We start from the raw sequence: 102,224 nt of genomic DNA, 5'->3' as shown, positions 1-102,224 counted from the left end.
AAGATTGTCCGTCTAATATTTTTAGCACTGTTCACAATTTAATTTAATGTATATTCTCCAATTAACTACTTGCAGAATTAGCACATACTACCATTTAGATAATTTTACGGGTTCCGTAGTTAATTCTTATAAATAGTTTTAAAGTCTTATTACTCTTATTAGCCATGTCCGTCTGTCCGTCCCTCCCCGGCTTTGCTCCGTGATCGTTAATTCGTTAGTGCTAGAAAGTTACAATTTGGCATGGATACATACATAAATCATGAATGATGACAGAACGGTAAAATTAAAATAGGAAAATACTTTTTTTAGGGTAGAATTCATACAAATTCTTTTTCGTTTTAACCGAATGGTGTGGCCTATTGTTGGATAGGTCTTTTAAAACAAATACGGATTTACAACAACCATTTTTTGATGATAAAGTGAATATTTTCGGAAATAATAGCTCCGAAAGAAAAAAAATACGTGCATATAGGTACATAATTTTTGGACTTATGGTTCAAAAGTTACATGGGGAGACTTTAACTTTTGAACCATGGGTCAAAAATTATGGAAAAACCTTAAAACAAAAGCTTAACAAGTACTTTTAACGAAAAGTATAGCGAACATGATCGGTCCAGCCGCTATTAAATTATTGCAAAAAGTTTCTTTTCTTAGTAAAAAGACGTACAAAGCACTTCGAAGGTGCTCCCTTGTTCTTATATGTAATAGAATAGAATTTACATGATACTTACTAAACTAAGAAATTAAATATTGTAACTCCAAAAGTGAAACTTCTGCTGTAGCTGAATAAAAAGGCGTAAAAAACATAAATTAAAACACGACCGAGTTTATTTATTTAAACTTTAGTTAATTATTTATTTAAAGCTTCTTGCACAAATTTACAACTTTTAATCATTCCAATTTCGTGGCTTTACACCCCCTCATACTTAAATAATTATTTTACAGGATTTGTTGTTTCTTTTCGCGACGTCCGCGTCTATTGGGTATGAGATTCGGTACAAAATTACAATTTATGCTTATAGTAATTTCAGCGTTTTGCCTTTGCATCTTTGTAAATAAATACTAGGGACAAAGTAGAAAAAGCAGTATTAGGTAACAGACAGAAGTAGATTCTGACATTCTTTTACCATCAAATGGAGTATTTTGTTCTTTAAGAACTGGCATTTAAGTAAGGCCCATTGAAGAATTTAAGGCTCATTGAAGAACAATGAGTGAAAATCAGGTACGTAAATCCATCGGAACTGTTTGTGGTACGATAAGATCACCCTATCCACAATAGAACTAATTACCACCTATAGCTCGCAGGCGGAACCAAAACAATGCTTTACGGATGACCCGCATACTATTAGTAGGTATCTGCTACTTATACATTATCATGGATTACCTAGCTATTCATATGTAGTGGGTAAAGCACCTACAGAAATATATTCAGAACTAATGTCCGGCGAACTTTTCAGCTTGGGCTAGTGGAGTGAAAAAAGTTCACCTGATATTAGCTGATTTACTGAGGCGCATGTCAAGTGGCTGTGTTATGAATCTTGTTCAAAGTTGACTTCTGATAGAAAATTTTAATTTCGCACCTTTTTCTTCAGGCAAGTTGGGTGTATTTCAGTATATATACAATATTAACGTTTTAGTGTTATATGTGAAAGATAGGGGACTATAGCCCAAGCCCTCTCGCGCTCGAGAGGAGGCCTGTGCCCAGTAGTGGGACGTATTAGGCTGAGATGATGATGATATGTGAAAGATACATCTCAGCCGGCCCAGAATATATATTCTATACCGATGAAAGATATATATATCTTTCACACCTTTTGCAAGATACATATTTAATTTAAGGAATTATGACATATGCTCTGCCTCGCAACTGGCGCGTAGACTATGTGGCCGATTCTGTGTTGATAGTTTCATATGGTTTTGATATGACCATGAGTCGTATCATTACTCTTGAGGCATTAAACGGGCTCCAATAAGTGCGATCGAAATGCTTTATGAGTCCCTAAATCAGAATCTTTATGTGTAGGTGTAGGTATATCTGCAGAGTCTTTAACTCTTTAAGGCCGAGCCACACCGGCTTGCGTGTGCGTGACGTGCGCGTGTGCGCACACGCACACGTCACGCAAGCGGTGTGCCATCTCTCATAAGGATCTGTATACTACAACGCCGCACGCGCACGTGCACGTCACGCACACGCAGCCGGTGTGCACAGGCCTTTATCCTTAAATACGTTCATAGCTCACCCGCGCGAGTAATTACTCGACTTACCCTTTTAAATATTTCGTACATTTCAATTTTTCTAGGTAGATCTCTGGGAACTTAGAAAGAGCTACGGTGGCCGAGCTTAGCTCAAAAAAGACCTTACATTAAAAATCATTTCAGCTTTTACCAAGTCTTTGAAAACCATACGACCCCGAGACCCAACGATCGCCCGAAATTCTCGTAATTAAGTACGTATATCAATTATTACGAGGGTTTATACTCTTGGCCTTTTTTCTGAAGGTTGGCCAAATTTTAAAACGGTTAAATCTAATATATTCAAGTTTTTCGCAAAAACCAATCACTCTGTTTCATAAGATTATTTATTATAGAGGAGTAAACCTATCCAACCATCAACCAAACGAAACGTTTCTACGGACAGGGAATACGGAAACACTACACTGTTTTCATGCCTGCAATCTGTACATAGATAGATACTTTCTATTGTAGTGGTCTGATTATACCAAGCAGAAAAAGTTAGTTCGCAGTAATATCTTTTTCCCCTTATCTCTGCTGATTGGTGTCTCGTCAAGGGGATTTATTAGGACGTCGCTAACAATGGACGTCTTGTTAAGGAAAGGTTCTTACTGAAAAAGCTTAGCTTTAACTAATACTCGTAACTATACCTTCATATGTTAGCAAAGGTAAAATGCGTAATACAATGTAATATTAGAGTATCTCAACTTTGTGTACTTAACCTTTTGTAAGGACAATCTGCTACACTCCATGCACAGTATCTTTCAAGATCCATGTGATACTATGCTTATTATCCGTAATTTGTATCCCAAAGGTCGCATTTTTACCGTTTATACCGATTGTTAGTCTTAATAATTGTAGAATCATTATAAATATCGTTCCAAAAACAAGTTGATGTCTATTGCTTGCTTTAATATTCCTTTCTACACATAATCCTAAAAAAGGCGAACTAGCTACCGATAAATTTAATTACTTACTCCAAACATTGCGTAGATAAAAAAACGACGGCGTGACAGAAAGTGTCGTCTTAGTCCTACACTACAACAGGGTTTTTGCCAACGTGGTTAGCGAAATGAAAACAATATGCAAATATTTTAAAAACATTTTATTAGAAAACTAACGTAGGAAAGTAAAAAATTATGAAATCCAATACGAATCTGTAAATCTTGTAAAAATATGGTAAGTAGGTACAATGATATATTATGACCTGTGTTGTATAATAGTCATAACGGAAGCCGGCGGACGTTAGCCGACAGCTTAGAGCTTGGAAGACTTCAGTGACCCGAGTCAGACTCTACAGCTCTGACATATATTCACTGATTCTAAACATTATACAAAATAAGCAAAAATCACAGCTCGGGGTTAATCAAAATACAAATACGATTTTGTGTTTCATGTGTCATATGTCTTAACAATAATTGTAAATAAATAATCAAGGTAGGGTAGTTTCCAGGACGGTTTCTGTTTAAGGGTGAAGTGGACAAGGATGTACCTTCGCCGGGGCGAACGGCGTGTCGCGGATGGCCAGACAGCAGGTTTCCAAATAAATTATCGTTTCGTAACATTATATTTACAGTACGCCGGTCTGTACCATGCATTATTCGTATGCTACTATATCTATTACTATTTTCATCCACAACGCCCCTAAAACTACGCTCATATCTGCTACATAAACATTAAAATACTCATGCACGATTTACTTATACATAAACATCTTATAAATAATAATGACTTAATTAATTATTAATAAAATCTAAAATTCAACTCAGGAACAAATGCAATAAAATAAATCATATCATCAAAATCTCCTTTTCGAAATAAGTCTCAAAACGAACATAGTTTAATATATTACAGGAATATATTAACAACCATTTATGCACTCGCATAATTTAATAAGGTAGCAATAGCTTCTTAAAATATATTGGTAAATCTCTCAATGTGTCTAACCACTTACCTAATCATCTATAAATTCGCTAACTTTCAAAATACCATCTAATGAGATACAAAGTGGTAGGTAGAGTAATTTTTATGACGCAATTATGGTTTTTGCTTTTATTATTTTCTTTTAAATATATACACAAAATGAGTATTCTCAAAGGCATCCCATCAGGCTTCATAAAACTACAAACAAATAATATTATTAAGTAGAAAACCGTCTAAAAGAAGCATAAATTAACTATAGTTTTTTATTGTAGACAGACTCATTCGTTTACGAGTATACAGGAGCATTTACAGGCAGTGTTTGATCGTTTAATAATACTCAAAACGTTACGTCATACATAATATGTAGGTATTTACATATTACTCTTTATTGGCAAGATGAAATTGAGTAAAACATCCTTGCAAGCAGATTGGTTCCTATTGTCTTGCTATTTCAGTATGTTGGTTTAAATGAGAGCGTAGTTTCAATTGTATGGCGATGGCGGCTAAGTACTTGTGAGTCTTGTGACTCTTAAAAGAATAAGTATCTGATTGTCAATGGCTTATATTAACAGTCACTGAATATTTCCCTGGCCCTAGACAATATTCGATCTGTAGCTATAGAGAAACTTAATTTAAAATCCGTGTGTGTTAGCCCTAAACAGCTGATTTGACGGCCCAGTAAATGCTGCGTCATCCTTCATTTTATTTAAAAAAAGACCCATTTCCTGTTGTGGTTACTGAACAAAAAACTATTTGCGCTTTCCTAAAAACGCTGACTAATCTATTAACGAACACAAAATCCATCTGTGATTTTAGATAAGTATATAATTTAAAACGGATTCGTTAAAAGTAGCTTTAGAAAGCTCTTTTAGATCTAAATTTGTAAAACAGTGAAAGTGTAATAATTATTAATTGGAATTGCTCTACAACATTCAATATTAAATAATACACGGAACTGTGTTTTATTTGTTTTTACTTACCCTGGCAATAATAGTACTTTACTCTTGCATGCGAAGTTACTTGTAATTAAATATCAACACCCTTAAAAATCAATAAATATTGACAGGTTGCTGTAACCTTAATATTTACTACCTATTTTTCAACAGCCTGTTGCTTGAACCTCTTTCAGTCAGTAGAGTAGTAGGTAGGTATTGATCTCATTTTGACATTACTCGCCTGTATCTCTCTTGTACTTATTGGTGCGAGTAAGGAGCGTGAGCGTTTTTTTTTTTAGTATGACCACCGCTCCTGATGAGATCTTTGTACAGCACTAAAAGAGTTATAATAGGTACAGTCAACGGTAAAAATATGGGTGTAGACAACTTACTCAAGAATATGTCCCATAGTTCTTAATTCACTGACATAAGAGTTATGGGATATATTTTTGAAATGATTAGTACACCCATATTTTTACCGTTGACTGTACAAGAGGTCTGTGGAATAGACTGAAACAAAATAAATATATCTCTTAACAAAGAAAGGAAGGCCAATTTATTACACGAGAAAGGGAGCACAATTTTAAAGACCGACATTGAAATACCGCTTGTTGTTGAAATTTATAGCAATCTGGGAGTAATCAGGCCTCTCCCAGTAAGAGGTGAAAGATGTAATTGGGAATGAGAGCCCGCTCGAGCGAGTGGCGTCCGACGGCGACGCTCAAATAACCGGCCGGCGCAGTGTCCGCCATTAGGGCGCTCTGACATATGTAATAAATAATAATGTGCTTATTTTGTTTTTTTAACGATCTGAAATAGATAATGATAACGGATACATTACATGCCTATAAATCTAATAGTGCTTTTAACTTTACATGCAAGATCATGACACAAGTTTCCCCGCGTAATCATATTAATACCTAATGGACATTCCATTATTTTAGAGGTGAGTGGGTTAAAATGTTAAAATTTAGTTTTGATTTTCTAACAATAAAACTTGATCTAATCAATCTAATCATGTATAAACCATACTTATAGTTTAAACTTCAAGCTAGTGACATTGCCATATGATATTCATTAGATAGAAAATCTAACCTTGACAGTATTTATTTAGCCTTAGGTTGTGGAATTAACACATTTTTATGTCATTAAACTATTTCCGCCCTTAAAAGATGCTTAATATAATTCATAAAATAGCGAATGAACTACTTTCTTTTAGTATAGTCAAGTGTAAAAATATGGGTGCACTCATTATACTCCAAAATATGTCTCTAAACTCTTGTCAGTGAATTAAGAACTATGGAACATATTTTTGATAAGTTGTATACACACCTATTTTTACACTGTACTGTACATACATGTGCACCTCTTCGAAAAATAACACCACCCACCAAACTGAAAGGATAGCGATAAGATTGAGATACGATAGTCGAGCAGTGAAAGATGGTACTCGGGCCCCGGCTATTTTGCTCAATCTTTTGCTCTGTTTTTTTTTTAGAAAGTTTAGTTGGTCTCACGATGAGAGAGAAATTACCGCGCGGCTCGGCGCCGGGCAGTCATACCAGTATGCTCGGCAGACAGTTTTGCGTCTTACCTATTATGCTAAAGGGATGATTCGTTAAAAATTATCCCTGAGTCGTCAGGAAACAGGAACCAAACTGTGTGCAAACATTACAAACATACTTACGTATGACTTTAACGTTAAATTAAAATAAATGTAGCTATATGACTAATAAATACGGAATGTACTTAGATTTTATGATAATCTCATAATTAAACTTAATAGTACCTGTCCTTAGCTAAAGCTAGACGTATGTTCGGTAACGGACGGAAATACACACAAATTAACAAAAATGAAGGCTGTGGACTTCCTTCATATATCTTCAATATTTTATAACTGCCATTCTTTGAGATAATTACTACTTTACTTTAGCACCTTACCAAATTCATCTGTGATGTTTCAGCCTTTAGGTATTTGCTTAAAAATACTATTGTTATCACTGTGACAAAGTTCTATTGACTATTAACGTAAAAGATCGATGTACGATTAGTGTAGCAATAATATGAGGGCGGTTACCGCTGCTTGGCGGGCTTTGGCTGGCCGTTGGCCGCGGCACTCTTCTGCGCGATGTGTGTCTGGTAATGCTTTGCGAGATGCGCCTTCTGACGGAAGCTCTTACCACACAGCGAGCACGAGAAGGGCTTCTCGCCCGTGTGCGTGCGTACATGCACATTTACAGAGTATTTGTCCTTGAAGCCCTTTGAGCAGATGGAGCAGTAGTGCAACGACCGCTCTTTGCGCACGCCGTTTGAAGTGGATGTGGCGGGCTGGATGGCCGTACCTGTTTGCGGCTGTGCCGCGGGCGGCGAGCTCTTGTTTGCTATACGTTTATACTTCTTGCTGACCGTCTTGGTGCTGGTGACGGTGGGCGAAGCCGTTACCAGCTGCATGTGCGGCAGCTGCACCTCGCCCGCGGGGATCATGGTCACAATTTCTCCGTTAACGTGGTGGATGTTGTAAACCCCACGTGCCGGTTCTAACGGCTCTACCGTGCAGAACGGCTGCACAGACTCACCTAGCTCCGTCGCTATCCTTTTTAACTTTTCATAGTCTTCTGGGTAATTGGCATCCAGTTGTGACAATATAATGTCATCCACACTTTGCGTCGACGTCGGGTTGTCACCGTTCGTGATCACTGCTGTATTAGGATCTTCTAGTAAGATGGAAATGTTGACGTTCCCTGTTGGTGTGTGGATCAACAGCTCGGTGTCGCCTTCTTTGCTGTCGTGGTACATGGAAGGAACGTCGGATTTATTATTGTTGTTAATAATAACTCTTTTCAATTCTGTTGTTGCGTCCAGTTTCTTTTGTACCGTACTATATCTAATGAAAGCTTTTCCCTGTAATGCACTTCTTAATAGAGATTCATTTGTGTCGGTATTTTGATCGGTTAGCTTCCAATCATTGTTATTATTGTTAAATTCAACAGAACTTTCTAATAGAGGTGTGCCAATTACAGAACTACGAGAGTCGTCCCTTTTATCGTTAGACTGAAAATCGTTGTCTTCATAACTAAAGGGTTCCACTTTAACTAGATCACTTGAGCCTAAATCTGGGTTCTGACTTTCCGTTTCACTTTCTTCGTAGCTATAGCTTTCAACTTTCGGAAGCACATTAGAACTCAAAGAATCTTGATTGAAATCATTTGGAAATCCGTTCATATTTAGTATGGATTCAAGATCTAAGGAGGAGTTATTATCTATATCGGTAGGGCTGGACATAGAAACGTCTTCTTCCTTGGTCCAATACCTGTTGGTACTTGATTCATGTATATCTTGGTTGAGTACTGTTAGTGTGTATATTTGTCCATCCGTATTGTTACTGATAAGTTTATTAGAAATAGCGGTGTCAGTACATGGGTGCGCGCTGTTTATCTCGCTGTCCTGGTTCCAGTAGTATTTGTTGAGATCCTCTAGCATCGCGGTCTCGAGGCGGTCCCGGTCGCGATCTACATTCCAGATGGAGTCGAAGCTCTGCAGCGTGGTAGAGGCTGCAGGCATGGCGGCTGCGGGCGCCGGCGAAGGCGCACTCGTTACCGCCAGCAGGCTGTTGTTGTTCTGCTCCTTGGGTTCCTCCGACAGCAACGGGTTAGAGCGGGAGTCAGGTGATTCCATAAACACGTTCACCGAACGCATCTGTTGTTTATACTGGGCGTCTGTAACTTCGTTCGATGTCACGAAGTCAAAAAAATCTGATTTTGACAATTCTGGGGCAGTGGCCGTCATGACTACCGATTCGATTACTGTAACCGAGGGAGACGACTCGGCAGTCGTCTGTTCACAGGTTTGTTGCATGTATAACACCTTGATTGTTCAGGTTTGTCTTTGTACTACAATAAATAAATCTACTTTTAAATATGTATGTGAATTCTAACCAGGTATGACTTGTACTTTATTGGCAGTCGCTAGTGCGTCGGTAACTGAAAGTGCAGTGTGCGGTTCGGGAGCGGCGCGCGGCTACTCGAGCTTGTCCAACTTGCTCAACGTAATGGGTGGACCAATGGAGTGTGCGAACTTGATCCGTACATTCCTTTTTCCCATTATTTACTCGAGCCTAAGCCTTGCCTAGCAACGACTCAGTACACACGGCTCTCAGTGGCGGCGGTGAAGAACTCGGTAGTGTTTGCCATGATTCCAGTATTTCGTGCGAAGGTGTGGTGCAATCTGAAAAGAAAGAATTTTTATTTGAACAATCGCTTGCAAGACAATCTTATGTACATTTATATTATATTATTTAAGTTATACCGATCGTATATTAGAAATGCTTATAAAGTACATATATGTTATAAATGTATGTAAGTAATGCTACCGTATAACAAAGCCGTTAACGGTGGCATCGTGGCATATGATAGTGTAGCACTATTTATGATGTTGAATGATTTTAAGCTTTTGGTTCAGGGTTCTAGATCCTGTAGCAAACCAGGGCGAACCAGTCACGCCGCTATCGTGGCGGTGCTTGTGCACTATTACTAAGTCGGGGTGCGTTGATATGGCGAGTGATAGCGAGACAATAACGTTTCGTTTCGTTTTCTGCAAACGAGTGTCATCTTGGCTATTATATTCAGCTAAATTATTCAATGAGTGAAACAAACTCTTATAAACGTTTGGCTGCATTCTACGCCGTGTTCTGTAAACGCTACAGCGTTTACAAATATTATGACGTATTGCATTTGTTTATATCATCAATTCATCATTCATTAATCACATGGTTTAGTAATCATGTTAATACGGAAGAGACCAGCTCAAACCGTTTTTGTGCTTTGGTCAAAACATAATTTAGAGAGATGTTTCAAAGATATTATTACCTATTATATATGGCTTTAAAATGAATAAATTACGAAATTAAAATATTTAAATGAATGTCTGCTTGTTGAACATGAAAACCTATAAATGCCATAATAAGTATTGTTTTTTCACTGATGCCTAAAAGTTAATACTATTTAAAAACGTATGAATGTGATCTAGTTTAGGCTGTGGTTTAGGTATCTATCTAGTTACGATATTCACAATGTGACGAACTGCAATAGTTTTACTGTTAAAGTGATCAGTAGGAGATGTAAAGTGAGAAAGGCTGTCAAACGACACGGCACGAACCGGAGCCGGGCCGCGGACCGAAACAGCGCGGTGTCAGCTTGCGACAGCTGATATGTGACGTGCTGCTATTTAACCAAATATTATTAACGCCACCAATATAATATATGTAGTCCGACACTTGAGACATTTATGATCATATTATGTTCAACTTTATTTCAAAACCAATGTTGGCTGTAAATATTATTATCAAAACGCGTTCGTTGCCTTTTAGTTTGAGGAGCAGAGCGAAGCAAAAGCAAATCTCATTGCATGCCAAAACGAGGCAAATAAAAGCTTCTCTCAAATAAAATATATTTATAATATGCATTAAATTAACTACGCTCATTTAAATACTAGAATTGTTTGCGTGGTGTGTTTCTTATGCGTTATTTTCCAGAGAAACTTGTGAGCTATAGTCTAGTATTACTTACCTATCGCATAGCTCCAGTGCAGGAGAGGGTATTTCAAAGGTTTAGCAAAACGACACGCCGCATGTTAATTTAGGAATACATTTAATTGCAGGTAAAATTATACTCGCCAATGCAGCCGCGGCGAATGATAGTAATGAAGGCTGTAAAACGAATCTTTAATTGGCGGCGGTAACGTTAAATTACTTACCTACGCGGCCCTCATACATCCGGTCAAAGCAAACAAGTCCCTAAACTCGTCACTAAATACGTCTGCAGTAGCATTCTTCCAAGGCCTTCATACCGGGTGTGGCCTGTAACATGAGCAAATAATTAAAACATAGATTGTACTCCTCAAACGGTGACACTTTTGTTCAACAACTTTTAAAAATTATGAAGTATTTAGACGCCCTATTTTTCATAGAAAATAAATATTATCTTCAATGGACGCCATCGCCACGCCATATCATTGTGATTGACGTTGCTTGTCACGCCTTAAACATAACAGAATTCGCAATACATTGCGTCTTAGAATAAACTTTAAAGTGTATTAAAAATCAAACCACAAGTTATTTTTAAAAGTCGCTGAACAAATGTTGGTCATTATGAGGAGTACAGCCTACAGTTTAATTTTTTGCTCATATTACAGGCCACATCCGGTATAATTGTAATTTTTGCTTCGTTTTATTTATTTTAATTTATTTATATATTTAAAAGTTTTAAAGTTTATTTTAACAGACGTATTCTAATTTTAAGTAAGTATAAAATTCGATCTGGAATTAATAATATGTGGGTCGGATCTGATAACGCTAAAAGTGACATTTCCTCAACCAAAAACGTCACTTTTGACACTGACACATACGATCTATATCCAAATCGGATTCATATCCTGTAATTAAAATTAGAATACGCCTGTATGTTTCTAACAAGAAAACCAGGATTAATTAATTAATATTCTCCTTTCAGCTTTCCCGCCAAGTTCCCGCCTCATCGGGTTTCTTACTAATACCGGATATGTTAATAATACGAATACCGGAAAAAGGGATGACTGTAACTTAGGATATTAGATTACAGACAGATAACAGAAAGGTGTAATTATATGTTTGTAAAAAGCACAGCGCGTTGATGTCTATTCCTACTTAATAAATAAAAGCGACGTGGCTAGTTAGGTAGGTAGGTACCTACTTGTACGAGTAATACGAGTAGCTTGTATGCTTCTATTCTGATTAGATATATGTACTTAAACTGTTTTTTAATAAGTACCGCCAACCGGGGTGAATAGGGATCGCTGGCATAAATATGGACAAAACTTAAAATGTGATTTCCCTGACAATTTCTTAATAAAAATTTCCATATGAATTGTTTTATTCGATTGATAATAATCGTTGGTTTTGTATGTTACAATTTGTATGGGTATATTTTAAAGAAATTTATCAGGTCATTCACCTTTCTAGTTTTGTCCCTATTCACCCCAGCCACCTCTATTCACCCCGGTTAACGATATTTAAAATAAAACAACAAACTTGTAGGTATGGAAAGCGGAGCTAGCGACAGCCGCCAGGTACAGTAGGTATCCGACATCGGTACCTACTTTGCCCAGAACAAGGTCGTCCAAGTGGTTTTTCTAGGAATTCCGAATAGTAATAGCACCTACTAAATAAACTTATAAATGCCGATTGAAATTTGTACCTAGTCTGTAATAGATAATAGCAATAAATTATTAACGCTCACGATTTAGTTCTCGGTGCAGCCGATGTTAATACTCGTATTAATCAGATTAAACCACTCTCGTTCATCGCGGGAATCCTACTAGCCAGAAAAACAATCCTATAACAGCACCAATATTTAAACATAGATATTTCTATTGTCAAAATATATAAGACTAATAAAATAATGTAATGCAAGTTTTAATGGTAGGTACCTACACTACCTACATAATATACCTACATTTTAGAAATTACAAAGTTGACGAATGCATGCAAACTGCAAAATATCACAAATGATATCGTCATATAATCGTCATTCCTACAGTAATATCAAAATTACCTATCCTATAGATCAAGTTGTAATGTTCAAACATGTTCCTAAGTAAGCCATCATAATCAGGCCTGCGACTCGACGTTTACGCCACATGTGATGCGTCTTATTATACTTTTACAGGTAATTTCATGGCAACAATTGTTTTTATTCATAATGCAAAATTAAATGTTATTTTTCTCTGTGTTACGTTTTAATTCTTACTTACGCTACGTCTTACGTAGGCGAACAACGCGCGAACGCGGCGCGGCGCGGCGCGGCGAAAGCGGCCGCCGCCGCGCCGCGCCGCGCCGCGCCGCCTGACATTCGCGTGCAAATCGCGCCGCACCGCGTTCGCAACGAGATCGCTTACGTAGGACACTTCTATGGGCATCAAAGGATTGATTTCGCCGCGCCGCGCCGCGCCGCGTTCGCGCGTTGTTCGCCTACGTAAGACGTAGCGTTAGATTGAAACGCTGGGGCCGTGGGGGCCAAGCGCGCGCCGTATATACAGGGCCTTAGTGGAGCGCCTTATAGATGCCGCAGGAGATCAGAGGGGTGGCCAGTATTTTGCTCAACGCATAAGTATTGCTATACAACGTGGCAATGCGGCCAGCCTTCTGGGCACACTGCCCATCAGCAGTGACTTGGGGGACGTTTTTTATTTATAGGCTTTTTATTTTAAGTTTATTTAGTTTAGAGATAGTTTGTATTATTATTTGTAAGCTAATTTAATGTTTTATATTTACTTAATAGTGATAAATAAATATTATCTAACATTTATACATTGTTTACTAACCTTATATTGATAGTTAAATAGACATAATATTTGCACTAAACCGTTGTCTTTCCTACACCTACGTTGTAACAGTAATAGAGCTGTACATAATATATACATATACACTGGTTATAGATAAATGCTGTACTTTAATAATAAACCTTGAATTTATTTAAATTATCAGCGTGTTATTAACCAATAACGCAATGAAATGCGTAATCTGAGCGTTTATGGCTCAAAATTTCCCCACTCGTGCATAAAATTTAAGTTGTAAAAATGTTTTTCAGTTGAATGAACGGATCAACGAAACTTTCGGTTGGTTTCGAATGGTTTCAAGCTGTAGAACTTGTTTTGCTGATCTAGGTCAAATGATTCAACGCGTGGATTCGCTTGTTTTATTTAGTCCTTAGGGATAATTTTAACGACTGAGACTGTAGTCTAAAGGTTGTGTGTTTATTTTGCTGCTCTTTACTTATTTATGCTTAGGTCTATGATGTGGTATATAAATATTTATTCTAATCGACAAATGAGTATTTGTGTAGGTACCTACTGGTATATTTTTCTGAAGATTTTTTTAAGATTTGTGTTCATAACCATGCTCTTCTCGGTGGAGTAATCGCCGCTCTTCTCTTTGCTCGGCCGGCCTTTATGTACACGTACTCCCTCCTATGTACGACACGACAGAACCCTATCTTTTATTTGGCTTTTTTTGGGTTTTGTTTTAGTTTTACAATATTTTAAACTCAATTATTATTTTGCCTGATTACGTCTGAAATTATAAATTGACGATGCAGGAATGAACAATACTAAAAAAATATTTTTCTAGCTTTTTATGCCTTACTGGCCTGGACGGGCGCTAAAATAAATGTTACTTTAGTTCAATGGATGGTGTGCCTAGGTGGGTAGGTAGCGATGCATGTGGGTTAACGAGGCGTTGCGAAAGAGTGGTGCGCTAGTGCCTGCAAACAGCCGCCAACTGGATCACGACGCGGCCCCGGCCCGACAGCGAGCACCACACCACCACTAAGCTGGAAACACTATTAACGCGACTCCACATATCTATCCCTATCCGAAGTACTCTACATGTTATAATTATGCGATTACACAAAATGCTTGCAATTTTATCACGTTTCAATCATGTTTTCTGCGTCTGAGTGTATGTTCAAACCCAATGGTTTGGACTAGAATACAGTGTGTGCGCGGCGTCAGGTGGCACCACTGCCAGCTAACACTGTACAGTCACACAGAGATCGGGTGGCGTGAGCACATATTAAGCTTTTCCCCGATACTGCCATGAGCAAATCCACTCAGCTAACTAAACAGGTTGGGCAGAACGGAACGTTCGAACTTTAGAAGTAAGATAGGAGACGCGGGAATGTAGTTTAAGGGCTAGTTGCACCAACCACATTTGATAGACTGATCAACGTCAGCCGGCGCGCCCCAGCGCTTTACTACCTATGAAACTTTCCATACATAAAAATTTTGCGAACTCTTTAACGATACGAACAGTTTGGTGCAACCGACCCTAACACTGTCGTTGAATCCAAGTGATCGATACCCATTGGGTAGATAGTCAAAATTTTTAAGATTATTATTAAAGTGTCTGGACAAATATCAGTAAATAAGACAGATCAGATATTGTTCGTTATCTTTAATTAACATGAAATAAACGGCCTCGATATCGCCACAACAATGACCGGCTTTATCTTGTAGAGCCATCGAACGAAGCCTACAAATTGCCTTGTAGGTATGTATTTGCGGCAAAAATATAAGCGAACAATTAACGCTTAAAGTCTCGATGGCTACGATAGTGTCGCGGGCCGACCCTGCGCCCGCGGTGCGGGGGGAGGGGCGGCGCACGTAGCCGCGCTGGCTGGATTTCGATCCGCGTCGCGATAACCGGCCAACGACAATGCGACGGATTTAATTGGCGGTCTTACATAGACTTGATTATTGAATCGAGAAGCTGTTCTTACGTTGATTCAAAATGATACTTCGAAGGTACACGCAAAGGTACACGGAGTTGCGCAGGTGTACCTCGGCCGAGACTTTTACTATAGGCAGCATATAGTTAGAAGCCTGCGCTGGGGTTGGTGACTAGGACGATGAAATAATAAACTTACATGGTCCTATAAAATAGTGATTTTCTACAGTACCTACTTTATTGTTATAGCTGATATAAACTTAATGCTATATCTGATAAAATGAAAAGAAGCTAAGGTTCTGTGAGGTCAGGTCGGTAAAGAAAATTATCCCAATCCTATACCTACAAATGTTAATTCATTAAACGGTGTTCCTATTATCTTATAATCAAAATATGTAAGTGTATTAGCAAATCCAGTTTATTCCTCAAGTACCTGTTTTATTAGTAACTATTAAACTTCAGTACCTAACGTTTACGTACGCACCGTCATTGCAACATCACACCTAGGCCTTACTTACATCAAAAGATGTAATAAATAATAATAAAATTCTTTATTTCAGGCCAATTTGCCCATAAATTGTTAGTTATGTACAGACTTACATTATTAGTGTTAGTAGATCTTAACCTAGGTCTCACATATATTAAAATAGACTCATTTGGGGTCCTGGTACTCAGGATGATGAGCAGACGCCCAGTGACTAAGAAATGGACAATCCCATCTCTCCGCTATATCTACCAGCAATACCTATAAAGAACTTGTAAAATAACAAAACTCGCGATCCGTGACAAATAAAGTTGTACTAAACGTACTCTGTGACGGGTGAGCTGGCATATACCGGGTTATCGTCACTTGCGCTCATAAGTTCGCATCACGGCGACCCTTGACATTTCGCGGCGAGAAGACGAAATGACCACTTGATCGGCCAGCCTTTGATCTCTCTGTTGCAATTTTATGCCAGATTGCTATGCCCGCAAAACGTATATATTTAAGTTAGATAGCAGATGGTACGTGCAAAATTATAGTTGCAAGTGAATTTGCTTAGCACATTATGACGTAGAGTCGCAACTCGCATCTGAGCATAGGGAACATACGTCTTTTAAAAAGTGTACCATTTTAAAATTCAGTGTTTTTAAACGTTACTTAGTCTCTGGACAGTAAGCTCTACATAAGCTCTATACCTATAAGGCTTGTGTCGTGGGTAGGTGCTAGACGACGTAATATTGTATATGCATATATTTATAAGAAAACATTCATTACTCAGGACAAACTATTCAAGTTTTAACCTGGTAATAGCAATATTTAGCATCCATATAGTCATTCAGCATGTTCGAGGTACAACAAATATTACGTATTAAATTACTTACACTATATCTGACTAGGGTCTCAAAATCATTTACACCTTTATATACCAATAAATGTAACTACGGGTCGATTGCAGTGTCTGCAGTTTACAGGTAGTGGAGTAGAGCTGCTAGCAAGGATTCACAATCTAGTCGTGACATTAATGGCGCAGATTACTTACGCGCACGTTGCAACTAGAGTGCGTCGAATTCTGATGTAAAATATGGCTTAGTGCCTGTATGGAGTGGCGCGCCGGTCGAGTTCCCACGCAGGAGCGCGGGCGGCGGGACGCTCGGCTCGACGCGCCGGTCGCGAATCGCCAAACTCAACTCATTACTAACTATATTAACTACTATGTATTGTAAGTATTACATACTAAAATGCAAAACTATCCTCGTAATTTCCCCGCTCAGCACAAAAAAGGATGAAAGCGTCCGGCTTAATCAAATTACGACTTTCCTTTTCATACTTATTCAATTCATATCTAGTTTATTAGATAATTATACAAAAGATAAAACTTGGCCGTCTCGTGGCCAGACGCTACTAATGATAAACATTTTTGTTCGAAATAATATATTTAATTACTGAATATTTTTCGAGAGTTTACGATTGTGCGATACATTTTTATATAACGCTTTGAAGCAATTTATTACCTACTAGTATTTTCCTTGGTAGGTATTGTCCCCATTGAACACGCAAATCCAACATAGGTACCTATAGGTTCAAAGAATACCATGCATTTACGATGTCTGTTGTTTAAAGTTTTCAAATGCTATTTAATAACAATGTAAAATTAATACACATTTATTACTTATTTAGTCCCTTATCAAGTTATCATAATGAAATCCGATAAGCGTCAATCACGATATAGTTTCGAAATTACCAAGATTGCCCTACATTGCAGGTGCACTCACAAAAAAGAGAAACTGCGGTGCTGCGGCGTTCGAAAGAAAATCTTATTCGACTTAAGGGGCGATATACGAGACGGTGTGGTCCAGTTACATCAAAGTCTCCCTTCGATTTGGATCCGGTTTGCTCTGGTTTTACTTGTACCTACAACCTTCTCGTACCTGAACTTTCTTATGGTGTTTTAAACACTGTTATTTACAGCGGTTTCCTTTCAAAAGTTACCAAGAAATTTTAAGGTTTCCCTTTTGTGGTTACTATTTTATGGATAAACCCGAATAAGTTTAGGTAACGATATGTTACACTGCCTAATTCAAGTCTAATTAGTTACTTATAATATAAAATAATGACGAAAAATTTTACAGAATGGTCTTAAGGTGCCATATACCACATTCACTGCCCCCGACGCACATGTGCGTCCACCGTCATACAAGTTTGTTCCTAGACCACGTCCCCTGGCAGTGAATGCGATACCCTGGCAGTCCTTTATGCCAATCTCCACCATTCCAAAAAAACGAAACGAGAGAAAAAAATCTATCTGTACTACCGAATCATCACAAAATTTCACGAGAATCGGTGGAGAAATGCGTCCTGCACAGGGGAACATCCGGGCCTTCGAGCAACACCGGCTTCCGACACGTCGGAAGGGAGGAGCATTAGGAAACTATGCATCTTAGCGTCATGGCCCCTTTTTGTATGTTCATGCCAAGTTTCATGTAATTTCACAGTCGTTTTGAAATGATAGCGTAACTGCGATTGTATGGGAGCGACTTTGTGACTCTTAAGATCATTACCAGTACAATGAAATATTTTAAGAAAGATTTCAAAGAACACATGAAATTAATATTTATTTGTTATCTATCTAAGCTAATACCTTTAAACGAGCAATTCTTCTTTCAAGAGTTTTACTATACCTAATGGGGTTTTTCGGGAGTGATAAATCGATCTAAGTAGCTAGGTCTTGTCTCTGGGAAAACGAGCATTTTAGAGTTTTTATATGTTTTCCGAGCTAAGCTCGGTCTCTTAGATATTCAATACAATGTTTGAGCAATGTTTTGAGCAGTTTGTTATTTCTCATTATACAAGTCAATGCAATTCGTTATGATCCGAATACTAATTAACTTTTATAAGTGCACGTTGTTATCGCGTTGTATTACCTACATACCTACATTCCGCACGGTACCATTCTGGAAGTATGGTAAAACCATCGCAACGGACGTGCATGAGAAATTAGTTTTATGCATTCATCAATTTGAGAGATGTTAATAAAACATTTATCAAAACCTGTTGGTTTATCGATAGCTGTTTGTTTTCCATGCCTGTCTAAATGTTGAAAGACACGTCTACGAAATTGTGTACAAATGTAGGTGAAGTAGGTAGTGCATAATTATTTTCCATCGTTTTTTCACGGAAACTTACGAACGTGTCTTGCTATTTCAGCCATCTTGGTACAAAAAGTACTGAGGTTGACTGCAGTAGCACGACAAATACGAACGTTCCCGAGAAAATACGATGACAGGGGCAAGTTTATGAGATATAGAAGATAAGAAAATAGTGTTGGAAGGTGTGTGGCTTTCAATCGAATTATAACGCTTAGTTTTATAGATAGGTAACTTAATTAATCCACACTTATCCTAGATCCGCACTCATCCCAACATACCTTATCATTTATACAAAACACATAAAAATGTCTATACACAGTCAACAGCAGAAATAGCTAAACGGGCAAGGGGTTCAAATCTTTTTTTTTTATTATGGCATCAACAGTCATTACATCAAAAGATACAAAGGATGGATTACAGAGAAAACAAACAGTGCCAAAACAAGTGTTATTGTAGAAACATTATAGGAGTTGATACTGAGTGATAGAGAGAGATCCATCGTACAACCCAACAGACAACATTTCAACTGACAATTTATTACGTTGTATACATATATGTGTATAATATATTTTGGAAACCTGTCAGTTAAGACGACAAATAGGAAATATTAAATGGGAAAGAACAAAGTTTCTTAAAATCTATATCCTTATGATCCATGATATATCATTTAAGTTTTACATTATTCAAAGTTCCAATTATCAATAGTTACGAAAGCCTTATTTTGGATAACAAAGTAGGAGAATAGATTAGATTATTTATAATTTTAAATAAAATAGTGGCATCAGTTAAATTGCGTCTGTTTTCTAAAGAGAGAAGTTAATTACATTGACGCGCTCTATTCTCAGTATATAAAGTCACGTAAAGATTATTTTGAACACCTCGCCCGCTTAGCAAGTATTGCTGCTGCTGAATATATTTTACAATAATTAAATATTAATAATTTAGACGTGTTAAGTAAGCACTTAGTGTTTTAGTGTTATACATTACACCTGTGTTACAAGTAATTTTACGTATAGCCTATTCTATCCTTACTCACATGAATTTACTCCATAAGTAATAGTTTGTCGTTATTTAGGTACGTCTCGTGGTCGTGTGGGGGCCGCCGCGCCGGACGACTGCGTTTCGTAACTACAGTTTAGAATCATTTGCATATTTCGTGGTGTCGAAGCGAGCACGCCGCAGATCGCGGCGATGCCGGTGTTCGCCGGACCCTGCGACGACGTGCGGGATGATCCAGATTCATCGGATCCTTTCACCGAGCAGCCTTGAACAATCGCGTCCCGGACGGCCGCTGACCATTACCGAGGCAGCGTTGTTAATGTCCTATCAATAAACCTAGATCGCTACTTAAAGATACGTCGGTCTTTACTTGTATCTATTAACATTTTACAATCTACAGCTTTGGAACGCGAGATCACGTCTTTTGTGTTCCACTTGCATCGCGGCTGTCAACATCCGCAACGCGATAAATTATTACCATTGGAAAACGAGGTTCATTCTTGACGGGACCGGGCGGAAGGTCTGCAACTTGACGAACGGCAAATAACACGTCTGCCAATTAAACCTTTACCGATAACGATGCGCGTCGTCCGAAGCCGGTAGATGATGTGCTCCTTTGCAATTTAAATCAATAACTTGATCGTTATTGTCATCGATATTGTATTTAATTGGAAGCTTAAATTTCACCGCTCTCTATCGACATGACGCCCGTGCGAACGTGTGGAAGAAGGCGCCAAACGACGCGACGTGTACGGATGCGCGGCGGGATGAGTACATACATACGCCGGCTGGCAATTCACTCTCCCATTTCTCTGTATTGCCAAGTCAAAGTCATAAGCATAAAAAAGGAATGTGAATCTTTATTAACATGCAACACTGCACTAAACTACTCTCGTAATGGGTATAGCCAAATAACAATTTGCAATAAAACCCGTGTTCGAATAAAATTTGCGAAACCGGAATCGCACCACTTAATTGAAGGGGTTCGTCGAGGCTTCTTTGTCGTAATATATATTCGAACGAGCGAGCGAAGCGAAGCGAAGTTCTTACATTCGACTTGGATCACGCGGCTGGCTAGCGGCACGTCCCGGCATTTCGATGTTTTTAAGCTGAACTATCAGAAGATAGTTTGATACTCAAGAACTTAAGTAAATTTGTTTTAATTTAAATGAAATTGGGTTAACGTGTAGTTGACGGCATTATATTTTAGTCATTAATTTTTGAGCAGGCTCGAACAAGAGGTTATTGAGCTAGAAGACCTTAAAATGCTAAAAAGCCATTTGTGAGGGGTCTTTCTATTCTGGTCATTTTAATTGCAAGAAAGTATGGTCGAGTTTGGTATCAAATGAAATTGCTCGGTTTGTTACACATTAATAATAATGTTTTTTTTTTAATATACGATTTTTTTCAAAAATTATGATAATTTTGGATTCCAAAATGGCGGCCATGCACTATGTCATAAAAGTCGTCATGGGTGTCGTTTTATAGGTTTTAGGGGACGCAGATTTTGAAAATGATGACCATTTTGGATTCCAAAATGGCGGCCATGCACTTTGTCATAAAAGTCGTCATGGGTGTCGTTTTATAGGTTTTAGGGGACGCAGATTTTGAAAATGATGACCATTTTGGATTCCAAAATGGCGGCCATGCACTTTGTCATAACAGTCGTCATGGTTGTCGTTTTATAGGTTTCAGGGAGCGCAGATTTCGAAAATGATGATCATTTTGGATTCCAAAATGGCGGCCATGCAGTATGTCATAAAAATCGTCATGGGTGTCGTTTTATAGGTTTTAGGGGGCGCAGATTTCGAAAATGATGGCCATTTTGGATTCCAAAATGGCGGCCATGCACTATGTCATAAAAATCGTCATGGGTGTCGTTTTATAGGTTTTGGGGGGCGCAAATTTCGAAAATGATGTCCATTTTGGATTCCAAAATGGCGGCCATGCAGTATGTCTTAAAAGTCGTCATGGATGTCGTTTTATTGGTCATAGTCATCATTTTCGAAATCTGCACACCTCTTACAAATAAGGTATCCTACCCAACTAGCAAAATCACGCTAACAACAGTCTCTAGACTACAATTTTGTCGCTCTTATATTGATTTTATATCATCGTCTAAGCCCGGGTTTGGGCACAAAGCATAAGCGTATTTATTTTAATATCGTTCTAATATCAGTCTAATTGAATGTTGTTTGCATTCACAGTAATCTTTTTCAAAACTATATTAAGCTGCTTTAGGCTAATATCGCTTTTACGTAAGTATCTTGTAAGCCTACATAGGCTTATATTGGTCGAACGTAAGTATCTTGTAAGCCTACATAGGCTTATATTGGTCGAACGTAAGTATCTTGTAAGCCTACATAGGCTTATATTGGTCGAACGTAAGTATCTTGTAAGCCTACATAGGCTTATATTGGTCGAACGTAAGTATCTTGTAAGCCTACATAGGCTTATATTGGTCGAACGTTAGAATCTTGTAAGCCTAAATAAGCTTATTTTGGTTTGAAACATTCTATTTGTGAAGTATAAATATACGGGTGAAATTAACTGCAACGTGACAAAAACATATTAGTGTAAGTGCTTATCAAACTTTTTATGAATTATGTTTAAATATAATAACGTGCTGTTTATCATCGTCTGTTTATGTTTCAGGGTAAGTATTCACATGGGAAAATATTATTTATTGTAAAGTAGACCCTGTTTTACACTTCAAACTTTATGCGCCTACTCAAATATGGTGTTTGAATATTTTTATAATTATTTTATTTCTTTATTTTGTATTGATAGTCAGCCATTGATGTAGGTGCATTTTTCAAGCGCACTATTAGAGTATTTTAAGCATTCTGAATACAAATGATGTGGCCATGTTGAATTACTTATACTAACAATAGTGTTCCCAAAAACGATTTAAGATCAAACCATCTGATATTGATCTTCTCTATTGTGATATAAGTGTCTTGATCTTATATCACTCTAATATCTTACTAAAGTGCTGCTGTTGATCTTATTACAGCTTTAGTAAGATCAGAAAAGTACGTACTTACAGTGTTCTTATGCGATGTTAATATTAGTCTTACATTCTTACAATAGCATTTAGAAATCTAATATAAAATCAAATGAACTAAGAGAATGAGGATATAAGACCAGGTACTCTCAAGTTCAATGAGACTTCGTAAATGTTGTTGTAAGAGCAAGAGGCTTATAATAGTATTATGCTATGTTGATATTAGTCTTACATTCTTATAATAGCATTTAGAAAGTCTAATATAAGATCAAATGAACTAAGAGAATGTGGATATAAGACCAGGTACTCTCAAGTTCAATGAGACTTCGTAAATGTTGTTGTAAGAGCAAGAGGCTTATAATAGTATTATGCTATGTTGATATTAGTCTTACATTCTTATAATAGCATTTATAAAGTCTAATATAAGATCAAATGAACTTAGAGAATGTGGATATAAGACCACGTACTCTCAAGTTCAATGAGACTTCGTAAATGTTGTTGTAAGAGCAAGAGGCTTATAATAGTATTATGCTATGTTGATATTAGCCTTACATTCTTATAATAGCATTTAGAAAGTCTAATATAAGATCAAATGAACTTAGAGAATGTGGATATAAGACCAAGTACTCTCAAGTTCAATGAGACTTAGTAAATGTTATTGTAAGAGCGAGAGGCTCATAATAGTATTATGCCATGTTGATATTAGTCTTACATTCTTATAATAGCATTTAGAAAGTCTATTATAAGATCAAATGAACTTAGAGAATGTGGATATAAGACCAGGTACTCTCAAGTTCAATGAGACTTAGTAAATGTTATTGTAAGAGCGAGAGGCTTATAATGGTATTATAAAATGCTCTTATATACATATATAAGACTAGGTAATAAGACTAAACTTACTAAAGTGCGTATTAGCTTGTCTAAGACTAATATAAGAGCGATGACAAGTTCAAAACAAAAATAAGAGCGCTATAAGCTCACTACTCTTATAAAGTGCGCAATCTGAGACTTTTTTGCTAGTTGGGTAGTAAGTCACCAACATCTATACTTTTGATAGTAGTAGTACGAAATGTAATCTGAAAGGAATCAAGTAATATATTTCTGTAATGAGGAATCGACATTGATTCCAATTACTTACTAGTATTTGTAATATTCGAAAAATTGATTCCTGATTCCTCAAATGGAATTGTAGGTAGGTACTTAGTAATTTGGTATTGTTAGATTACAAAGTAATCTGGGAATCGATAATCAGGTTACAAAGTAATTTCAAGTAATCGTGGAATCAGGAATTAATTACGAAATGCCCATCTCTAACTAAGTAGCACTGCATTCAATTGATCTTTTTGGCGAACCGCGAGTTCACAGTTCGGGGCGAACTACTAGTTATGTTAAATTTGTTTAATTTTTAGATTGCATATTTTCATCATTTGACTCGTAATAGGCATGTATTTGTGTTAAATGTTATACATAAGTATAAGTTGGGTATTAGATATAGAGTATAACGTTTCAATCGACCCTAAGTATACTTTTCTATTTATGATCTTTCTGACAACAACAACGACAAAAATAATTAAGTAAATAAAAAAACTACAACCATATTTATAAAAAAAAATCTTTCAAGTAACGAGTAAAAAATATTTCGTCATTTATTATCAATCAATTTCGTCAATGGATATTAGACACAAGGAAGGTAAAAGGTAGTATTTAGGAAAAAGATGTACTGTATTAAAACCTATTGCAAAAGCGCAAATCTCTCTCCCATTAATATATCGTCGGGTGACAAGCAAAAGTGACTAACTAACACCATTGAAATTATTGGACAATAAACCGTGTTACAAGCGTAATATAGTGCATTGTTACTTTAATATTTTGATAGTACTTAGTGACTTTTGATTGTCACCCGACGATATGCACCTACTACATTTGTACTGACGTAATAAAATAAAATAACTGACGAGTTAATTAGCTTCATTCATCTCTGTAAAGTCTATAAGGGTACCTGGCCGCGTAGCCAAGATGCCGATCGCTTACGCTCAGTAGCGATCGAAACGCAACCGTCACTGTCGCACTAATATGGAAGTGTGATAGAGAGACATGATGGTTTTCGTTGTCGAAGCGATAGCGATTGTAACCTTGGCTAGGCCGGCTGGATCGGGCACACCACTGGTACAATACGGAGACATTATTCCTTTCATTCGCACGGATATTATCACGAGAGTTGTAAATTGCTGGTGTTAGTATTAAATAGTTAATATTCGCCTGGATCGTTGTAAATCTTTAAGCAAGGGCTGGCTTGTTATCCGATGTGAATGATGACGAGGACCGGAGATGCGCGAGAACACGAGAGTGGATGCGTGCCGGGTCAGCTGCGCATACATACATATATACATATACGTATGTATTACATACTTACGTGTCTCTTCCGTCTCGCGTGCAATAACCATCCGTTTATATATAGTTTAATTCGTCAAATATACTTATATTTATTTAATTCAGACAACAAGCCCCTATTATATATACAATAGATACTAACATACCTACGTATAAATTTCATAAACTTAAAAACTAAACACTATTTTATTAACATATTATATTGATTAGTTACATACGAGTATATATAACAAACATCTGGGAGACCGAGCTTTGCTCGGCAAACATATAAAAACTCAAAAATGCGCGTTTTCCCAGAGATAAGACCTAGGTTGATCGATTTTTCGCCCGCGAAAACCCCCATATAGCAAATTTCATCGAAATCGTAAGAGCCGTTTCCGAGATCCAAAATATATAAATAAATATACAAGAATTGCGCCTTTAAAGGTATAACATTTATTTCATCCTCATATACGAGTACAAGGATAGGGTACAGGGTACATTTTTTTTATTTGCGTACCTAATACCTATTCGAACGGTTGAACATCTCTGATTAGTATAGATTTAATTTGAAACCGGACTGCGCGACTGCTCCACACCTGGACGATACGTCTCGCTATTAGCATAAAACGTCTTTAATCTGCAGACATTATATTATATTAGATCCTAAAACCGATGTAGCCAAGATAAATTAGATGTGTATGGCTGTACGAGAAGGGAAACGCTTGCAAAATCTCGTAATTCCGAGCGTTAACTATGTACTAAGACGAACATGTTTGTTCGAGTACTGAATGTGTCTCGTTATATCGCTAAGTGAAACTGCTGTGCTATGTAAAACTGGTATGTAAAATGATAAATTTGTTACTATCAAGTATGTATCTTGTAATTACGAATGTCGAAACTTCGCATCGTTCGATTGATGCAGTTTCACATATTTTATGAATAAGTATAATAATGTTTTCCTTTATTGGGTAGGTACTTATTTATAAAGGTACGAGTACATACACCAATAAAATAAACATAAATTGCTAATATTAACAAAGTTACTTCTAACTAAGAGTACATTTACGTTTGCAAAGATAAATATATTAGGTATTTGTCAATCGTAATACCTATAGATACAGACTTTAATGTCTGAAATGCTTGCTTGATAAGCTAGCGACAACCACAATAAGAAGTAAAGGTCGCAGCAGCAACAGAAATTGCGACAATTAACAGATAGTGAGTAATACATAAGCGCAATAAAAACCTAAACAGGATTTATCGCAAATCCGCCTAGTGATTGCAGTGGAAAAATTCCAATGACAATAGGAGACATGGTTTCAATGTCAAGTGCGTAAAAACAACGGCGAGCAACGGCTCGGGGTCGGCGCAGGAGGGTTCCTTCAGTCAGATACTTTACAACTGCTACGTTTACTAAGTAACGGGTATATCGGCTTTTTTCGTGATAGTAAATTTATTTAAACATTTGGTGGGAAACTTATTGATTGCCGTTACCATATTTATCACAGTTATAACTATTTTATTGCAACTATGATATACGACAACAACGATGACAACGGTTATTATAGGTACATCGAAGTGTGTGTCACATGCTCACCTACCCCCGATACCACGAGTCTCAAAGGAAACGCCGAAAACTGCCTGTTAAGGAGCTTTCATCTTATAGAGGGTTACAACTTAAAGAGCCTCTTACAGATTTTTGTGCATCTTAAAGAGGTTTCCAGTTACAGAGGTAAAACAAACGTGAATTCGTATTAAAGGGGTATGTACATACAAATGCGTCAAGTACAGTCACTCTGTGCTTTGAGTTACAGAGGGTTTATAGGTACAGAGAGTCAATAAGTAAAGAGACATATGTCTATTAGAGATATGACATATCTTTAATAGAGATATGTCATGAATAAAGTAACAGGTCATATATTTAGAGTTATTACAGGTAAAAATTGTACTGGATAACTTTAAAGGGAATTGTTGGCTAATACTTCGTCATAATGAGGGTAAATATTTCGAGTTATGGAGGTTCTTGACTGAAGAAAACAGGATTTTATGTAGTGTTAAGGATTTATGTTATGGAGTTTCTAGATATTGAGGTTCCACTTAGGTTCCACTGTATTTATTAAACGAGCAATTAAAATGGAAATCAGCATACCCGTTTTAGTTGATCCTTAACGTGAATTTGTAAATCAGTTAGTTCTTAATAACGGCTGTAATTATTACGATTAAATTTACGATGAATATGAGCTCATGTACTGAAAGTGGTCTTGATTGCGGCTTCGTGAATTTTTATATTGTTTTATTTTGTCATCTTTATATGTTTATAATATGTGGTTTTTGTTCTAAGTGGATAAGTGAATTATAACATATGTATGTACTTTAAGGGTTCGGAATTACCTAATCAAAAAAGCACGTGGGAACCGATTTACCAATAAGTGGAATCCATATTAGTTAAGCCCATGCCCAAATGCAACATGCAACAAGCGTGGACTGAGCGTTGAAGTCTTTTGTACGCTAGTGTTAGCGTTAGCGTATAAATAAGTATCGTGTGGGATTTTGTGTTCTGTATTGACAGAAATAGCTATCCATGTTAAATAATAACTAATAAAAACCTACTAACAGTGCCCTGTTTATAAAAAGCTTGTAACTTGTAATACAAGTGGAAGTCCCTTTTTGACAGTTTTTGTTAGAAAGGGACTTCCGCTTGCATTACAAGTTACAAGCTTTTGATAAACAGGGCACAGATGTCTGTTGCTGAAATTGTATTGACAAGAAACGAGAAGGCAAAACATAAACATACTCGTATCATAATAAAAATAATTAACCGCAACAGTGCTCTACTTTTCTCGGACCTACATTCAAGCGTAGTTATAATAAAATAATACCTGGAACCATGCATGAGCCGAAGGTAGTTCCGTGTAGCCGACGTCCGGCAAACCTTCGACATTTCCGAACGAAACACCGTTGAACTACCGCCGCCCCTCCTCCCCCAAAGCAGGGGGAAGGGGGCAGAGAAGGCGGCACGGCAGCGTGCGAAAACACGCTACGAGGTCGGTCGCTTGCTCTTTTTTTACTTACATTTTTAAATTGCCTTCTGATATTTGAACTCATTGAAATGAAGCAGAACGAACGCGATTAAAAATATAGGTTATCGTAACTTAAGAACAGACTTCATAATGTAGTCATCTTTGAGTACCGCTCGGCAGTTCAATAAGAATTCGAAGCATTTAAGCCTGGATCATTTCTAAAAACGTACGTCTCGCTCGGGCCGCTAGCGACAGAGCGCATAAGAAAAAGAGAAGTATAGGAACACAGTTCTACCTATCGACGAATAGTCATTGTTCATGGCTGCGATGGAACAAAATAAAGACACAGCAGCGGTATTCGTGACGATGAGACATAGTGGGCTAGCCCAGGTGAGAGACAGAGACATCGAATTTAAGGCCTTAGGGTCGATGTCCGGACGGCGGAAGGTACAATTGGATTTTTAGTAGAATTATCTTTAATTTAGGACACGCCAATCACGACCACACCACGTGGATTGAGCTGTTCCGAAGAATCGATATATTTATATTATAAGTTACTGAGATTATACATCGGCTAAAGTTTCAAAAGGCAGACTAAGTTTATTTACTTGTTTGAATAATCTAAACTAAGATACATATTAATATTTTTGATTTATCTAAAATAAAAATGGAAATACATATATCATTGATAAGTAATACATATAGGTACCCATAAAGGTATTTAAAGGAAGTGGATACTGTAAAAACTTAGACAGAAAACTTTTCAGCGTCATACAATACTTAATAAGATTTTTTCTTTATAACTGTTGTAGTTATTACAGGTTTAATGTCATGTAAAAAGTAATCTAATTTCTAAAATGTATTAGATATACAACGCGGTAGTTTGAATAAAGCCATGCCAGTCAGTTTAGTCGTGTGTAATTCAGAATGGCACTTTACGCGGGATAGCGGGATGGCGAGTGGCCACGCGGAGAGCCGGGAGGGCCGCAGTGGGAGGGCGCGGGAGACGGCTGGGGCCTGGAGGCAGAGGGGGGCCGCTGCGCCCGCGCGGACCGTTACGCCGGCGTCCTTGGCTGAGTTCTTTCTTGCGCAGCAGGTCGCTCTGAACTCGTTCCGCGCTGCTGGTATCAAACGCGCACGTGTGTTAGACATTTTTCTACATCTACACAACTTTGTAAGTGTGTGAAGTTACACACGTATGCTCACATTGAATTATTCTAAGCGGATATTACGGAATTCGAATACATATGATTAAAAAGCGGTTGCAAAAACACGTGTTTCTTTAGTTATTTATGGCAATTAATCCATTATAATAATGTGACTTCGCTTTGTCTCATTTAAATAACGTTACTGCGGTTATGTAACAAATTTGATTTTTGGTCAGTTGTCTGCTGTCAGGTGTCAAGAGTGACTTTTCTGGACCAGAAATGTCAGCTTAACCCTTGATTGCATAGTATTAGGATACAGCCTACACCACATAAACATAAAATTGTATGCAATTATATTTGTTACTATGTTATTTTAGTAATAAAACAATTTTCCGAATTTATACTTAAATTTACAAAGTAATTTTTAAAAATTATATTTGCTTTAAGACGAAACTGGGACAAACTCCGAAGTTAATGATTCTTAGTAGGTATGTGATTTTGGGCAGATTTTTCGGGGTTTGTAATTATTGTATATTTTTTTATATGAATATTACAAATAGGTAAGTTTAACTTTCTGATGGCCGTAAAATTTTTCCTATATCTCTTACTTATGAAATATACTCTATTCTCACCTCTATTAATGGAACCCTCTGTAAATGAGACAGAAATTTATTTGTACCTGGCTAACTGGGAGCCTGGGTAAGTGGAAAACCTCTTTAAGTGAGACAAATTTGCTCGTCCCTTGAGATCCCACTTATCCAGGTTTCACTGTATATAATTCAAAGGAACGAATACCATGGTGTAGATACTTTATCCTAGAGGTTTTACCGGCAAATCGTGATAAGAATTGATTTAATAAAGTAAATGTTAAATAGAGGAACTTTGGAAAACTGAAACTCAAAACTAAATTTCAATAATGAGGATAAATTAATGCATACAATTTGTAATTTGTATTGTCTATCCCTAAAATTCTCTAGTGCTAACTTATTTAATCAAATGTTATTTAGACACGCATTAGCCGATTGAAAAGAAGAGGACTAGCGATGTAGCGGCCGTATGTTATATCTATTATACGGACCATTTGGAGCAACTTTTGACGCCATAACTCAAAATCATAAACATACTCGTATAAAATATGTAAAATTGACATTTAATACAATCGCGTTTCGAACACATATCACATAGGATACGACCCTATCGCGAATTTATATAAATCCGTCTATAAATGTGAGTTAATATATGAAATTTGGTTCATTTATTAAGCCCCTTAAGGCTAACTAGAACACCTAATTATATCGATTTGGAGATAATAACAGCAAAAACAAATTTAAGGTTTGAAACCAACTATGTTGAATACTAATAATTTCTGCACAAGAAGTAATGATCAAAAGCATGAATGTGAAATGAGAGCCAAGAATATGGTTGATGACATCGCCGGAAAAATAATTGAAATATATGAGAGTGCCAAGTTTTACATACTTAGTTCGCTTGGGATGTAGGTAATTAAAGTCCAGAATTTGTCTTGGCTAGTTTTTATACCAACAAACTAAATAGAAAAGTAACTTAGACAAATATAATATATGTTAAAACCAGCTAAGTCAAATCCTGAACCTTTATTACATCCCAAGCGAACTGGAACTTGGCACACAGAGAGCACCTAGAGGCCTAGGGCACCTAGAGATTTTAATTCTTTTTCGGGCGAAGTTAACAACGACGCATACTGAACTTGACTCGCATTTCACATTTATGTTTTTAAAGTACTTACAACAGGTTTCATTTGAGTGAAACGATAAAAAAATATGAAGTTTGTTTATAGCAATACAGAATTTAATAAAAACTTTGATACTTTGAACTAAAATAATATCACTTTTAATTAACATTGTGTATAATAAAATCTAGCAACTCTTTTTTAAACTAGTCCTAACAGCCGTATTGTTTTAGCCTATTGTACTTTTATAATTTAGTTTAAGTATATTTATACATTTTTAAATTTAGATACATTTTGCTTTATTTATTTTTATGTTGTTTGACTGTTTATTTATGCATGAAATAATTGTTTGTATGTTTCATTTTATATTTTATCGTTTTCTGTTTTACAGTGATAACATAATATAGGTAATTCAATCATTGCTTAAAATGATCCAGACGACAACACCATAAGTTAGACCATAAAACGCTATACGAAGTGAGCATATTAAATGTTCCATATTTAGATTCAATTAACCTTAAGTCATCATGGACCTTGATTAACCAATTCACTAACTGATTGAAGTGATGTTTTCGGAGTAAATATTTAATAAATGAGTAATTTAAAAAAACGAAATTACTATCTAGGTACTACATTTGATGCGTCTTGACGACTCCGTCGTAAGTTTTTCGACAGACGATAAATTCCTACACAATAGAGATAATGTATGTATGTTATGTATTAAGGGGCCTACTGATTAACAGCCCGCCGGACGGTACCAGCCTGTCAGTTCGAAACTGTCAATGTTCTAAACTTCTAACTTTAGGTATATGTCCTACCCTGCAGTATACCTACTTATTAAGGCAAACGGAATTTTGCGAGTTAGGTGTCGTTAGATTGACCTTATGACATATATAATAAAATAATAGGTTGTACTTGTACAATAATACACAATGAATGCCGCACAAATATCTGACACTTATTCGTAGAGCCATAAGAGCGTGTCAGATATTTTTGTGGCCTTCGTAGATTAACATATTATTACAGATGACTGTACCTACGTATTAGGCAGTAGGTACCTACGTATCTCGGTATTCTTTTGTAACATTTTCTATAGATACTTGGCTTTCCTCTAGCTTAAACGTGTGCTCTTGAGACAAGCGGTTACAAAGATGATCAATAGGGTATTTGGCTGCATTTAAAATAAATTACTTTAAACCATGCATGGAATAAAGCATTCAAAGATTAATAGAAAAACGTAGACAGCAGTTATTTTTAGACACAATTAACCCTTTACCAGGCCCCGAAGAACCAGCGTGTCTTAATACGTACTTTATATGCTGTTGCAACCGTATTGAACGCCTTGTAAAAAATGTATTTATGAAAGTCGGAGATCTTCCTCTAAACCAGAAATAAAAATGTGGGTTACGGTTATCCCATCGCCTGTCTAAGTAATGAACTGTCATACTAGATTTTGTCTTATTATATTCTTGATCAGGCCAAGGGATATATTCCACCCACATCTTATATCGGTTATAATAGTCAAGGTTTAACTCCAAATCGCCTACGAACCATTATATCAATCACTGAAAACATTATTTTATGATCTTCATTCATGGCACGCTTCAAAATCCAATAATATATCTTTAGCAGCCATTTAAATCCACTTGACCAGTGATGTTAGTGGTTTGTTTACAAATTCGAACACTTTACTGAATTTAAGAAAAACACAAGCAGATATATAGAACCATTTTATGTTATTTTCATGATTTTAATGATTGTAAGGTAATATAATCATATATTTTGCTAAATACTCCTGCGTCCTTGTGATATGACCAGAATTAGGATGTGGGATGACTCTATCCCATTGCCTGGCTAGAATTTGCCTGTGTGGGAACTATTCTTCCCATGACCCGATTAGATTTTGGGGCTCTTTGGTTTTTGTTATTTATTTTTAAGTATACAGGCTGTATCAAAAATACGAGTAGGTACCTAATTCGTTTAAGGGCATTCTCGGTACGTATTTATTTTTTGTAAGTATAATAAAATAACTACCGATAATATATCCTGAGGGACGGTACGGTCGACATTTGTCGGGTATGTCGTTTTTTTTTTTGTAATAACCTCAGCAACAAGCAATAAAATAATGTTCATGAAAAGAATGGTGTTTTTGTATTTGTCTAACTGCAAACATCGTTTATATTACAAGGCGATCAATCCAAATGGGTCAGTATGGAGATGTCAGAAACTTTGTGAGATAGCGAAATCTGTTCTTAGGAACCATAGCTTCGATTTAATAATAAGGGCATTCAAACGTTTTTTCAATCTTGACCCATTTGGATTGATCAGCCTGTATATATGTAACACAGTCTCACACCTAGACAGGCAATGGGATAAATACTTACCTCATTACTTTTTGGTTAAAAGCAACACAATTATTCAATTTTATGATACTATCTACAAGAAGAAATTCTTCAGGGAAAGCCTTTAAAAGGAGATTTTATAGCTAGGTACATGAATTCGCTCTAGGTTGAACACAAAAACTGTTTTATTACTTACGTGAGTTTTTATGACATGACAAGACAATTTACCGGGCCATGGGAAAAATAGCTCCCACACAGTTAAACTCTAATAAGGCCATGGGATAATGTCAACCCACATCCTAATTCTGGTCATACACAATAATGCATGAATATTTAGCAATGTTTACGATTACATTTGCTTCCAACACTCAAAATCTACAAAATATCAAAAAATTGTTCGATCTATGTACTTCTGTTTCATAGAAATTATGGAAAGTGTTCGAATTTCTCCGTAGTTTGCTGAAATTAGCGTTCAAGTGAATTGAAATGGCTGCCAAAGATATATTACGCAATTTAGAAGCGTGTTGTGAATGAAGATCATAAAATAATATTTTCAGGGATTGACAAAATATTTTGTAGGTGGTTTGGAGTTAAAACCTGACTACGGTAACCGATATCCCACCAAAAACATTCTGTAAAAAACTAGCCAAGTCTCGATGGAGCTGCTTGTTTATCTCTAAAAAGTAATGAAATCTAGACAAAGTCGTGCCAAGTCTAAGGTTCCTTACTGCGATTTCTTTATTATTATAGTTAATGTTGTGTGACTTGGCCGTTGAAGGGTACAAAACCAGGTGCTCCATGCCACCATTGCACCAATCTGCCATTGCACCAAAAAGAAGTGTTTGTTTCAGGCTCGCCCATACATAAGTATTATTGAAATACGCAGCTTTATCAAGCCTACAATTGACTGGTTATTGAATCAACGTTTTCCAAGTGGCAATTTTCCATCGTCAATGGGTAGCGGTTCTGGCGACAGATTGGTGCAATGGTGTCATGGAGCAGGAGCACCTGGTTTTGTACCCTTGTGTACCCTTCAACGGCCAAGTCACACAACATTAACTATAATAATAAAGAAATCGCAGTAAGGAACCTTAGACTTGGCACGACTTTGTCTAGATTTCATTACTTTTTAGAGATAAACAAGCAGCTCCATCGAGACTTGGCTAGTTTTTTACAGAATGTTTTTGGTGGGATTTCACTTCTTTTTGTAGAAACCCCCTGGCACTGCATCGTACATCGTAGTGTACCTTTACCTACTATTTGTAGGAACTGCAACAGTAACTTTGTAATATCATATATTTATATGGGATTACAAACTTACTTATGCAGTTCTTAGATCTTTAAAACGTGACTGATATTGCAATATTTTTAGGTTTTCCCTTTATGTGGCCATTAAACCCTAACTCTGTACCAAATTTCAGCTCTCTGAGTTTATGGGAAGTACTAGTTCTATTCTGATGATCATGAGTGAGTTTCATAAATGCGAAACTTTGCTTTCGCTTAACTTCGGAACTAAATGACCTACAGACTTGAAATTTTGGATTTTAAGTATGTGATTATAGCTTACTGGATGACCAAAATTTCTTCGTTCTGGTCTTATCCAGAGGTTCTCAAATAGGGGCCTGAAAATGCGGCGAAATGGTTCCAGTAAATATGGTACGGCAGTGTTTGCTTCGCGCTCGACTTGGCGGGGGCACTGCCGTGCCCCCCGATAAGATGTGGGTGGAATATTTCCCTTGGCCTGGTAAAGGGTTAACATTTAAAAACCGATATAAAACTATAAAGAGTAGGTAATTTGATCGTGTCGTGAGGTTACATGCCAGTGTTTCATATAAATTCCACAGTAGCAGAGTTTTGACAGTTCGAAAAAAGAGACTCATTTGACTAATAGTCAAATAACCTATTGATCATGAAACCTTTGTCTTTTATTTGCATTTGCGTTGCACATAATCATTTCCTACCCAAAAACAATCAATAGTGCTCATACGAGTAGACTGGACCCGCCCGGTTAGGGTAACATTCCATTTCCGACGACAGCTGCACTACTGTTAATTTTACTATGGAAATTGACAATGACAGCGACGCGTTCAGTACCGGTAGTGCACTTGCAGCTGCGGTTAGAAATGGAATGTTACCATTATTGAGATAACTCAAAGGCTACGTCCGCAGCTACGACAAGACGACTGAATATGTAGTTCAATGTACATACAAAAATAAATAGTTGTCAATATTGTATAGCATATAAAAAAAGCTAAATGTACGCGCGACCTTACGCAATCCAGTTAACAATAACGTTGCCTTCTGCTCACGTGTTCGATACAACTATTGCGAAACGCGATAAAGGTCGATCAGCAATCGACATCTAAAGCTCGAAACAATTTCAATTCTCTTTAATTATACTTATTGCCTTTTTATAATTTTGCTCCTAAAAGCTCTTAATGCGATGAGAGAAGTTATCGAACGGCAAGGACGCAGCTCGCAATCGCTTGCTCCTGTGCTACTCGTACAGTAACTGGGTCAGACAGACTTTTAAACTATAATAACAATATGGCAAATTCAGTTTTAGTAAATTATCGTAGGTAAAGCTATAGGTACGCCCGCGCGCCGTGAATCAGATAAATGTACCCGCGGCTTTATTAGACACATACCACTACAGATTCTATATCTCTTTCGCGCAGTCTACGTCTGAGAGGGACGGCGTTGACATTTGTGTCTGTGTGCGTGAAACCTGCTCCGACGCCGCACAGGGTTCGAGACTACTGCTCCCTTGACTTACAATATTCTGAGAGCACACAAATAAAAAAGTGAAGTTGTGTGCGTGGGGTGTTCGCGTATCAACACAAATGTTCCTTGTGTTAGTGCGCACACAGACGCAAGAGGTTCAACGTACCAGGCGCCAACTACGCGAGTTCCTTGTTCCACTTTACCACTTACTATATTATTATCGTTCCAATGGAGGTTCCGACTTAGCAACATTTTTTTTGAAAGAAACATCTAGTCCTTTTATGTAGAACCCGTTTGCATTATAGTTTTCTAAGGTTTTAAAATAGACCTTCCATTTTGTCGGCATTTGCGGCGCATATAAAATATCTTGAGCCGAGAAAATGTTGTGTAGAATACATCATTCTCTTGGTTAGAGATTTGTTATTCAATTGTACCAGTAATAAAGATTGGATGAGCATAGTAATACTCCTGATCCAGTTTTAATGTTTACTAGTAAAAATAAACACAAAAGAAAACAAAACGGAAGTATGAAGATAGCATTGCTCTTGTACGTGTACACTACATATTATAAAATTGTACATAGTACATAATTATAGGTAAGGTTAATTTATTAAGTTAATGTATAACAAAATGGTAAAATAAATAACATATATTATTGACATCTTATTCACCAAGAATTAATACGAGATACTTTTATAAAGTTTATCGTAAGTAGTTCGATACGCACTACAGTATGCCTCTTAGAACAAAAGACTTCAACGGGCGCCGATACTTCGTATTGAGGGCTCATACTTTTATTCAGCGCTTACAGCTTAGTTTCCCTGACCTGTCATTACTGTCATTAGTTCAAATATGACAAATATGTAAAATCAGACTACACAAGTATTACCTGGAAGAACCAAATGTAATCGTGTAACTTTTATTTTAATGTAGTTTATAAGTATCAGGATCGGAATTTAAATAGCATATTCAAATAATAAATATCATAATATAATGATACCAAAGCTTAACAAATAGATTTAAACATTAGGCTTTTTACTAAAATCCTTTTAACCGTACTGTAATAGAGTAGGTAAATAAACATATATCGAGTCTCAAGATTTATGTTAGGTGTTAGTTAAATAAACGAAACCGGAAGTAACATTTGATTTATCTATGTAGTTTAAGTACATAAAATGTATATGTAGTTGATATAAAGAGAGGGCATTATTTATTTTATATTTGAAACGGTTTATTTATTATTAATTACTCTAGAAAGTTAAAATTAGTTATATGTATATTTATACACTCTATATATTTATTCTATATGTAATCCCAATGTTTATAATGAAATAAAATCGAACATAAGCCCACCCATACCCACGTGGTACCCACCATTACCCATAGGTAAAAAAACCTTATTAAAACTTTTCTTGAGTGTAGGCAGGTACTTACAGTTTGCAAAAAAAGCAGATATTTAATACAAGTCATACATATATGTATATTGATAACAATGATAACTCATTCTCCATCATGAAAATCTTATTCTCCTTATCACCTCTAGATTGAGTCTACCTCGAATTACACAAAACAGTGGTCGTCTCCAACCGATATCAGTAAATTGTTGCCTAGCTGAATTTTAATTTTTAAATATAAAAAATAGAATTTAAATTTATATTTACTATTATATATTGCGTTACTATTATCTGGTAAACTATATTGCATTATTTATTCATGAACGACTCATTAAATACGAAGATAATTACTAGTAAGTATTTATATCTTATCACGACAATATTATCATAATTGGACAGTAATGATTAAACATTAATGAGCTTGCAAATGTGGTTTAAAATTAATATTATCAAAAATGGAATGTCTATTCGTACACTTCACTCACTATGCAAGAGGGGTTTCAGTAAAGTTCTTTTTTTTACTTTACTTATACAAGTATTTATAAAATTTAAATTACCCGACTCAATCACTAAATAATTATTTTTAAAGTACATAACATATTGCTCACGTAACTGAAACGAAATGAACGACTTTTTATGTGTAACATTAACATTGCTAGTAGTTTGGGCTGCAGAGCATTGCATACTTTACTTTAGAAAATCATTTAGTTAACCAAAAACTTACATTATTAACCCCAAAATATTAAAAATACACCCCAAGTATTAAAACATCCTAACGTATAGTTACATAATTGTAAAAAGATAAAAAACCGAAATTTGGAAAAGTTACATAACCATCATCGCCTTACTTATTTGCCTTACAAATGTTGAACTGGCAATTATCATACCCAGAATTTGCCTTATTTACTTTTAAAATGATCTATATAATTTTTACTATTTCGTTTACTGCATACATTTTATACCTATTTGTCAATGAGTAATATACATACAAATCCATCGAATGTACATCACAGATGTCATATAAGCTAGTTTCCATACATTTGGCCTGGGGGGTATACTACAGAAACTACGAACGCGTGAATAAGTCTCTACGAAGTAGCCGAGTAAGTTGTCAAGTGGAAAAAACCTATGTCCGGATAGTTTCGAAACGAAAGCGAAATACACAAACTATTCGCAGGATTGCGAGCGACTTCTAATGTGTTTCTTTGTAACCGATGTTTTTAGGTTTTCGTTTAGGAAACTGTTTAAGTTTTTGACGAGCTATATAAGTGATGTGATGAATCTATGTGTCTGGGCCACCGACTCTCATAACTCATAAACTAACAATCATACATTAGAGCGAGGAGATACGCGAGGTATTTATTGTGATCGATACATTTGTACTATGCCTACATACACATATACATATGTACTTAAGACTCATGGAGAGTAATATTGTATGTTACTTTATATTTTTTTACTTCTTTCCAATTTTTATTAGTGTATCTTTCCCCATTCCTTTTTGTGTAACATCTGTTTAATCCTATAACTTTTGTATGTATTTATATACTTTGTCTTTCTGGTAACTCGTAGTACACGTCACTCTCTCCTCTAATCTACTCAAAGGTTAACTGGAAGAGATCCCTCAAAGAGGAACCCCCTTGTACTTCTTACTAATTTTATGTTATTTTTAATGTCTCTTTACAATAAAGAGTTTACTACCAAAACCAAATCTTAACATATTTTTAGTTAGATAGAGCTTCAAGTACATACAATCTGAGATATGTTAACACTTATGCATCTTGTAAATTAAAAATTAAATGAAAGAAACTGGCCAAACACAAGTCAGATTGGCGACCCAAGGGTTTCGTACTATCATTCATTTATTTATATATATTTTTTTCATATCCTCATTTGTATTGCGAGTCATGATATAGAGCCCATTGAACGACAATAGGTACTTAAAAATAGAATTTGCAGTATGTAAAGTATGTACATACTTACAAAATAGATCAAACTGAACTGAAATATGGATACATACATATACGTAAATTTATAAAATCGAATACTTTGGTCATTATCATTAGCACGGCATAAATATATATATAGGTATGTATAATCTAAATAAATATGAATGATTCCGGGTTGAATTCTCTTAACATGACTTTTTAGGTGACAAATAATAAAAATTCTAAAACATTGTTTGAACATACATGGGGGTCAAACCGGTAGTTCTTGAGGTCCTCTGTCATTGGCCTTGGTTTGATTCGTACTGAACGCAACACCCTGTATAATTACTATATTTAGTACATATTTATATTGGGTCGTTCAAGTGTAGCTGGATCGCAACGAGCAATGACAAGGCTGACGGGCTGCCGTGCCGCGGAAGCGCCCGAGCCGGCGGCGGCGGCGGCGGCGGCGGAGGACGTTCGTTGCTCCCCGCTGCGCTGCGCTCGATTTAACAAAACAAATGCCATTCCAAATCTCAACCTATTCTACTCCACTAACTGTTTATTAATTTTTATTATTAACGAAATTTATTATTTTATTTTTCGTTTGTACTTACATGTTTGTATCGCGTAGTATTTTAATGCAATGTACATACCTAGCTAGTCTCTAAACGTAACGTCACCTAATATTGCTTACACAATTTTACTGGACTTAAGTGTTTTCCTTTCTATGTCAGTCTTTCGACTCTATTAAGTTAATATTGAGTAAACTTCGTTCATGAATCTGCATGTAAAATGTCTAAGGTATAGGTAGGTATATTCAGACATTTTTGAACACTTACCTGTATTACTACGCTATGTTACTTTCTAAAATAAACAGACACTAATCATTCTGATAAGAGGAGACATGAATAAAGCTATAAAAATGTTATGTGCTTTTAGCGCCCCTAATAAATGGTACAGTCATGTACAGACACTATTTTGACTCGAATTACAGTACGATGCAGTTGATTTGCCCGGGCACTTTTACTGATATAAGTACGGAAGCTGGCGGAGGTCGCCCGAGGCTTGACGTGACGCAAATGGTGCTGTTATTTCCATCACTTGGCGAGTTCTTCGCCTCACCCGTGTAAGTTGAATATCGAGATAGGTATCAACATTAATAATAGCACTAATAACAGAGGAGTGCCTCCAAAATAGCTCATTTCTCGAAAAGACACTCCTTATCTACGAGTAAACATCGGTATCAACGTTCTATGTTCATGGCACCCGGTAAGGGTAGCAAAAAATACATTCAAATATATTAAAAAATATGGGCCATTTTATTTAAAGTTGTCCCCTACACTTTTTTTTCAAAAGTGGGATTTTTTATGTTATTTCTACTCAGAATCATGAGCTCTTTTGATCCTAATAGGAGAAAAAAATATAGCTAAAGGGAAGAACATTTTTTGCAACCTTAATTTAAAAGTCTATTCGTTGATACACACTTTAGTATAATTGATAAGACTACGATTGTTTTAATGTAATAAATTTTTGTTGGATTATTGATAAGACTATAAAGTTATTGGAACATCCAAAATAAAGCCTTGCAGCATCAACAAAAATTATTCAGTTTGCAATAAATGTCATCATTCAAATTACACCAAAACATAAGACAATATATACAATAATGTAATCCTGGTTACAACATTATACAAATTATTAATTGTCTATCATCTAATTCTCTAATGTAATCTAATTATCTAATCAATATTTTCAGTAGGTACTTGCTCAGGCAATCAGAAGGTAAGCCTTTTGTTACTTAAAATTGATACATAGAATATAAGTGTTAGAACACACGAACGTGGATACCGATGTTTAACTATGACTAATCGAAGATCGCGATTATTTTATTTGAGTTTAGTCCACGGATTCTGAAAGCTATTACGGGTGAGCGGACGCGAATGCGATATTAGTAAATGCGATTCTTATTAACGACAGTAAAACTAACGTTTGAAAAAATATAAAGAAAAATATTTAAGTACCTGCTTTTCAATTCAAGTCAATGGCCACTCGGCCGTAGGCACTTGACGCCCTTGGAATCAAAAGCCACTTTGGTATGGCAAGGCACCAATCATCAAAATATCAAATATATCAAAAACATAAAAAAGTGACTGACCGAACGTGTGCTGCCCTTGACTTTTACTGTTAACTTTATTTCGTTCACGAACCGCGTAAAATATGTTTTCGTCTGTTTTTCGCTACCTTTAACAACGCATAGGTATTTTGAGAGGAAAGCGGACGACGTAGTCCACTTATTCTCTATCTAATTCTCTATCTCTATGTGAATATCCATTTACATTACAGAAAGAAATTATACTGTTGACGTATATTAACCACGGCAATGCCCCTATTTTTTTATTTATATGAGTTAGGAGCTTTTAATATTTGTATCATATTTGTACAGAGAAAGCGTTCCTCCAATATCCCCTTAATCAGTACTAAAAACTTTCTAGAGAAAATTGATTCTGTAAGTAAAGGTACTTAAACATAAGAGTAAGGAAGTTGAATAATAATATGTGATGGATACCTATACATATATAACCTATCAAGTACGAGTAATTATATTCATTAACATTGATGTACGTAGAGTATTAGTTAGAAAGTATTTTATGTTTAACATAAGAGCGAAGAATAAATACTTGTATAAATGGTAATTATCGATAATGACAAATAAAATATAGGGCCAACATAAGTATATAATAATAAATAAAAACATATATCGATAAATAAGCAGAAAAAAATTAGTTACAACAGAACCAAAGAAATACTTATAGGAGCAGGTCAACCGCATAATAATCCACGTTTTTTGACTGATGTTTGCCTATGCCACACACCCCTACTTTATCTTCGAAAAACCTCACAACACTTGCATTATGATATAGACAAAAAACATAAAATTCCGCACGTGAACCCCTCACCTTTTCGGTACACATAAAAAAATACTCATAAATTAAAACAAAAATATTATCTATCCCGTTTCCGTCTTACAAGTAAAATTATAATCACTGGCCTTGGGGTAAAGTAAACTGTAACTTGAAGTTGCCTTATCAACCTTTTCGATGAGTTTCTATTACTCGGACGTTCGGTGTTTAGATCCATCCGATCCCACCCTGATATAAACAAGCGTTTCTAAATAAAGTTTGATTTATAACATTTAGGAACTCTTAATAAGTCGCATGATTTTTTAATTTAATAAAATAAAACCGGCTAAAAGTATGTCGGGTGTCGCGTCGGGCCACGCTCAGTGTAGGGTTCCGTAGATACTCGCCCGTCACAATGGGCTGCCTTGAATGGGGGCTATTAGGTACGCACCTAAAAGCCCCCGTTCAGGCGTTCAAAGCATCCTCCCTTTGTAGGTATAACAAGCAAAATGGAATAGGTATCTTTGCAGCACTTTTACTAAGAAGGAAGACTTTTTGGCAAAAACTCACTCACTCAACGGCTCAACCGATTATGTGTTAGCTATAGTTTTCATTAAAACTACTTATCTTTTAAAGCCGTACTTTATAATTTTTCCATAAAACTTGGACTCGTGCTTAAACCTTTTTTTCTTTCGGACCGAATATTTCTGAAAATATTCTCTTTATAAAAAATGTTTAGTCTGTTTATGAAGACCATTTTCATTTTGAAAGATTTATCCAACGACATTATAGTAAGGTTAACGCGAAAAATATATTTAAAATAATATTGTAGGAGAGATACCGTAATATTATTTCACCATTTTGTTACCATGATTGATTTATGTAGGTATGCAACATTGCAACTTTCTAGCAGTAACGATCACGGAGCAAAGCCGCGGACGAAGAGACAGACGAACAGGGAGCCGATTTTTGAATTTAGATCGCTCGATTTCGGTGATCTACTAAATTTTGAAATACGAGCGATAGAAATTTTGAATCGAGTGGTATTGACCACTCGTTTTCAATTCGTTTAGTAGAATTTAAAGACCTATTAATGGAGATATTATTGAACGAAATACACGAAATCGAACGGTGGAAATTCAAAAACCGGCCCCCAGGACATGGCGAAACTATTATAAGGGTTCCTTGTTGACTACAGAATCCTATAAACAGTAGATTATAATGTCACAATTCACAATTTTACAGTTATATCGCCGTTACTGATTACTTTTTGATTAGCTTTCAAAAAATATTAGGTACACTTTCCTAATGTACGAGTATATATTTTTTTTACTTTCCTATATTGTTGCCAATTATAGTACACGTACTGATACTTATGGTTCTGTTTTTATTTTTAAAATACATACATAAATACATACATAATATATAAAATTATATTTCTTCGTTATCAGAGGGAGGGGTAAACATAAATTGACATCAATAGACTTTGGTGACCTATTATTACAACATTTTTATACAAGTATTTAATAAATGTGATTATATGATTTTAACGATTAAAGGTAGGTACAAAAAATTACATATTGAATCCACTTCATTAAAAAATATATTTCGCTTGGCAGGCAGGGACTATTCCACAAAAATAGGTATCTAACATGTGAAAACAGAGTTTACATACAGTCAAAAGCAACTACTTATAATATGTGTATTATGTTTGGTTTGCTTTTGACTATATATAATAAATAATATATGTATTTTGTAAAATGGCATGGCCAGCTGTGGAACTATAAGATTGCACATCATTGAAAATATATATAAAGACAAACATAAAATTCGCTTGGCAGCCTTTAGGTACATAACCAATACAAGGACAGTAAAATATTGTATCATGGAAATTATACAAAATCCGTCTTCAGATAATAATAAGACTGAAAACTAAATTGGTTACACTTCAATGTGAGAAATATAAGCAATCAAGTTGTCACCGTTTCAGTATTTAAGTTCTGGAGCAATGGACCACGTCCACCTTAAGTTAAAAATAAAACAAAGTTGTTTTTTGCTTCTGTGACAACTGCGAGTAACATTTGTTACCAATTGTATGGAAGTTTTAATACGCATAATAATTAATAATATACGTAAGTAAATACATGTAGTATTAACTATTGACATAAAACACCACAATTGGCATACAGGGCCCTGTAATTTACGTATGCGGAACCATAATTAAAGTGATAATAATTGGAACGTAAAATGCGTTTTTGCATACAAATGTAGGTGTTGAGCAAATATCTCAGTTAAGAGGTTGGTCACGTTACTTGGTTTGAAACTGGTGCAAACCGCAGAACCAGTCCCTCGACAGGAAGCGGCCTCAGCCGAGCCCTCCCTTGCCGCTCACCCCGCAGCCCGCCGCAGTGCGCCCGGCGAACAGCGCGCACTGCCACCTGCCGCCGTCCTCCAGACACAAAGCCTAGCTTTTCAATACCACCGCCGACAAGTGCTACCACATACTCTGCATGTATGTATCCATTACGTCAACTAACGGCTTTCGTTTGATTTATATATGTAACGGCTTTACTCAAGGTATCTTAGTTGTACCCGCGATTCACTTGTTTCATATGAACCATACAAAGAAGAGTAAAAGAAATGAAGTACCGTAGTTTTCAGTATTGGCCGGAATCGGTCATGGCGACTGGATTTTATCATTTTGAACTGGTTAGTGAGAGCGACGTTCGTGAGTATTTAGTATTCATTTAATTAATTCAAATGCACAATGTAGTATTGGTTTGGTATATGGTCCACTAATTGTACTAGGTATGTATGCCTAAAAAAGGCTTAGTTGCCAACCTAACATTGAACTTAATGGCCACTAAAGTAAGAACCTACTTAGAGCCAATGAAGCTCCTTGCTTATTTCTCATTATGTACTTCTAGAAAAAGAACACCAAAGCGCAAAGGTATATTTTAAAGAGCATTAACTGTATGATGAAGTTCAGGAATTGACTGCCAAATATTTTATTAGTTATTATATAATAGGTATGTACGTAAGTACTTAATAAGAGAAATCTCTAGTTTAAGACAAAAAGGTGCTATAATTTGAATGTATCTAGATGACCTGCAATACTTAATAGATACGGCTATTGTGTAAAATAGACAGTAGGAATTAGGTGGTGAACGCGGCCGCGAAGGCGCACGACTCTATCCAGCGCGCGGGCGCACAAAGAGAGCCGGCGCAACGCATCACACTGTCCAAAAGAAACGATCTCAATGAAAGTAGAGCAACTCTTTTATTTATTCGGTGCAGCGGCGGGTGTGAGCGAGATGGACCAGTGAAACTGGCTCATTAAAATAAAAATCAGATTTTCGAGTGCAACGCGCGCGAAGTATAAGTAATACAAGTTTCCGACGAAATTTGCTCGGGTTATTCCAAAAAAGGTGCGCGAAACGCCTTGGCAATGTGATGCGGTGAAACCGACCGCAATTGGACCCGACGTACGAATACTCGTGTGGTTCAGCAGAAGGCACGCTTTGTTGCAGCGCGGCGGCGACTACCCATTTCCAAGTTTCCAACTACCTACTATAAAAAAACATCACATGCAATCATGTACATAAAAAATACATTTCACGGTTTGAATTATTTTCTATTAGGTAGTAGACGACGAAACATAGTGAGAAACCGTGTTTTACGCCATCGTAGGGCGACCATCGTGCATCAGCCTCGTGTCGTGAGCTCGAGCAATGCGCATGCGCTATTTCGCACAAGCCCGGTCATTACTGCTCTCCATGTTATTTTCATTTTTATAACTCGAATTGTAATTTTTTTAATGGCGTTCCAATTGGGACTTTCATGACTTAAGATTCGATTGCAAAACTTTACAATTATTCTTGAACCAGTGATCTCATTTTTCAATTAAACATGGTTATATTGTTTATGCGTAGTAAGAATAAATATCAATCAATTCCTACATACAATACGCCAAAACATAGCCCTGGTACTGGAAGTCTCAGCTTGAATTTCTTAATCCCACTTACTTCTAAGTATATAAGTAATAAACATTTAGTAATATGTTGTTATTTACTATTTAAATAGGTCGGACAGGTAGATGAAGTGTAACATTAATATTCAAGGCATACCCGAATTGGATATACCTGTCCGGAGAAGCCAGCAGGTCTGATGGTGGCCGGAGTACACGGACTGGTGGTTTCTCTTTGTTTCGCGAGCCGTCATGAAAGAATGTTCATGTGAGTGCGATAGTCACGAGCGGCGCGTGGTTAGATCGAGTTGTCACGTCAATCTCGCGGAGAAACCGACAAGCACTCGACTTACTTTTATTTTATTTATTCACTTTTTGCTTCAGTACAGGTCAGCTTAATACTTTCCTACCATCAATTTCTTTAGCTTGCGGAGTGCTCAGATGAGTACCGGGCGTGTCAGCACCAACTGAAGTATTTTGTTTCTTAACTAACTAAAGTTGTTCCCATTTTGTACAACCTATGCAGGTTTGAAACGTAAATATTTATAGTGAATACTAGTGATTCAACTACTTAAACCTCAATAATCCAAACCGTTAAAAAGTTACTAAATTAAATAACTTGATGCCGATAGTCTACAGTGTTTACACAATTCATTCAATTCAATAAGTACATATTTATAAACCAACATTTCAAAGTCAACCTGTATATATTAGAATCCCATTAAAAAAGAATCAGATGTCGATAAAAAGCTCTATTACGATGTGAGTTTATTGTTAGTAGTTTCGAGCAAAATTCATAAACTTTATTGTTAACCCCGAGAGGGCTGAAGGTGTGATAACATTCACAATTTGTCAGTTTAATGAATGAATCTGATTAATTTAGTTATTAAACTTATTAATATGTACACCGAACTATAGATACGAGTACCTAATTAACACACGCGTGGAGCGGAGTTGGTAATGTTGAGTCCGAACCAAACAGATCCGCGATCAAGTGCCGACGCTGTATCGGGATCGGACCAGTCACGGATCGCGGCGAACCGATTGTTATGCGTCCGGCTACTTGTATAATTACTGCCTACTGTCTCGTCATTACCTCTGGATACGGCGTGTCTATCATAGTTTATTGGCACTATCATAAGTGGCAGCTACATAATAATCAGAATATAATAATAGTATGGTAAGATGTTAAAGGAATGCGTCTAATTGATTCGTAACAAACTTTGAATCGATTAACTGTAATTATCGACGACCGTTTTTTATAAATATTACACACCTCATAGCTACCATCACCTAGCTTTGCACTCTAAAACGTAAAATCCAGTTAGCAGCATAGTATGTATATGGTAGCGCCTACATTTAATCCATACAAATATAGACGTTTATGGTTACCCTGCTAATTTTTATCATTATTTTGAATTGTTTACATTTAAATAGGCGTCAATAATGTTTACGAGACTTTCATACGGACTACCTACCAATGGGTAGAGCTTCAAGCCAGTTGGCAATTTAATCAGAAATTAGCGTCAATCTCATGTAGCGTCCACACAAAAATTAATTACCAATTTTAGATTTATGGTGACAGTCAAGCGCTAGAATTTACCAAATGTGCAATGTGCATCCCTTTTATCACATAACTTGGGTATGGTGATAGCTGTCATATCCATACAATTTCTCATAATTGAATTGGAATGACAGCTGTCACCGTACCGCGTCTAAAATTGACATTTTTGCGTCCGTACTTCCTAATTTGATCGGTCATAATCTTACATAATCAAATCAATTAAGTTTGACAAATAAAGTTTATTTGCATTCAATTCATCACACAACTAAATTAAATTTTGCGAAATGTTCGGACTGGGCTTCTATCTTACACCAATCTTATGATAAGACATAGGCAACCTTACATACGTATGACGGTCGACTTCAAAGATATGTTTACATTTTTCATCTTATTACAAAGGAGGAAGGTGCAAAAGTGTAAACATATTTTTGACTTCGACTGTACCTAAAGTATCAATTGTTCATGTCGACGAACACGAACCACCTAAATTTCTTTCGCGCGTATCCTGTTCGATTCTTCAGTATTGGCGCCTAAATTTACGCTGCGTGTACAAGTATATAATTAGCTAATAAATAATAATTAATACCATATATGTTTATTTTTGAACAGTATAGTTTTCAGATTAGCTAAGTAAAACAGTAGACAGGGCAAGCAACCAACGACACCCACGGCCGACTGAACGGAGCGGCCCGTGGCCGGCAACCGAGGCGTGGGCGAAGGCATTGCTGCGTGACTTCTATGCATGCGGAGAGCAAAGATGCTGCCACTACGACAACGCTTTAAGGAATTTCTTTGCCGAGTCTTTATTCACATATCATGTTAGTAATGAAAATACGTACCTACGTTTTATATTAGCAATGGACGCGATGGCAGAGCTCTGCGACCGCAAAACCGGATGTCCCTCGGCAAATGCACAATCGCACTAACACCAACTCTCACGAATTTTGCTCCCAACACTTTCACGTCTTCCACTAATTATTATCCACTTTATCGGGCATCTTCAATTTGATTTACGGTCTAGCTCTCACACAGCTCAATTGGTACACTTTTTCTTTTCGGCAAGGTGATTTAAGTGTAGAAGATACCTTACGTACATACAAGTGATGCCACTATAAACCGCTTCGACCTCATTTGGCAATGCTCGTTATCGTAAAGCGTTATTCTACAAATGTTAGTTATTAATTATCACTCAGCGGACAGGCGATCCTCACTATTATTGCCTGGTGAGGTGCGACTGCGACCAGCGACCTCCCAGACAAAATATTACTATAATGTGCCTAAGCTAATGACCATTTTGAATTTAATTACTCAGTGTAACGCCTCTTCCATAATTGGTCGTTAAATATTATGTTAAATGAGAAAGTTATGTTTGCAATATAAACTTTATGGTGAATCATTTCAAAATATTTCACTTGCATTTTATCGATTTAGCGGCTAAGAACCCATCTGCTTTCGATCGTAAATGCTTACAATTATACAAATACCTATCATTGAAGGTTCGAGTACTTCTTTATAGAGCTGTATAACTGTAAATTTTACATGCAGTACCTACAGCTTTTATATCAGTATGATAGCGAGGTACAAGAGTTAAGTACCTGGATGAAGTACGGCAGCCGACTTGCATCACGAAATCCACGACCATACCTATACTTACCTACTTACTAATATAAAAGCAGCACTACAAATATGCTTTAAGTAGTAAGAATCGATTTAATTTATGAAATAAGTCATAACGAAATTAATTTAATACCTATTACTTCTATTTACGATAAAATTTGTAAATAAACTACATGCTCGTTATATGTACACAAGGTTTAGGTAAGTATCTACAAATACATAGTATGCGCTTATAGTAAAACGTGATTAATAACAAATCTCTTGAGTTAAACTGTTACTCAATTATACCGAATAAGAGGATTGACCATGATATCTACACTACTTCTTGTGTAAGAAGTTATTGCAAGTAAGTACATAGTTATACTTACAAGTTTATCACACTGATTCAGATTCGCACGCCATGCCGGAGTTTGAGCGAGACAGGGCTGTCCATTTATATAGCGATGTCCCGCTCACACACCGGCTCTGCCCTAGGATCCACGTCTAATATGAAGACCGCCTTAGTGTATGAATTACGTACATCTATTGGGTAATGATAAAATGGAATGTATTAGTAAATAGATACGAAATGATATGCATAATTATGCTCACCAAGGAGAGATACATCAACCGAAAGCCCTACACTACACTTTAAAATAGAAGAGGGATACAAGACTGACTAGCGCATCTAATAAGGTTCCTAAGGCAGAATTAAGGTTATTGCAGTTATGGCTAAACGTAAAACATAAAAGTATTACCATGTGATGAAGACTTTGCATAATTTGAATTAATACCGAATTTCTGAAAAAAGATAACCTGTATATCCAGGGAGGGAAATTTTCTGCGGTTAGCCGGTTTCGCCCGGTCGTTCACTTATATAGGTCTTAAACCGGCCGTCTAACAAGAAACAAAGCCATTGATTAATTCAACAGTATATTTCGAATGCAATAGTATGATACGTCATGACTTTCCTCAGTTGTGCATATCGGCGTCATCGGCGCAGTGCACATGTGATGCAAGCCACATTAACCGTAACACGGAGTCGACGGCTGGCTCGGCCCGGCACGCTATCCGTCGCTCCGCGCCGACTTGGCCCCGCTAACTGACTCATTATGAGATTCCTCTGGCGTGAGAGCCAGGCCACGTCAATCAAGCCCTGTGCCGTATCTATATATCTAATCATACTAGTGCTATTTTGTACGTCACGTTTAGGTGCCAGCGCTAAATTACTTCATCCTTGGCTCACTTTCTCCTTAGTATATTTTAGATATCCAAAACTAAGGTGTACGGTGATTCCAGTAATCATAACGCTGTATGTACTTCATTACTCCTAGTTTTCGATATGAAGGCATACACACATTCACACAAGAATCTGGCCTAATAGCTTTATACTGTATTTCATTATCTGTGTATTCTTAAACCTATGGTCCACAATAATAGTACATTACTACAGAGGCCGGGACGAAAGGGGTTGCCGGCCGAAGACATATAGACGGCCGAGCGAAGCGAGGCCGGATAGGTCTGAGCGCGCGGGTATACACCCACTTGCCAGAATTTCATTTGCCATAATTTCACTTGCCATAATAGTCAACAGCCATTATATTGTTTCCCATAATTACATATGCAATACTTATTGTTTACTATATTAGTCACGTGCCAGAAACTTTGTTTCCCATAAAATCAATTTCAATAATATCGTTTGTCATCATCATTGTAAGCCATAATTATCACTAGCCATAACATAATTTTTTTACAAAAACCAAATGCTACTAGAAATATGGGTTAGGTTAGGTTTGATCTGCGACCCTTACAGAAAAGTAATGCTACTGGAAAAGTGGGTTAGGTTAGGTTTGAACTGCGACCCTTACAGAAAAGAAATGCAACTGGAAAAGTGGGTTAGGTTAGGTTTGAACTGCGACCCATACAGAAAATAAATGCGACTAGAAAAGTAGGTTAGGTTAGGTTTGAACTGCGACCCTTACAGAAAAGAAATGCTATCAGAAAAGTGGGTTAGGTTAGGTTTGAATTACGACCCTTACAGAAACCAAATGCTACTAGAAAAATGGGTTAGGTTAGATTTGAACTGCGACCCTTACAGAAACCAAATGCTACTGGAAAAGTGGGTTATGTGATGTTAAATATTCGATTAAATAGTATTATTACAATTAATAATATGGACAACAACACGTATGGCACTCGTACGTTCTGGAATCTAATAATCGGGTAAACAAAGAGTATGTCAAATCATTTTTATGGTAAACAAACAATTCGGGCAAATGAAATTCGGGCAAATAAAATTCGGGCATATGAGTATTATTTTATATAATTTTCGGACAAACAATAGACAACCGAGCGCGGGCAACCCCATTTCCCGCCGAGGTATGTATAGTGCTTTTCTCAAACATGCAATGAAATAAATAAAATAAAAAATCCACGAAACCCAAGTTTTATTTATAGAAAAAACTAAAAGTAAACTACACCCAAAATATAACCAACACGTACCTATATCATTATCACGCGTATGTTTTACACGAGTCGTGTATTTTTACTACCCGTATATTTTCATGTATCTTCGATTTTTTCGCCTTGTATCCGTCTGACTGTCGTTTTCGTCACATAAGTTTACATAGTCTTTCATATTGATATCATGTTTCACATACATCGTTGCTTTATGCATGGAGTAAATAAGTATAATTTCCACAGTGTTGACGAATTTGTCGTTACATTCATTTAAAATATACCACAAAACCGTTTCTAATAAACTGTAAGCCATTTTTCTTAGTTTCTCAAATAATAAAATTGCCATAAGCAACCATATACATACTTCGTCTTTGACTTGGCGGCAGAGGCAGCAAGTTATTTAAAATCAATTCTGCTTACGCTGCCAATTCCAACACCTACGATTACAATTAATATTAATTTCATTATTTCGTCGGAACTCATATTAAAGTCAAAAAATCAACAACGCACCATAAATCCAATAAAACAGAATGAATATTTTTCAACTTTACCTCCATAACAATTTAAAAAATATAACTACGCGTGTTTGAGTAGACCTTTTTACCGCTAACGTTTAGATGAAATATTTTAAATGTTTTTATTTGTGTAGTTAAATTTATAATTTAAAATTATAGAGTGTATTATTTATTAAATTCATGTTGATTTTATACAAATAAAACTGCAAATTATAGCAAACATAGCTTTTTGTTTTTTTTTATAGGCGTAGTGGCAGAGTGTCATTACGAACCATAAAGCAAATACTGCCTCTAGCTTTTTTTAATGGATGAATGCCACGATGCTGTGTCACAAATATCTGTAAAATGAAAATTAAAAAAGAGGACTTTGCCGGCCTAGGCCTGCAAGATGTGTATGAAATTCCATTAACGACCTTTTGTCCTAGCCGCACCTGAAACGTCATACTTCGCAGCCTATTATAAGGAACATAACATCAATATTTCATTGCATGTTTGAGAAAAGAATATTTACTTACATGAAAAAGAAACAGATCTAGCCATAATAATATTCACATGATAATTCTTGTAAGTACTGGAGTCAGTTATGTATCGCTGCCATACATGACCCAAAAATTTTTTATTAAGCTATGAGCTTCATCACATCTGATATTTGAGTAATTCTAAGCATTTCTAGCCTGGGAGGCAAAAAGAAGCGTGCGTCTAGTCGGGGAGGGTGGGGTCATCTTTAAAAAAAATCTATTCTGATCCTGGTGGCTGCTAGGGCAAGTTTGGTATCATTTTCGTATAAACCAAAGACGTAGAATTCATTGCTGATATTTGTTTTTTTCAGTTTCATAGTAATTTTACAAGCAAAACGTAAAAAGGTGAAAATTTTGGTTGAAGATTTTTGCTACGCGGTGCCGAAACTAGAAAAGATAGAAAGTTGAAATTTGCACACTAGATTACATTTATAAAGTGTATAAGAGATAAGAAGCGATTTTGAGAAATTCAACCCCTAAGGGGGTTAAAAAGGGGATGAAAGTTTGTATGGGGTTCAAGTTTTATTTTAAGCTAGGAATTTGAAACTTCGTAAAACGATATATTATTAAAATACAAGAAAACTAATTTCAGCGTTTTTGAAAATTCATCCCCTAAGGTGGTGAAAAGGGGGTTGAAAGTTTGTATGGATATCAAAAAAATTTTCGAACGCGGGACTTGAATCTTTGTATTTGAGGATATTATTAAAAGACAGGAAAAGTAATTTCAGCGTTTTGTAAAATTCATCTCCTAACAGGGATAAAAAGGGGTTGAAAATTTGAATCCATTACAAATCCGAGTAGACGCACATTTCTTATTGCTTCCCAGGCTTGAAATGCTTAGAATTACTCAAGGAATATATGTGATGAAGCTCATAGCTTAATAAAAAAATTTTGGGTCAACTTTATAACTGCTTCCGCTATAAGTGAACAAATATTTATGTAGGTATCCTAGGTGGAATATCAGTGTCAAACTTAAATCATGACAGCGCTCTCTGGACATCAGGGTTTTCATTTAACTTAATAAACTGACGATTGCATTTTCTTGCTAAACAGTACTTATTGATGGTTGATGTATGTACTATCATTATGAAAGTTAACGATATACTACAGTAATCATAATAACTATAAAAAATACCTTTGCCTAAAGTCTTTGCGGTCACAATGTACGGCTGTACGCGACACTGATTGTTACCACGACGCTCGTAACTGTAATGGAAAACAGCCAAATTTATCTATGTTAAGCCAAATAAAGCAGCGCAAAAATCGAATCTAGTGCGGTTCGTGATCGATCTGATTTGATAATAGAGCAAAATATAGTGTGGGCGCATTGCGGGCGGTGCGCGCGCCGGGCGGAGCAACCGGATCTAGGACCGCGATAAATCACACGAGCCTCGCGCCCGCGCCGCCGCCGGCCCGCTGCGGACTCTTGTCACAACTTCTACTAGGTAGATACCTATTAGGCACTATAATCACATCATTTTCTATAAATACAAACTATGAATAAAACGGACAATATAGTTCTAAAACGGCCTTCACAATTCGCAAATAAGTGGCGACAATAAAATGCGAATACGGAAACTAGATTTCGTCGTCTTCATTTACAATCTCGTTTGTTTTGGGGTCTGTCAATTCAATCAAAGTTTTGGCATTATGACTATTATGAGAGATCAAGCCAAATGGGAGATTTCCCGGCGTATCAGAATATTAATAAACACATAAGTAAAAAGTAATAAGTAGTAATAAGTTTTAGTTGTAGTACATTTACAACTAAAACTTTAAATAGATTATTTTTGGGTAGGTGAAATATTAACTTAAAATAACGATGAGTTTCCAAGTTCATTAACTTAATGAACTACAAAGTGTAAATACCTTGTAAATAATTACTAACGACTACAATCCGTCTGTCAAGAGTGAAACTGACAAAGAAGAAATAGTAATCTATTATTAGATTGGTATATTTGTTTTCACCACACCAGCTGGTAAAGGCTATCCTGATTATTCTAAAACTGATAAGAAAGTTGCTTTTAATCTACATGTGGGGCTTGTGGTTAAATTTTGGCTTGCTTTCGGTTAAACAACAACTTTGCACCCTTATAAATATACCACCTTACAAATAACTAATGTTTGTTAGGCGAAATATAACTGTAGTGTGTAAAATGTATGTATGTATGAATATGCAAGGATAGATACGTTTGTCAAACTTGTTTGTTTCTTTGCCGCGTCGTTGGTTTGGGTTAGAGACGTGTCGCTGCGCGCGGCACTGCGGCCACTGCACTCGCTTCGATTTCACTTTTATTAGCAATCCACTTAATTGGATACCACAGTTGTGGTTTTATTCGTTTTGCAGATTCATCTGCGATGCTTTTGTACTCGCAGTCTGCAAAAGGTAAATTTTAGGAGAATGGAGATCGATGTTTTAACTTGTAAGGAATTAGTAAGTATGCTTACTTCATTAAAATAAAGGTCGTTTTTATGATTTTTTTATCTTTGGATCTTTCCCATCTCCCAATGTACCTAATGCCTAAATTAAAGCTATCTAATAGAGTGTCTGCTCTCCTTATGGCTTGGCAGGTTTTAAATTATGCTAATACTAACACGCCCGTGGATTTGAGCGCGAGGGATTCGGTCTGGTATGGGTAAGTAATTATATAAACACTACTTTTTCCAGAAGGTAAATACCAAAAAGTAGCATATTTATAAGGCGAGGCTTTCTGGGTGCCATATTTTATGGAAATGGTTTATTTCTTTAGCAGCCGTGAAAAGGCAACAAAAAGACAAACTTGCTCATTTATATTTATAGAATTTAGTAAGTAAGTATTAAATATAAGATAATTTACAAACAAAATGCATTATAATAGCAAAATAGGTATTTAATACAGAGAGGTAGCGCAGCCAGCGTTATGGGCTCAATGCCGCAGGCGGAGATTTTAGAAGGTGTATTCTCTTTATAACTTCTTTTTATTTTCATATATTTTATTAGTATATTTTAGTTTTTATATAATATCATAAGTATTAGTTTAATTTTTAAGTAGGTTTATTTTAATTTTAGTTTAGTTTTTAAATATAAGATTGTATTTATTTACCTACCTATTATAAAATTACTATTTTTTGTAAGTAATTAATAAATATTGGGAGGTACAGAACGACGGACTTTTATGCAAACTGGGAATTGTTTAGGCTACGACCTACGTACTTTATTTTTCACTTATTAATCACGTTAATATTTCTAACCGGTTTTGGGATACATGTATGTTTCAACCCTGGTAAACAGATCCTATGAATGACATGACGTGTGCCAATTTAAAATGTAAATAACTTTGTAGGGTTGTCACTGATATGAAAATATAGAATTTTGTTTTACATTTTAATCCAGCTTAGATAACACTATCCTTTCAGCTCAGTCTCTAGAAACGTTGCAGCCTGTATATTTCCGCGTAGTGTAGTATTTAGCTAGGTTTATCAATTACTGAGTAATTGTAGTCACCGTATCCATGCACGACTATACATGAAGTGATTAACGCACAACGCGTATACGCACGTATGTAGAAAGATACAGTTAGGCAAGCGTAAACCGAGTAAGTAGGTAGGTACATTTTCGCAAACTTCAATTTAAGCAATGACCACAACTTAATGTCTTGCAGATAAGTTAATGAGGAAAAAAAGTAAATATGATTTTGTCGAAACATTACAATAACTTAACGACCCCTACTTACACAACAGACCGTAGCTGGCAAACCTTCGATTTGTTAAAATGTATCATTACGAATTAAATGATTATAAGGCTGCAATGCGTGTGTTCCGTATATGATTCATGTTACTAAACGAATGAATTTAATTTTAAAATTGTTTTTCTTTTATTATTTCCGTGTTTTTGAAGTCCGTGTTCTGAAGAAAATATTAAGCGTTTACGTTTATATAAAATAAACCTTTAAAGTTCATCTTCATCATAAGTTTACCTTTGTGCCCTCCAGTGTATCCCTGCATCTCTATTATGGACGTGTACTCTACTGTGAACTAAAGTATGTATTTATTTTTGCAGATTTTTTTGATACAATCGTTCGATTTCAGACGAAGGTCATACGCCCGTACTTGGCAGATAAAGTACGGCTTACATTTATTTATACCTAAAAACTACACTTTTAATCCCACGGTCGAGAGCTCGATCCAATAACATTAATGAATTTTTCGTATCTTCCGTGTACAGTAAGAGAATAGTCAGATACTCGTATTGTGGGTACAAGGATTGCACATTTCATTTCCAGTGCTTAACATTGAATGCATAAATGTTATTGCGATTCGTTAACGAGTGAAACAAACGAAAAAAAACTGAAAATGGATATTTGTGTGTGTGTGTGTGTGTGTGCGAGTGTGTACTTCCAAGTACATACATATTAACCCCTCTATTCATAACATAACATTTTACAAGCCTCAGTTAATTTATTTATATTTTATTTATTTATTGAAAATTTTATTGCACAAACACAGAAAAATTACAAAAAAGGCATTCTCTACCAGTCAACCATTGGGACAAATAGAGACATAAATGTTGGTGCAGGAGTGATTCATAACTTATAAAGAGAAAACCGAAAATACCAGTATTATATATACCTACTAACCAAATATGATTATGATATATGTACTTACAAAAGATACACTAATATATATTATTACATACAAGATGGAGAATATTAATTCTAATAATAAGACGGTCTAGCTTATCTATTGAGAAATTCCTGAGAGATATTAGTCGTACACGCATCCGCATAGTCAATAACTGGCAAAATTTGAGCCTACAATAATAATTTTTTGGTACCAATTGGGACAAAATTCTTGGATCAATATTTCCGACTTATTTCAAAGACTTGGTCATTCTCTCTCTCTCTTTTATCACTTTCTTATATATATTATTACATACAAGATGGAGAATATTAATTCTAATAATAAGACGGTCTAGCTTATCTATTGAGAAATTCCTGAGAGATATTAGTCGTACACGCATCCGCATAGTCAATAACTGGCAAAATTAGAGCCTACAATAATAATTTTTTGGTACCAATTGGGACAAAATTCTTGGATCAGTATTTCCGACTTATTTCAAAGACTTGGTCATTCTCTCTCTCTTTTATCACTTTCTTACAAATACATCAGTCAAAATAATTATTGTTGTAGTATTGCTTCATGTAGCGCATTTATAAATAACGCCATAAGTCTATAAATTTAATTAATAAGAACTAGCTACTGGATTTTGTGTTCTTACATATAGCTCACGCACTTAAACTATCTAGGAAGTAATTATTTGTTTAATTTCCGCGTCCAAGTGTCACTAGAAGGTCGGTCGTTTGAAATGCTTTTAATGCAGTTTAAGCTTGTAGGTAAGAAAATCTTATATTTACATACCTATACATATAAATATGCTCGTACGAGTATCTGTATTATAATTATATAAGTAGGTAGGTAGATTCAGATTCTCTTATGTTATCGTTATTTTTCGTAAAACTAAAGTGTTATGCTATATTAATGTAATTTACTTTTAATATTTTATTATATGATGAATCGGAAAGTGGAAATCCAATACTATAATATAAACCAGATATATAATTTATCCGTGTAATCATTAATCAAGAAGTTTATGTTGTAACATTTAATTAAGACCCAGTAATTAATTTTTAAAATTTACCGAACTCAATGTACTGCAAACATTACGAGATATAAGTAACATAACATAACATAACATGACATTACGAAATACGAGCTTTTTTATAGTAACTGCCAAGAAGCGTTAACAGTTAAGTACTTTAAAAAGCTCGTATCTTATCACGTAAATTGTGTGTTGCTTTACATTGAAGGCTGAATTATTTTGTATGGTTAATATTTTCATTGTATTTCCAAGCAAAGTTTATCTCAATATACTTCTTATTTACGTCCTATACTAACTACCGTTTAAATATTCTCCTATTGGATTTACACACTGTAGAGATGCGTGATAACTAGTGAGTGCTGAGTAGGTATTGAGATACTTAATAGCTATTGGTTTTTATCAATGTGTCTATTAGTGTCGGTACCTAGAGGTAAACCTTAAAACTTTGTGGTAAAATAGTGACTTTTATTAGCAAGTTACACATTACTCACATTAGTGTAATTAAATGATAAATCCGGTGATGGACCGGAACCGTGTATCCAGTAAGTCGATCATGACTTTCACTGGCACTCTATCATTGAATATTCCAACAAACAAGAAACCAGTTTTAAAATTTTAACATGTTTTTTTACCGCGTCTCAGTTCTATGCTACATTAGACGGCAACTTAATGGTCTTACATTAATTTTCTTATCGTCTTTGGGTGAATAGGCATTTTATTTAGATCTAAGTATAACTTGTTTAATAATTAATCAAGGTTAAATAATTACAAAAGTGGACGTTTTGCATAATGATTTACGCAATAATGACAGCGCTATTTTATAGTACGTTAATAAATTTTAAATAACCGCTGAAGTACTGGATACTTATGTAGGTAGTGGGAAAGGTATGGGATGAAATCCATAAGTAATGAAATACTGGACTACATAACCTTTGCGTTCCAGAGGCTGATAACACGAAGGGAATAAAACCTACTAATCATAGAACAACACTTTTCAGTCATACATTGAGGTTTAGTATTTAACCTACTCAGTAGATTAATTTACCGGCTTAACGGTGTTCCACGTTTGGACAAAAGCTTCTATTAACAGCCAAACATAAATCTTTTAATACCAAATAGGTACCAAAATATAATAAAATGGGAAATAGGTACATACAGATGTAGTGCATAATTATTTTCTATCGTTTTTTTTTTCACGGAAACGTACGAACGTGTCTTGCTATTTCAGTCAGTCTCGGTAAAAAAGCACTGAGGTTGACTTAAGTAGCATGACAAATACGAACGTTTCCGAGAAAATACGATGGAAAACAATTATGTACTACATCTGTACCTACATATACATATTAGGTACTAGTGTAAACATTACTCACAACATAGAACACAAACAAAAGTAAGTAGTGTCTAATTCTAAGCGGGCCGACCTCGTTGTCGAGACTGACGGCAACCTAATTTAAAATTTGACATAAACCTGTCAAACCATTTACAAAAACACTGACTGTGATTCAGATATTTCGCGGGCGTACACTGTTTATTACGTTATTTATGCTAGTACAATGCATATGAGTACGATATGAATAATGATAGACTACAGTGCTGGCGATTTAGAAATAGGACCGTGATTATAGATTGAGCTATTTTAAATGTAAAACGAAACAAGGCACATTAAGTGTCATTTTTATCTCTCAATTGCTCTAAGATTGGCTAGAAGGGATCCCTTATAGGGATAAATTCGCCTTTTATTTTATATTTTACCCTAGTTCTGATGTTTAACTTACTTGAATACTATAGGGTCCGCTTTTAGGATTGAGCATCTCAAAAGAAGAAAAGCCTTGATGTATGAAGGAAAATTTCTATGTCCGTCAGTTAGTCGGCAGTGCCTTAGAAGCGTGAAAGTGTACCTAAGTACCTAGTTGAGTTTAATATCAATTGTCCAAGTCAAAAATACGTCTATTAATGCAGCATATACTTATATTACTTATCATAGAAAATCCTACATATCCAAAAACTATGGTACTTTCTGATGTCCAAGGAATATGCAATTTGACATGATGCATTGTGTCCTATACCACAAGTAAATTTTTAATAAATACATTTTTGGCACTGTGTTATAAAATTCGAGAGGGTTTTAAATTAAATTTAAATGCGTACTAAAATTTAATGTGTAGGTACTTTTTATAGAACTTAGAATAGAGTAAGTATTAATTATAGTAATTACAAATAGTTATATTAAACATTACTTTTAATATTCAATTAAACATCCCTGCCATCGCTATTAAACAGGGTCCTGGTAGGATAAATCTTTGTTGCACCTTCATTTCTTTAAGTTTAGTCATAATTATAATATAAAGCTTAGTTTAATTAAGCACCTATATCTACTTATGTACCAACATTTTTTTACTAAAGCAGTTTTCTCGGGTATTTTCCAAATATCTATCATTAATTTAGTTGATATGAAATTACTTTGTTTGAAATGAAGTCGTGCCGAATACATGTTAATTTGTTGCGGAATCCGAGAGCAATAACCGACTCCGGTGCTAGCGGTATTCGGTGGTTTCTTCGGCTCTAATATTCGACAAAAACAACCGTCCACTAATATGGCATGAGTGTGTGTGTATGTGTTTTTGTACACGCCCACCGAAACGTTCATCTTTCCCAGTAGTTGCGTATATTTCAACATATGAGCATAGTGGTAATGTAGTCACGCCTCAACATCAAACAGCAACAAGTCCTTAATTTTTAAATACGCACATGGCAATTAAGTATTATTTTTATTAATTAACGTTTGTTTTTACCATACTAAAATGAAAACGAAAATGTTTCATGATTAACCTTAACATATTTTGTAATCATAATACCACTGCTGGTAAAAATGTATCCTTTTTGCATTGTGGCCATACCGACACATTGTCATTAGCAGTCATGAAATCAAGTCGAATGGAGCCGTAGACTATCGGTCACTAGGTAACAGCGGTGACCGTTATGACTATAAGATTCATTCAGACTGTCCTTGGTTCTAGATAGGAAAGGTATGGAGCATATGAAGACCAAGCGGGCAACAAGGTCCATTATTAAAAAAAAAAACTTCTACACTAGATTACAATCTCTAAATTCGGTAAACGGTTTAACGACTCCGTGTATGTACCTATGTATTTAGTTATGCCTATATTTTAAAGATACAATAACATGGTTATGTCCTATCTATCAACTTCAAATGTGACCGCTTATTGATATTAATAGTTCTTAAAATAAATGTGACTTGAATTGTATTTTCTATTAATTTCAAAGTGCTCAAGTTGCTTATTCAATTATTGGGAACAGTATAGGTACTGCTGTTACCTACAGTGCCAACAGACCATGCATAAAATGACTCATTTTACAATTCCGTAGGGTATGACACTTTGGGGCACCTTCCCTATTCCTAAGTACCTCTACAGATGTAGTGTTTAATTATTTTCCATCGTATTTTCACGGAAACGTACGAACGTGTCTTGCTATTTCAGTCACAAGTCGGTACAAAAAGTAGTAAGGTTGGCCGAAGTAGCATGACAAATACGAACGTTTCCGAGAAAATACGATGGAGAACAATTATGCACTACATCTGTATATTAAGACCCATTATTGTCCTTTCTAACAAACTGTGCATAAGTATTGTAAAATAGTTATCAATATTTTTTAGGCTTATGAAGTTACAATAAGGCTTTGTTTGTGTTGTTTTTTGTTTGGTTAACCTACCAATTAATTTTACTGTAATGATCACTAATTAATTATAAAAAAATATATAATATACTTATTTCTTTTAAGTATATGAGCATTACATTTGTGCAAGTAGGAAGGTATTTTCCAACGTGAAAGTAAATTTTCATAAACGGGGAGCGAGCTGTTCATGTGTGTTTTAAAATTTTGATTCGACTATCGGTCGGTATATTCCATAGCCATAGTATGTAGTCCATCGCTTTCATCCAATAGCCTACATATTACTAATAGCCGATTTCATTAAGTCTCAATAATCCTTTACACCCTAGCGGGTGCTGCCTCTGCGTGCGTCCCATCACCCGGACGAGGGCAGCATCCGTACCCCTTACTTTTAATTAGACTAATAATTATAATTATTGTTTTTTAATGTAATGAAATCAATGTTAAGTAGAACGACAAAATCCTTGTCCTATTTATGCTACAAATTGTATGCTAATTCGAAATCTTTCATGCAAGTTTTTCCTATCGAAAATAGTACACACCTTTGTTTGACGAGTATCGTGTGAATCGAGGTTTGCTTTCAGGGTCTCTGGCTTCAGACCACGTGCAGGCATGTCTGTCATACGGTAACTTTTGACCTAAGGATTGAGATAGAAAGGTGACTTTATATACTGAATTCAATAATTTTTTACTCGCAGCAACGTGTCTTGTATATTAAATTTAACGAAAGCAATGGCCGGTGGAAATGGCTAAGATTGTACTACATCTAACGGAAGTTAAAATTTAGGTAACAAAATTACCATCTAAAAACCTAATAAACCTATTCAAAACGAAAGTTTAACAATTCTAATAGGTACATACTTAAAGGTAATGAGATTCTAACGAGCATTTTTTGCAACGAATAAACTATTTCTATTTAATATTTTCATGAAAGAAGGTCCTATTAAAATATGTATTATGATTAAAGATTGATAAACAGAATAATTAATGCACAATAGTGATAATTATCTTTTGTATCGAGACATGATCATTAATCGTGTCCAATATTATACAGTGTGTAAATTCAATACAGGCGAATATATAAACGGTGGTTAGCATAGGACCTAAGAAGTATGTATATTGAGATAGATTTTGCTTAGAAATATTGTGAAAATATCTCGGCCCGCGCACTGTAATTTGTAATACAACAAAAGTTACGGGATACGAGTTTTTTGAAGTAACTGTCAACGCTTGTTGGGAGTTACTTCAGGAGTAATGTCACGTCATCTTATGTCTCAATGTTTGCAGTACAGTCAACTGTAAAAATATGGTTGCACAAATCATCTCAAAAATATGTCCTATAGCTCTTATGTCAGCGAATTAAGAACTATGGGACGTATTTTTGAGTACGTTGGCTACACCCATTGTTTTACAGTTGACTGTACATTGCTGCTTGGTAAATTATCAAAAAATGATTACGAGGTCATAATAAACTGTAGGTATATTAAGATAGATTTTGAAAAGAGAAAGAGAGTATTTAAAAAATCTTCTGAATTAATAATTAGACGGATAAATTCTATATCTGGTTTAATTTAATGCCAGTATTGGATGTACAGGTACACACTGTATAGCTGGACAGAATAAGTAGTTAGTCACTACTTCGGTTACGATAACAGTAACAAAAGAATAGTTGACAGCCACGCGTCACACCTGGTATTACGGTGTTGGTTGGACAGAATCAAGGCCAAAGGTTAATTGTGACGCTACGTGGCAAGGACAAGTACTTTCTATCTATCCAGGAGAGCGCGCCATCCACGGTCGGGTGAACACGAGGCTTCCGCATAGTGCTACCTTTAGCGCGAGGGGTCAAGGTTTGCTCAACTCTTAACTAAATGTAGCAGAATCTAGATGTATGTAATAGTCAGCAGTGGCAGCGCGTCCATAAAAACCGATTTCGACCGGCTTCCCTGTTTTTGGACGTTTGAGCAGACTTATTGTAAAGGAAATATGTAAGCCAAATTAGCCCCGACTTGCCGATGGATATGTTTGACGCGCCGCCACTGGTAGTCACTCTCGTGTTTCCCACTTCGAAACTGAAACTTGAATCTTGTTTTTAATAGTAATATTTTTAGAACTATCGTTCACTGTATTCTTGATGTTACTCCCATGAAAAAAGGCTATGTATGTATCTTATGAAGTTAATATCCCTCACAATTCAGAATCCGTACGTCCGTCTAAAGCAAACCTGTTGCAAGTACCTACCACAACAAACGTCATATTATCATAGAAACTTTACGTTTATGCTGACATTTCCACGCTTTGTGTATTATTACAAAGACTACCTATGTTAATAACTAAAGTCCAACTCCATTGTTAACAAACAAATTCTATCAATATCGCACAAATTCGTGAAACAAAACTGTTTTTTATTTACATTTAATATACGGAAGCATTCAAATATAGCGAGTAGCGTCAAGCAGTCCGCTACTTTATGACCAGGGGGTATCAACATATGTAAACATATGTATTTTTAAGGTTCCTTACCTCAAGAGGAAAAAGCGGAACCCTTATAAGATCACTCGTGCGTCAGTCTGTCTCTCCGACCTTTATCCCCCCTTTATCTCTGAAACTACTGAGTCTAAAATTTTGAAAAAATACACTAAATAGTACTTTACGTACAGATGACAGGAAAACCTATTAGAAATGTGCAGTCAAGCGCGACTCGGACTTATGTACGGAACCCTTGGAACGCGAGTCTGACTCGCACTTGACCGGTTTTCGTTTAATTTAGTACATAAGTACTACCTATTTATTATCCCTTTTAACTAAACCCCCATACCTCCCGCCTAAAAGAATAGCATAGTACGACTATGTAATAAGAATGTGATAATGATAGAAGATGGCCAAACTACGAGTATCAACATTTCATGGCTCCTCTACACGATGGGCCAACACCGGCCACTCTAAGGGACACATTTATGCGTTAGAGGGAGCAACTGATATTGCTATCTCATTCTACCGCATGGCTGCGTCCCTTGGAGTGGCCGGCGTAGGCCCATCGTGTAGAGGAGCCATCAGAGACAGCCCGCTCGTCACTGTGAATGCGTCTTTACCTATTACTTATAGCAGGCGTGGCTCACTCCGCGATTTCGTCGCTTTGCTACAGGTAGCTAAAAGTACATCCGTTCCGACCCCAATTTTGGGGTTTGCCATAAGCCGCGCGTGGCGCTGTTGCCACCTAGCGGCCATATCTGTGTTGATCGTAACAAACGCGTTTTGTTAGAGAGTGACTCTTCGGTACCTAGTACTATTATTTATTCTGTGCTTATAGTTACATATGCCTTAGGAAGGCACGTAGCGACATCTACCGAAGGAGTACTATGCCATCATCATATCATCAAAGCGATTAAAGAGGCTTAGATATTACTTTTCATACACAATTTTTACACTTACTGGATTTTTTGTTGATTTATAAATTATAATAGCCAAATTACCCGAAAACCAGAAGACCAGCCAACTGGTATTTGGAAAGTGTGTTCTGTTTTATGTTTTTAAGGGGTCCGTGCCCAAAGGGTAAAAACGGCGCCCTATTACTAAGACTCCACTGTCCGTCCGTCTGTCTGTTTGTCTGTCACCAGGCTGTATCTCATGAACCGTGACAGACAGTTGAAATTTTCACAGATGGTGTATTTCTGTTGCCACTATAACTATAATACTAAAAACATAATGCAATAAACATTTTAGTGGAGATCCCATTCAACAAACGTGATTTTTATGCAGTTTTTTGCGTAATTGTACGGAACCGTTGGTGCGCGAGTCCGACTCGCACTTGGCCGGTTTTTTAATGCTTACTGCAGAATGAAAAAGCGGTGTGTGTTTTTCGACACTTTATTAGAAAAAAGTGGCTTGAAATCATCATGTTGGGTAGGTACATTTACACTCTTAACTTACCAACCCGTTTTAGACTCACCTCCTTAACACAAAACAGATAGGTACAGAAATCAATCTACATACAAAGTGCGCTCGATCAACGCACACATAGACACTGCTCACGGACACGATATCTCGGACCGGTTGGGACCACTGCGAGCGCGAGTGCCATCCGCTTGAGACACGCGTCTGTGAACTTTTTTGTGCAAAATTGGAGAAACAAAAAAAAGTTATTATAACTGTTCAGTAGATGGTTGTTTAAATTCAACATTAAACGGTGAATTATCGTTTTTTAAACTACCAGTTTAACAACGACATTAAAATAAAAATATTTTAGTTATTATTAATTTATATTTCCATTCTTTCCGTTCCATCCTCAACAATAAATCAAACAACTAGATACGAGAGCCACTACCACGATAGTTTTTTGTGCATAAGCTATAGTTAACAACCCTAGAGCGACCGCCGAGCGTAGGTATGAAAAGTGAAGTACATACACGTGATTGACTTCTGTATCTATCTGTTTTGTGTCCTTAATCCCTTACTTAGGGATTCCGTAACATAAATCTTGTCATACCATAAAACATTTGACTTTCATGACTTTTACATTAATATAGGCAACGTGTAGTTGCCTATATTTACTTTACTAAGTGCGAAAAGCGTTTATTAACTAGATAGGTTTAAAGTTTATAAGCGCTTTTGCAGTACGAGTATGTCTGGCTTAGAAATGACAAGTCGTGATAGCTTCTACAGCACCTCTGTTGAATGTAAAGGTATTACCTACACCGGGATTGGTCGGGTTTGGGTAGCTTAAGCTCCGAGCGTGTGGAACGGAGCACGCAAGTTACGTAACGCGGCAGATCACGGCTCAGCCTCCAAAGCACCATGCATGTATATATTGTATACACATATACCGTTTCTATAGAATATTGATTGCGAACTTGAGCAGCAAACAATAAGCGTGATGCCCTCCGCCGCGGCCCCCGCCGCCGTCTAATAATACCTCCTATTCCGCAGACTGTTAGCTCTGGCAAATAGCATTGTGTCTATTCTTTACCCAATATAATTGTACGACAAGCAGGAAAGGATTAACTTATTGGATAAAAAAAATGTTTAGTAAATGGACCCGAGCAAATGAGAACGGTATTATGGTGTAATTTGAAGATTGAACACGGACATCAGTCTTTTCAGTAATCAGTCATTTATTGCTTTCATAGGTATGCAATTGATTGCTGGATGTACATTTGAGTATTGTACAGCTAAGAGCCCTGTAAGAGCACAGCAAACAAGAGAAAAACTAGGTACGTACCTACCTAAATATGAGTCCGATGGTAGGATCAATGGGGATATTGAGGATAATTTGGTAGCCAGACTATCTGTAGGAATGATTAATTCAGTAGCTCAAAACGTGGTTGTATAGCTGTTAAGCGTCCGCGTAGTTCGTTTTTGCCAACTAGTGCTTTATACTTTTCCAATTTCCATAATCGATAAGTCCACCGAGCTGACTCAGGAGGCTGAGTCCTGAGTCTGAGTCGTAGGAATATTAGGATGATGTTAATGAACTTTATGTATTTTTTGCAATTTATTACGTAGGTACAAAAACTTTATTACACAATATACCTACTAGTATAGTAAAGCTGGCAAGCCAACTTTCAGCAGTAAAAAACGGCGCGAAATTCATTGGTATGGGAGATGGATTCTTCGCTCCTATATTATTTAATATTGACGCATTTTTCTTTTAACAAACCTGGCTTTTGCCAAATTGCCAGAGTTTACTTGTGTTATTATAAACAAAATGTTAAAATAACACAATGTTTTACACGTAGGTAGGTTTCCGATTATTTTGTTGAATAGGACCGACATTGCCACGTAGAGTCGTAGACCGTCCGAAAAAATAACCCTTAAATATTAAACCGACGCCCGCTATTTTCACTAAATTTTCATTTCCACTTAAATTGCATATATGTGAGTGGTTTTGTATAAAATTGAGTGTTTTTAGGGTTAATTAGCCAACTCCCTCCGTCTGTCTGCCCGTCTTGGCTTAGATCACTGACCGTTAGAGCTAGAGAGCTGCAATTCGCTTCAACTCAATGATTTCTGTTATGCTAGCCCCCATTCAAAGCCTATTATGACAGACAGATATTAGCTACAAAATTGTACACTGAGCGTGGCCCGACATGCTCTTGGCCGGTTTTTTTTATATTTATCATCGCTAAACGTAATTAATTATATATTGCTGAATTAACAATATCATTTAAGCTCAAGGGAAAAAGTGTGCAAGTTAAATGTTAAATATGTTTTCCCTTTTATTGTAGGACGTACCACATTACAATATATAAATTGTATGTAGGTACGTACATAAGCGTGCAAGTGTTATTTTATGTTATTCTGTTCTATCAAAATCGCGCCAGAGTTAGGTTGGACTGACTCTATTTTTGTTGATATATAAGTACTTACCTATTTACTCCTAGCAGGATAGAACGGAAACCAAAACGTAAGAAAAAGTTTCTATTTCTAACAATATCAGGCTAATTTAATCAAATTTCACCAATCCAAGCGCGCGCCAGTGCGATGCTAAAATGATGGTATCCACGTATTAAATAACTTTTTAGCTATTTCATTTACGTTCTCCAATATATCAACGAACATTTTCAACACAATGCAACTACGTGTGCCGCCAGATTATGAATGACGTCATATGTATTTTACTAGTAGGTGCATTGTAAATACGTATTCAATTAAAAGTTTTTTTATTTCTCGTTATCTTGGTTGAATGATAAAAGTCACCCGCATTCCCTAATGGCTGGCACCTTCATCGCAAAGCTTTTATATGTAGGTATTTATTTATAAGCAGTACCTACATATAAGCACTTAAATGAAAAATTATATCTAATAAGCCATTCAGACATTGTTCACCTACCTACTAGACGCTAGGTCCGGCTTAGCTTATGTCAAAGCCAAAGCTAAGAAACCTTTAAATTGAGTCTAAGAGGTACTTCCGGTTGCACCAAACCATACATAACGTTCGCTAAAATTTGATTGTAGAGTATAATATCTTAGTTCACTGACGAGTTAGGTACCTACAAAAAATACATACCTAAATTACGGTGGATGGAACCGAAGCTTAGGGTAATTAGGAAGCGATCAGGTATTTCGGAAAATAACTATTATACATACACATCACTTAAAAACATCGAAAGTAATCAACCTAATATAATTCAACCTTTAATGATAGCTGATGCCTATGAGGGCACTATAAATTGTTTATTAAATAAACTTAATATATTATATTTCTTGCTATAGGTATGGGCTTAGTTGCTAAGACAAATCTAATATAATGAAACAACTAAGTTAAGAACTGTAAAAAAGTTATGTAAACTTACCTTTACTTGACGGTCAAAACGATCCAAGCCACAATCTAAATTCGGGTTAACACTCCAGTGACATCAGCACGAGTTCATAACACTTGGTCTCTACTGTAGACAACCGGGCCCCAAAATATATAAGTCTATTGACACAAAGAGTGCAGTTGGGGGTTGGTTACAAGTGGTCGAGGTCCAGGGTGGTTCTGCGGGGCAGTATGAGTGGCCGGGTCTCCGGGTCGGGGTGCCGGCGGCGCGCGACTGTGGCGGTCCTGCGTCCGGCCGCACGACGCGCCTCACAACGGTAAACTGGCGGCCCCGGCCCGCGCCAACACAGCCTCTCCCTCGCTTGTATGAGTGCCTTCAACCTCCCTCCAAACAAATAGTACCGTACGCTGCGTTTGTGTCTTGGTAACTTTTATTATACTTTTAATAGTGTAGCCCCTCGTCTTTGCGTGTGTGCATTATTGCACCAACACAGGCAAACCGCAAGACGTGATGATGCCTTCTTGGTCGTGTGGGTATCTGTATCTGAGTAGGTAAAGTATGCGTGCTTTGATCTTATGATTCGGTATGCACGGCCGCGCGGCCGCACATAGCGCAACTACCACGCTATGTTTTACCTCTATATATCTGGCCAATAATGTGATTTGGTGTTTATGCAATAGGTAGTACACACTGGGTCGGTCGTGCCTTAACTATACCATAAGCCTTTATAAAGGGACTATTTTTGTACAACATACTCAGAATTACCTATTATACACTCCAGTACCAAGTCCATGAATTCCTAAATATTATTAAAATGATTTTCACAGAGCCATTTAGATCACTTTTGCTATTATTATTCCATTTGCCTCGTGTCTTCAGGAAGGTTTTTATATAAAACTACTGAACTGTTAGGGTTCTGTATCAAAAGGAAAAAACGGAACCCTTATAGGATCACTCGTGCGTCTGTCTGTCTGTCCGACCATTCCCTCCATTTATCTCTGAAACTACGGGTCCTAAAATTTTGAAAAAAAATACACAAAATAGTACTTTACCTATAGATGATAGGTAAACCTATTAGAGATGTGCAGTCAAGCGTGCGTTGGACTTATGTAGGGAACCCTTGTAACGCGAGTCCGACTCGCACTTTACCGGTTTTATATATTACACCTACTCGTTTTTGCGATAGCTACGACAAGGAGGTTGGTACAGAAGGCCCATGTATTGAGCTCTTTGGTTACCTGCAAAAACATCAGACCTGCATCTAAAATTCTAAACAGTTCAGGTGGCTGCTCAAAAAGATGATGTTTCTTATACTTTAAGTGTAATAAAGTAATCAACGGCACATTTATTAGACTACCGTAACGTGAGGCTATTTCGGACCCATCAACCATTTTGTTTTGTAGGTATTTTTTGTCAAGGTTCCGTGCCTCAAAAGTAAAAAACGGAACCCTTATAGGATCACTTTGGTGTCTTCACTATACTTTGTCACTTCCACTGATATAGAGCAAACGACCTACACGATTAATTTTTATCAAGGCGTTCAGTAATTCAGAAAGTATGTAACAAAGCAGTAAAAAAAAGCAGTCAAAACGCGTGAAATTGTGTCATAATGTCCTCTTATAAAGTTTTAACTTGTTTCAATCGAAAAAAGTAAAAATATTAGTTTTAGATACAAATTAACTGTCAATCTTTTCTCTCAACTAGGGTTTCTGGTTTTTCGACCTTTTTTATTTCTCGAGTTTCGAGAATTCTCGACCACGATTTCTCGAGTTTCTCAAGTATCTCGAGAAATTTGGAAAGTTTAAAAAAAACACTGTTTTTTTGTTTTTTTTTTGCTATATTGTAAGTTAGACTTATAGGAGTCATAGGTTAGATCAAAAATCAAACAAATGGTAATTTTATTGTTACTACAAATGATCAAAATTTAACAACAAACAAGAAAAACTATAGGTGCAGGCGTGCGCACCGGCGCAGCGATGTGATATGCTTTAGTGTATTTCATTAGTTATTTTTATTTAACAAAATGTATACAAACCACAATATCGTATTTTATTAGGCAATTAATTTTACTCGATGTGAGAAACTTACAGAAGTTTTACTACGTAATATTAATACTTACTCAACGTAACAATGAAGCTGGCAGAATTGTGCTATTTTGCTAATAGGATAATACCTATATCGAGATGATTAGATTTATCAAAAGCTTTGTAATATTTGTTATTAAATGGCCCCGTAATTATTTTTTTTAACATTATAAAGAAGATAAGCGATAAACGATCTCGACGTCTCTTTTTATTGAAAAGCTTATGAATAATAAGTCACGGCAAATATGTAACAATTATAACTCATATACGATCATTTACATTAACAATATTTTTAATAGCGTTAATAGCGTTTTTCAATAAAAAGACACTTTAAGATTGTTTACCTTTTATCTAATGTTAAAAAAACGAAGTATAGTTATGAACCTAAAACGAGACGAATTATTTACACATAATAGTAAGTAGTTCAAAAGTTTCAAAACATGAAAATCAGCTGAAGCCAGAACGATAGGCGATGGATCAAGGCAGTTTTTTATTTAGTTGGTTAGCTAACAAATGTTTGATACCGGATATATGTAAAAAATTAAACGTTATTTACATTTATTTAACTACCCAAAGAAATACACTATAGACACATCAAGTGTTATACGCGTGTTTTCTTTTTACTTATGACAAGAGATTTATTTCTCGAGTTCTCGAGGCATTGAGTATTTTTTTCCCGCCTCGCCGAAAGACAAATTTCTCGAGATTTCTTGCCTCGAGAATTCTCGAGCAGAAAACCTACTCTCAACCCACAGGAAGAATTTTCAAAAAGTTAGTCAAAACTCAAAACATTTTCGTTCCTGATACAAAGTTTCAACATCTTTTAACCCCCCCTCAGAAAATTAGTTTTTAAAAAACATTGAAAACGCATATCTTGTATTCTATGTGACTTTTTCCGAATTTTTAATTCGTTCATTAAAAAAAATTGTACCCAATATAAAATGTCAATCCCTTTTTAACTAAAATTGATGAATTTTCAAAAGCTCTGTAATTTATTTTCATGCTTTTTAATAAGTATTGTTCCTCCTATGAATTTCAAGTCCCTTACTCGTATCGTTCCCGGTACAAACTTTCAAACCCCTTTTCACCTCCTTAGGGGATGAATTTTTTAACATGACTCTTCTTGTGTTTTATTAAAATATATTTTAGCAAAGTTTCATCTTCCTAGCCTAAAATAAAACTTAAACCCCATAAAATTAATATGCAACCCCCCGTCGTAATTTCCCGTTGCGTTTCTCAAAATCACTTCTTATTTCTTGTAAGCCATATAAATGGAACCAAAGGTGCACATTTCAACTAACTACTTCGTTTCGGCTCTGCGTTGATGAGTCAGTGAGTCAGTCTGGACATGGAAAGCATTACCCTTCCTTTTTTGTCGGTTGGTTTATGTGAGACGAAGGCAAGCGCAACAAACACGACGTAGACGTGACAGTGACCCGTCTAACTTGGACACACGAGGCCTGCGCCAAACGTGACCTTTAAACGCATTTAACGCAGTGCCCTACTCTGCCTCCCAAATGTTACGCCGACCCCGCATCTATTTCAAGCACGAAAAAGAGGTACGAGAATTTTGTTTTATGCCTAAGATAAAATGCAAAACAACACATGATGGGTTGGGGTTAAATAAAAACCGGCCAAGTGCGAGTCGGACTCCAGGGTTCCGTACCATTACGGAAAAAATGGTAAAAAATCACAGTTAACAGAATAAAATAAATATTTAAGTGGGTCCCATAGGACCCACTTAAATATTTATTTTATTCTGTTTTTAGTATTTATTGTCATGGTTCATGAGATACAGCCTGGTAACTGACAGACGGACAGCGGAGTCTTGTAATAGGGTCCCGTTTTTACCGTTTAGGTACGGAACTCTACAAACCTCTTGTATTCCTGTTGTTGTTGTCCTAGTAAAGTAGGATTTTTCAAGGTGTCCAAATGTAACTCAAGAGCATCTTTAAAAATTCTAACTTATACCTACGAACGTCTCATAGGTAAATAGAATTGTCGTCGCCGTGTAAACCAAATAATCATCTTTGCCTCTCGTGTCTTAAAACTCTCGCAAACTTGTTCTCACATTTCGAACGTTGCAACACAAGGTTCAATTTGGGTGAAATTCTAATTAATACATATTTACATACATATAGAATTTTCGTCGCGGTGTTTGAGTCGAAGAATGGTCTTGCCTCTTTTGCCCTGAAAAACTCACAAGACGAAAGCGGTCGACCGCCCCGCAACCGCCTTTCCATACACACGTATATAGTCCCCATTTTCCTCTCTGGAGATTTTGAAAATATTTTGCAACAATTTAATGTATATGCTATGCTTTTCACATATAAAAGACGTCGTTGAATTTCGGAATATTTCGCTCGCTCTACTCTCAGCATAAGCACGAGAAACAAGAACTTTGCTTCGTTGTTAAAAAAATTATTACTTTCCGAAACCCGGAATTTTAAACTTATACGTACAGACTCACCTGACAGCATGGGTCAAACTCGATTGCAGCATCATCTGGGTTGAGTTGATGTTGAGCTTTGGCGTTTAACCTCAACGGTCAATATCGACTGCGATCGATATCGCATGTGAGTTTTGGTACTGTATAAAGTAAAGATTTTCTTTCTGTCTCGCTCGCACAGTGGATTTAACCGCCGGCCGCCGGCATCATGGGCGGGGTAGCAATATAATTACGCGCGTAGGATAGAGACAGGAACAGAGGGATCAATGTACGAAATTCTCCGTGCTTAGTGTCCTTACTTAGTATATCGTACTAAAATGATCGCTCATACCTACCTACATTTCTGCAGCAGGTTCCTGTCTATTTGATTTCTCGAGGTTCCATGATTAGGGACATGTGTCTACACATACCTATTCTTCACCTTATCAGGCTTCCAAGCTCCGTAAATCTATTGATAAATATTGCAGCCAAATTCTCTCTTGCCTCACATTTACGCTTATAACTAAAACTTATTTTTTTTTCTGTGAGACCCGACCTGATGTAATACAGACTCCGCTCCGCACCCAACTGACAGACCAAAAGTTCAGGATATTTTTCTTCATGCTATTGCATTTTCAGTCAAGCATAGGTATCTGGAGAGTTTCTGTATTACCTGAAAGAAAACCAACGTCTTCGATTAGAGGCTGGGAAGTACCTGCCTACGGTGGACTAGGTAGGTATATAAAAAAAACCGGGCAAGTGCGCGTCGGACTCGCGCACGAAGGGTTCCGTACCATAATGCAAAAAAAAAAACAAAAAAAAGCAAAAAGAAAACGGTCACCCATACAAGTACTGACCCCTCCCGACGTTGCTTAACTTTGGTCAAAAATCACGTTTGTTGTATGGGAGCCCCATTTAAATCTTTATTTTATTCTGTTTTTAGTATTTGTTGTTATAGCGGCAACAGAAGTACATCATCTGTGAAAATTTCAACTGTCTAGCTATCACGGTTCGTGAGATACAGCCTGGTGACAGACGGACGGACGGACGGACGGACGGACGGACAGCGAAGTCTTAGTAATAGGGTCCCGTTTTACCCTTTGGGTACGGAACCCTAAAAAACGAAGTCGCTCGGCGCACTATAAACTACGCCACGCTTCAGTACCCGTGCCACGAGTCACTGACAGAGTCAACACTCAACACGTAATTGACTTTCTATACATCTCGCTCGCATTAATATGCCAGTTGGAGTGAGATGCTTAGAAATTACCTAAAGGTTCCGTCACATAGGCGCGTTGTCCGGGCGGGGCGTGAACGGCGCGTGTGCGTTTTATATGTAAAAAACCGGGCAAGTGCGAGTCGGACTCGCGCACGAAGGGTTCCGTACCATAATTAAAAAAACAAAACAATAAAAAGCAAAAAAAAAACGGTCACCCATCCAAGTACTGACCACTCCCGACGTTGCTTAACTTTGGTCAAAAATCACGTTTGTTGTATGGGAGCCCCATTTAAATTTTTATTTTATTCTGTTTTTAGTATTTGTTGTTATTGCGGCAACAGAAATACATCATCTGTGAAAATTTCAACTGTCTAGCTATCATGGTTCGTGAGATACCTGGCCTGGTGACAGACGGACGGACGGACAGCGAAGTCTTAGTAATAGGGTCCCGTTTTACCCTTTGGGTACGGAACCCTATTACTAAGACTTCGCTGTCCGTCCGTCTGTCTGTCACCAGGCCAGGTATCTCACGAACCATGATAGCTAGACAGTTGAAATTTTATCTATTTTATTTATTTTTTTTGTCTAGCTATCATGGTTTCTTCACGTTAGCGTTTATGTCAGTGCCAAACTGATGGTAGGCGTCCTGTACCTTTGCGTGATTCTCACTCGGAAGAGTGAGGGAGAGCTTCTTATATTCGGATTAATGTTTCATACCGTAACATGTGCCTACTTTGCTCCCCCTGGGTAATTGTGGTTCAACTGTTTTATATAAAAACTAAGTACACCTATCACAACCTCATTTAAATGTCTCATCCGATGCTATTGAAAAGCATTACAATTAATTCAACCTAGGTAATAATAAGGCAGGTAATAGACATCATCACTGACATGAACTTAGGCCTCCCCCATAGGAGGGGTGCATGCCATAATCGCCACGCTTGGCAGGCGGGTTGGCGATCGCAGTCGAGTACACCGAATTTGAGGGACGCTGCTGCCCGTCCACGGGTGGTCTTGGACATGGTTTAAGGACATACCCGGGTCCTGGACGTAGTTTAAGGACCTACCCTGGTCCCGGGTAATAGACATATTAAGCGCGAACTTCAGAGATAAATCTACTTTGAAAAGTATTTCAGGGTGGCAGATACTTTTGGTGCGTTGTTTTATACGTTATGGTGACTGTACCTAAAAGTAAAAAAAAACAAAAACAGTATGGGTAAGACCGTTTATCAGACAGCTTAAGGGACTGAGGGCTTACCGCGAACCACGTTCGACGTGTTGCCTCCCTGTCACACTTACGTACGAATTTACAAGTGCGACAGAGAGGCAACACGTCGAACGTGGTTCGCGGTAAGCCCAGTGATGAGATTTATGGGTGACGTGGACATAAGTTACAGATATAGTTAGTTTTCTACCTATATTAGACTAAATCAAGTGCATCGACAATTACCTCCTCGGAATACATCCACTAGCTCTAGCTAAAGATAGTAGGTACCATTATTCAGCTTGAACTCTTGAATACTCGTGGCTTTCCATTCATGAGCATGAACATTAACAACGTGTAGCGACATCTGTTGGAATGCTAGTGAACAATTTTACTTTGTTGTTTTCTAAGTAGAAGTAGTTTACATGTTTTAATTTAAAAGCACTTATAATTTTATTGATGAAACTACAGCTTGGCTACCTATCTAGGTATATAATGAAATATTTACAAAAAATGCACTAATAACTAAAAAAACGCAAAATATAAGATAAGTAAGTACGCGAAATATGTAAGCGATATAAGTTGAAATGAGACCATTTCATGGCACTTTCTTCATTGAACGTGTTTCTTAATTATTTGTTTCGTTTGTCTTTACGAATAAAAATAATTCGATTTCTATTAAGTAGGTATGTAGGTACGTCATTATGAAGGTATCTAACTAGGTTTTTTAAGAATTAAGTAAACCGGTAAGTACAAGGTTGTACCTAGCATAGATTGTACTGTGTAGGCTACCTAAATGCATTAATTAATTAATTGTTAATAGCATATTCATAAAAGTATAATAGGTACCTAAGTCTGGTAGAACTATTTTAAAATACTAACAATAATATGAGTAAGTAAGTACCTACCTTTGCAAATATCAGATTGAAAAAAGATAGATAAACTAGCTCTTCAAAATAAAATGCCGATCTCCCCCTATAATATATAATAATAACTTTTATACATGATAAATTATCATTCATTTCTATTTTCATTAATCATTTTAGCCTGTAAATAAAAAAAATGATAATAGGCGAGGCACGTCACGTATCTTTGGTCCGAATTGCAATTTATGAAAGGATTTCAAAGTTGTATTCATTAATTGAGTATTTTATTCATAATTTTGTACAGCATATTCCTTTACATACCCTTTTTTATGTTCGTTTATAATCATTTGTATTTTTAATATGAAAGTGACAATAATATAGTACATGTTTTGCACGAACATCGTTTACAATAGTACAGTTTGGACTGCAACCAGGCGCTTTACTCTTTTCTTCTCTCTGTCATCCCACTCATAAAATAAATCTGGCATCCCCACCGGGTGTGTGTGCGACGTTCGACTTGTGTATTTGTAATTTACTAAATTTTAGTTGTAAACAATGTGTTTAATATATTAAACAAATGTACAATGTTTAAATATAATTATTTTGTCGTCAATGTCGTTTAACAGTAGTTTCTTACACTTATTGCATTGATGTGAGTTCTCGTGCTTTGTCTTCGCGTGTGACAATATACTCCAAAATGGCGCATCAACTCGCACCGTCTGTAAATTGTTCATTGGACGACATTGACCTAAGCGCTCTAAAGGTAATATTTTTATTAGACTAAGATTATTTTCAATCTAATCTAATTAATTGGGAGACCCCAATTCGTAAGGTCCAAAATAAATTCTCAATCAATTATTGAAAGGGCAATGATCTCACTGGGCGTGATTCATAGTGAAGGTTTAATAATGAGGCTTTATCGTGCAATTAAGAGTATAATGCGTCATTTCAGGATCCAGCTGGTATATTCGAACTCATAGAAGTGGTTGGCAATGGCACTTATGGACAGGTGTACAAGGTATGTGTTATTTTACTTGGTTCAACACAGGTAGGTATTTTACATCTACCCTTAAATCCGGTCATGAGTAGTACATAACGGTGCCTTATATTAGATAAATATATATACCTACGTAACATTTTTGTTTGCTAGGCGAAATGAATATTCAATCAGTTTTAGTGAATAATGTAAACTATATTATTTTGACCAATTAGATTCAATCTAAACAGTGCTAATAATGTTTGCTAGTTGAGATTAATAAGGTTTCAGTGTATGATATTATAACATGACATGAATTGATCACTACTCTAATCTATCTAAAGTTGCTTACTTACAATAACTTTATAAATACATATAAGTATATCATTATATATTGATGCATGATAACAGATAGTTTACAATTGGAATAGCCTAATTAAAATAAATAATGTGTCACGGTGATAACAAAGTGTTAAATTCTATTATGAGAAATAACTGGGCATAATTTTATTCAACAGTGATAAAATGAGAATATTCACCAACACCACGAAAATGACTTTATCTTAGGGACAGTACCTTGGAATTTTCTAAAATTACTTATAAAGTGGCTTCAATATTATTCAATAGCATATGTGCTGACTTCCTGGATCGCTACAACATGAATAGTAAATTATGATAAAATTAATATAGACCTACACTGATGTTATTGGTGTCCCTTCAACTATCTAACTAACTACCACAAAATCATAAATAATTATGATAAGTAAGAATCTACCATGATCTCTAATTAGAACTTGAATAATTAAATCGGTTAAGTTTTTTTCTGAACCAGCCTCAAACAAAATAACTAACAAGGTAACATTATTGACTGGTCTATTTTAAAACCTCAATATCTTATTATAATAGTGATCTATTTTGGCCACTTTTGTAAGGTAGTACAGTAAAGGGCCAAAAAGAATGCACATCGGCAATCATCGCATTTCCGAATACAAACGAATGCTCATTTCCATGTACATCAATTATTAGGTTAGTCGTTTATCAGAATTTGAATTTAGAACTAAATACTTTATTGTTGTTTTGTTTTGATTTCACGTGAAATATATAGAGCTGTAAAACACGATGTAACTATTTTTAATTATTGCTATATTCTTGTTAGGGAAAAATAATCTTCATAAATATATATTTTATATAAGATCGACAAAAAGTGTAATATTGTAATGACAAATCTCTGTTGAACCTTCTTAAAATAATTACTTACATTAACATCCTCATGTTTTTTAAATTGGTTGGCTTCAGATAAAAAATATTTATAAACATTGTGGATAATTTCGCGTGACTGGTAGAGTAACGGCTTACCTTTTTTCCCTATAGATAGTACAAATTTAATTTTATAGGGGTTTTAGCAGCTCTATATATATATTGACTTAGATAGGCGACTGCACTCTCTCGCATTTGAACCATGACTGACAAAACAAACGTCATGGTGTGTGCGACACAGATATCGCTATACGAAGTCGAAATTAGCCGATTGCCTCTTTCTAAAGCTCGATGTGCATTCTTTTTGGCCCTTTACTGTATATATATTTGAGATTAACATAGTTTTAAAAGTGTTGTTCCATTTCATTTAGGCTTCAAGTTGATATTAAAATTGAAAGAAATTGACCAGTAAATCTTAACAAAATTAATTATGCTCAAACATTCAATTGTAAATAAATATGGGCCTTGGTTGCCTGATAAAATGTTGCAAAAGATCACATTTCCAGCGAACTGAGTTGATATACCTGTAATAAATTTTCATATAGTAATGGAGGCCTGCAAAGTAACTTATTAATTTATTTACTTGTAATCTGGTAGTCAGCCAAAAAAACAGGCAGAAGCTTATCCTCAAGTTGATGTTTATTTGCTACCTCCGTTGGATGTTATATCTTTATTGCTTCAAATGTGATCATTACACTTTTACATATTAGGGATTATTTGTGACGTCCCATGGGTAAAGGTACCTTATGGCGGTTGACGCTTTATTGTATCATATTATAAATTCCCTCCAGCTACCCACAAATCTAAACTTTCCAAAACAAAATGCTAGTCTGCGGCAGAGTATCATGAACACATTTTTATCACTTGTCATGTCATGTTTCCCTTTTGCACTTACATACTTATAAGAATGTGACCAGCATGATGACAAATGAAAAGCGGACCATCTTAGCACTACTGATAAGTAAAAATAAAGACTCAATGGAATGGAAGGCCTATGTTGTGAATGTGAATGTTTAGATCTCTGGGTGGCTAAAGGAAATAATTATTTATATTGTTTGATATTTTATAAAAGGCAAAAGGTTCCACACAACACTTTATCAATGAACTCATTTTTAGTTTCATCCTTTTGCAAGTATTGCTTAATTGGCATCCAACAAAGTTGTACTTTTTGTCTAATATTAACTAACTTTCTGGTCATCATAGCACTGCACATAATTATTGTTAGTTGATCTGAGCTTGCATGCTGCACTCTTTTTTTTTTGTATGTATATTTATTAGTTAAGATTGGCACGCGAATTTTTAAAATTGCTTAACTATATTTTTCGGATACCTCCTATGAAATTTAAAAATATATAGATATGTTTTACAATCACGATTATGATGAAAGAGAAAAGTTACCGAGTTACAAAACTGCTACATATTGAGTAGCGGGTACTTTAAAAATGGCTATTTATTAATTACCGGAATAGGTTCCTGATTGATTAATTTGATAGGTTCAATTATTTGTATAATTTCCCTGGGCAGCAAAGAACACTGAAGTAGAATCAGGCTAGGTAGGCCTAGAATTACTACCTAATACATTTTCCTTCCATTAAAGCCTTGTCTCGCAACTTTGTTTGTGTAAAAGTCATTAAACTGGTGACTATATATCTAGTTGTAATTAAATAACTCTTTTCTTCAATGTTCTTTGCCCATTTTACCTGGCGAATTGTTTCGCGTGTTTTTTCTTAAGCTAGCAGCACTGCAAGTATACACTTGACTTTATATCTACAGTATTGGCAAAATATCTCAAGACAGGTTTTGAGACTAATATTTTTTTTATGTAAGTTAGCTTGCAAGCGATTTCTGCTTTTGCTATTTTTATCCAGTGGACAAAGGAGGAGGTCCATCTAGCCTAATAAAATCTGCACGCTAAGTACTATGGCAAGTATGGTGCCGTCGCCACATGTTGTCAATGCCAAGTGGCAACTTGGCACAAACAGACTTATTTGTGACATCCCACGGGTAAAGGTACCTTATGGCGGTTGGCGCTTACGCTATTATTAACGCTGCTCCAATATTATTGCAGCGCTATGCGACGTAAGCGCTAGCCGCCATAAGGTACCTTTTACGTGGAACGTCACATTTTACCTCCATCTACTTAATTCTACTTCATCAGCACTTCCTGCATCACAGGTTAATTGGTATGAATGGGAGGAAAAAGCAATTTCAACTTGGGAAATCTTAAGTAGTCACGAAACATTAGGTTCCCTAATCTAGTTAAATTTGCCTCTTCCATTATTTGATAATGAAAGGCTGCACTGTATTCCAACTTACTTACTAAAAGTGGATTATAATCTTAGAGGATATAACCAACGGAGACGCTATGTCTATAATTTTCGGTACAAAATAGTCTGCCGTTTTTGCGGGAGAGGGGCACATCAAATGTATGCGTAACGTCAACATAGCCATGTCAGATAAACGTCAGTCCATACATGTGTTTGACATGTGGTTGACCATTGGCCGCCTTTTTTCGACAGAGGGGAACGCCTGTTAATGGCCACTCCGAAGATTATAATGGATCAGCATAAGACGTCACATGTAATGAATATAATTCGAGTTGTAATTTCTGTTTTATTCTTGTACAGCAACCTTGTTAAAAGCAGATCGAGTGCTTATTATTATCTGCACTGTTTGCTCCTTTAACTTTCATGCAGATTTTTCAATTCAACAAATCGCGTGCTTAACGACTTTTGCTGCTGACTGTACCATGCTCCTGTGAGCATAGCATCTCATTCCCGCTGTGTAACACACAAGTAATAATTAGGACTAATAGGGCGTTTGTAAGCATCACAATTAAAGAGTCCAGTGAATTTGTGTCAATGAACTTGGTTAATTCAATCAAATACTCCTTATAGAGAGAGACAAAGAGTGAAAACTAAGGAAGTACAATATTTTGTACAGAAAGCAGCAGAAGATACTAAGCAGGCTAGGTGCTCAAAATGATATTGACGCGACTTTATTGTTTCCCTTAACAAGCGTGTCAAGGTAATTTTGAACACCTCGCCCGCTTAACAACTTTTTCTGCTGACTGTATGTACTTTTGTTTTTGCCAGATACTGATCATACCGTTTTAGCTGAATTAAGACGTACTGTTTTGTATATTAAAGTGAGGGCTAATTTAGACGGCGCGCGAACTCTCATCCGATTTTAGTTACATTGCGGAATGTTGGTTACGTCCAATTTAACTAACCGATCAAAACCGGCAATGTAATGAAACTTGCATGCGAGTTCTCGCAATAAATGAGCCCTTAAACAAACTGTTTGTGTCTTTCTTGGCAACCAGTAGATAAAAATTGGTCTAAAACATTTTGATTTTAGATTTCCCATTATCAGGCCTGAGTCCTGAAATTGTGGCGAATATGATTCAATTATTAAACAATTCTGATTGTTTACTGTTTATCTACATTAGTTTTTTTTTACATAGGGGCGTCATACCAAAACCGGCCAGCTCGCGGCCATCAAGGTCATGGATGTCACAGAGGACGAAGAGGAGGAGATCAAACTTGAAATCAACGTGCTAAAGAAGTATTCCAACCACCGCAACATTGCGACATACTACGGCGCGTTCATCAAGAAGAGCCCTCCAGGAAAGGATGACCAGCTCTGGCTGGTGATGGAATATTGTGGTGCTGGTAAGTCTTATCTTCATTGTACAATAACAATGCTTTAACATGGAGAATTGGAGTGCAAACACATGAAGAGTGCACGGGAAAACAACAAGATGGATGATGTAAAGTTTTCGGCAACCTTTTAGCAGCCAAGGGCCACATAGTACTTAACGGAGGTAACGCGGGCCGTACTTTGTTGATATTTTTGACTTTATGAGTCATTGTCGTTTGTCACTATTACATACAAAATAGCCAAGGCGGCACTCGGGCCGCAAGTTACAGGTTCACGAGCCGCATGCGGCCCGCGGGCCGCAGGTTGCCGACCGCTGATGTAAAGGAATAAAATAATTCATTTTTTTGTCAAAGCTCAATAGGTATATTTTATAGTACATGAGATACCATTACTTTTATATTTGATATGCTAATGCTAACTATAATTTTCAATTTTTATGTTATAGACTATGTTACGTTAAGCTTGGCACGAATGTCAATTTGTTTGAATAAACCTTTAGCAGGAGCAATACAATGAAGAGCAAGAGTGAAGTTATACATACATATATGTCAAACGACAAATATGATTTAGTTTATTAGTTCATCATTAAAGTCCATTTGCAATTAAATCCATTATCGAAACATTATGTATGAATTAATATAATATTGCACATTAATTTACAATTTGATTTGTACCTACCCTGGTGCAACTAATGATAGGTATATGAAATGTATGCAGTCAGACTGCCAGGCATAGCCAGCAAAGACCTTTGTTAGGTAGGAGATAAGATTTTTTTATTAAACTGAATTAGAAATACGTAGCATCAATCATTTTCCTTTTTCTTTCTTGCAGGCTCGGTAACAGACTTAGTAAAATCCACGAAGGGTCAGTCCCTCAAGGAAGAGTGGATATCTTACATATGCCGGGAGATATTGAGAGGCCTCAGTTATTTACACTCCAACAAAGTCATCCATCGCGACATCAAAGGGCAAAACGTACTACTTACGGATAACGCTGAAGTCAAGCTGGGTAAGTAGATCTATTGAATGTTTTATTTATTTTGATTGGGCTCAGTTACAGCTTATTTTCTACCGTAGCTGTAAATACCATCCATCGCACATCATGACACGACGAGGCTGACAGGCGCTGGGTGTAAGTGTACATTTAGATTCTGATTTGAATTCGATTTTTAAACATTATTAAATTGCACTACGGGACTTAGGGCCAGTTGCACGAACCACATTTGACAGACAGATTAACGTCAGCTGGCGCGCCCCGGCGCCTTACTATGAAACTATCCATACATAAAAATTTAGCGAACTCTTTAACGATACGAACAGTTTGGTGCAACCGACCCTTAATCGCGTATTTAAGTTTTAAGATTTACCCCCAATAAATATTTCGAGGACGGCGTTGTCCCCGTAGTCTCACGTGGTGGTGGCGTGGTGGTCGTGGTCGTGGTTTAAAACTTAAATACGTGATTAAGTCCCGTTGTGCAATTTAATAATTTAACATTTAGGTTGTATAGGTTTATGATATAATTTGTAAATTGTTAGAGTAAAATTTTTATTAATGTTATTATGTATTTATCTACATCAAATCATGGGATTAGTTATCAAGCGGACCCCAGGCTCCTATGTGAGCCGTGGCAAAATGCCGGGATAACGCGAGGAAGAAGAAGTTATTATGTATGTATTTACTGATTGTGTTGTCAACAGTTGATTTTGGAGTATCCGCGCAATTGGACAGGACAATCGGCAGGAGAAATACATTCATCGGCACTCCATACTGGATGGCGCCGGAGGTGATAGCCTGCGACGAGAATCCAGACGCGACTTACGACAATCGCTCTGACCTTTGGTCTCTCGGTATCACTGCACTCGAGATGGCCGAGAGTCAACCACCTCTGTGCGATCTGCACCCTATGAGAGCTCTCTTTCTTATCCCAAGGTAACTTACTCACCAAGCTATAAATACTACTACTATCCTATTAACAATATTATAAATGTGAAAGTTTGTATGTTTAGATAAATTTTAAGTGATAATTTTACACAGACACTGTTAATAATTTATTTAATATGAGCATAAGAAACAGATTTTATAGTCACCACTCATCAGAAAGTGAAAAATATCTGTACATGATTGAACCAATTGTTAAGGTTAGGTATGTAGGTCAAGGCTAATTTGTCAAATTTCAGTTTCTCAATCGGTATAGATCGTATTCGGTACTCTGTTTACTATACAACTGTTACTGCAGTGAGTCTATATGTATTAAAACACTAATTGTTGTCCTATTTCACAGACTACGCGACATTATCTCTAAAATATCGATATCTCATTCTAAGAAAAAAATGGCTCTATGTTCAAATGCCATTTAATGTTTCACATTTTTACTCATTACAGGAACCCTCCCCCTCGTTTAAAGTTAAAGAAGTGGGCGAAGAAATTTCACAGTTTTATTGAAACCGTTCTCGTCAAAGATTATCATCAGAGGCCGTACACAGAGCAGCTACTGAAGCATCCTTTTATTAGGTATGTACATGTACATGAAATAATTTTACGTATGTTAACTCTTACTGATATATTTAGGCGCATAACAATGATGTTCAAAACTGAACATATCGAACATGAGCACTTCCTAGAGGTATATCAAGTATTGATGAATGACTTTCAGGGATCAGCCAACAGAGAGACAGGTGCGAATACAGCTGAAAGATCATATAGACAGGTGTAAGAAAAGAAAGCAAGATAATTCTGTGCGCGAAGAGTACAAATATTCAGGGTCGGAAGGCGAAGAAGAAGAGAACGCGGTGGCTGGCGAGCCGTCGTCCATCGTGCACAACGCGGCCGCGCACCCCGGCGGCGACACGCTGCGCCGCAACTTCCAGCAGATACAAGAGGGCAGGTGCGTACCGTTTACAAGAGACTCTACAGACATGCCAACAGATTCGTACAACCGCGCTGACATAGTCACTAGCCATCGTCACAGATAACTCCAAACCTTATTGAAATGTCATAAAGTCCTCAATGGTCAGTTAAGTGTGTTGCCGTTAGTGCGTGAGTGTAGGCGAACTCGCGTAACTGACAAACCGCAAGTGGGAACGTTACGTAGACGTCGCGCTCATCTATTTGACTTCAGCACAGTTGTATGAAGTTTTATTCAATCAATCCTCTAAATCTAGAGGACCTCTATGCCATAGTGATTTATATTGTGTAAGATAATAACATACATATATCTAATATGCCTCGCAAGTTCCATGATTTGTATGAAAATGCAAGCGTTTTTGATGACACTGGAATATATAAGACGATTTGAAACTTTGGAAAATATTAAAGTTGGTTTTAATCTTAACCTTGTGGTGCTTTGGAGTTGGGTGTCAAACTTGTTGGCACATGAAGAGCGTGCGTTCGGCCCTGCTTAGATATATGTCTGCGCGTGTGATCCTGCTGTAACATATTAATATTGTCAATAACTCAGAGCCGCCGAAGGAGCGCAGCCCCAACCGCCGCCGAAACGGAACAGCAAGCGCGAGGAGCGTGAAGAGATTCCAGGTACTTGCACTAACTTTTGATGTAAATAGGGAAAATGCAATCATTTCATTCAATATTCATATGATCCAATTCATAGTTTTTATATTTAATAGTACATTATTGTCGAGGCTCGGAAGTAGCTACTTGCAGGCTGAGGATTCGTTTTAAACGGACGACCTTGGGAGTCCGTTTAATTGAATCCGAAGCCAGCAAGTAGACTTCCAGCCGAGTCATATATAGTGCTTTTCTCAAAAATGGTGCAAGAAATATAAATATCATAGAAATATTTTACAAAAGCAACATTCTTACGTATATATTTTCACAGAACAAAGCCCTTGCCGCCTTTTTATTTTTTTTAATAAAAAATAGAAGTGTATTTTTCTGCCGAAAATACGCCAACCTATTTGAGACAGCTAAACAGTCGCGGTACTAATCATCTGTTTGGCTGTTTAATGGGCCTGTGCCTTCATTTGATATGGCCATTTCAACTTTTAAAAAGTTTGGAACTCGACAAATAATGGAATTTGTATGCAACATTGCAGTCCTAAAATCGAGACTGCAATGTTTTTAACTTTTTAATTTTTGACTGACCATAAACTCCGCGCTTCGCGACCTATTTTTTACACGGCAAAGTCGACTTTGACGTCCATTTTTGAGAAAAATTAGATTATATTTGCAAGGACAGACTCGAGCCAAAATCTAATAAGGTTAAAGTTGGCTCATAGAAAAAACGCGAAAACATATTTTCATTTTTTTTTTCAGTAAAGTCTTTCGTTACCCTGCATACCATCGCAGATTATTCTTGGTAAAAAATAGCTGGTGATATAGCTGAGGGTTCTGACAATAAGTTATAACGGAAGTATATTTTAAGAGTCATTGAGGCGAAAGGTAAACATCCATACGAAGGCCATATCTTCCGTCGCAAAATTCGCGTGGAGCGACACATATTTCTTCTCCTTCTAATTTCACGGCGCATGGGGCTCTTAGGTCCAGAACGTCCGTTGAGAGCTAGTAACAAACTGTTCAAATTCTAACAGTAATAGATTCACACATTTGAGACGCATTGCGTGAAAAAGCCAATTAGTACATGACTCATTCATCTAATTATAGGTCAGGAAATGAATGCTCAAAAAACGTTGTAGAGGGAAATGCTAGGAACACAATTTTTGACTCCGTAACTTTGTTTAGACTAGTTAGGAGGTGAACATATCAAAAGTCCCCGGCTGTAGCCCCGGTGCTGCGGGGTAGAGGGGGGTAAGAAGGTCGAATTTTTCGGTTTTTCATTGATATCTTGGAAACTTTGCATCTTAGCGACATGACTACTAAGACAAACCGAAAGCTCATAAAATTAGTTACAAGTTTTATCCAGTCAAGTTTTTCGATATCTTGAATAGTTTTTGAGATAGACGCTCTTGAAAGTTTATTTAGGGATTTTAATGTTATCTTGATATCTACATCAGTGATGCTGTTAGGCCATGTTTGGCATCATTTTCGTATAAATCGGGGGTGCTGAATTCATTTATGGTATCACATTGACACTATTCCGAAGTAAAAACAAAATTAAAAAAATATATATTTTTTAAAATCCCTCTTCACGCTTAAACCGCTGAACCAATTTCGCTGAAATTTGGTACAGAAATAGTTTCAGTTTCGACACAGGACATAGGATAGTTTTTATAACCAAAAGCATATTTTGAGGATGTGAAAAGTGGGGTGGAAGTTTGTATGGGGAGTCAGTAACCGCTGAACCGGTTTAGGTGAAATTTAGGATGGTATACATCTGTGATTTAGATGAAAATGATACCTAACATGACTTCAAACCTTACCTTAAGCAGTATGAACCTCAGGAATTCAGTTTCGTCGATGAAGTTGGATTCCCCCCATACTCCATTACACAACTTTAAAGGATGATTATTGAGATAAAAAGTATCTTATGTCCTGTCTTGGGACTCGAAATATCTGTATACCAAATTACAATTAAATCGGTTGAGCGGTTTAAGCGTGAAGAGGAATTAGAAAAAAAAGTTATTTGTATAAAGTTTATATGTTTTTTCTTAGGAATGGTGTCAATGTGATACCAAAAATGAATTCAGCATCCCCGATTTATACGAAAATGATACCAAACACGGCCTAGCAGCTTCACTAATGTAGATATCAAGATAAAATTTAAAGCCCTAAATAAACTTTCAAGAGCGGATATCTCAAAAACTATTCAAGATATCGAAAAACTTGACTGAATAAAACTTGTAACAATTTTTATCAGCTTTTGGTTTGTCTCAGTAGTCATGTCGCTAAGACGCATAGTTTCCAAGATATTAGTGAAAAACCGAAAAATGAGACCTTCTTTCCCCCCTCTCCCCCCCCCCCCCCCCCCCCCCCCAGCACCGAGGCTACGGCCGGGGACTTTTGATATGTTCACCTCCTAACTAGTCCAAACAAAGTTACTGAGTCAAAAATTGTGTTCCTAGCATTTCCCTCTATAACTTCTTATTTCTTGGCCTATTAGTTATTTTTCTTTTAATTATAATTTGAAAGGATTTGTTTTTTATTATTATGAATGGGCTTACTCATGGCCACAGACTAGCCGAGGCGTAGACGTGGCCTACGATGGAGCGAGCTCGCCCAGAAGGTGCCTGTTCACTCTTGATTTGAAGGTTGCCGGGTTATAAGAACACGGAAATATAGACGCCGACGACGAAATATAGGATTTTATTGAACCGAATTTGAAAAAGGATACAAATATCGTTTCTGCATTTTCCCTATCCTTATGTGCGTTATTTGTAAGGAGTGTATAATAATTTGTGACGTTTGTGCCGCAGAGCCCGGCCCGCCGGCGAGGCCCTCCATTCCTCAAAGACTGATCGTAGTGCCAGATCCGCAGGCACAACAGCCTAACAGATACAGGTATTTTGGTGGCTTGCCTTTTCTAGCAAACACATATTTTAATAAGTTTAACATACTTTCGATTAACATCCGTGACTATTGGCAACCTTTCAATCTCTGAAATAGAAGAAACAATTTTATTGTTACCAACATAACATAAAACAAAAATATATCTTTGTGTATGGATATTATAAGTCGGTAATAAACCTTATTAATAATAAAACTTCCGCGAGACAGACATATTAAATATATTAAGAACGGGCCACTCACGTATTTTAAGTCAAAAACGCTCGAAATGTTTCACTCCGTACTGAGGAGTGTCATCACGTTATCAGGAGCTTGCGTTTACGGTGACGGACCGGCGCAGACTGCGGGCCGCAGCCCTCCTAATACCCTGGTTTATGGTTCGAGCGTTTTTCCAATTAAAATATGTAAGTTATTTGGTAATAAACCTATTGAAATATTGCCAATTATTTGTAAATAATAAAAATAAAATAGTACAGTTGTCACCAACGGTCGTCTTCATCGTTCATGTTTGTGTTTTACCTCACAGGCCCCTCCCGCCTACCCCGAAGTCATCCGGCTCATCCAACAGCTCCGGGTCCAACAACGGCACCCCGCCGGCCAGCGGCCCGCAGCCGCCGCAACGCGGCTCTCATCACATGTTCAAACCCATGGTAATTACAAACATTCAGTACAGTCTCTCTCAATGCAATGCAATCTCATTAGCTCTTGCAATGACATTCGGATTCTATAGTCTGAAAAGCCACCTTAGTCAGTAGAAATTGGCGCGAAATTCAAACTTGTATGGGAATTCGACCCATGGCGCCTACGGTTTTCAAAGTTACTGCCTTTTTCTACTGACATACCTGGCTTGCCAGACTATGGAAAGATACCTACAGGTAGATTCACGAGAGGTGGCACAAATGGCTTCCATTCAGAAGAGAGGGTGACAACCAATTTGTATGATTTGCTTCCAATATACCTAGCTACAAATTAAACATCATGTAGATCAATTTTCTAATTCTCAAACGGTCGTAGTTGCTACTAGCTAGCCGAATATTATGTAATTCTCTTGTGATTTTAATCATTAGATCATTACTCAACTACTCGTCATAAATTTTAGAAAATCATTGTAGTAAACCCATTTATATTTATTCTACCATAACTGTCTGTACACTACAAATGTCCTAAGGTTTTGCTACTCAGTACTAGACGATTCTCTTCCTAAGTAACCAATTTTTGAGTAACCCTGTAGCCAGAAGCAGGATAATTTCGTGTAGAACAATGTTTACACAGAAAGTTCTTGTATAAAATGCAAGGACTTCAAAGAGCAACTTTTTATTTGCTTTTTGTTTTTATTTCATGTCACGCTGTATACTTTGTTTGCACCCGATTTATACTTCAACTGCAGCTTCCACCACGAAAGCCGGAGGTGGGTCCCACATTTTATTTGCATTTTTTTTTTTACTTTAATACGGCTTTAGCACGATAGCACCGTGACAGTATATGGTTTCTTACTAATTTGTATAGCTTTGTAAATATTGATAGTCCTTGCGCGCGTGATACTGTCTCGGCGCACTCGTGCTAAGGCTACAGACCAGTAGCGATTGGTGGCCCTTGATAAGGATGTTTGAATTGAACTTATCTTTTTGAACTTTGAAAATTAGTACTATCGCAATATATTCAATTGCATGTTTTTTTCGTATTGATGGAAATTAAAGAGTTAAAAAATGACTCGCATTACTCTATTAAATTGATATCGAGGGTAACATTATTATTCTGTTAATGTATAAAGCAAACAAAAGAATAACATTGTAAATGTATACTTGAAGGACTTGGATAAACTTGCCGCTCAGCTGAACGAGTTGGGCGTGGTGTCGGGCAACGAGCCGCCGAACCGGCCGCCGCGGGCACCCACTAACGGACAGGGTTTGTATTTTTATTATTGTGGTTTAAGCGTAGTTTTGTGCGTGTGACAGCAGTCAGGTAAGGCGGTCTCCTTATGACCTCATTTTAGATTAGAATCTGCACGCTGACCCGGTGTGCAAGCGGGACATTGCTATATACGTGCTTAAAACTGTCTCGGCCACACACCGGTTATAGGGACCGTGCGCGTCTGCCAACATCTGGCCTGAATCGGAAACATATGAGCACATGTACATTTCCAAAAGCAAGAGCTACCATTAGGGAATGCAAATCGGTTATTTTTTGTATGGAAATAACCGCGGTTTCGGTTAATAACCGATTATTTCCATACAAAAAATAACCGAAAATAACCGATTTGCATTCCCTAGCTACCATCTACTGTTCTCGTCGGTACGTTTCCTTGTGCATAGTAGGTTCTGCTATCTTGTGGGTGTGGGCTATATCGGAAGCATAAACGACACATTTACGCCTCGTGCCAAAAATCTGACGGCTCCTATGCTGCCCCCTATAGTTCATGCACGGGGCCAGTACCTACCATAAATGTTAAAGTTAAATCTAGCAGTGAAATAACAACTAAAATAAGCACAATGCAAACACAAGTCAATGTCAATTAGGTTTTTTATTTAAATATTTTAAAATATTTAATCGTCAGGTCCACCGGTCGAAAGGAATGTTCCTGAACCAACGTTTGATGACTCAGACAGTGACTCTGACCCTGAAGAAAGTGGTGGTCGAGTACGCAATGACGGCACCCTTCTCGCCAGTGATCCTCCGAAACCGCTGTAAGTATGCGTTTCATGTGTTATTAGGAAAACTCCCCGGACCCTGACATTCACACGTATACAGCGGCCTTAGCACGAGTCCACTGCGACAGTATCTCTTACTTGAAATGAACTACCAGTCGTTTTTTTACTGTATTATTCAGAAATGTACGGTTAATCTATGTCGCGCGCGGGATACTGTCTCGGTGCACTCTCGCTATGTAAATGCTGAGGAGTGTCTCTTCACTGTATTGATACCACCCGGCTATTTGTCTGTTCGTTTGCGACCCTATCATTTTGAAAAGACATTCCTCATCTAGAAGTTGCCCTCTAATACATTTGGCGTCTAATATATTTTTTGTTATATTTTTGACATAAATGAATGCATAAGATTGTTTCGATGACGTATATATTATTTGCGTTTTCTGTTACGTTTCGCCCTTTGATTTGTCCACCCCTCCCGCCCCGTTCTGTTTGGTTCCGCTTGGCAGTCCCGAGTTTTGCTACAGAGGGGGTCTGAGCGCGGTGTCGGAGGAGAGCGGCGGCGCGGCGGGCGGCGCGCCCACGCGCCCGCTGCCTCCCACGCCCGACGACGACGCGCACAGCGACCGCACGCTCGTCATGAAACGGGTCAGTATCCAACACATCACACCACACCACACAACACACACCGCGTGCTTATACAACGATCACACTTGAAGTTTTGCCTAATAATCTATTCGATATTATTAAGACTAAATAATAGCTCTAAAAAGTGTCTATCCACACGCTTTATTCCCTTGTATTATACCGAACACAAAGTATATAAATTTGACAGTGTGTATAGGTAATATAAAGCTATAACAAAACTTGTTAAATCTTAAAATGTACTACGAAAGAACATTTTAAATCGTACAAAATCATTGCTTCAAAGTATTTTCGCGAAAATCCACTTAAAAGTCCATAAACTAGAAAACATTATGTGCAAAACTTTCAGTATGACCTATGTCCTTCCTTTACAAAGTTAGCTGAACTAATATCCTATTTGAGTACCTACTACGCAAAAAAATCTTTGTAAAAATAAAATTGAAAAAAAAATAAGTTATAGAAAATTGCGCGCTGTTGAGGCCAGTTGAGCTAGCCCTGTAAAGTTTATGCAAATTCCATTAAATTATAAACGTTTTTTTCTGGGTACCATTCTATTAAGCATTAATTAATACCATATATTTTCACGCCAAAGTAAGATAAGTGAGCAGAATTCTTGTTTCCTAGGGTTATTTGCCTGGTTTTGATACCTTTATTTATTTGTATTTTTTGTGTGGCGGTTTGACAAACTACAGAAAGAGAATACCGAAAACAATTCCGTCCCTACCGAAGTGGATGAAGCCGTATTGCTGAAAGATTGGGACTTTGCTAGATTTTTTCCGTCCAAAAACGCTGATGTATCAAACGAGAAACAGAGCCAGATAAAAGAAGGAGACCAAAAGCGCTTGCAACTTCAGCGTCAGTCCAGGATCGAAATGGAAGACGCATGGGCCAAGTATAAAGCTATCGCAACGCCGCCGTCGCGACACAAGCAGCTGTTCCAAAAACCGGCGGAGAAAACTACTCACGATAAGCTGTCTGACATCCTCAAGTACAAAAAGGAACAGGATACAGAGCTGAGTTCTCCAAATAGATTTTTTAGAGGATTCAGAAGAGAGAACTCTGATCTTTTTCCATTACCTAGTACTCGGCATTCTGCCATATACTTTCCGAAACATGAAAACCAAGTGGGACCCAGCAAACAACTTAGATCGAGTGGTATCTTCAACAACTCGAGAAAGCAACAAATAATGAAACCGCAGAGTTCGGGAGAACCCATTCTGACGGATTTCATAAAAATGAACGATAGCTTAAAAATGTCAGCACAGGGCGAGGTGAAGAAAAACGACAAAGGAAAATCGTCTTCCAGCAATCCGATAGACGCCCTGAAAAGTGTAGCGGCACTGATTAGGCAAGATAGCGACAACAATGGACCGAGCCGCCAAAGCAGCGTCAACAGTGACTCTCCATCTACGAGTATTTGTTTTACATCGAGTGCTTCGTTTGAGAAAGCGGGCACTCCGGACTTGACCGCCGGTACTCTGGAGAACTCGCAACAGCAGGCAGACTCCACTAACGCAGTTAGGCCTCGCAGAGAAAAGACTGAATCAGATATAGTGTTTCGAAGGAATTCTCACTATAGCCGTCACACTGACCTTATCCCCGGTTGTGGGCAGGAAGCGGTACTCGCTCAGGATAAGGTAATTGCTCCCAGCTCAGGATAGTTTGTTTCATTTATACTTACATCATGGTATGAGGGTTTGATTTTCTAACATTTAACTACAACTAACATGAATTGACGGTTGTATACTATGCTTTTATTCAAATCACTTACACTTGTAGCTAATATTATCTCGGAAATAAAGAACATGGGAATGGTGTCATATTTCAAAGAGTAGTATTTTAATCATATTTAATTATTATAAAGACATTGGCTTTGTGGATATTTCTCTGCATCTGTTTGGTGATGTTGATGTGCATTAGACTTTTTTTTTGTTTTGGTTGGGTACCTACTCTTCTTTTCGTGTCGGGAAAAACATTCTATACTCGTAAATATAGTCATCTGAATCCTTGCTCATACGTCTTACGTTTTGGCGTGATACTGTTTTATAAAATAAAGATTGGACTTCATAAATGTAAATTTATCTGTTTTTTATACAATAACTTAAAAAATAGTAATAGTCTTAGTAGAAACAATTTTAATGGGATCTTGGATTAACAGCTTGTATTAATTTACGGTTGGATTGACTGCAAGTCTGGATTCTCACTTACTAACTAACCGCTACGAAAATTTTACACTGCGCGAATACCGTCTTCCTGCCAATATATGCCAAAATTGAAAAACCCATGTCATGAACACATTTGGAACCTAACAGTTTGAGAATGAACTTCTAACGAATATGTAAGAGAAGCGGAAAAGAATACGATTCGTGAATTACTGTGAATGTCTTCTACTATTGCATGTTTTGGCTGCCGTGTTTGTGTTTGTCACGTTCAGTTGCCGCCGGACTTACCATAACGCTGGAAATGAAATGTAACCGATGAGGTTTGCAATGTAGTGAAGTTAGTGTGGCTTCGCGTTGTCGCCGCAGCCCGGAGGCTCGGTGGCGCGGCGCGTCACGCCACGCGGCCGCGACCGTGGAGTGTAGCGTGTGTTGTGCCGCAGGGCCGCGGAGGCGCACCGGGCGCGGAGGGCAGCGGGTCGCGCACCAGCTCCGTGCTGCCCGACCTGCTCAGCCAGGCCGGCCAGCCCACCACGCCGCCGCGCCACGACAAAACCACCAGCGAGGAGGTGAGCTATTCTACGACTCACTTCCATTCCCGCAGATTTGCCACCGATAGCTTATTTATAAACCAAACTCTCCCTTGCGTCATATGTATTATTCATTCAGTTTTGGGCTACATAAAATTTCGCTCGGTACAAAGTAAAGTTTGTGCCACAAGAGCAAGTGGGCCTTAGTGTGTTAGTCCATATTTATTAATATTGTGCTTTGTGTATCACACCAGCGGTTAATGTAGTTCAAATATTGAATCATGTCATATTTGCGTTAACGGCGAAACACCTATCACGGTGGGGCTTTATTTATACTCCATTTTTGACACGCTTTTACAACATTTTTAAATGTTTATTTATTCGTAGTTATTTATTCCTACTTATCAACAGTGTCAATGACTAAAGTTCATTTAGAATTGTGTTTAAATGTCACTCTACTATAACAAAAAATGATGAAACCTAAGTACCTGTTACTTGTATAACTGAGTTAATCCTTAACAAGGTGCGCCGGGACAGTATCTCGCCCGCGAGATAAACCGCCGCTACGTATAGCTAGAAAAAGACGGGTAGTCTATCTCGCGGGGGAAATATTGTCGCGGCACTCCTGTACTAAGCCTACTGATGTGCCCTATTAGTAATATTTTATATCAGTTTTGTTCAGAGTAATAAAAGTGTTCTTAGGTTTCACCATTATTTCGTTTAACATTACAAAGCTACTTGATAATATTAAATACTCAGTCACATATAAAGTTTATTTGTGATCGAGACAAACTTGTGGGTGAAAGCTTTTGGTATATCATATTAATGTTATAATGGTTGTCGATCATGCAAACACCCCGGAGACATCACCTACGACCGCTCTGAAGGCAGCGCTAACACTGCGTAAGTATGAATCACATTGATGCAACAGGAACTGCTTCTATATTTCTCATAGGCCGTTTTTGTTGAACGTTAGTGCTGCATCTTACTCCTTCCTGTACCTATACTTTATGCATTATCTGAACTGCTTCCATTATATCGAACTGTCACGTTAAATGCAAACGATATATTTACTCGAGCTTTTAGGTAGCAAATATGCCGTTGTAGGCTGCTTAATAACAGTAACAAATAAAAGAAAAATGAGTGGCTATTTAAATTAATAGGTATGGTTGCAATTCCTTGCCGCGTTCCTGGCTGTGGGCAGACATGACCTGTATATACCTTTTATGTTACCTTTAGGCGTTTGCGCCTATACATTTTAACTTTGGGGCAAGTGGAAATTTAACAAACTTATAACTGAAAATCAGCTACTAGTATCTTTATTAGTACATCGTACGAGCGACGTCAAAATATATGTATTCATGTTACGCCTTATAACAAATAAGGTGTAAATATAGAATCATACTTCACGTTGACCAGTCGTAAACCAATTAATAAAATAAAAAAAAAACAATGTTTATAAATACTACATACTTGTATTTCAATTCAATTATATGTTAATCGGAATGTTATTCATTCATTGCTTGCTGTCATCAAATTCAGTTTACACAGTCATGATCACAGTTTTCTTTTTCATGATTTGTATCAGTCATCAAGCTAATACATAACATTCTATATTTAGTGTTGAAACTTTAACTAATAATTGGAAGATGGGATTAAATGACTAACCAATCACGTATTAATAATTAGCAATTAAGTAGGTAAACACCAAAAAACATAAACTTTGAAGCCTGTCCATAATAAATAGTAAAAGTATAATTTGAGGTTAGTCCGATGTTGTTTTCGCTCTTTTATTTATACAATCCAATCAAAAAACCTGATAATGATTTACTACATAAGTATTACTGATGAGAGTAAGGTTTTAGAAGCATTCAGTGTAAATTGGGAGAGGGGTGCGAGCGGAAAGTAAATAGTCAAACCATTATGCACAACTGATGAAATTTCCTCCATAGTAACAGTATCGTTTTCTCTTTGCAGTATAGGCAAGCGATCGCAGGTGGCACTCCCTCGGCACACCACCATCACCCGCTCCCGTCCTCGGTCCAGTCCACCCCGTCCAAGTCGTTCGTGTCCGGCGCGCCGTCGCCCGCCCCCGCCCCCGCGCACCCGCATGCCCTACAACACTCCCCCTCCAACTCGTCCGTGGGCTCGCAGCAACAGTTCCACCCCTTGCAACAGAAGCAGCGGTCGTTCCTCACGTTCGGCTTCGGCGCCGGCTCCACGGGCAGCGGCACCGGCGGCTCCGGCGGGAACGCGTCGCGCCGCGAGAGCCATGTCAATGTCAACGTTACGCCCACCGGGCACGATCTTTCTTCCGACACTCCCGAAATACGAAAGTACAAGAAAAGGTTCAACTCCGAGATTCTATGTGCTGCATTATGGGGTGAGTAACCTTTATATTGCTAAGATTTTATTCCTCTCATTGGATGTAGATTTTTGGAATATCTATAATAACCCCTAACCACCTATTTAGTTCCCTTCATGTACTCATTATATAAAAAATATATATATTTCTTGACGGGATTGTTCGTTGTGACATGTTGTAATGTTCAAAACTGTTTTTGTTTCAGGTGTCAACTTACTCATCGGCACTGAAAATGGACTGATGTTGTTAGACCGTTCTGGTCAAGGAAAAGTTTATCAATTGATCTCTCGACGCCGCTTCCAGCAAATGGAAGTGTTAGAAGGGCAAAATATCCTTGTGACAGTATCTGGGAAAAAGAACCGTGTTCGCGTGTATTATTTGAGCTGGTTGAAATCTAAAATTTTGCGTACAGATGGTCTCAGCGATGTAAGTTATAGTTTCTGAGATATTAATGTAGATCTAAGTACTTCATATCGCTTTTAAACAGCATTTTAAATTTATTTTTAACGATATTGCAGCAAGTAGAACGAAGAAATGGCTGGATAAATGTTGGCGAGCTACAGGGCGCGGTACACTTCCGCATCGTTAAATACGAACGTATAAAGTTTCTCGTCATTGCTTTGAAGGATTCTATTGAAATTTACGCCTGGGCTCCAAAACCGTATCACAAATTCATGGCTTTCAAGAATTTTGGAGACCTTCAACACAGGTAATTCTTAAGCTAATTCTGACTTATGTCCACTGTACAGCTACATTCGTTGATAAGATAATAGCAATGGCTAGTACTCATGAGCTCATGACATTCCATTACTATTATAGATTATTTCAGGAGAGCTGGATCTAAAGTGATCAAGCGAGACCTCACATTTAGTAAGAAGCGTTTGTTTCTTGAGACTGATTGAATCATTTTAAAAATGAGATAAAAAAGCTTTACCGTATAAATTATTGACGGTTAGTTAAGTGTCATTCTGATGAGAATTTTGTCAGTTAGTATGTTTTTAGTTTGTAATTCAGCCTGATTGCCTACTCAATAAAGTACCAATGTGTAATTGTTTATATGTCGACCAAAATATTACCAACCGTAAATCTCGTATGGGCTAACTGTATTATAGTGTATTAATCATATATTTCCTTTTATCCAGGCCTCTACTGGTCGATCTCACTATTGAAGAAGGCACAAGACTGAAAGTAATTTATGGATCAGCTGACGGCTTCCACGCCGTTGATTTAGACACTGCCACTGTCTACGACATTTATATCCCAAAGCATGTGAGTTTTCGTACTATTGCATTATTTTACCCCCGACGCAGGCAGTCTAACTTGTGAATCTGTCTGTGGGATACCTCTCAAACGGAAAGTTAATTTGATAACTGTCTCAACTGGTCTCTATAATTTTTTTCATCAAGCTAGCATTATCAAGTTGTTCTTGTGCAATATCAGTTTAAAATGTACTCTTTTCAGATACAGGGGGCTATAGTTCCACACTGCATTGTCCCTCTGCCGAACTCAAATGGAGTGCAACTGTTATTGTGCTACGATAATGAGGGAGTGTACGTCAATACGTACGGACGTGTCAGCAAAAATATTGTACTTCAGGTCAGTATACAATTAAGTGTATATATATTGTATGTAAATAAATGAGTAAAAAAAAATAAGTGTCAAGTTTCAACATAGACTTAATACGAAACTGTTAATCTAATTGACAATATTGTTGCAGTGGGGCGAAATGCCAACATCGGTAGCATACATCGGCACTGGGCAAATCATGGGATGGGGGAACAAAGCTATTGAAATACGTTCAGTAGAAAGTGGGCACTTAGATGGTGTCTTTATGCACAAGAAAGCTCAGCGGCTCAAATTTTTATGTGAGCGCAACGACAAAGTATTCTTTTCCTCCGCTAAAGGCGGCTCTTCTTGTCAAATATATTTTATGACACTGAACAAACCCGGAATGGCTAACTGGTAGTCAGATTAGTACGAGCGCAAAGTCTGTGATGATAGCAGGCGGCCCAGAACACATGCCAGTCGAGTAGTTTAGTCAACGTAAGTAATTAAAACGCGCATTGTTGGCCGTATGGATATCAGAGACTTGATCAATTATACTGACCAGGTAAAAGATATTTCTCTATATCTAAGTGCTCAAAAGACAATCGTAAAATACTTAAACGATCCAGCATATGACGGCCCCTATCTTTTATTAATTGTGGCATTTTGTACTGAATATTGTAATTTCAATACAAGCTACATACTAAGAAATATTTAATATTAAGCAATAACCTATAGGATAAATGTTTTGATATTGACAATTATTCATAGTAAGCTAATATTGCTTAGATTTTTATTATGTCGCAATCAATGTATAATTTCTAAAAGAAAATGTAATTCAAATCAAAGTATCAATTGATTATTATGCCATATTATATTGTTTGTAATGTTAAGTCAGTTGGGTGATAATACAAATATTAATTGGTTATATAATTTTAACAAAGAAAAATGCCATTTTGACCGATGATGATAATAGTATTTTTTGATTTTCATTTAAAGTTATAAAAATTAGTTAAATGTATAAATTATTCTAAACCTTATGGTTAAAACAAGAACTTGCAATTTAGTCAACTCATTTTGTATCATATTATTATCACATCAAGCTTTACAATTTTATTAATGGAAATCCTAAAATTTTGATACTATTTATTATTTATTTGCTGTGTACTATATAATTTACATGTATAAAGGTAACTGTGCATATTGAAAATTATATATTTGATGACTTTATTTGAGTATACCTTAGCCCAATAAAATACCAAAAGAAAATTTGTTGTTTTAGATATAATTCCACAGTATTACTAAGCACAAACTGCATCACAATAAAATTTACATAAACCAATCGAATTTATATTATGTAATGCTACAAATCCCTTTACATTAAATACATTTTAGCTTATTATGTATTTTTAACATTTATAAAGGCATTTTATTGTAACAGCAAATTTGTGTAAGTAAAGAGTATCCACCTCTACAACCGCTACTTTTTGTACCGAGACTGACTGAAATAGCAATGACACTTTCGTTTCCGTGAAAACATGAAGGAAATAGTTATATGTTTTACAAGGGGGCAAAGTTGTTGTTTAACCGCTCGTGCTAATATTGATACCCGAGCAAGCGAAAGATTCCAAAATTGAACCGCTAGCGTAGCGAGTGGTTCGAAAATGGAATCTTGAGCGTTGCGAGGGTTAAAAAAAAATTGCCCCCGAGTGAAAAACAAAATTTTTCACCACACCAACCCGAAGAAAATATTAACTAAGATTTCAAACAAAATCAAATCCAAATGAATGTCATTAAATATTAATCATTCAAAATCATCATTTAAAAGTCAATTCAACCAGCAGGCAGCAAACATGAAAACAACTCAAAATTGGCATTTGATTACTTTGCCGCACATGTGAATAAAACGCAACTTTGCTATCGGTTTTTGAAGCGCAAAGTAAGCCTTTCCGAGCTGGTGTGGTGAAAATAATAAAATTATGCACTACATCTGTATGTACTTGACTGAACAGGGCCGAGCAGTGACATCTACTTCAGCTGTCAAATTAGAGGCAAGAATTTTTCTTACCGCCTTGGAGTTTTCATATTGTCCGATTCGATATCGGATGTAGGATCCGACATCCACGTATGTAGTCAGGCCGCGAGTGCGCACTCAGCCGCCGTCTTTAGCGATCACGTACGAGTACACCAATTATGCCTACACATACGCACACAAACAAATATTATCGGCCCGACTGTTGACGGGAAACTCCGACATGGCTGAATTTATCGGAAGCGCCTTACCGATATTGGATGTCGGAAGGCGCCTATGACAAAAACAGCTGCAGGAGAGTGCCATTGGCATTAAGTTCGCCTTTTTTGAGTTCGCCTTTTTTTGCGTTATATAACGTTTCTTAGTAATGATGATTTATTAAATGCATAAATAAGAAAATATATCTTACATTTTACTGCCTTCCGATATCCGATATCGGATCGGATCGGACA

General features: G+C 36.7%; 2 protein-coding genes across 13 annotated transcripts; one reads left to right on the top strand and one right to left on the bottom strand.

Annotated features, from left to right (window-relative positions):
* Positions 1–6,744: 6,744 nt before the first annotated feature.
* LOC134679075 (zinc finger and BTB domain-containing protein 5) lies at positions 6,745–70,194 on the bottom strand. The gene is made up of 2 exons (XM_063537918.1): positions 69,768–70,194; positions 6,745–9,314 (listed from the first exon to the last, which is right to left on the bottom strand). The coding sequence occupies exon 2, from the start codon at positions 8,943–8,945 to the stop codon at positions 7,164–7,166; it is 1,782 nt and encodes a 593-aa protein (XP_063393988.1). The 5' UTR covers positions 8,946–9,314; positions 69,768–70,194; the 3' UTR covers positions 6,745–7,163.
* Positions 70,195–78,016: 7,822 nt separating this feature from the next.
* Positions 78,017–101,082, top strand: LOC134678256 (serine/threonine-protein kinase mig-15). 12 transcript variants are annotated; one of them, XM_063536739.1, is made up of 22 exons: positions 78,017–78,298; positions 78,488–78,553; positions 83,235–83,442; positions 84,263–84,439; positions 85,129–85,360; positions 85,814–85,942; positions 86,085–86,315; positions 86,889–86,962; positions 89,761–89,845; positions 90,378–90,501; positions 91,239–91,259; positions 91,660–91,756; positions 92,406–92,535; positions 93,024–93,144; positions 93,834–94,778; positions 95,744–95,869; positions 97,808–98,213; positions 98,401–98,621; positions 98,714–98,904; positions 99,338–99,464; positions 99,663–99,791; positions 99,913–101,082. In XM_063536739.1, exons 1-22 carry the CDS (start codon positions 78,233–78,235, stop codon positions 100,159–100,161), a joined length of 4,155 nt encoding a protein of 1,384 aa, XP_063392809.1. In that variant the 5' UTR covers positions 78,017–78,232; the 3' UTR covers positions 100,162–101,082. The 12 variants fall into 12 exon arrangements, with proteins under 12 accessions (XP_063392809.1, XP_063392799.1, XP_063392803.1 ...); XM_063536729.1 differs by having other exon boundaries at positions 99,657–99,791; XM_063536733.1 differs by having other exon boundaries at positions 93,006–93,144; positions 98,009–98,213.
* Positions 101,083–102,224: the final 1,142 nt, after the last annotated feature.

The sequence above is a fragment of the Cydia fagiglandana genome, chromosome Z (assembly GCF_963556715.1).
Source record: "Cydia fagiglandana chromosome Z, ilCydFagi1.1, whole genome shotgun sequence".
NCBI classification, from domain to species: domain Eukaryota; kingdom Metazoa; phylum Arthropoda; class Insecta; order Lepidoptera; family Tortricidae; genus Cydia; species Cydia fagiglandana.
This window is presented reverse-complemented; position numbering and strand designations above follow the sequence as displayed.

Coding starts and splice junctions, on each gene's coding strand:
- LOC134679075 (XM_063537918.1), bottom strand. CDS start 8,945: ATGCAACAAACCTGTGAACAGACGACTGCCGAGTCGTCTCCCTCGGTT.
- LOC134678256 (XM_063536727.1), top strand. CDS start 78,233: ATGGCGCATCAACTCGCACCGTCTGTAAATTGTTCATTGGACGACATT. Junction 84,440..85,128: donor TAACGCTGAAGTCAAGCTGG/GTAAGTAGATCT, acceptor TGTTGTCAACAG/TTGATTTTGGAGTATCCGCG. Junction 89,846..90,377: donor CAACAGCCTAACAGATACAG/GTATTTTGGTGG, acceptor TTTACCTCACAG/GCCCCTCCCGCCTACCCCGA.